General features: G+C 42.3%; 1 protein-coding gene across 1 annotated transcript; it reads left to right on the plus strand.

Moving 5' to 3' along the window:
- The first annotated feature begins 36,564 nt into the window (after positions 1-36,564).
- runx1t1 (RUNX1 partner transcriptional co-repressor 1) lies at positions 36,565-95,856 on the plus strand. Its single transcript, XM_076106333.1, has 11 exons — positions 36,565-37,087; positions 71,402-71,539; positions 73,538-73,779; positions 76,155-76,244; positions 80,140-80,321; positions 83,723-83,988; positions 84,760-84,857; positions 85,593-85,788; positions 87,221-87,289; positions 89,688-89,920; positions 90,835-95,856. Exons 1-11 carry the CDS (start codon positions 37,060-37,062, stop codon positions 91,156-91,158), a joined length of 1,866 nt encoding a protein of 621 aa, XP_075962448.1. The 5' UTR covers positions 36,565-37,059; the 3' UTR covers positions 91,159-95,856.
- The last annotated feature ends 16,092 nt before the right edge of the window (positions 95,857-111,948 follow it).

Below are 111,948 nucleotides of genomic sequence, written 5' to 3' on the forward strand. Positions count from 1 at the left end.
AGAATAGGAGCCTATACCCACATACATACATACATACATACATAACGGCACCATTGCCTCGGTAGAAAGTCAAATACCTGCTGCTTAAATCTTATCGATCCTGCTGTCTCCTGCCTTGTAAACACACCCTCCATTGGCACATGCATGGGACACAGGACACAATCTCTCTCTTTCTCCCTCCCTCTCTCCCATCAACAGTTGATTGACCAGCCATGGTTGCACGGGTGGAAGTCATTGTCTTCGTGTCTGTGGTCAGGAGTTCTGTAAGTTCTCTGGGGGGGAAATTATTATTCACCTCTCTCACACACTCCCCCCCCCCCCCCCCCCTCTCTCTACTCCCCTCAGGGCTTGCCTTTGATTGTGTCCCTGGATGCTCTTCTAGTTGCCTTCTTGATCTGGACCCATCTGTGGCTTTCTCTTGTTCTCACTCTTTTTTTGCATTTTCCTTTTTCTCTTTCTTTTGGTTGCTCCTATCATATTCCCTCTAAACCTACCCATTCTGTTTTTTTCCTGTCTTACCCCTCTTCTTCTCACTCTTTGGCATGTTGGGCCTTAGGGATAAACACGACCACTGGAGAGGGACACACACACACACACACACACAGGCAAAGGCAAGATAGAAGCAGTTGCGACTGGAACAGGCTTGGCTTAAGACTCGCACCTCTCCAGCTGGAGGAAATGGTAGGGCAGCCAGGGTCCCAGAGATGGCACCGAGCAGGAATGTCTTTCATCCAGGCAACACATCTTGCAACATCCCCACTTAACCCCACCACCACCAGAAGTACATGTGCTAACACACAAATACACACACACACACACACGCAAACCCTTGCATGCACAGCTTCCAAATGTCAACCCCAAGCCCTCTTAAAGGTAAACAACATCAGGAATAGAGACCAGGACAGCAAGGTCACCAGCTGAGGGGGAAAGGGAGAGGGAGGGAGAGAGGGAGAAAGAGAAAAAGAGAGGGGGCAAGCAAGTGGGGAGAATAGTGAACAAATTAATGAATTTTGGTTGTATATACACACACATACACGCACATCTTGTTCTGTATGACAGCGTAGATGGTCCTCTTTTATCCCTGCTGGATTTTATCTGCTGGCTCCAGAATCAGTCCAATCCAATTTATTCCGTCCTTCACCCTCGCCGAGTCATTTACGCCTACTCTAATTTCCGTATCATTTAATTCTGCTTCCTATCTCCCCCCCCCCCCCCCATTTTCTCCTGACAAAAAAAAAAAATGAAAAAAATAACTCAGCAGAAAAAGTTGCCAGAGACACACATTGCATGGTTTGTAGCTGAACGTTTGGTTAATGCAAATTCAGAGACAGGTGACTGGTGAATGTCACCTTGGTTTTACTGCAGATTGGCTGTTTACAGTGAAAGTTGAATTGTTTCCGTTCACTTATACGTCAGCGAAAGTCAATGCCAAATTTTTAAAAATCCTGAAGTCCCATGACTTGCAATTACAGTATGTATTGTAACATACTAACAATCACAATCCACATAGTTAAAGAACAATTGAACTGTACGTTACGAGTTAAAATTACACCTACCTTACTTTCAGTTTAAATGATTGAAAACAAGTAACCTGAAATCTCAAACACAGCACTATTTTGCCTCCAGGCCTGCTGTTTGCTGATCAGATCATGGCAACTATGGTTGGTAAAGTCATACAGAACCGGGTATCCAGCAACAGTCACCACGAAAGCCTGCCTCTCAATTCATCCCATCGGACTATGGGAAAAAAATTCTAATTCGCTTATATTTGGTTTCTTGTGTTATTCATCAAGTAGGAGAGTAAGCATATTGTACTGCTGCACAGTGTAACTGGTTAAATGCTTAACATTAGTATACATTTTTTTTTTTTTGATTTTGCTACATCTTGCCATATTTTTAAAAATGACCAAAGTACAGCTGGTCCAAGAACACTGAGATGACCTCCAAAAGTTGCCCCTTTGTCCTGGGAGAGACTGAACGTGCCAAGTCCCCAGTCTTGTGTGCCCTGCACGCGAGTGTGGGCCTGGCAGCGATGCCGGTTCAGAGATGGGTAGGAGTTCTGCAGGCCATCTGGGAAAGCTCCAGGAGGATCCTGGGAGAGCACGGCACGCTGAGAGTGCACCATAACCATGAACACAGTTTCACAACCAGACACAACGAGCACAGGGACATCAACACACCAGGACTCAGAAACAGTTACAAAGCCGAACAAAGTCTGAGTTTAAATGACCAGAAATTACTTAGTAACTGATTAAAGAAAAAAATTGATGATTTATTCACTTTGAAACACATCAATAAACAAAACTTCTACTCCTGACGTACTTTGGCTTTTCAGAGCATTCTGGTTGTGTTTGCTTCGTAGCTTTTCCCCACGAATTCTTCCCTTAATAGGTTTATCATGAAAATGATTCAAGGGATGAAAGAGAATTTTTAAGAAGCCAAACTAATTTTTTTCTTCTTCTTAATGGTCAATTTAAGCAGTACTTAGGACTGTATTGCTTTGAAGTCTTTGAAATTCTAATGATGACCTTGATTCCTGTTTGAAGCACATCAATGTTTCTTGCTCGTGTTTAAAGACCCCAGCACATGAACGACTAAAGTCTGGTTGTCCAATAACATCCCCAAGGACACGGTGGGTGGTGGACGTGGTAATTAATTACTCGGTGACGATGAAGTCATGTTTTAAGTGAGCTGGTTGTTTGTGTTTGTTTTGCCTTGATAGTTAAAGCTAATTTGGATTGCCTGACCTCTGAATTCAAAGGAAACACTCCTTGATTTCAAATAGATTTCCCAGCACATCAAAGAAATAAATGTGAAAAAGACAATATTTTGATTCATTTTCATGTGTGTCTGTTGGACATATGTGTTGTTTAGTGTGATATGTAAGTCTGCATATTTGTCCTCCCTGATTCAACTACTCTTTCATCTCCTTCTCTCCCTCAAAGGATCTATTGATCATGCAGCACTGTGGTCAATGTTACAACCAGCCCCCCCCCCCCCCCCCCCCCCAGCCCCCGCCATCTTTGCTTAATCTAGTCAATAATCGTAATGGTGTGATCAGTGCGGCCCCCCCCGTGAAATGGCTGCACAGCTGTGACTGCTTCATTTGACTGGTGGGAAAGCTGGAGGAGGGGAAGAGGAAAAGATGAGAGATTCTAAGGGGGACCGGAGCAAAATGAGATGAAGTGATGGATGGATGGATGGATGAGAAAGTGATGGAGTGAGTGGAATGGATACATGCTAGCTTAAGATTTAATTTAGAAAAGTATAGAGGAATAAAAGAGTCTCTGTTTTACAGCGTAACAGATGGGAGGATTGATGGAATGATGGGAGAGCGGAGGCGATGAGGATAGAAGGGTAGAGGAAAGGGGGGATGGAGGACTCTTAAAGCATAGCGGCATCAAGGCATCCCAGAGGAAGGAGATTAATGGCGTGTGCCTCTCCATCACAGTGGCACTTTGTGCCAAGCGCCCCCTCGTAAAGCACACCCCACACATCTGGCACAAGCGTGGGGCACGGGGCAATCCTTCTCTTTCTCTGCTTCTCTGAAATCAGAAAGTTCCTCTTGGCATATTCTGACTCATTATTTGTTATTTGTGTTTCATCTGTGCCTCTGATATGACCATGTGATGTGCCATTATGAGGACAGCCTTCTTCTTTGTGTTCACCAGGTGTATATCTGTCAATTAAAGCACTTAGTAACCCACCTATTGGGAATGGTGTTCCATGTTACCTTCACGTACATTGTAATACAATTACCTTGTTCGTCGCTGATAGGATTACTCTCATATTGAATTCAAATTAATATAAACAAGTAAATGGTTTTCGATGTAGTGCATGGCTCAGGTTATCCTCAAATCCGAGGGAGGCAAAACGTGTAAACCCAGGTCAAGACTATTCACTATGGGAGTCAAGAACATCATAAAGGTCTTTATCTTATCATCATATGCCAGTTGTGAAGGACTCTGAGGTTCTGAAAATACTAAAATATGACAAATCACAGATTCCTTTATGTCTTATACACAGTAGGTTTGCAAAGATGTTTACGTTATTTTGGAAGCATAAGTCCAGCTTGAGATCATGTTTGGATGTGCTGTTAGAGTCGAGGGTACATTTGTAAAGTGAGGGAAAGATAATATTTTTTTAGTTGAATATTGAAAAAGTAAATGCAAAACTTCCCATGCTTCAAGCCAGTGTTCTTGAAAAGTGAACTAAGACCATCTTTCCCTGACTTTACCAAAGTGAATTGAGTTGCCTAATTGTTGTCATAGCACAGTGAGACGTTAAGTATGAGCTGTTGGTGCTGCTCAACTGGCTTCCAGCTAAACCAAGTGCAACTTAAGGATTTGAACTCTGAAAGCTGCGTTTGACATGGGCCAAATGGCAACTTGTCAGAGAGACTTGAATTAAATGCTGGATGAGAGGTGTTGAAATGTGTGCGATTGGTGGTGAGAGGTGAGCAAAGGGTTGTGTGTATATATACATGTATCCGTGTGTGTTGGAAGTTTTACGGCACAAAAACAGTTTGTAGCGGAATATGTGTGTGTATCTGAGCACTGAATGTGTGTGCCCTCGCGCCGTGGCCATGTGTGCGTAACCTATCTCAGGGTTGGAGGCGATCAGTCTCTGGTGGATTACTGTCGACGCCGGAGAGCGGGAGCGTTTGACGGATCGGCCTCCCCCACACTCGGGACGCTGCGTTCCTACACAGATGGCGTAATTAACGGGAGGCGAGCCAGGGAGGGAAATTTATCTTTGATCAGCACCTTCGCGCCAGATTGTCATCTATGTTAATATGATGATAGCATCAGTGCGCACGCGTGTACACACTCACATGCACACACAGCAAGAGATGGATGGTGATAGAATAGAGGCAAGGCAGCAGTCAGCCCTGAGGATATAGGATTATGTGTGCAGTCACACGCACGTACACACACACACACACACACATCCCCCCACACACACACGCACAGTCTCCTCCTAATCCTTTGTTCACTGCATGGCACTGCACTCCCCTGCTGTGAGGAGATGCTGGGATGATCTGTGGAGGGTACCTCAGACAGAATCATACATACAGTAGGCCTACACACACACACACACACACACACACACACACACAACCGTTTGTCTGAAGTGTGGGTGCAATGATCATGAACATTTCACTTGAAAATAACCTGTAATATTACTAAAGATATTACTTTAATAACGACTGCCGTATATGATTGATTGTGTGAGATAAACTGTTCATCAATTTGAATAATTTAACTTGAAATTAAATAAGGTTTGAGATCAAATCTCCCTGAGTTGTCCTGCACATTGTGTGTGTGAGGTACTCTGCATGTGTGTCTGCGCGCGTGCGTATAATTGTTGTCACAGATGAGCTCCGCCTCGTGCGTACTTTCACCCCAGTGAGATATTAGGAGTAATGGCGTGTAGGTGTAATGGCATGTGCCACAACATCTGGGCCATGGGCAGCCAGATGAGGGAGAGACGGAGACAGAGAGACACAGATAGAGAGTTGGTCTACAAGGTCTCTACATGCTGTGGAGGTAGGAGGACAGATGCTAGTGATTGTTGATGTAAGAAAGAAGAAAAGGAGAGAACCAGAAACAAAAAAAGGCATACATAGAAATGGTGGTTTGGAGGTCAAAGCATGACAGACTGGAGGAGGTCTGAGATAGAGATGGAATGGTAAAGTGAGGCAAAAGGAGACGAGAACTGAAGAAAGGGGAGGTGATGAGGAGATGGAGGAGATGGGAGACTTGGTAAGTTTGAGTAACTGAGAGAGGAGGAGAGATGAAATCACATGAGGAGGACAGGAGCGTATTTGTGAGCTTTAAAACATTCCCAAATAAACCGAGCAGGTAGGCAGACAGAAAGGCAGGCAGACGTGCAGACAGACAAAAAACGCAGGCGAGCAGACAGACAGCAGGGAGAACAAAGGCTGTGTTCCTCCGCTTCGCTCTGCTGCTCCCCAGTCCATCTGCTGCTTCTGCACACAGCCTCCGATCTGTTTCACACTCATTTTCAGCTATGTCGCCCATCTCCATCTTTTCCTCCCTCTCTATCTCTCACCCCGAACTCTTCTCCCTCGGTGTACACACACACACACATTGCATTTTGCTCATTTTCATCCTCAACTTGAACCCTCCCTCCTACCTATCCTCTTTTCCTCCATGGCTCATTTTCCTCTCGACTTCCATCTGTTATTTATTTCTGAGTTTGACATATGAAACAACCACCACCTGCAGGAGAAAATGATACCAATCAACCATATGTAAAGTGTATCATAAATCCTGTAAATGATATTGTACGAATACTACTTTTGTAAAGATAAAAATCTTTACAAAAGAAGACAAGTCTTGATACATGACACAGGTACTGTGTGAAGTATTACAAGGTTACAAGGTTTTTATTTGTCATTGTACGACAGGGTTGCACAACGGAAAACCTGGGATTAGACATCATCACCATGAATCGAAAGAAAGTGTATCAACATGGAATTTTTTGAATCATGTCAGACAAATATTTTAAGAATTCTGTATGATTGCTTTGAGACACATAAAGTCTTCATTTTTGGAAACCTATTTTCTTAATCAGTGTCTTTTTAAGTAATGGGGTCTTACATGAACAGGAACACCATGTTTTTGGACACTATTGAGAATTTTTCTGTTTTGAATTACTATGTAGTTCCAGTCATGTTTTTGCAGAAAATGCCAGTTCCTTCCAAAGTATCACATTGAACACGTCAATTATGTGATTATAATAATTTTTACACTTTTTTCATTTTTAAAGCCTCACCAAGTATTTGTTGACAAAAAGAGAGAAAGCCGATAAAACCATTGGTAAAAGAGGAAAAAGCAGAGCAACAATTGATTCCTGCGAGCAACAAACACAACTGTACGTCAAAAATAATCCCTCTGTTCAACACCTGGAACTCACTTTTCCTGTGCTGCTTCAGATGTTTGTAGTTCATTTTGAGTGTTTTCAGTGAAGCTTAAAATGGCTCTGCGAAGAAAATGAAAAGGTCATTAATTGTGAATAAAAAAGAGACGGATTCATTCATTCATTTTATGTTTCAATTATAGGAAATAATAGAGCAACAGAGACTTTCACCTTGTATAATAGGAAACAATGGGTTCCATCCAAGTAGCAGACCATAAAACTAAAAGCTTTAATCAGACTTCAGACACACAGCAGACAACAGCCTTCAGTGTGATGAGCAACAGCTTCAACTACACCACTGTGTGTGTGTGTGTGTGTGTGTGTGTGTGTGTGTGTGTGTGTGTGTGTGTGTGTGTGTGTGTGTGTGTGTGTGTGTGTGTGTGTGTGTGTGTGTGTGTGTGTGTGTGTGTGTGTGTGTGTGTGTGTGTGTGTGTGTGTGTGTGCATGTATGTAGAAAATCAAGCTTTATGCATACAAATAGATGTCTGTCATATAATTACAGGTCAGAGTTATACAACCTGCCGTGCCTGCATCTGTGTATGTATGTACGTGTACACGCAGATGTGGATATTTACATGCTTTTGCATGCACCTGACCTCTCGCATCATTTAGTTGCTGGTGACTCTCCAAACAGGGCTGCCCTAGCGACAGCCTATAATACAATGTATAATAATGGGAGATTTGCTTTCATGAGCTAAGCGCCGGGAATGTTTGGACCTCCCATTTAGACTCAACAGGAGCTTGGCACACACTCTGCACAGGTGCAGAGGGATGGAGGGAGAGAGAGAGAGAGAGAGAGGGGGGGGGGAGGGAGAGAATTGGGTCCTACGAACAACATTCAACATCTGTGTCAATGGCCGTTGCACACATTTTCACCAATAAAAAAAGAGAGAAGGGGGAAAGGAGAGAGTCGAACAGAGCGAGAGAGAGGGATAAGGAGTGAAGCGGGGATTCAACATCTGTCAGTGTCTGTTATGCTTTCTACTAAATTGAGTGAGAAACGGAGAGAAAAAGAGCTTAAAATAGCCCAGAGAGAAAGTTGGTGGCTAGCCAAGCCTGGATGAAGCAATCGACTTCCAGCTGTTGGACTGTTTGTGTATCAGAGAGAGGACAGGAGGGGAGGCAGGGAAGGTAAGAAGCTACTGAAGATGGGGAAGTGATGAAGGGAGCAGAAGGTTAAAGTAATATGCAGCAAAAAGCAGGAGGTAGTGAGGACACAGTGGTCTCACAGGTTAGAGTTATGAACAGTAATTATTACTGACTGACTATGTTTCTCTATAGTGCACCCACTCCAACTCCATCTTACATTACATCTTACATTTTTACAGTAAGTTATGCATGAACTAGAGTTAATGATAATGAGAATATGTTGAACATGTTTGTATTGAGGACTGTTTGTCCTTGAGCGAAACAGATTCATCTGTGGGACCTCAATTTGAGTCTGTTTTTGTGTGGTTATTTACAAAACAAACCATTTCTTATTTTTCATTTTGTTATTTGCCACTTTTGAAATCAATTTTAAAGAGTCCTTTTCTTTCTCAACAGCACCATTTAAGCCAATAGTGATTTACATTCTTTCATCATTCACAATAAGCTCTTTAATAATAAACATTTTTGTTCGACAAAACCCGCAGGACACGTCTAATTGACAAGATTGCCTTGACTTTCAATAAAAGAGAGATTTGAGAAATAAGTGGCTTCAATATATTTCAGGGAAAACTAAGTTCCAACACTGCTCTTTAGACATGTTTTTTTTTAACATCTTCTGTCAGTTGTTGCTGGTTCTTTTGTCCAAGCAATGCTCTGTGACCTCTATGTGGGAATGTGAATCTTTTTGTATGTGTGTGTGTGTGTGTGTGTGTGTGTGTGTGTGTGTGTGTGTGTGTGTGTGTGTGTGTGTGTGTGTGTGTGTGTGTGTGTGTGTGTGTGTGTGTGTGTGTTTTAAAACATTTCTAAGTTTGCTTGATAGAGAAGTGGCAGTTTTAGGGGGAAAACGTTGCTTATGCTGAAAATAATGAAGGAGGAACTGAACCGGTAGTGCACTCTTAATATGATTACATGTGTCAGAAAAAAAAACAACCCAAGCTTTTTTTCATGAATAGGCAATTCCTTCCAGATGTTTCGTTTTTACAGACAAAAGGGCTAAAATGAAGCCGTTTACAAGCTGACTATAGTCTTGGTGGAAGAAAACAGAGTAGCCGTTGCAAATAACTCATCTTTCTTTAAAAGCAGCAAACATGATAATATATAATATACGACTCCGTCTTTTTGTAGGTTTTTATTTGCGTCACAATTTTAACCAAGACAATCCAACAAATCTATACAAACAACATTATGTCTGTTGCTCGAGTCAAACTATTGTTGTCTCCAACTCCTGAAGTTGCTCTGACTCATTTTCAGCATTCAGCCAAAACCTTGTTTTTTCTGGTCTCGACTCACTCTGAACGATTTTCTCTCCTTTGAGTACCGCGCATCGACAATACCAGTAAAGATTGCTTCCTGGCTGCTAGAAACTGCTGTCACAATGTTGTGGATTGGACCCAATGCATAGAAAGTAGATGCGACTATCGTTATTTTTTGTGGACATGTTTTGGAATCTGTCAATAATGACGATAGTCTTTTGTAGTCAGAGAAAAGGTGTGTTTGTTCCTTTTGTTTGGATTTGCTCCCAGTTTCTGGGAGACTAATATTTGTCCTCCTTTGTGTGTTTTCACTCACGCTGAAAGAACCCAAAAAAAACTGCAAGATTGAAGGTTTTTTCTTTTTCAAACCTGTTCTAATGCAAGAAACAACATTTATTAACACCTTTCAAGATAAGCAAGGCAAATAAATGTATATTGCTGTGAAGTTGTTGACGGATGTGTGTACTGTTAAGTTGGATGACAGTGTGTGGAACTGGTGTGTGTTGTTGAAAAAGAGCGTGTGCTCTCAACCCACTTACAGAAAAAGGGAAAGGTTTGAAAAGATTGCTTGAATTATCAATGTGGTTGAAGGGTCACATTATATGCACGATGTATTACCTTTCAGATATTTAGCACGAACATTCACACCACTGTGCTTAATGATTCATTTCTCACTCTGTCCTTTTGTACTTGTACTACTTTCTCCCACAATATAAATGCATCTTCACATCTCCATTTTGCATGTTTGTTGCTGCTTTATTAGAATTTATCTCCCCATTAAGATGCACAGAAGCACTAATGGTAAATGGGTCATCAGATTAATGCATGGCTAACCTCTCACAATTAGCAAAATCCAGGGATGCGGCTCTCTTTAAATGGGGAGAATGATTTGAGTTTATTGCGTTAGAAATTTGAAGGACGTTACGCGGCCTTTTATGCAGTTACTTCTTCTGCACATAGATCCACTGTGTGTTTCTTCACTCCTTCTTTTCACACACAAAGAGTTGTGTAAGCATTATGCTTTTCAGATACACACTCGCACTCTCTCCTGTCTTCGGTGCAGGCTATTAACCTGTCTCTCTCTGCAGAATCTCTATAATTTGGCTGTCAGTTATTAAAATTCTACCTGATGGCACGTGACGAGGGAAAAGGTCCCCAGCACTCATTCTGGACCCCAAAAGTACTGGCTGCTAACACACACACACACACACACACACAGGCTAATGTGAGTGTGACGTCCTTGGTACTGCAGGTTTGACGCTGGGCCCAGCACTCTGAGTGGATAATTGTATATGCGATGAGAGGGGTGGGTGAAAAGGAAGGGCAGGCGTTTGCTTAACAGTACGAATGTTATAATAAATTGGCCACCAGTTGTGTTACCGTAAATGGGGACAGTCATTTCATGTACAGTACTTTACCGTTCATATCTTACAGTAATGGAGCCTTGATGTTTAAACAAAGACACACAAAGCAGAAACAATATAGACGTCAGCAGGCGGCTGCATCGCGTCTACATACTCGGTTGGCAGGAGTAGAGCTGGTGTCACAATAATCAAAGAGCTGCGCGGTTTCTCTGCAGCCTGATAAACATGAATGAGTTTGTGAGTGGCTTGATGCCCTCTGTGTGGTGTTTTTAAACGTGAGTAGGCTTGTTCTCAGTGAATATTTTATTCCTTACAATCAATGCACTTCTTCAAATCAGAGCTGTATAGTTGTCTTTTTAAGCAAAAGGACAAATAGCCTATTTGAAGGACAATAGTTGGCCGAACACAATACGTTGTTCATTAAAACAGGATTGTTGTGGAAATCGAAGTGTTATTACTGGTATTAGTCTGTACGCATTAGATGATTAAAAACATTGACTGTAAAATAGGAAGCCAAAATATATCTGTATTTAATTCCTTATCAATCGAATTGACATAGTTTTCAACTAGCCAATATACAACAGCATTATAGAATTCCTGAGGCGCCACTGTGCTTTGCATCTAATACAAATATAAATGATAACTTCAGTAGAGAGCGAGTGTTGCGGTAAGGAACAGATTGAAATACACTTATGGGCTGGTAGCAGTGACAAGACTTCAGGAGGTTATTGCACCCGTAAAACCACGACTTCTCGAATTTACACTTTGGTTTTTGCACTGGTTAAAAAACAAGATGGCTTTAGAGGTGTTGGTGGGTTTTGGTACCTTTGGACATAGCCAGACCTCTGTTTCCAGTCTGTTGGTGAGGCGAAGCTAACTGGCTGCTGGTTTTGGCAAACAGTTAGTGTACCAACAAGAGAGTGTTGTCAATCTTCTCATCTAACTTTCTGTAAGAAAGTCATTATTTCCCAAAATGTCAAGCTACTACTGTCACTGTGCAAATATTTGTGTGAGTGTGTTTGTATTTTTATGTCATTTTTAATCGTGTACTGAATATCAACCAAGGAGTATAGTATTACTTAACATGGACCTTTCCAAGTTATCTGTTATGTTTTTGCATTGGAATGGCGGACAGAAGTTGCATGTGAACGTGTAACAGAGAAAAATCAAAATACAGCTGAAATCTTCCATTGTTAAGCGTGCGTTGTTTGTGTTCATTGTTTCTGAATGTCTGCCCGAATATGTCAACAAATAAAACAATACGCAGAACCATATTGAAAAAGGATGAACATTTCACTCTTTCCTTTCAAGCTAATATGAACCATACACTCCCCCGCGACAGCTTGCCAAGAACAAAATGGTAACGGTGGAACGTTGAGGGGGTGCGCTTGATTATTTATTTGTGTTTCTACAGGGGAAACCGGAGCTCCTTCACCACTGTGTGGCTATGAGTCATAAAAGCCTTGTTTATTTAGAAACCAGAACTTGCTGCTCGACAGGCCGTTACATCTGGTGGCAATTATATCATTCAGCTCTGTATCCCACATGCTGGATTCAACTCATATGTGGGAGTTGCATCACATCAGACCGTGTGGGTGTTTGTGTTTTACTGTTATGTGTGTGGGTGTGTGTGTGTGTTCTACATGCCTCACTACATGGTTTCCATTGTGATCAAAAAACAAAAGACGTTGTCAGTTCAAAGGAGTCACATTTGTTGACTTTACAAGAGGTTTCATATCTAAAACATCATATTTTACACGTGTCTGTCCCTGAAAGATGAGCGTTTGACCGTTTACGTTCGTTTGACTGAGAACGTCTGTGCTCCCGTCTGGCTCAAGATGTTTCCCATCAGCTTTTATCGCTGAACTGAACAAGGAACGACTTTCAGAAGAACGATGATGGTTTTTGTTGTGGCTTCTTTTCTTATGGCGCTCCAGTTCAACAGCTGCTTCCCGCCTTCACTAAAAACAGAGCTCGGGCCTTCGAGGGAAAACATCTTGTTTCATTTTAGCAGCACTGTTGTTTAAGGACTTGGAACACTCGCTCTCTCATCTTCTCGCCGCTCGCTCGCCCTCCTCTTGCCTCCTCCCCTCTCTCCCCTTTTCCTCACCTCAGGTCCTGTCAAACCTCTCACCGGGGGGAGAAATGGAAGGTGTATGGCTCGTCGGTGACGGTTACTTTCTGCCCATTGCATTTGACAGATATGAATTGGAGACGGCCAAGCGGACATGCTGATTAATGACAACCACAATTGGTACCTTTTGGTTGCCAGGGTTGAGAAGTCCGGCATTGTAGCGCCAAAGAGAGTCAGAATGATGAACACAAGAACTATTGCACACATCTGTGATTATAGGGTTGGTGTGTGTGTGTACTGTATGTTTAGGCCATTTCTGACAATGGGTTGGAGTTATTCTAATCAACCAATGGTAGAGCATGATGGAGATACGTAGCTGTTTGCCAATCAGGCTACTCTATGTGTCTGTATGTGTTTTCGAGTATGTGGACCCACAGGGGGGTTGGGTCCGCGGGGGGTGGCATTAGTAATGTGTGTAATTTAGCACACATCTGGTCATATCCACTCCACAAGGGAGAGGAGAGTTATATTAGCACACAGCACACACACACACACACTTGAACAGATCTGCACACCACTAATTAACCTGGTGCTTCTCACAGCTGCTGGCCCCGACTTTGCTCCTGCCAAGGCGAACGTGGGTAGCTCTTCAACCTAAATCAATCTGCACTAATTGCTGGTCTACGCTCCCCTGCGTCTTTACCCTGCTGCCTGTCAGCATCCTATCTACCTGTCTGATTTGACATGCAACTCCCACATCTTGGAGCCACTCTAATCACTCAGGCAACACAAAGGTCTTGAGTGTTTTGATGTTGCCACGATGTCGAGACATTGTGTTACAGAGCTGGCTGCGAGCTTATCTGTAATCTTTTGCAGTCGTGAAGTGTTTGAATGAGGTAATGTGTGGTTAAATTCACGTATCGCTCCTCTGTGAAGTCTCAACTTGAAGTAGCTGAACTTTTTCTCTCTTTACATTATGCCCTTACTGTGCAGCCGTTTCCACCAGGAGTTCACGTTAAGGCCGCTAAAACTATTCATCACATCGAGGTTGACAGAAAAGCCTCCCTTTTAAATCGCACATTGATTCAGTGGTGAAGCCGTGCACTTACGTAGATTTAGAGTTGAGGTTTGGAGAAGAAATGAGGATTTAAGATTCATGTTTAGGTGACTCCACTCGCAGTTTTCCACCTCTTTTACAGCTTCTCTGGCACGCTTAACTATTCTTGTCACAGATGCCAATGATCAATTACGCTCACTCCATCCACAGCTTGCAAGCCCACAAGGAATGGTCTTGTCATCAATACGCTTGTTGCCAGGAACCCCGGGTTGAGAACGGGACCAAGAACGGAGGTGGAGCCAGCTGAATTCATAAGCTGACCTACTCACAGCCAGCAGAGCCTTAAAAGGGAATAGGTATGAGGAGAAAGTAGCTGTTCTGTGTCATTTCCACAAGAGCAGACGTCTGTCTTCTTTTCTCCCCATGCTGACGGAGGTCATGAGTTAGTGTTGCGTGTGTAAGCACGGGTGTAACAGTGAGTCTGACCGACTCAATGGAACGTTGTGAATGTAATGAAGAAAAGCAAAGAGCACACAGAAACATGAAAGAAAAGCCTTAAAAAAAAGTAACTGAATTGTGAGACAGGTTGTCCATAGAAGTCCATTGATGTCAACTCGGAAAGATCATGTAACTCCAGATAAAATATGCATGGAGACGTTGAGGTTGAGGTTGTTAAAAATGGTATAACTTATCAATAATTTAACTATGGGCTTGCTTCACTATTGTTGGCAATTGGGCGTGAGCCCCTCATTAGCTATTAGCATATAAGCTATATAGACTTTAGGTGGAGACATTTGGCATAGGGAAGGGGGATTATGTGAATGTGTGTGGCAAGGGAATTGGGAGAGAGTAAGAGGGCCTCCCTCCTCCATCCCTCCCCTCAGACGGAGCTGTACTTTAAACAGCTGGAGGAGGGTCGCACAGGGGCTACTGAGAAAACAAAAAAGAAAAGCACCAAAGAAAGGCGGGAGCGTTGTGGGTTCTTTCTCTGGAGCAGTTGTGTGAAACTGTAAATCCATCAGTTATATTTCAGTGGGGCTGGCAGCACCAAAAGACGCATCTAGTTAATAATTTATTAAGTGTATGATGTGTGTGAGCTCAGTAGGAGAAGACAAGGAGTATTGTGATGGTGTCACACCAGACAGTGAAATGTGGTTGAGAGAGTTATGAGACAAAGTGTCAGTGAGTGTATGAAGGAAGACATAGTATGACTCCATCCCATAATTCACATATTGTGCGTGCTGCAGTGAAACATATATTTGCAAGGAAAGATTTGACATTTTCAAGCAAAAGTATGATTTTGGAAAGCATGACAAACATTATCTAAATATATATATTTTTTGTCTTTTTACTGGGGCGCCAACCAAACAACATGGGGATACTCAAATGTTTTAAATTGATGAAAACCTCTATAGATAAGCTATATCTATGGGGTGTAAAAAAGATTGTTTATGATAGTTTTTGTGATTCTGTAAACTCGACTGGACTGGATAAGAGCAGGATGACAGGAATAAACTCAATCTAAACGCTGTGACATTTGTGTGTATAGTCAGCATAACCGAGTGTGTGTTTTTGAGTGTGTGAGTGTGTGTGTGCGTGTGTGTCTGCTTCCCACGTGGAAAACATTGCCATTCTGGACTTTTTCTGCCTCATAGCCTCACAGCTGCTTTCTGCCATTTGAGGAGATTTGTCAAAACTGATACACAGCCCAATCCATAATATTAACTCGCGGTCCAGAGAGTTATACACATTTGGAAACAATCAGACTCACCTGTTGTATGTGAAATGCCATAATATGTCACAGAAGTTGTGTCTTTGATAGGACGTATTTGCTCTTCATGACCATCATGTAGTTTATGTATACGAACAGTGTGTTGATATATTATTGCAGCTCACTGGCTAGTTTTTTGCCATTAGCCTTATAATTAAGTTTTGACCAGCATTGAGGTCATGCTCTATCTAACCACCCACCTGGAGGCTGTCACAGTCCCAGAAACCGTCCTAAGTCAAGGGGACTGGGAGCAGCGAGCACTGGGGCGGTCATGGACGGCTGTACACCGACTCCAGAGGATGACTGGAAGGCAGAGAAAGACAGACTTCAAACCCAGATGGGCTTTGATACGGACTCTGAACTGGTCTCTTGTCATCTAATAGATTGGATGCAAGAGAGAAATAGAGGAGGGGGAGGGGTGAAGGAGAGGGAGAAGGGAAGGACAGAGAAGGCCTGGGGAGTTTTTGCAGTGAATATACTTGTGATCAAAGAGGAGCCGAGAGAAAGAGGGGAAGGGAAACGACCGAGAAACTTAATGCCCTTCAGACTTTTTTCTTTTTTTTGTGTCAAAGTTAAGTTAAACTTTACTAAACACATATAGCTTACTTCCAAAAAAAAAAAAATTTTTATTAATATTTTTACAGTTACAGTACAGAATAATAGAGAAAATGTATTGTAAATATTATTCAAAGTACCTAAATAGTCTTTACATTAAAGCAACTAGAATATGGTATTAACGTGTCCTTAAAACATATAAAACCTATCAACTTGGTGTGCCACACTATGTGTGCAACACTGTTTTTCTGTACATAAAGTATCTCATAAAGTATCTCATAAAGTATCTTATGTAGCTCTGAGGTCACTCTGTGTGTCTTTGTGTGTGTGCTCTGAGTTTCTATGGCCTGTGTTCTGACATCTGTTTTGGGTGAGAGGGCTAAATGGGTCTTGGACGGGCTCTGTGACCAACTGTCTGTCCCAGAGCGCAGAGAGCTTGACTCTGTGACCGCTAAATCAGCCCAGCTGAAAAGCTGCCATCCAGGCTGAATTGTGTGTGTGTGTGTGTGTGTGTGTGTATTCTTTGTATTTATCATGTTGTGGGGACAAAAATCTTACCTCCCATACGGAGAAAAACCTGGTCCCCATAAAAATAAACATTTAAGGTCAGGGTAAGGGTTTGGTTTATGTCACTAGCAGCACAATAGTAGCATTAACATGGATCAATGAAGAAATGAAGAAACTGAACTCTGAGTTGACTTATTCTGAGATAGAAAACTCTGAACAGCTGATCAGAGGTTGTTCCTTCACTCTGAGTTAAGCTTGTGCACGATATTAATGCTCGTAAGATATATATTGACTGTGCAAAGCCTGAGTCAGAGAGGTTAAAAGAGAAAATAAGTAAGCACAATTAGGTTTTGTTCTGTATTGTTGATTCATTTATAATTTACAGATGATAAAGTTGTTGAATCTGACTGTGTATCAGGCTATATAGATCAATAGACATAAGAGGCATGCGTGCAAGTTCACAATTTGACCCTGTAATAATGCTTTGTGTGATTTAAAGGTAAAAATAAGTTTTTCAAATGTTATAAATTCAATTTAGATCTTGGCTCAACAACATTCAGTGGCTTTCTTTCAGCTACATCCACAAATGTAGTAAAGTTAAACACCTTCACTGAGATGCTGTTAAAACACGTTCACAAATTTACCTTCAAACTACATTCTACAGTTGCACAACAATCTCAGAAATATTAACATATCATCTCCAATCTTATAGGAATTATGATCCGTCACTGACAGCTGACATCAACTGTGTGCACGGAGTCACAGCGTTATATATTCATATGGAAAATAAACTCCCACTCGCAAAAATAAGGATATTGAGAGGTTTTATTTTGAGCCGAGGGTGACTCTAGGGCGCTTGAACATGAGCGCAAAAAAAACCGCAGTAACTTTCCTGAGTAACAAACTAATCTCCGACCAGGACTTACATTCTACAGACAGTAAACTTCTGCTGACCGATGTGCTGCAATTACCAGTTCCCACAGCAACAGACCCAGAGTTAAAGTTACCTCTCCTTCTGAAACTGAAAACCCAGAGTTCAGGGTGAACTCACTCAGACTTTTCACTAAACCTGCTTTCTGAAACAGGGCCCAGAGCTGCCTGAGCACAACAAATAGAAGCAGATCCTGTGATTAAAAGCTCCATAACCACTACTAAATAAACAACCTTTATCGTATCCTCTGAAATTGTGTGGTATGGCTCATTTGTTGGTTCTGTTGCATGATAAAAATCTAAAGTTGACAATACAGTAGCTATAGTCTTTCCCAAACAAATTTTGGGGTTATGGTAAAAGAAATGTGTATGGCTATATGACGTCCCGAAGATTTGAACAAGTGAAAGGAAGTGAAATAAGAGGGGAAGATGGGTTAAAGGGCAGAAAGTGGTTTAAGGGAATACCTGTTATCACTTGAGTAGCACTCCCTTCTCTCTCACTCCGTCTCTTACGTCCTCTCCTGTGTGCTCATTTTCAGATGGAGAAGTGGCGGTGGGAGAAAATGTGAGATCCAGATGTTGAGCCCTCACTGCAGATGTGCTCACTTAGAGGCCAAGAAACGCTAATCTGCCTTGCCGTGCACATACACATGAAAGTGAGCACACACACATTTACATGAGCCCATATATTTTCATACAGAAAATCACAAACGCGCTCATAGAGACGACATGAATTCATGAATTTAAAACCAAAGAAACGCAAAAACATGCTTCAGACCTACTTAAATGTTGTATGTGCACAGAATCATGCGGACAAGACAAAAAGACAAACTGTCCTTTTGGTACAAAACCTCTCTGCTGCATTTTATTTACTTACTTAACAGCCACTAACCTCTTACTACTTACCGGCTGGAATAAAACACACACACACACACACACACACACACACACACACACACACACACAACACAAGCTTAATGGTTTTCAAAATAATGTTTCCTCTGTTCGCTACTTACATGCCTCATAGCCCATTATTGTAGAAACAGGCTGCGTTCGAGAGACCTCGGCTAGCCTCGTCCAAGGACTTGATGCTAATGAAATGAGCGGGGCATGGCAGCATTGAACCACTTGCATTAAGGCCATTACAGAGAAATAAAATATAGGAAGAAAACAGGCACAGGACTTCAATCTCCACTTATCATCTGTGAACTGTTGTCACTGTAACAAGCAATGGTTTGACAGTTTGAATATATAGACAGGAATAAATGTTGCTGCGGAAAAAGGCTTATGAGCAGGCGTTATTCAACTGCAGCCACATATTTAAAATCGTACAATGTGAAAACCTCTTCCTGTTGGTTTTAAGGAATAAGCAGAATTTAATAACAGAAGAAAATAATATAATTAGGGCTGCAACAATTATTTACATTATCAATGTAATGTCTATGTTTTCCATTGATAAATAGCCTAAACAATTGTACTGACATTATTATTATTAGTATTATTATTAGACAATTCATTTTCAGTCAAACATTTCAGCCTTAAATAAAATGGAACCACTTTTTCTGATGATACACTCTTACATCATCCTGAAGGATATTTTGTAGCTCTCTACTGTATAATTATTACAATAGAAATGTCGATCTCCAGAGACTTTCGGGGTTTTCGAACCTTTTAGTAGTTTAGTCTCTCTCTCTCTCTCTCTCTCTCTCTCTCTCTCTCTCTTTCTCTTTCTCTTTCTCTCTCTCCGACACATCAGTCTGTTTGTAGGTGGGAATGAGTGGAGCTATAGAGCTTCTTTGAAATATTCAGTTTGAGAACAACACATTAGCATCAAGGAGAAAACACTGTTACTCATGCATGTTATATATCTTGTGTGTGTGTGTGTGTGTGTGTGTGTGTGTGTGTGTGTGTGTGTGTGTGTGTGTCCGTGTGTCCGTCCCCTGGGCCTGTTGCTCATTATTCTTCCTTGTGTCCTCCCGGCCAATGCTTATTGATCGGGCCATGTTAAGTATGGAGAGGGCACCTTATGGTGACAGCTTGACTGGTGCTGCAGTGCCTTGATCTTCTCTGAAGGGAGACAGAGGAATGAAGGGATACGTTGTGGTGTGGAGCTGCATGTGAACTAGGAGGAAGATGTTTTGGGGTTAGAAGTGCAAAGAGGTGCTTCTACATGAGGAGGTTATAAGGAGCAGAATCCTTTCAACCCACACATACATTCTGTAGGTTTCCCAAGTCGATCTGTTTATTTCGCCATGGCTGGATTTATTTCGTACCATATAGACATTTACCAATTCATTCATATAATTACATATCTTATCTTGAATTGTCTTTGGTTTCACTATTAGCACTATTAGCCCTAATTATATTATAATTAGCCTCTCTGGCTCACTTACAGTGCAACTGTTGATTGACGTGCATTGTCCCTGAAAAATAAATCGATAAACAATTATTATTATTACTGTTGTTACATGTGCAGCAGTTACCAGTCTTGCTCTGTTTTCCTTTCACTAAATTGTCCCATGCTGGGGCCTTTTGAAAGGACCCCATCTCTGGAGTCCAATAACACATTTAGATTTAAAGCAGGGGCATGCAACTACTTATAACAGAAACGCTGCAATTTCTTTCTTTTTTTTTCCTGTGAATGTCTTTTCAATGTAATCATTGCTGCTTGCAAACCTATGAGTCAGATCTCCATTGAATTGTTTATTTTTAAGAAAAAGCTGAATCTTACATCTATTGAATCCATTTATTTCTCTCATTGTTGTTGGACTGCCACAGATAACACACCACTATTCATTCTGTTGGTGCAGGATTTGGAGTGCCGTCTTTTTGGCTTGCATCAGTGCCCTGCTGTTTGTTTTCTCTACAAGAGTAGATGAGTCAACTGATTGGCAGTCAGACTGTTTGCGAGACGATAGCGCTAAACCTTGGCCCGGGCTGGCTGTTCAATTATTCACAGAAAGAGCAAGAAAGAGAAAGAATGTGAAAAGGGAGAGTGTGTTCGTCTGTGTGTGTGTGTGGGGAGAGAGAGAGGAAGCCAGAGAGAGAGAGATGGAGAGAGAGAGAGAGAGAAATAAAGAAAGATGAAAGAGGCTAATTCAAATGCTAAACATCACCTAATATTACCAATTGAAAAAGATCTGCTTCTTATTATGACCCACCTTCATTGGTGCAAGCACTGACTCATGCCTTCATCTTGCTGCTGGCCACTGCCACCCACCACAGTGTGAGACACAATAAAGCAGCACTACCCTTGCCTACACTACACACACACATGCACCGACACACACTCCAAGCACTCCAGCATATGGGTCAGATCTAATCGCAATAATTTCATTTCCCCCCTCATCAGCTCCTAGCCAGATAGACTAAGTCCCATTTGTAACCACTGCAGCGCTACTGGAAGGAAATATGACAGATAAGAGGACTCTTGTAATAAGCCGGCTGTGTGGATCTGATAAATGAAGAGAGCTTTTGCCAGTTATAGCTGGAGAAATATATTGTGCAACAGCAGAAACCCAAGTGTGGTAGCTTGAGGATCCATAAAAAATAAACGGGGAAACAAATTAACTTTGTTGATTAGCGGTAAGATGGAGGAAGCCGCTTGGAAATGACTTGACACCGCTTGGGAAATCTTGGGAGCGCGAGGCGGCGTTGTGATATCAAGGAGAAAGAAAAAAAAAAAAACAGAGATGTGTAAGATACAGTAAATCCTTGCAGGCATCTTTTCATCGACAGAGTCACTCCTCTCTCTTTCAATAACTAATCTCTTTATCTCTCTCTCTCACGCACACACACACACACACATATGCACAAAAAAAATCCACTCTTTTCAGCTGTTGCTAGTTAAAAGACAGATGTGCAGCGCTGCTAGTGACGCAAAGTGTAATATCTGTTTAGAGCCTGGGCCTGCATCATGCCCATATGGTTTTCAGTGGGAGAGGTGGAGTTGCTCAAGCGGAATTTGAAACGTAAATAGAAGAAAGGGTTGTGGGAGGTGGTTAATTTCAGCTGTTTCCATGGCAGGTATAAGCTCCGTTGGCAAGGCTGTGATGTTTATTTGTGTGTCGTTAATTCTCTACACAGCATGTCAAATTATTTTTGACATGCTTTGCACAGTTAAAAAATATGCAAGAAAAGGGTTTGAAATAAATAAATAGAGGCAAAGTTGCACTGTGAGAAAATTACAGTATCACGGCGAGATTTTTATAGCAGGACTGTTTAAACGGAAAGAATACGGCTGAAACGTTGCGCTGTTTGAACATTATTTTTACAGTTCTGAACACGCTGGCTGGGAGTTCCTAGATATTTTCTTCAAAGCATTATTCCAATGAAAACAGGTCAAAAGGAAAGTCGAGGAAGTTTTCCCCGTGCCGCGCTCTCTCTGGAGGAAACGCTTCAGTGCATCTCAGAGAATCAACCATGCGAGGCCCAACACATAAACAGTCACCTTGTCAGTCACCTTGTCAATCAGTCAGCCAGTCCAGTGAGCGGGTAGACCAGTCCACCATCCAGCCTCCGACCTTGTCGTACCGATACAGCTGATCGTTCTCTTCCCTTCTCATGCACTCCCTTCTCCAAACTCTCCCTCACTTGCTAATGCTGAGGAGAGCTGCAAGACCAGGACCTATACTTCCCTCCCCCTACACATCCAGACATGGTGCTCTGCATTGTTTGGTCAAATTACATATGTTATGTTATTTCTCTTTGTGGAATCATTTTTTGTTCTGATGTAGTGCCAGTGATCTTTTTCTTCTCCAACCTGTACACTCGGATTAAAATAGGAAATAGCAAGGTGTTGCTATTTACGATAAGATATTTACGAACCACGTCAGCGATGCTGGTATTGTTTTCACCTTGTGAGTCTGTGTGTGTGTGTGTGTGTGTGTGTGTGTGTGTGTGTGTGTGTGGGTGTGTGCCATCATGATACACCTACTGTAGCGGGAACTACCACAGAGGCAGTTCTGAGTACTTTTTCAGATGTTTATATTTCTATCTGTTTGTGGATAGATTTTGTGGCTTTGATAACCGTGCAAGATGAAGCTTTACAGCTGTGTAGTTGAGATTAAAATGAAGGTTGAGTTCAAAGACGGGTGTGGTCCGAGCAAGAGAGCCGGAAGTAGTAGGTAGGAAGTGGGGAAGGGGCCATTGCCCCCCCCCCCCCCCCACACACACACACTTTACTTCCCTGGCTGGATTTGGCGTCGCTGCTGGAGTGATCGCATCGCAAGATGGTCTCTTTAAATGAAATATTGCAAACTGAAACTGAAAAATAATGAGTTGGAAAAATATCCATATATAGAGAATATTTGAAGCACTGATTTAGCTTGATGTATAAAATGGCTCTTAAAATAATTATGTTATCCAACTTATTGATTCAAAGGTTTTCCCGTTCAAAGACATTATTTATTCCATGGCTGACACTTGTCAACGGTTACATCCATAATTCCTATTACTTAAAGCACCTTATTCAATATAAAAGCTAAATTCACTCACAGTACCCTATCAGCATCATGTGTAACAGCAGACATGTTCATATTTTTCGTACAATAAAATACACATGGTTTTTGCATTGTTTAAGCCACTTCCTCTAACTGCATATCGATCAGAATCAAATAAAGAAAAAAGAGAAATTGTTTCTGTCTCTTTTTTGTGTTTTGAAAAAAAATGAGTGTGCTAGCGAGGCCACTGAATTGGCATAATTACATGGGTTTAAATGCAAATTTACAATGTGCTTATTAATTCTATTCTGCACATTTCAAATGACTGACTGCACTTAATTAAATCAGATTGATTAGACCTTTTCTAGACTTTCCCTTTACAACCACATAATTATGACAAATAGAGCCACTTGACACCAAATCTACAGCAGAGGACTGAGCTTTCTTTTCTCTGCCATTCAGGTTCTTTCAAGTCCTGCATGGGGATCAGGCGGGTCACAATACTGTCCAAATGGACCGCCACATTATCCTGAAGGAATACTGTTTATTTCTAGAGGGCTTTCAGCCCTGACCTGTTGTTCATATTTACCTAACCATACATGAAAACATTACATCAGCCATCTCCTCCACCCACACACAGTATTTCCACTCAAAGACCCCCATTCCAGATTCAATCCTCTGGACAGATTGTGCTTGTTCCATTTCATGATGTTCCTCATCAGCACACCCACGTGTTCTGGAGAAATTGGTGACCACACAGGTTAATGTGTATCAGTTATATGATGTCGAGTCTTGCTGAGCTCCTAAATTGGAGCTAAGATGTGTAAAATGATATAGATAATGGCCCAGTATCAGAAACTAAGCCGTTTCTGATACATCATTTGTTGGTAAGATGAAGACGACCAAACCAGCAGCTTTCTCGTGAATGTGGTCCTTTGTGTGATGCAGTAGCGAGGTCATGCGAGTATATCAGTGCAAAGGGTTTGAAGAAAAAAAGAGTGATTAAGTGCATAAACTTATTAATATTCTTTTGTCAATGCAGTTACTTAGCTTGAATATTAATAAATCCCAAACAGTGCTAATGGTGAGTTGAAGACAAAGAGAAATAGGAAAAATAATTAAGAGGGAAAAAAAACAATATGCAGAAAACACATTCAAAGAAATGTAATATTTAAGAAAGCAGCACCCCAGGACCTGGCGAGTTAATGGCTGAAAGGGCTCCTGCTTTTCAAGTGTTTTTCTGAGCTTTGATTGCAATTTGGAGAAGGAATTATCTCATCGGGGTGCGTGGGTGGAGGGAGGTCGGCTCTGACTGTGAAGTGCTTGTCATTACCAAGATCTCTCTCCTTCTATTTCCCCTTGTTCCCTTTGTCTTACTCGTTCCCCCTCTCCCCTTTGTCTGACTCCTCTAGTTGTGGTTGTTCTGTGACTGCAGCTTGACAGTGTCAAAATATAAGTGAGAGCCATAACCCTACAACATACGGCCCTTTGTGTTTATACATTATATGGTATGCTAAAACACGTATTCCGAACCAAACGTCTGATGTAATCTATGAAGTGTATGATTATTGGATTAAAAATTGTATGAAAAATACAAGTAAGAACACAAATCCACACATACCTGCAGTCCATTAACTGTCACGTTCACTCACATACACGCATGTACGCGCATACCAAATCTATCTCTTCCATCACGATGCACCCCATCAAGACAGGTTCATTTTCCACATTCCTTCCCCCTCCCTCTCCTCCATTGAATTGACAACCAGTGTGTAATCTTGGACTTAAATGACTCTTTTTTTCAAAATGCCGTGGGCACGAGGGTCATGATATTTCCCCTTAATTACTGTGCCACATTATCACCATAAAGCACTCTCCACCTCTCTTGCACTTCTAATTACATTGTTCCGATTGCCCTGACACATCCTTTCTTTCGCTGATGCACTTTGCAAGCAAATGTGTGCGTGAGCAAGAAAGGAGAGGAGGAGCAGAAGAGAGAAAGAGGGGAGAAGGCAGCGCCACAATGCAAGCAACATGTCTTCATTAATGAAATGCTCTAAATCATGTCCACACTCAGTGAACACTTGTGATTTGTACAGCGTCACAGTTGCAACTAAATAGAGGATATTTGTCTGGATCATATGAGCTGAACACAGTAGAGAAATGTGTGTGCTGTACTCAGGACGAGACATAAAGATGCTTTTGTTACGATGCATTTTTGGTATCAGGTGCCAAAAAACTATAGTTCCTCAAATGGGCACTTAAGGCTGTTTACAAAAGGGAGTCAATCTCCATAGAGTCCCACTTTAAAATACGCAACAGCGATCGTCCTCTTTGGCCATTTGCCGGGAGGGTGACGTCATGGAGACTATAATTGGGCGAAGGTTTGGGTTAAAATAAGTACGCAAGTTACTTAATAAAAAGTACGGTAGACACACAAACAGCGGTCTCCTATTTGTCCCATTCATCGCCCCAAGTTCTAACACTAGTTCATACCAGTTAAAATAACAGATGCTGGGTCATTCATTACTTTTAGAGATCCATTTTGACTTCACTTGCTAACTAGTTTTTGCTTACTCTCAATCACAGCATGTGGTGTTCAGGTGTTACAGCTGGGAGGCATGTCCTGTGCAATGAACTTATCATACTTGGTAATTAAGTGATCATTGTGACGACAGATATACTAAAGAGCATCTTCACACTAATTTGTGAGCCCATTTGTGTGTTCATTTTCCTTCTAACCACAAATATGTGGATTTTTTTTTTTTTAAAGAAAATTATTACTATTTATTTTTTTAAATTAGAAGAGCTACTCTACAATCTTTCCTGGCACCCTCTGCCAACAGTAGAAGTACACCCCCCTCGGGTTGCATGTACCCCATGGGAATCACTGATTTAAACTGTATCCGCCATGTGCAAGGTAGTTCTCTTAATTTTTGTCATAAGTTGCTTAACAATAAAAATCATGTTTTAGTTACTAGCAACAAATATTGTAGAAATAAGCTAATTAAAAGACAAAAAAAGTGGCTTTATCAAATGAAATTAGCTGTATCTAAATAGCATTCAATCATTGAAAGAAGCTTCAGGGTTTGCCTCTTGATGACATTACTACACTCTGCCTATAGCTTAAGGTGAGATGTACAAATTCATAAAATGAAACTGAGCTTTACATACAATAGAAATAACTACATGGATTCAATGTTGGGCTACGGGCTTTCTCATTTTAAACACCCCAACTGCCACCACCACCTCACTTTACTTGTCACAGTGTTCACAGACCATTAGGAGGTCTTTCCACTGGTTTCAGTGTGGGATGGAGGGAAGGGCTCGGGGGCCACGGTTCAACCAGGTGAGCTCTTATGCTAAATGGCCATTTCTCGCTTAATGTGGCCATTGAGGGCAGCAAAGTGTTGAAAACCTCTTCCTGTGTGAACACTGTATGCATTTCCATTGGTGGTCTACATCTCTCTGTCAGCCATGTTTCCATTCTCATATTTTTATGAAGTATGAACTTTGAAGTATTTCATTAGAAAAGCTGAATGGAAACGGCAAAATTCCGACTTCCGAGAAAGCCACGTTTTTTTATTTCCAGTTCGCAACCTCCACTTCTTCTACTGTTTATTGGCGGATTACAGCTTTGCATCGCCTATAGCGCCAGCTTCTGACCAAACTACGCTGTAACCGAGTTAATTAGCTACAAATCAGTTGATAGAAATGCGCCTTTTTTGCACATCCTTTTTTTTGCGATATTTCAAAAGTTTTACTTAAAATTCGCTTGACAATTGAATTGAATCACACCTTCTGTCTGTCTGTCTGTCTACCTCCCTCTTTAAACCAAAGCTTTTACACACTGACAGTGAGAGTCATGTTATGTGGTACATAACTCTTCAACACTTTACATTTCCCCTGTGTGTCTGAAGGCCAGTACAGGGCACAATGTGGTTGGTTGATCTAGATGGGGGCAGAGGAGATGGAAACATTTAAGATCTAGATCGTTTATCTTATAATGTAACATATACTACATACAGTAGTACATACATATGGTGGAGAAAAAACGTAAATAGAGGTTTGAGTGTGAAATCAGGAGGAGCAGAAAATCATTTGTGTCAGTATATCAGTATTTTGCATGTGCAAAATCGAAGGTCAATGCCTCCATTTAATATGTAAGCTTAATGCAAAATAATACATCTCATGTAAAAGTAATACTCGGTTGCATGAAACAAAACTTGTCTCTATATGGTCCTACATCTATTTCAACAAGTAAATAGTCAAAATACAGTAGCCTGTTATGCCTTATGTCTCCTCGATGAAAGATAGTTATCAGCTTTGCAATCTTTCATCTAAAGTATTTGCATGTACATATTTAGGATTTCATTAAAAACATCCAATGTCTTTAAATCTTACAATTTTGAATGGAAATCCTCCCCGTCACAGAAATAACGCTGTCAAATTGCACATTGTATGCTCGTTAGGTTTTGTGAGTGTTAAAGAAACACATGGGCTGATATATAGGCTAGTATGACACTGGATCTATACTAGGTATTTCATCTGTAGCAAGAGGCCCCATGTGGGACTGTGCAGCTTTAGGACTGGTATTGCCTGTAATATACGTCCATGCCACGTTAAAGTAAAATGAAACAGTCATCTGTTTTGGTTAATGTGCCTCAGGTCAAGTATCATTAACCTAAATATTAAGTACAGTGCGTAATTTGGTCAATCATTCTTGACCTCAAGATAAACAGATTAAATACTTCAGAAATAGTTCATTATCTCTGCTTTTACAACCATTAAACAGTTTAATTCGATTAATTAAAAAAAAATATATCAACATCTTCCAACATTTGAAAACAAATATACAACTCTTTTTTACTCACCCTACTGCTCCCTTAGTGTGTGTCAGGCCGTAAGAACAAGTATTGAGATGTACAACAGATAGCCTTGAGTCAGAGATCTGAGTGCAGTGTATCCTCAGCATGCTGGATCAACATTCATGCAGTCCCATTACTGACATGCTTTTGCCATATGCTATTGTTCTCCTTTGAAATACAAAATATAGGTATATGGCTCTTCCATGTGTTACTATAGCTACCACATTGCAAATAACCATCAGAACTAACATGATGTATGCATCAGTATGCCATAGGTCTCATGCAAGGTCATCTGAACAATACGCTCCTAATATAATACAAGACGTCACTTATCATGATGACTTTTCAATGCCTGCGACGGTGTGGAGGGAGATGGATGAGAAATGGATGGGTGTGGGGTGAGGTGTCAGGGTGCGTCCATTTGTCAGTGTGTGATTGCATCAGTATGTGTGAATACGGCCCATTGGAAGCAGCAAACAGAGGTGAAAATGAACAGAGGTGAGTGTTTCTGCGCCCACACCTATGAATGTGACTCGGTTGTGCGTCGCTCTCAGCCTTCGATGACCTTTTGCGTGTTGCTGCTGTGAGCAGAGTGACCCGGCTGTACTCATTAAAACCAATGGAACGGATCATTCCCCGCTAATTGTTTTCCACTGACAAATGGCCCCACTGACTCCCAAAGACTGCTGCAGGGGCCCTGCCTGCCTAGAGCACACGACTTCACTAATGAGAACTGCTAGTCTGTGTGTGTGTGTGTGTGTGTGTGTCTGTGAATGTGCAAGAGTGTGTATTTGTGCTGCCAGCCTCCCTCGCTGTGCACTGGCATGTGTAAGTCGGAAACACTGCTACATTAGGCTCAACATAAGTCATTAAGGCATTTTCATCTTGTCAATCACCCTAACACCGAGATATTGTTAACACTTAAAGTATTGTATCTAACTGCTTAAAAAGTCATTATTTACAGCCGAGCACATTTCATGCGATGTGGCGACGGCAATCATTTCAGTGGGCTGAATGTAATTTTTTCCCTCATTTACACTGTAGGTATAATAGTTCTACTGCGTCATAACAGCCATAACGTGGTTGTCATCATTAGTAATTTAGATGAAAAAAATCGGTGACACCAGCTTCTCCTAAAGCACCCGTCTTCTCTGTCCTCCCATTGTGTCTGCTTTCACAGGCAATCGTTTTGTTTCAGTCAAGCAAACATATACAGGGAAATCTTTTTGTCCCACATATCCTCCAAGCATACAAGCGTCTCCCTGTCGGATGCCCCTACTGGCAGGACTACATCGTTTGTGAGAGCCCTCAAAAAACGACTACAAATCACTGTTGCAGAAATAAAACCATTTCCTGTCTTGACAGCACTACAGTCAAAGTTTGGTTTGGTTAAGGATAGGGAACAATCATTATCATGGTTAGAAGAAAAACAGCATGGACAGTCTCCCGTGTCAAAGTGATATGGTGACAACACCATGGTCAAGGTTTGGTTAGAATTTGGCACAAATGTCATTGTTCTCAAGTGGATAGTTTCCTTCTGTCTTGTTTGTTCTCTTCTGTCTACAGCTTTTGGTGTATTTCAATGGTCCTTCCACCATTTCCTCCTCTTTACATTGCTGCAGCCTCTCTGATTCCCGCTCCATCTCTTTCTCTCACACACACCTCTTTTTCTCCCCCTTGTCCCTCTCTCTCCTTCCACCTGTTCCATGGTCCACTGGATGACTGTGAATCCTATTAGGGGACACCCCTCAGCACCGCTACCCCCTCCCCAGCCACACTACCTGGCACTAATCCATCAGAGGGGCAGTCAGGCTGTGCACCACCCTGCCATCACCCAATCCCCAATACCCGACAGTGCCCAGTGCTGCAGCAGAGGCCCCAGCTGGGGGACCGCCAAAGCATGGTCGTTATCAGATGACGGATAGCTTCATATCAGGTGTATAAAGCGGGCGAGCGTTGGCGAGGGCCATCTGGCCGATGATTTGGGGGAAGTTGGGAAGTCGGGTCCGCAAGCGAGGTGTAGCAAGGTGGGTGATGATGATGGATGGGGCCAGGAGCATTGCTGCCAATCACAGCAACCTTCGGCAGCCATTATGCATACATGTGTGGATGAACTGTTTCACATAAGTATGCAGGCATGGTTAGACACGAGCTGCTCACACAATCTCTCTAACTTCCCCTTTCTCTCAATCTGTCATCTCTCTCTTTGTTTCTCCTCAAAGATCCTTGCTCTTTCTACATTATATCTTACCGATTGCGTCACCCTCCTTGTACTGTCTATACAGTTCCCAAATGTATTTCTAACATGCGGTAATGTCATTGTAAGTTCAGTACCTGAGGCGTGAGTATTCGCTCTGTACCTTTACCTAAAGGATTTGTTTAGACCGTGTGGTGATAGCAACAATCAGGACACACTGCCTTTGTATCCATTAGCTGATAAAGAAGACTCCTCAACAAAGTGAGTCACTGTCATTTTAATTTGACCGGAGTACTATTCAATTCAATATGTTCAAACCTTTGGAGCTGTGGTAGTATCTCAATCTGCTATAATCTATAGAATCATATAATGCAGTTATCATTGTATCACCAAACAGAATAGGTAAAATGAATCCACCATGAAAGAAAACATTTTGGTAACATTGTTACGATTTTGTGAAATGTTAATGAATGCGACGTTTTCCTTTATATTTCTCATTCATCTAAATGTGTCCTTGTGTGACGAGAATAAACAGTGTAAGTGTGTTCTTGAGTCAGTGAAAACAGTGAGCACACACACACACACACACACTTCTGTTTCTCTAGACAAAAGCATAATGTTATAGGTGGTTAATTACTTTCTGAGCTGACGAGTACTTTCATCAATTGAATTCCATTATACATTTGTTTCACCATCAAGAGGATCAGAAGATGATTCATCCATCGAGTGACATTATAACAAAGGTGTTACCACAGCTGTCGAAACAGAAGCTTTGAGGGTAGGAATTACAAAGGGCAAAACCTTCATAGTAAAGGAAATGCCTATATTGCATTTTCATAATGCGTTAATTCTTATTGGATGAAAACTATGGATATGGTGGGAGCTCCTGTTTTTGTCTGTGAGTCTGTGAGCAGTTAATGATGCCTGTGTGACTTTGAGTTACAGAGTGTTTAATATCCCCAGGATACGTAAAGTATACCAGGCTTCCAAATTTTTCCAAGACGCGTTTTAAAGGTCTCATTGATTAAGTACAATTCCAGTTGTTAAAACGTGGTCCTGTCTTGGCAAATGAATTCATTCCATCATCCCCGGTGTAAAATCAGGTCTCAACTTTCAGAGGCTCCGCTGACTTTGAGTTAAACATTTCTCAAATCTTGTCTGTCAAGTTTTTTCTTTTCTTTTCACAACCAGAAGGAACATGCTGGTGACGGCGGCAAACCGGCAGGGAGTTTCTCACGTCTTCACATCAAATGCACATGGAAAACTACAGCCCCTCAAAGCATTGTGGGATACCCTCCAAGCCCCATGAGAGAAGCAAAGTCAGACACAGGCCTATATATCTGCCATTTGGGGATTTTATATACGCAAAGACAATACAGTGGGGATATCCATATTTGTGTCTTTATTCTCTACTTTCACAAAGGAAACACCCCCTGCATCACATTTAAATGTGATATATTCGTTAAGATGACAACTTATCTGTTCGCTCATTAGACATGGATTTTGTCCTTTAATATATGACATAACAAGACAGCATTGTCAATGGTGGGATTTGAAAGTTATTGTCTTACATGTTTGCATGCTGTCAAGACATTTAGCCAGTCTTCTCTGAAAGTTGGAAAGATAATCTACATTCTCATGGAAGACAGCAAGGTTGTCAGTTTTCGCCCACTTAGTTCTTCTCCTTTGCTACGAGCCAGACGGTGGGTTGAATTCCATAATACCCCAGTGTGTGAGTAAGATCCCTCTCCAGACACTGTACCTGCCTAAGATGCTGCACTGCAGCTGCTATCCCATCATGCAGTTCTTTCTCTATTCGTCCCTCTCCCACAATCCCTTTCCATCTCTATCAAAGGAGGGTTAGGGATGGTGTTTGAGCTGTTCATTTTAATGTATTGCTTTTCAATACTTTCTCCATGAGTTGTAGAATAATCTGTGTGGCATGTCGTATTTAAATATTTTGTTATTTTGTGAAAGGAAAAATGATTGCGTTTGACTCGGTTCAGTATTGCATGTGTGTGTTTAATTGGCATGTTGATGATGGAATGTCATGTGGCAGAAATACCTCCAGTTAAACCAACAACCCCGAAATATTTCCTCAAATATCAACTGTGAGCCAGTGAACACGGAATTCATGACTCTTTCTAGTATATGCACTTTTTAATCAGTTAAACTTGGGAAGGTAATTATTAAAAGTCCCTTGACAGACTGGCACTCCCTGTCTCCAGCAATGCTACTTATTTTTTCACTTGAGCGCAACTTCAACTTACTGTTACCTTGGACAAGCTTCTTTGTTGGCCCCTGTTAGTGTTTTACAAATCAATCACCGGATTATCATCACTTGTACATTGATATGTAAGCAGCATTTTACTTTTGTAATTAGTCAAAATGTGTCTAATTTCAACTATTTTATATACAGTTGGTTTGCTTCCTTTGTTCCTGTAATACTCACATATGTAAACATCACTGCCCATTTCAAAGCGCCCCACTTTACAGCCCCACTGACGTGTTGTCACCAAAACAACTAACAACAATCGCAATTTTCTTTTGTACTAGTCAAATGACCACGGGAAACAATTCAATGTCCGTCCCTATTCTATTCTGCTGTGTGCCAAGCGTGTGGAAGAACTACGGTGAACTACTAGAAAACGTGAAAGCGCGAATGGCGTCATGTAGAGCCAGTGTTTGGTTCGTCCGTTCTGGGCCACTGTAGAAAAATGGCGGCTGTCTCGGTAAAGAGGACCCTCTCAAAGGGCTCATTCTAAGGTAACAAAAAGACAATGATCGCTATTTCCAGGTGATGAAACACTAAAGAAAAGATACTTCTTGATTTTATATTATATTTCAGCCAACAGATTTCCCTAAAATGCTACACACTGTTCCTGTAATGACAATCCAGCCCGAAGTAAGCTTCTTTACATTAGTTGTCTCTCTGCTTATCCTGTTGCTGGTGATGTGGGTGATGTTGATGTAAGGCTGTTTGCCCTCAGGCTATGTTGACCCAATGCCAGATAATAACGGGTGTTCGAATGGCACTTGTTTACTGTCAACTCCCAACTTATATTGGTCTTTTCTTGCTTTGTCTCCACAAATGTAGTGTGTGTGTGCGCGTGTGTGTGTGTGTTACAGGTGGCCGCCCAGTAGGTGGGAAAATGCAGGAAGTCTGCTTGTCTGTGTCCACATGTATCAGACGCAGCATGTTTTTCCCTTTCAGAGGCGAGGTATCCTGTGTGTGTATATGTGTGTGCGTCCTCACAAGTGCGTGTGTGTGTGTGTGTGCTTGTCGCCGATCACACTGGGCGGCTGACTTCCAGGAACCCTTGCAGCAAAAACAGGCACTGTGTGTTTCCTGCTCTCACGCACCGTTATCACAGGACACACCACACACACCACACACACCACACACACACACACACACACACACACACACACAGATCACTGCCCTATTCTCTTTTCCCTTGCAGGTTTCCTCAACGCCTATCCTTGTGCCTCCGGCCGTCAAGATGTTTCGCTGTGATTGCCATGAGAGAACTTGCTCTCCGGGAACAAACCAGAGGACACAAATAGGCGAGGAGTGACGGCATCCTCACAGCCCCGCTGTTTTGTTCTGACCCCGTTAGGTTGCTCATGTTTGTGTGGGCACATATTACTCTCTGCACCTTTCTCATGCCTAACTCAGGGGCCACTTCTTTTCTCAAAGATGTATTCACCAAAGGCTTCCCTTCGTTTCATTATGAACCACGTCTCATTTTCGTTTCCTCTCTTCTTATCGTTCATTATTCCCTCCCTCCCTTTCCATCCCTCACCTTCACCCCCATATCTATTCACACATCCTGCGTAGCCCACTGCCATTGTCAGAAATTGACAAAAGGACCCAGACTGGAAAATGGAAGCAGAGCAAAGAGTCCTTGCTCTGTGCTTGTGAGAGTGCTAGAGACAGTATCTATCTATATTCCCTTTGAGAACACAATAAAACTCATTGCAGAAGCAGTGAGACAAGGGAGAGATGAGAGAGAGAGAAAGATGAAGCAAAAAAAAAAGAGAAATGCACAATGGCACTGTTGCAAACAATTGCCATTAATGGCATCATCTTTTCCCCACAGAGATTGCGTTGAGGGAACATAAGCTCTGCGTCGATGGTGTGCTAATAATCCACTGACTGTTTTACATGTTACAAAAGTGGAAGAAGTTACTTTTGTGATAACGATGCTCTATATACACGGGACGAAGTGCATGACAGTTAAATATGTTGGTAGTAAATACACACAGAATTAGTTTTTTTTCAAGAGTATCCTTTGTATTTCCCAGGAATAGAGACCATGTAACCAGAAGTACCGTATTTTCCGCACTATAAAGCGCACCGGATTATAAGGCGCACCTTCAATGAATGGCCTATTTTAGAACTGTTTTTATATATAGGGCGCACCGGATTATAAGGCGCATAGAATAGAATAGCGTCGTAAGCGTGTCTCTTGAAAGGTGACATTTTGGGGTCTTTCTACACACAAGTGGTGTTGGACTAGGAGTAAGCACAGTACCGGTGTTTACCGCGGTGCGGCTTTGTAGTTTACCAGTCGTACTGAAACATTTTGACAGAGCGCCGTGTACAACCAGTATGGATCAACCAATTAACCAATTGATCCATATATAAGGCGCTCCGGATTACAAGGCGCACTGTCGTTTTTTGAGAAAATTAAAGGCTTTTAAGTGCGCCTTATAGTGCGGAAAATACGGTAGTAGTCTGACAACAGGCCAGAGGAAAATGAATATTTATTAAGAATGTCTCGCAACTAAGCCAAATTGTGTTGTTGTTGCTAACGCCACCTTACTGTTTACTTGTTCCGGACAAAATACCTACAAATATATGAGCATTGCAAAATAGAATACAGTAGAATCTTTTAATTTATGAGACGGTTATAAACGGGCTTTGGTGCATGACTTGTTCAACCATGCAGTTCAAGCGGACCGGTTGTTATCACCGAGTTGTAAACGTAGCTTCTGCTCTGTGCTTTCACTGGCTCTGCGGGCGAGATGACTTCCAGATGGTCTGGGGAAAGTGTTTGCCTTAGGTTACTGCAGGCCAGCCTGCCTGTGCCTTTTTCAGCTGAGGGAAAGTTAGAGATATAATGTGTGTATAAGTGCAGACATGCATCACACAGTCCTCGTTTTCTTTGCACACACACACACACAAGAACCAACCCGCTCTAGCACTAAGCTGGCTGGTTCTTATCCATCACACTACACGACTATGCAAGTCGCTAGGGGCCCCTGAGGACACTCCGGGGGGGTCCCAAGCAAAACTAAATAAATAACCTAGTTCATACTATTTTTGAGAATTAACGTATTTTGATCTAATAACTAATTACTCCCCACCTAAAGCAAACAGAGGCTTAAAGGATAGGTTCCCTTTGTTTCCATGTCTTAAAACAATGTGTGCATTGAAAGAGTTATCGGTCGCTGTATCTGTGGCTCCTGTCCATAGGACCCCTCAAAAAGTAATTCCATTGATTAGGCACAGATATTACATTTCTGTGCTAGAATGTCCCATTGTGTGCTCAGGAATGAGGAGCAAATATAACTTCATGAAGAGAATCTAAAGTACTTATTCTGTGCAAAAAAAAACATTTGTTTAGCTAAATCGAATATGAGGCTTCATTTGTCCGAGTTAGATTACTCCAGTGGCTATCGTCCAAAGTTGCAGTCTTTTTGTACAAAATTCCCTCTTCAGACATGTAGCCAAGTTTAAACCCCCAGATTTAATGCAAATTCTAACTAGATTTCAAAGAAATTTCCAGAAATTTCTAATTCATGCACTTTCCATCCACTGCATGCACTGGCTGATCTGTATGCTATAGATTTATTTGGAGATGACAGTCTGACGCTGCTATTCCATTACTGTTTTTCTCTCCACACATTTCTTTCCCAAGAAGGGAGCGATGCTTTAGTGATGACATGTCTAATGTATTGCATTTTTTCTTTTTTTGTCAAGTTTTTTTGAGTTGATGTTTTTTTTTTTTCATTTTTGGACAGAAAGGGACATTTTGTCCACCAACTCTTACATTGGAATTCCATTGGGAAATGATTTGATTTCATCACAGCCAGTATGGACAGAGGAGACAATTACCGAGGCATGATGCAGACAGATATGAAAAAAAAACTGTGAACCTGTCCTTTAATTCTCGACTAACTTCCTGCGTCCTTGTGTAAAAACCTTAGGGGTGATCTCCCTGGGAGCCCTTGGCGTGAAGAAGCTTCGGTAGCCGCTGGTACAGTAGAAAACACTTCGACTTGACCTGACCCCGCTTTTTCCAACCTGTTTTAGGACACACAGATGCTGCTGCCCAGTCGCCCCCCCCCCCCCCCCCCCCCCTCCTAGGCAGTGCTTTCGGTACCGCCCACCGCCACCTGGCTCTGCTGCGCACCGCCGACTGGAGGCAGAGTGCCGCTACTCCTCTTCCCCACGCCAACGAAGAAGCAGAAAAACAAGGAGCCCTTTGACCGAGGGTGTGTGCATGCATTTTTCCTCATACGTAAACGCCGATTTCTACGACCTAGACCGACTCGACGTTTAAAGGATTTTGAAAGGAAAGTGCGAAAGGCGGATAGGAAGCCAGACGGGTGCCCTGCGCACTACTGCGTCCTCCCTCTCCATCTCTGTTTCATCTCTCCTCCTTCTCTGCGTCTGCGCTTTTACAAGACTCCCGGCTTCTTCCATCCTGAAATATCTACCAGTGACTGATCACTTATTGCAAAGCCGTGAGCTGCCCTTCTTCTTTTGTCGGAGTTTGAACCACATTCTGAGCTGCTGGAAGTCTACCGGTTGAGCCCCTGAGAGCTGGCTGGACTCTGTAGCTTTCGTCTTCCCCGACACAAGCGGATCATCGAGGGGAGCTTGCGCGGAGTCAAAAGGACTGGAAATTATTTAGCCCTCTCACATCAACGTACCGCATGGTGGGAATTTCTGCCTCTTTTCAGTGTAAGTGGCCTCTCTCTTTTGCTGTTGTGATTTAATTTTCTTTTTTTAATTACGCCTTGGCTGAGCATTCTGAGCCCTCATTTAGACGCGTGTGCACCAAATTAAGAACACGAAATAGCTGCTGACCCACTAAATCATTTGACATTGATGATTTGTTTCATTTGTTTCAATTTTAAATAGGCACAAGCTGTTGTGCTCCAGGATGATAGACGTGGACTGATTTGTTTAAAAACATGCAGGCATATAAAGCCAACAATTACATTCTAGCTTTTTGTATTTATTTGTATTTTATGTTCGTTGTCTGAGATGAACTGCTATAACAAATATATTGCAGGAGCGAACAAAGCGTGTCTGTGCTGTGGCAGAAACAGGCTTAGCACTGATTTTTATTTTGTTGATAAATTGAAGTTTAAAATCGCATCATACTAATGTTACACAAGTATGACCGCCCATTTAAATATACACTTTATGCAACCAGTTCATTTTTGTGTTGTTTGAAGAACAACTGTAGCTTTCCTGTATCTGAATTATTGGTTCAGTTTGTTGAAACCAAATTGTGACACCAACTCACAGTTGGCCCCTGCATGTCTCCATAAAAATCAGTTCTCAATTCATGAGCTTGGACATATGGCGAGTTGTTCGGGCATCAGGCAACTTAAATTCACAGATCACGTTTTGGTGACTCCCTTTCGATCAGCCAAGACGCATGTCTCGAAGTGAATACCAGTTGATAATCCCCAGAAAGCATGGGCACCGAGACGTATGTTTTATAGCGAGGCGTGCATCGCCACTCCTCAGTACGGGATAGACAATAATGTACCAGTGTGCTGAGAGCATGCAGGGCTTTGAATCAAAAAAAAAAAATGAAACACAAGTTGAAATTCACAGATTTGATTGACTAAATAGAATATTCTTCACTATTTTCCGAATAAGACGAATTGCCATTAATGACATGATTTTGTGCAAAGACATATTTGGATGCAGCGACTTTGCCAATCTCAGTGAGGAGCTTCCTCTCCCCCTCTGCTCTCAGAGGGAGACTTTGCATTTCAGAGTTTGCATTTGAAAACATCCTCCGGAGCTCCGTCACAACTATCAAACGCATCTTCTTAAATCCATATGCAGTTTCCATCTCCACCCGCTGCGACTTTGTCATCGCCACATAACCGAAAAGCGCAAAGAAAAATAAAGGTTCTCTTTTTTTTTTTTTTTTAATGGAGTGGCGCAGGGTTGAAATTAAAGGGTTCGGGTTATATTTTACTCCAGTGGGAATGTGTTCCCCCGACTGGGACGAGAGCAGACTTGCGGGTTGGGGAAGGAGACGGCTGGGGCTCAACCTGCTGTCGATGCCCGCCTGTTCTCACGGCTCGGATTAGAGAGGGAGGAAAATATCTCCTGGAAACCCACAGGGCTTTGGACATTTTTTTTTACGCATCCCGAACAGTCCCATGCAAAACTTTGTAGGCATCCGACAGAGTGATTGTTAACTCCTCTTAAAAGCGTGACCCACTGATGTAGTCTTCGCCTAGTTAAATATAACTAAAAAAGGAGAAGTGTTTATGAGCAGTTGCATTGAGGTAGTCAGACAATTTTCTCATGTCTTCTGTGAATCCAACACACTAGAATTATATTGGGTTGTCATGATGATGTATAGTCTTAGTGTTGGTAGCCTATTTAAGTGATCCAAATGGAGATTCAATATTAGGATTTGTTTTTTTATTATCAGTTGAGTTATCATTATTTACTGCAGTGGTCATTCTATTTGAATTGGTTACCCTGGCCATCATTTATTGTGTCATCCGTTGTTTTTTATTCTGGGACCACTGGGACTTCCATTAAAGTGGTGACTTGACTGAAAAGACCATTACCTGGAGTGTGTGTGTTTACAGAGATAAAGAGAGAGGGAGACAGAGGGACAGAAGGAGTAAATGAAAGGTAAACAGAGCTGGTGATGAGGGGAGAGTAAATGATAAGTGTTGTTTGCAGGTTATCACTGTGTTTGTGTGTGCATTTGGTTGCACACGTGTGTGTGTGTGTGTGTGTGTGTGTGTGTGTGTGTGTGTCTGTGTGTGTGTGTTGCTGCATCGTCCGTGCTAGCTGTATAAACAGACTAGTATTAACGTTAGCTGCTAACTCTCAGTGGTCCAGGCTCTGCAGCATCAGCTAGCACTTCCAGGGGCCATCTGTCCAGCCACCAGCCTGCCTCACACCTGTTCCCCCTCCCTCCTCCTCCCAGCTCTCAGGCTGTATAGGGTCAAATGCATCAGGCCGCCGCTCACAGACACAGACGTGGCCTTGCAAAAATGATGGCAGCCATTTTATTATCGCCTTCATACACACACACACACTCACACGCGCGTTCAAGCACAGAAACACGTATATATAACCCTGGTTGGCAAGTTGAAAAACAATGTCGTCTTTTTTTCCTTCAGTGCGTTTTGATGCGAAGAGCTAATAGCTTGTACTGTATGATGCATTCAAACACAGCTTTTTAGATCACAGCCTCAAACAATAAATTACTATTATTTTTGAGGGAAAACACTGATTTCTCCTTTGGCACCGAGTCATATCGAGTCATATCGAGGCTCCAGCGCTGTGATGTGATTACAAAGCACTTCTTTTAAGTGTGACACACAGACGTTTGGATGCGGTCCAGGTTTGCTATGTGGTGAATAAGTGATGATGACTCAACATAGTTAATATGCCGGCTACGTCATGAAGCCTTTTTCTGCATCAGCAGCAGGGCCCAATTTTCTCAAAGCTACATGTTGATGCAAATAATCAAACCACCAAAAGGCAAAGGCTTGGTATTGGATGATGCCCAGAAAACTTGCATCACCCACCTGTATAGTTCAAGGTGGTTGAGTCGCACAATAATCAGCTAAGCACATCTCTTGGCAAGTTGGTTTTGCTTAGCATGCAGAAGCAAACACAAGCTTGGAACAAGTGAGCTTTTTCTGGTGCTTCAGTTGGCTAATAGGAATCTCATGTAACTGCAATGTCCCGGAGTTCAATCTGGAAGGTTTGTTTGACACGTCATTCAAGGAAAACAGTCATCTTTCCTTCCTTCTGTTATTGCATGTATAAAGATGAAGATGGGTTGAGCTTTTTGAAATAGGCACAGGGTGCATTTGAAGCAGCCATGCAGTCAGGGGACAAATGTCAGCAGTAGAATTGGATACTAAAACCACTGTTCCACGCACTCCTTCGAGATGTATAGATCTGCTCTGATTATTCAGAGCCATCTCTTACCAAGTCCCAGAGTGAATTATGGAGGGAGTTGGTGTGTATGTGCATGCACCCACTCACACACGCCCTTGTAGATCAATAGGCCCATTGATGGTTATCAGCGAGAGGGCAGTTCTCTTCACTGCTTATTGAATTTCATCACCCATGAAAGAGCAGCAGCGGTATAAACTGACTCGCATATGTGTGTGGGTCTGTGTATGGATTTGTGTAAAGGTGTGTTGTATGTGTGGTGTGTGTGTGTGTGTGTGTGTGTGTGCTCGCTCTCCTGCATTCACAAAAGCAAGAGGTCTTTGTTTTATTGTAGTTGTGAGTTGGCCTTTACAGGGGCTTATTTAATGTCAAAGTCAACAGTGAGCACAACAAACTGATTTTATTGGCCTTGTTCGTGTTTTTACTCCAGATAACGCAAGACTTATAGAGCAACTGAAGAAGACGCCAATAGGGCAGAGTCTGACGGTTCATCAAGTTTCATGGACGCAGTTAATTCTTCATAGGTTTTTTACACTTCAAGCCTTAAGGAAAGAACGGGAAATCATATTTATAATACATCAGTTCCTGAATGTGACCAAACTTCCTCCTTTCCTTTCCTTAACTGTCATGAAAACAGTAAGATACAGTAGCTGCACTCGCAGTATTTTTCAATAAGACGGCTGGCTGGATCTAAATTATAGTTCAGGGTTCTTGGACTGCAACACACTGATAGACATGTGCAGGACAACACAAACACACACATACTGCTCTCTCAGTCCTCTCTATATAGACTGGGATTGAGTTGCTAATTAACTTCACTTTCTCAAACTGTATCGCACACAGGCAGACTGCCACACACACACACACACACACACACACACACACACACACACACACACAGAATCTCTCTCTTAGGCTCCTTCTCATGATGTCTTTCCCCTCACGCTCTCTCTCTCTCTCTCCCACTGTTTATTTTCCTGCCTCCATCTGGAGTCGGCTGATATTGTAATCGCCCTAATGCACATTGCCTTCCTCTCTCTCACACACACACACACACACACACACACGCACACACACACACACAGACGCACACATACATACAATGTGCCATCCTGACAAGCCCCTTTTCTTATTCCAAAAGATAAGCCACTGGTTGGGATTCTGTGACTGTGTGTGTGAGCGTAAGTGCACATGCAGGTGTCTATGTGTGTCTAATGAATACAAAGGGACACACACAAGTGCGTTTCTCTCTGCACTCTGGCAAAGGTAACGATATTGAATGGGCACTTCTCAGTGATGCGAAGCGGCGATAATGTGGCTGAGTGAAGATGTTACCCATTATCGCTCACCTCTTCAATATTCACCTGTCACACAATTTACATTTAAAATGTAGACAGTGGAAGGGAATTCAGAGGTGGTAGTGGAAGTGTGTGTGTGTGTGTGTGTGTGTGTCTGTGTGGTTGTGTATGTTTGTGTGTTTTTGCATGTCTTTTGTGACTGTTGTATGAAAAGGCAAAGTGTGTACGTGTGTGGGCACATGTGGAAAGAGATTACCGCGCCGCCATCTCTAATAGCTTTTGTTTTGTGATTCAGGAGAGGTTTGGGATGTCGGGTGCACGGGAGCGTGCACACACACACGCGCTCACACAAATGCCGAGGACACACAGACAGGTTTGATTGATGGCGAGTATGAGCTGTGAAACTGTGCGATTAGGAGCCTTTTTTTTTCTCCCTAGTTCACGAGAGGACAATTGTTGAAGAATGGACCGGCTTGCTTTGCCGTCAGTCCATAAAACCTGACCATAAAAGTCGTGTCTGTCCTTGTGTGTGTGTGTGTGTGTGTGTGTGAATGTGTGCGCGTGTTAGGGAGAGAGCGAGAGGGGTGGGCGCAGACAGACAGCTCTTAAAACAAACAAAAAACAGGCAGGCAGAAAATCTGACAAATTGACAAAGAAAGAGACAAAGAACGAGGAAAAGGACGAGACAGAGGGAGAGTGAGGGCGGGGAGCAACCTCACCGCAGCCCCGTCACGCTTTAGCGCTTTTAATCACCTAAACCGAGGTTGCTTCCTCCATAAAAACGCTACATTGTTACCGTTGACCTCCATGAGCATGTGAAAATAATTCTCTTTCTACCCTCCTGTTACTGTTTTCAAAGGACATAATTTACCATCGCCCATCCCTGCTTATCAGCTCGGATGCCCCTCATATTTGATTTACAGCTCGGTTCTCTCTCATTAATTTTGATGTATGGATCTGGACGATACACTTTATGAAAAGGGCAGCCGCCGGAGTGGAGGCCCGACTAGCCTGGTAAAAAGAAGTGTAATTAAGATCAGCAGACAGGGAGAGAGAGAAAGAGAGAAGCGGCGGATCAATAGATGCAGACATTGGACCCTCTGTTTTTTCCCTCTGAGTATTGACGTGTTCAGTCAATTACAGCCAGAGAGAGAAGAAGAGAAGACGGAGGGATGGGGAGGAACTGTGTGTGTGTGTGTGTGTGTGTGTTCAACTATGTGTGTATGTTTGTGTCAGGAGATGGGCGCATGCGTCTGCTTACATATTGTGAACGGCTAAACCCAAATGTGTGGCAGTACATGTGTGTATGTGTGAGTAGGAGCAAACAGCCAATACACATCTGCGTTTAAGATGTGTTTCTTTAATAACCATAATAAAATACAGTCGACAACTGAAGAGCAGACAGAACCAGACGTTGTTTTAGGACTTCCAGTTGCTACAAGCCTTTTACCCACCATCAGCAGACAGACACAAACCATTGTTTCCTCTACTTGCTGGTTAAAATCACACCACTGCAGCCAAATAATGAGGCTCTTTTCTTTTTGTGGTTGAATTTGACTTGCATGATGGGTATTGTAGGAAGAGAGGGCTTCCAGCTGTTGTCAGTTAGTGTCACAGACAAACAGGGAGATGGGACAATGGGACAAAGGCCACTCGCTCCGTCTGATTGTCTTGTTGTCAAACCGACAGCAGGTGCTTCAAATGATAAACGCAGAGTGTCAATTATTTCGAGGAAGGGCCATTTTGGAAATTGGTTCAAAGAGAGAGAGGCACGGGAGACAGTGGGGGTTACATAAAGAAATGAAAGGAGCTGGTCCATTTCCCCAAAATGGGGCCAAGTAAAAGCCCCATTTTGTTTAACTTCTAGTGCATCCTGTCCCCAGTATTTCCCGCCCCACATGCCCCCACCCCATCCACATCCACATCCAACCTTCAATAGCCTGAATTGTTGCTCGCCACCCCACTAAGTGTTTGTATGCTCACAGTCGATAAAGTCTTCGCCAGGAACAAAATTACAGTCCATTTTATCTCAACAAAAATTATATTCTGATGGCATTTCTACCTCCAGAAAGGAAGATTATTTTGAGGACAATCACACTCACTGTTTTTTTTCTCTCCGAGGGGATAAAAAGAAGCACTGGTTTTCTGGCTGAAGATGGTGGTTAAGTAAAGAAAGGGGGAGTTGTGAGGATTAGGTGTGAGGCTGAAGCTGTGTATCGATGAATTGATGTCTGTCTGTCTGTCTATCTGTCCATCTATCTATCTATCCATCTATCTATCTATCTATCTATCTATCTATCTATCTATCTATCTATCTATCTATCTATCTATCTATCTATCTATCTATCTATCTATCTAACACATCTATATGTCTTCATCTGATTCTGTGGTGTCATCTGATATACATTCATGACCCCAGCTGCTCTTATGGATTTGCGATTGACAGCCCTTTCCTCAAAGCATCTGTTGGTCCCCTCTGTCGTACTCTCACCATATGGACACGTCATCCTCAGCTGCGCGTTTCGTAGTAGCGTAGATGACGTGTCTCCATGGTTACCAAACTCTGCTCTTTAGAAATATGATATGAATTATGTTTTTGGCCCCACATGTGCAGGATCTCTGCGCACACACATGCCGGTGTCTGTAATGCAATGTACCTTGACAGTTATTGTGTTTCATATGGAGTTAGTCGGCGTGATACTGGACTCGTGCAGATTTGGGCCGATACCGCGGCGCTCTCTGAAGTTTTATGGCTCCTGCGGTGTACGGACATGTTTGTCTTCTCTTCGCGATAAAGCCATTTGTGGAATCTGAGCCTTCTTTCCAGGATATAACCAGCTCCAGATTGAGGCGAAACATTGAGTCCTGGTAACACTGAGAGAACGCTCGGAGCAGAGGAGGGAGAAGGGCTCTCACGGAGCAATAAAAATCCAGGAGAGAGCATAAATCCATCTCCCCTTGTAAGGTCCGAAATTTCTTTGCAGATGTTTCAAGATGTTTGGCCCAAGTGACGGTAATTTCTTGCCCATCTGTCTTCTCTCCTCCCCCTATGTTTTTTTTTTTTTTTTTATCAACATCTGGTTTTCGGTGAGGCAAAGAAACAAGTATCCTTTATAAGCCAAGGGTTCCCAGTTCCCCCTCGGCTTGTGCTATTAACTTAGCCTCAACTACTGCTCTCTCTCTCTGTGCACACATACTCACATATGCTAACTATTAGAAAGTCATACCATTCAGAAAATGTAATAACTTTCAGTGAGAGGGGGGAGATAAAGTATTTTGGCTTTGTTTTGGTTCTTTTTCCATGACTGCAAAGAATTTGGGGTTCTGGTTTATATGCTTCCCTTTTGAAAGGACAAATTATTGCTTATAGTTAGTTTGGGGACGCTTTAGTGAGAGGGAAACCCCTTCCCCTTAAGCATTTGAGTGGGACCCTTGGGTCTCTGTCTGCACCTCTACTACCCATTTATGAGTTAAGAGAACAGAATCAGAGACACATCCAACAACTTAACAAGAAGACATGTTTATTTAGAAATGAATGAGCACAAACATTTTGCTGCACACATAAGCAGTACAGCAAAATTAACATCTCAATTTGCTATTTCCTCTTTGGCAATATTAAATTGTCCACATAATATTTCACAGCTGCGCCCTATTGTTTCACAGCTGCAACTTTATGTTTCTGAATCAAACCACCTCACACACACAGCTGAACTGCACATCATAGAGTATGCACACACACGCACACACACATCTACAAACAGACACACGGGTGTGCACTCCACCAGATCGCTCTCTCACATGCTCGCAGACAGTAAGAAGTTGAATATGTTGACAAAGACGAGCAGCTCAGCACCATATGGTAAGGTTGTCAATCTAAAAAGCATGCAGAGCGGGCTTTGAGTGTGCCATGTAAGGTGGTGTACAGTGGTCCTGGTGTGTTTTTAATAAGGTGAACAGTGTCATGTTAACAGACCTGTACACACACACACACACACACCAGTTCAAAAATACTAATTTTTGCTTCTTGAACGCACAAACATGCACACACTCGCATTCCACCACATACGTTTGTCATTTGCCCGCTTAACAAAGGCATGCAGAGCTCATTGTTACCGCCAATTATGTTCTATTAAATCAGTCTTGTTACTGTAACGCAACACAGTCTCACAGATTTCATCACATGAACATTGAGACTGAAATGCAGCGTCTTCGGAGACAAACCTCTTGAGTTGTATCACACGAGCAGGCTCTGTATTTAGATATAACAAGTCTTTGGCTTTGCTGCTTTGCCTGAGGCTACGAGACAAGAAAAACATGCAGCCACACGCGACAGATGCCCCTAACTGCCAAAGACGCTAATGCATTAGTCGTGCAACGCCCCCGGCTTTTGCCTGATAGGACAATGACAAGACCAAGTCACCAGCTGATCAAGGGTGGACGGCACACACACACACACACACACACACACACACAAGTTCAACTTGTGTGTTTATCCTGATCCCATGTTTGTTCACCATTACCATATAAAAGGGATTACACTTAATTTAACAAAATTAGTTTAGTATTAGATAGCCGGTGTCTACTATAGATTTAACGTAATGCTTATTGATTAGCACCTCTATCTTATGATGGCACATGCTGTCAGACTTTAGGTACCAGTGCTCAGTGACACCAGTGTGGGAACAATCCAACATGGGACTCTTGTGTTTTGGAATAAAAGCCAGTTTATTAAGCAGGGTGAGTGAGGTTTATGTGTTTGTGGCTCTGATATAAGCCTGCTTGCCTTTGCCAGTTGGAGAACAAGATCCTGGAAATAGGGAAAGTGGGAAACGGAGCAAATCAAGTGGGGCACATTTGTGAGTGACTAAACCGCTGGAGACTGCCGCCAGAAGCCACAGAGTCAAGCGGAGGGAGAGATGGAGGCAGTGACAGAGAGAGAAATACCCCATACAAGATGTTCAAGAACATTCACGAGTTTCCAAATAGCTGAGCTCAGATAGAAGCTTCAGCTTTCAGACCTCTCATGTGTTTTTGAGATTCTCTGTCTCTCTTTTAGACAGCCGCTAATGCCAAACTGCCTCTGCGCTGGAAGCATTTCAGCATTTGGGGAAAAATAACCTACGAAATCAGCCAACCTATATTTAACTAGTGCGTGCGAAGGAGTTCACACGGCCAGTCTTAACCACAGCTCCATGCGAGCCACAGTATATACTTTATATAGCTGCTCTACTGTAATAGAAAATTATAGTACAACTGGGGATTAAGAGGTTGGGGAAAAGTGCTGTATTTATGGTATGTGGAAGAAAGTTAGTAAAATGTGACGCAGCCTGCAGCTAAAAGAGCGTCTTGCTTTTCAGATAATGTGAGGCGGCCTCATTTTGTGCATTTTAAATATAATGCTTCTTCTCATTTTGTGTTTTCATTCACACCCTGCAAATTAAATCAGGATGTGGATTTGAATGTCTGGGGGAAATGCATCATCATGAAGAAAACAAATTCACAGATCCTAATATAATAGTTCATTTACACAAGGAACATTTGTTATTTTATAAATTTCCCTTAGAAATGGCAACAACAGAAGCGACAATAATCAAAATCTCTAAATAATACACAAGTAATGCCTCCAACACACAGTCACATACACACTCTGACATCCCTCTAGCCCCCGAAAACCATCAATTGTGATACTGCTGAGTTAGGAAAGGTTGTACAGTCTCTCTCTCTAGTGTCTAAGAGCAGCAGTAATGGTGCACTTGTGCCAGAGGAAGAAGCAAGGACATAGTGTTTTATTTTACCAGCCAGACACATGGCCAGTCTGGTTCAGGGCGAGACAGGAGAAGAGCACGAGAAAAGAGATACTTACTGCAGATTAGTTCAAGTCCATCGTAATATGGGAGTCACAGATGTACGTTGATAGAGTTATTGGTCACTTTATCCTTTACTGGCACTAAAACAGTCCCTTCCTGGCACAACCACGCTGTAAGAAAATATGTGCAAAAAATATAGTTCTAAGTTCACCTTCCTGCTTTATTGGCCTTTTTCCTTCCTTTCTGCTGTCTTCCACTGTCTCTGTTTCTCTCTCTGTCATTCCAGCAATGACAGCAGTAACAACTGCAGAAAGTGCTTAACAAATATTGCGTTTGCGCTCACCTGTCTGTATATTTGCATGTGCATATGTGTGCACGTGTGTGCATGTTAGTAAGTAAGTAAAGCTTTATTTAGCCCTTTTTACAAAATACACAGTTACAAAGTCTTTTGACAGTTGGGATAGCATATGTGCTCTTCTTGTTGTCATGGAAACAGTGGGGACCGATTGTGCGTGTGCGCGCGCGCGTGTGTGTGTGTGTGTGTGTGTGTGTGTGTGTGTGCACGCGTGTGTGTGCGTGCGTGCCTGTTTCACCCCCAAGACCCCCAAAATAGAGCAAGGAGCAGATCTGGTCATGAGAATCAGGACCACATTCAGACTTCCATCTCGTTCTCACTTAATTCCCGTCTTCCACTTTTTAACGTCTGTCTCGATGACTAACTGCCATCAGGAAGTTCAGAGTCCACGGCTGCTCTAGTTTGACTCACTGTTTGATGCCCCAGACCATGTCTGAAGAAGCCAGATAGGACAGTCTGCTTACCCAGGGAAGCAGCCAGGACAGTGGGGTCAGGCTCAAGGCCATCGCTCCCCCCACCCACCCTCCTCCTCCATTAACTATCCTCCATCCGCCTTCAATCCCACAACTATACTGTTCCAACTTTTATTACCTGAAAACAAGCAAAAACATCCTGGCTCAACCTGGCTGAGTATAATGTGTGTGTGCGTCCAAGTTTGTTCTTTTCATGGGAACAAGACATTCGTCTGAACACTGCAATACTGGCTGTCACACGGACACACACACACACACACACACACACACACGTTGTCCCCCTCACACACATCCTGACCCCGACCAGTCAACCATCCCCACCCCTCTCCTCTCCGTTGCTCTCTGGGCTCCCATCCTCTGAGCCCCCCCCCCCTCCTTCCAGATTGCCCTTCTGGTTCCCTTTCTGGTTCCTGACCACTGGGGCTATCTCTGGATGGCCGGCGGTTCCTCTCATTCTGCCGGCCCATTGTGTGGTGAGTTGGGCTGGACCCGGGGCCCCGGGGGCCGGGAGGGGAGCCAGGAATGAGCTGGTTCCTGTTGCTGTAGTTAAAGGAACTGTAGCACCATTTCCATTAGACCATCATAACTGCTGTGAAACTGATTTTTAGGGCTATTTTTTTGTGGAAACAGTTACATCCCTGTAAGTTGTCTCCCCCTCTTTTGGAGAAGTGTGGCTTTGATAATGAGAATCGGGTAGTTTATTTGGATGCCTTGGGTGTTAAAAGAACTTAATAACAATTTGTTCCACAGCTGGACAGGACAAGTCTCTATTTTATTTTTTATGTTGAAGATGCAGCTCAAAAATAAATGGCTTTCCTCTGGAACTCAGAGGCATACTTATCTAAAAAAGAAAGACATTCTTAATGATATTGACCATATAATGCCACTGTCAAAGTATTTTTTTTTTTTTACTTTTTCCAAAAGTGAAGGCACCGGTGGGCAGGGAGTCATCCATAATGCTGTTTTAACTTTTCATGACCCTCTTCATTCAACACTAACAAATATGGACGGCATTATTTTGTATTTGTATTTCATAGCACGACACTGACTTCATCAGCAGTCAAGCAGCAATACCCCCTCAATGAAGACAATGATACTCAAATGAGTAGGCTGTAAAAGTCATTTTCTTCTCCCCACCCCTAAGAATAATGGAAGTGATGTGCGTGTGTGCTTTAAATGTCTGTATCCACTCATATAATTCATCACCCACTCATAGCCACGACCATCGTACCTTGCAGCAGTTCTAACTATGAGCTCCGTCCACTCTGTGCTTTATGAGTTTCTCCCTTTGAGACTTGCTCTCCGTGGTGTGTTGCTACACCAGCTAGTGCACTCAGTTAATTATGACCGCCAAGCCAGGCTGTCATAGTGATTCACTATGGAAAGAGAGAGAGAGAGAGGGACAGGGGAAGGAGAGAGAGTTGGCAGGTGTACAGATGTATCGTTAGCGCCACCCAGTGATGCAGAGAGAAGAGAATAGCAACGCCTACTCAAGAAAGACTTGGAGGGGAGTTGATTTTGACAAACTGTATTGCCACACATTTTTCTTTTCCCTCTCTATCTATTCTTCTCAAATGTCTCTCTTCCGCTATCTTCTCTGCTCTCCATCTCCTATCTTGCATCTCAATCTTTCATCACCCTCTTTTTTTTAAATTTTATTTTTACTTTCTCCCTTTCGCCACTCCTCTTGCCAATGTCAGTTGTGCTGTCTTGTGTGTACTGTTGTGACAAATCAAGCACTCCATTCATCTGTTGTCAACTGTGTTACAGAGAACTGGAAATGTGCGCTCTCTCCTCTCCTCTGTCTCCACTGACAGCCACCTCTTCACTTTATCATCCCTGAGCAGATGAGATCGGAACTGGGCCAAGTAACTCAGTGCTGGATAAATGGAAGGAGGCCGGGTGTGAGGATTTATAGGACTGGTTGAGGCTGCTCAAGCTGAAATGAAATGGGGTAGTTCCCCATTGTGATCATATGGTTTATTTGCTATAGATCCTTGAGGCCCAGCGGGAAGTGCATTCAAATTACAGTTCCCTATAGACACCATGTAAAAAGGGTTTTTGAATATATTGGAGAGATTTCTGTTTTCAGCGCTCTGGAAATCAAACATCTGTGCACGAAGACGTCAGATCATGTGTCAGTAATCTGCAGCTATTTTGTGCCTCCAGGTGAGGAAGCAAAAATGGTTTCTGCATAACCATTAGCAACTCTTACGGCAGTTAAGCGAGCGCTTTTCTGGCGAGCAGCTGAGATTGGAAGAATTCAGCAACCCATCCACCCACTCACACACACACACACACACACACTCCCAGGCCCACACATGCATGCACCCGCAGCAAAAAAGTCATTTGTTCTACCTCATTAGCATGTATTGTGGCAAGCGGGCGTAACACACTGGAAGGTGAAATGGGTCCGCCATGAATAGCACACCAGTCGGCAGAGGAGAGGCGAGGAAAAGGAGGGGGGAGGAGAGTAGGAGGAGGGAGGGGGGGGGGGGGGGGAGTGTCCAGATGGCTGGGGACCTGCCACACACACAGGGAGTCTCTCGCTCGCTTTTTTACTCCGCTGATTGCACCGTTTCGACTACACTCGCTTTCACTTGCTCTCTTTCTGCAGCTCCCCCTTTTTTCTCACTTCCATCAACACACACACACACACACACACACACACACAAAGGCCAACCCCATATGTAACCTCACTTCCTCCAGAGTTGTTGTTCACATGCAGCCGTCATGCTCGTGCACACACACACGCACTCACATACACATATACTCTCATTAGTGACCGGGAGGCAGAGTGCAGTTGAGTGCAGCACAGTGAAGCGCCTGTTGTGATCCAAACCCGTCTCCTTCTATCTCCTCTCCTCCTTCATGACTCTTTCATCCACCTTCACCACCTTTCTCTTCATCCGTCCTCCTACCTTTTTCCTTTTGTCGTTTGACCTTCCTTTTTCTGTAGGTGTCTCCTTTATGTCTTCTCCTCTCCTCTCCTCCCCTCCATTCTCTTCTCTTTTCTTCTCTTTTCTAAATTATCAATTTACCAAAGGTTTTTGTTAATATCCTCTTAATTAAGGACTTACATGGACCGGAGTTTGTCCACCTTACAGTCTGACACATTTTGGACAGATTTCACATAGCCTCCCTCTTCAGTTTGATGACTGGGGTATGACTGGGTTTGATGTGCAGTACTGAGACTCTGTTTCTGGCGAGTTACATCAGATTGCACTAAAGCTGAGGCCATCTTTGGTCGATCCTTTGACTGGGAAAGAGGAGAGAGGGAGAGAAAGTCACAGGGAGGAAGAGTACTGACGTTTGCCCTGATGTTCCCTTTCCTTTTCTCTCAGTATAGTGTTGCGCTGCCAGAATATATGTTCATTTATCTTCCCATCTGTGTGCGTCTGTATATCAGTCTGCCAGTCTGTCACTGACTCGTTCTTTCTCTCATCCTTCTTTTCTTGATTCTGTCTCCCCCTCCCTCTCTGCTACACTTTTGCCTCTTTTCCTGTGTCTCTCTCAGACTGTCTTCCCTGTGTGTCTGCTCGAGAATCCCTAATGGTCTCTACTGGGGTGTAAACTGTGTGGGGTTCTGTGTATTCTGTAGGCTGCACACACACACGCACACACACACACACACACACACACACACACACAAAGACACCCACACATCAATTTTAGACAGCACAGAAACAGGGGTTAGTGGGCAAAGAAGACAGGAAAGGGAATAGAAGGAAGGAGGCATGTCTGGGTGTTTGCTGATGTGGTGTACTGTCTGTCCAAACACAAGCCTGTATTTACATCCTTTTGCATCCCTGCTCTTTTTGCATACACCTCTCCTGCTTCCCTTGCTCTTCTCTCTCACACACATCCCTCTGTGACATTATTAAACGTACACATGCTGAGCGACGAGAGGCTGTCTCAACGGACCTCAGTGTGTGTGTGTGTTCATGTGTGTGTGTGTGTGTGTGAGAGAGAGAGAGAAAGAGAGCATTTTGTGTGTCTCACTCCATCACCCCCACTATTCAAGTCCACCTCATTGACTCATCATTGAGTGGGCCCTCCAAAGCTCTATTCAGTTTATCAAGTCTTCCACAAAAAAGTCACTCCCATTCTTTCTCATTGAAGCCATTAACCCTCCTTAGACACACACACACACACACACACACACACACACACACACACACACACACACACATTGGCTGATGCACACAGGATGGCTCCGTCCCACACAAAACAGCCTCGGCGCTCCATTGAAATCCCCTTAGCAAAACGTTTTCTCCTCATCAGCATTGTGTGACTATTCAGTTTGTTAATGCGCCTGTATGCAGAAAGCCTTTTATTTGCCTGTTTTGAATTTAAGCACATATATTAACCCATATGTTGAGAATGACTCTTTGATAGCCTGAATAGGAGGTGACGGGTGTGTGTGTGTGTGTGTGTGTGGGGGGGGGGGGGGGGGGGGGGCAGTTGTTAGGAGGCAGGAGAGGAGCCGAGAGAAGGGAGATCTTTATTTTGGATGCAGCAAGCTTTCTTAAAGCCACAGCTTCTTGTCAAGTTTACTTGTTTAATTTTTGAATCAAGCCCTGGAGGCTTATTCACAGACACACACACACACACACACACACACACACACACACACACACACACACACACACAGAGTAATTTAACACAGCATGACTCATATGCCATACAATTGCAAAAGTGGTATTTGCAACGTTAGTGTCTCAAATGTATTTGTCCCTTTTTAACAACATTTTTCAAATGGCAGCGAATGCCATTATAACTAAAAGGTGAAATTACATGCATTACCAAACGCAGACCAATGCAAACAACCATCACTATTTGGCCGCCGAGTTTTGCTAAGCTTTTGTTGCTGTCAGTTGGAGTATGTGTTTTGGCAAGCCTCTCACTAAAGTATTTGTTTGGCTGCCTACGTCTGTTGCTGTTATAACATGGGTTTTGTTGCGGATGAGATGGTGAAAGTGGGACTGATTCCAGGCAATCTGGGACAGAGGAGTGAGAACAAATGACTTGAAAAGAGGCTTCAGCATCCTGCAACACCGCGCTTCCACACAAATGGAATGATTTCATCGCCCATCGTTGTATAAAAAAGGCTTTCCCCCTACACTGACTGATCACAAAGGTTGACTGGCATCAGCTGGTGCTGGTGAGCATGGCCTTCCTGGCACCAGTGTTGAAAAAAAATCAATAGCAAGGCTCTGATTACAATAACCGGAAGGTGGGATATGAAGTCAAGCTTACAACTGCTGTTTATTGAATAAAATAAATCCATTGTATCAATGTCTGCTTATGAAAGGAAATATGAGCTTAAAGAGAGAGACTACGTGAATGTGAGTAATTTTCAGCACCGCAAGTCTCAAGGGAGCTGGTGGAGCTATTGCTGTTCTCTACCGGCTCACTCACACACACACACACACACACACACACACACACACACACACACACACACACACACATTTTCACTCTCATCCGTCTCTACCTCTTCTCTCCGTGTGTCTTATTATGTTTCTTTATCCCTTTCTCTCTCTCCTCCATTACTGGCATTTTAAGCAGCTCACTAGGGAGCATGAGGCTTGTTGGCTTGCAATAATGTTAAGATGCTTTGTCTCTCATCCTCACAGTTGTGGGCACACACACACACACACACACACACACACACACACACACACACACACACAGATGGAGGTAAATGCAGTTAAAAGGAGGATCAGTGGAATTTCTGTGCCCTTTTTTTGTCTTCTACTTTCCTGAACCTGAGACATAACGCATGAGATTGTGTGAATGTGTGTGCTTGCATGTGTGCAGATGCCTGCAAGCTGACAGGGAGTGAAAGCCCAGACATATGTTAATCAGATGTTGTGATGATGGCAGAGCAGAAGGGGAGAAGGAGAGAGGCAGAGAGGAGCACTGGAGGGAGGAATGATGGGTGAAAAGAAACAGGAGCTTTTTAAAAGATGAGAGAGGAAAAGGAGGCTTGGTGGAAGAAAATGACAGGAAGTGGTGGAGTGATTCATTCTCTAACTGCAAAAACCACTGCTGAGAATCGATCCGAACCACTACTTTAACTGAACGGACCTATAAGTTTGAGGTCACTGAACAAAAATGACAAATGTTTCCTGTTGGGACTGGATACATTATCCATTCTCTGATTTTAGTACGAGAGTGCTTGCTCACACATTTTAGCTGAACATCTGATATCTGTATCATATAAATGAGACTAGTGTAACCTAATATTAAAGCTGCAATGACCATTATTTTTACTTTTATAAAAATGAATGAAATTACTACATGTAATGTGAGAGGGCTCGCTAACAATGATGAACCCACAGAGAATTATCACCAACTGTCCATTTCCCTACAGTTTCCCTTCAGCTTTAACCGTAGCATCTTTCCACCAGTTGCTTTGGTTTCATGGCCCACAACTAACTGTTTTTGTTCACTCTCATCAATGTTGTTTCCAGCTGCAGGAGGCAGCTGGTTTTAGTGAAAACACTATAATACACTGTTAGCCCATGCCCCACCTGTCAGACGGTCAAAGTTCTTACTGGTGAACTTAGTGGACAATTTAGCTGGTATATTCAAATATTTCCCTTAAAAGTTGGTGGAGAACAAGCGCTAAATAAAGAGTAAATAGTGGACCTACATTTATGAGGACACGACTCTTAACAAACGCTAATGTTGGCTTGCATTTGCTGGATGTGTAGATAATCAAGTGTGTTATATCGTCTTTATAAGGGGATAATGTCTGAAAAGGGTTCCGTCTATTGTAATGCAAAACAGAGGGCCACATGTCATTTAATTCAAATTGAAGTATTGTTCTCTATAATAACTTAGCATGATAACATTGCATTATTACGCCTATATTTTTGCCAAATCAAAATACAAATTAACAATCAAATTCTGAGCTCTAACCTGATGTGTATCAGTACAGTGAGCAAATCTGAAGGTATAGTACGAAGGCATGGAAAGTTAGTGGCTCATGAAACATATAGAGAAAAAGAGAAATGCAGAGAAATAATTACAGTATAAAGAAGGGAAATCCAAGAGGGAGAGAAAAGAGGGAGAGGGCTGGAAAGAGGAGAGATGTGGGGCATTTCTTCTCAGGAGAGTTCAGAGGGGACCAGAGAAGCAGCAGGCTGCTCCAAATGGATTTTCCTTGTTTGTAATGAGGCTACTTCTTCTGCCAGAGTATGTGGTGCTTTTGGGGGGGGGCTGGATGGAGAGAGGGGTGGAGAGGCGTACAGACATAGCCGAGGATGAGTAGTGAAAAGTGGTAGAAGTGGTAAAGAGAAAGCAGGGGGAGGTGGGCGACTGAATGAGAATGGAGGGTGAGACAGAGAAAGAATAATAGGAGTGGGAAAGTGTTCAATCGTAGATCTTTCTGACGGTGTTATGCAGTTGCCAGAGGGATGGATGGGGGGGGGGAATGGGGAGGAGGAGAGGATAGATGGTGGGAGAAACAATCCGTTATTGCAGGTAGTGGTGGCCAGTGAGAGGGAAAGAAATAAACGGAGCGAGGAATAGAAAGAGAGGGGAGATTTGTGATTGAAAATATTACAGCTGTTGTGTTGTGGAGGAGAAAAGTGATAGCTTGGCGCCATTCCAAAAGCCAAGCTGTTAAACTGTGATGTAGGGATAAAGATATAAAGACAAATGGAACAGCATCTGGACAAAGTAAAAAAAAAAAGAATTCAGTTCAGCAAATGAGCTAAATCGTACGTGAACATACTCCATCAGAAGAAAAACAAAAGGGCTGTACTCGTGTACTTGCGTCTCTCCTTGGCCTTGATTTGCAAACGGTGGTTCAGAGGGTTTAAATGAGAAACATATGACAGAGAGCTTCACCCAAGGCATAACTCTGGTAAAGACAGTGACCCGTTTTAGCTTTTCTTTGATGTGAATTCCACGGTTCTGAACTCATATTACCTTCCCACTTCTCTTCTCCTCCTTTGTATTCGCCCTCTCCTCTCCACTTTCTCTCCGCCACTCTGTTTCTCTCTCTACATTTTTGCTCTTTTGTTCTCATCTTCACTCACTCTTCTCTGAGATGGAGGGATATTCCACCGTACATTCACTCCTTTTGTTCAATGTCTGTACATCTTCCCCTCCAGTTTTCATAGGTCTTGTGTGATGTATTCCAGGTTTTATATGCCTGCATGCACACGTGTTTCAGTTTAACGAAAGCACCTAAGGACACCTCTTACGGTCTCTCATCTCATCCGTACATCTGATAAGAAAGGAAAGGAGGTTTAGAGGAGAGCCTCTGTGGACGCTTCCTGTCTTGTTCAATTCTAGTCAACCTGAAAAGGGCCGGTCAAATAATGACACATCCTAATCTCGTATGCCCTTGATATAAAAAATACATGTCAAGTGTCAATACACAGGTGGTCATGATGACATAACGCAGGAATCTGGGCCTTGGAAATTCACCCGATAAGATGAGACACGATGGAAGAATGCGAGGAAGGGAGCGAGAGTTTATGGAAGCAAAAACAAGGGCAGAGAACGAAGCAGAGGGAGAAGTCGGAGGCAGCGCAGATGGTGAGCTGTCAGCGGCCCGGCTATGCGTGTGTGTGCGCGCGTGTGTTTATGCCATGCATACGTGTGTGCATGCTGCATGTATGCGGAGTGCATTTCTGCCCTTGTGTGCATCCATCCATGCATGTGTGTGTGTCTATGCCCTCTGAGCTGAGCTGAGGTGCTGTATGTGCGCAGAGCTGCTCTTCCCAGATGGCACTGGCAAACAGACACTGCAAGGCTGGCAGAGTTGGCACGGCTACCCAGTGCACAGTTGGCACCACCAGCCACCATGCTCTCCCCTATGTACCGAGGCGAGGGTACCTGCTGCCAGCCGCCTGAGCTCATTGACTGACTGGCAGGCTGTCCAAGTGACTTATTCTGTTGTTAAAGTTTCTCTGCCTTTGTTTGATCCTAAGAGAGCATCCTTTCGCCTCAAATGAATATGAAGAATTTGTGGGTTCAGAGGCAGCGTTTTTGTTTTTTGTAATCGGTTACCGCACAGCTGCATCTAATGAAAAAGCACAGTCAACGCATGAAGCAACATCAGATTGCCTGTCACAAGGATTCACATCACACCTTGAGCATTAAAGCGGCTTTAACTGTACACAGCTGCATTGTGATTACATTCTGTTGATTCTATTGTTCCAGCAAGAGCTTTCATGTCTTCATTTCATTGTCAAATCATTAAACAGTGAAGTGTCTTAACACACTCCTATGATCATGCTGATCTATAGGCCTCCGCTGGCAGGTTGCCAGCACTGGAGGCTTTCCAAGTGAATGCCTTGATGTTTTCACTCTGTGCGTTGAGCGAAACAAGCAGATACATACAAGGTTGAATAGCTACTGAGGATAAAGCACCGTATTAGTGTGTGTGCGTGTGGCAGATGCAAAGGCATGCATATGTCTGCCTGTATGTGGGCTCTAGTGGGGGTGTCCGTGTGTGTGTGTTTGTGTTTGTGTGTGTGTGTGTGGGTTGTGAGTGTGGACTTTATACTTCCCATGCCTTAAACAGGAAGTGTAAACTAAGCACAGATGTATGTGTGTGTGTGTGTGTAACTGCAATCCTCCGCTGTGTGTGCACTGTGTGTGAGTGAGTCTATAAGTGTGTGTGTGCCTCTGAGGAAGCAGCTGTGCAAGCGGCAGTGTGCCAGGTCGGGAACACTTAAGCAGAACCAAGACACTGTGTGTCTGTCTGCATGTGTGTTGTCTCTATTCTGCAGCATATGTGTGTTCATGTGCGTGTGTGTCTATTTTTTTTTTTTGTGTGTGTGTGTGGTAATGTGGGTGTGGGGGGGTATTTTGGCCACCCATCTGTGCTGGGCTATTTCGCTACTGTTTCTGCAGGCACACACATAGACACACGCCGAGCACTGTGCCAGGCAAGCTGTTCACTAGCTGGCGCTGGCAGCGCTCCAGAGAGAGTGGTGGCATCCATCTGTAGCACTGGAGAGCGGTTAGACTGTGTGTCTGAGTCTGTGTGTGTGTGCGTGTGTGTGTGTGTGTGTGTGTGTGTGTGTGTGTGTGTGTGTGTGTGTGTATTTGTGTTTATGCTGCAGAAAAACAAAACAATGGGATTGTCGTGATGATGCTATTAGTAGTGTCGGTGGTGGGTGTGGTGGCAGAGTTCAGAGTTGTGCTGGTTAAAAAGCTGCTGTTGTGTGATGGACAGTGGGAGGTGGATGTGGGAAGGACAGTGATCCGAAATGCCTCCTGCAGAACAAAGACTGCAACATGTGTGCCTGAGCAAAGTTTTACTGTTTTGTAAGATTCTGGCAACTTTGGATTGCCAGTGGACAAGAAAAATAACTGATACCACCCACGCAATTCAGATAAATGATGGCATTGTCCCTGATGGAGTAGCTATGTTTATCAAAATAAAGGTGAAAATGATTTCATACTTGATCAGGTGTGTTCATGAAATATCACATTTACATATGGCATATGTAGTATGTGTCATACTGTAAATTTAAGGCTAATCAATTTCCGTTTACACCAAATTCCATTAAAAAAGTACCTGTATTAAAAAGGAGCCGATCAGTTTGAGGTTTACTTTGTTTGCTTTTATGTTTTTAATACTTGGCTTGGTTTGTGGAAAAGAGAAGATGCTGTTCATTGCATTTTACAGCGATGGGCGTACTGTTGCAGTGAGGACGGCACTCAAAGTGCTTCAAGCGAAGAGAAAAATTAAGAGAAATCTTGAATGAGCTGCTGATTGTGAGTGCCTCAAAGCAGTAGAAAGACACAATAAGTGGTTAAATTACTGCATTTGAGCAGCAAATCCTCATTTTAGTTGTTTTTTATACATAAATCAAATACAGATCATTTTGGGATTTTGTCTTAGAAACTAAAATTCCAAAATATTGAGTTCAATGTCCAGTACATATCGCACACATTTATTGTATAAAGCGCACGGAACATTTTGAATCCAGGCAGCAACTCTAAGGTTAATTGTCACTGATGTTCCAGAGGTCAGTGTGTGTCAAAGCTTTTATTGTGGACTGGTATTATTGGCCATTTTGGGATCCTCTCTTCTTGTTTGTCAGTGGCGTCAGATGGCTGAGGCTTGACAGGGAGGTGAGACAGTGACAGGCGAAACGATGAGGAGGAGCGAGCCGAGAAAAAAGTGTGTAATGGTTAGATCAAGGAGACAAAGACACATCGCTGACCTGGAATGTTCATGGTGGTACTGTGTGTATGTATGTGTGTGTGTTTAGGTGTGTGTGTGTGTGCAGAACTCTCTGCTGCCTCCCCCTCCAGACATACTCTACTCTCAGCCACTCAGAGCCATTAGCAAATCATGGTCGCCGTATCACACACAAACACACAGGGACAACCACACACACAAAGACACACTGTGTAAGCCTGGAAATGCCCTGATGCGAGGTCACACCAACCACCACTCTGGCTCCCTGCTCACCAGATGTGACTCAAACCCCTTTTTTAAACATCTCCTCCTGCAGGGGAAAGGAGGGAGGGGTGGAGGAGAGGGAGAGGGAGCGTAAAGAGAAAAGCGAGCGGCGGCTCTCAGAGAAGGGGCGTTGAGGGGTAAAGGTTTTTATCTTTTGCAAATCTGGTTCTACTTAGCAGAGCCCTGGAACACATTTCATAAATTGCAGACATATTTTTTCGGAGCGCTTTTGGGGAAGATAGTTAACCGGCAGTAATTTCCAACACATGGCAGCCGTCATGTGATATTTTGAAAACACCAGGCAGACAGGCTGCCCCCCCCCCCCCCCCATTCACTGTTAGCCTCTGCCGTCTTTTTTCTGTGCTCGTCCTCTGCCTCTCGCGTTTGATTTCCCCATTTGTCTCTCATAGGCGCTTCACGTTATCTCTAGTTTTCAGTCCCTGTCTTCACCATCCTCACCTCCCTTTTCCTGTATCTCTTCCTTCTCTCTTTCTCCGTTTTCCACATCTGTTTCACCCCTTCATCCCTGTCTGTTTTCCTACACAGTAACTGCGCTCTCACTTAGCCTGCATTGTATATCACTCCATCCATCCACGCCTTCATCCGTCCTCCCTCTCCCTCTGTGTCTCTCCACATAGTAAAAGATAACTGTCATGTAAAACAGGAGGGCCTTTACTGTCTGTTGAAAATTGATTTTGCCCCGGAAGACAGGGATATGACTCCTTTTAGCATCGACACACGCGCACAGATTCAAATTGGCTGCAGAGGGAGGCTTCCATGTAGCGTGAGGAGATATAACAGCGGAAAAGATACAAATTGCTACTTGGGCATGTGTGTTTGTATCAGTGCGTATCAATGTGTTTGTGTTTAAAGATGGAGTGGATGCATCAGTGATTTGAAATTGTGCTTGTGTCATAGAGGGTTTGTGCATGTGTGTTCTTGCACAAACAGCAGAAAAGGCTTTGTGTGTATCGACCCACAAATGCAAAAGTACACAGCCTACAATGAGATTCCCATAGAGAGGTTTTGGCCGTGTACTATAAATAGTGTTATCTTATATATGCTGCAACATTATTAATCCTCAGCCTCACAACAGATGTATTCACTATTTCACAAAGGAAAGAAAGGTAACCCACTGTCTGTGCGTGAAGCTTAGTAAAATAAAGCCATGTGTTGTCAGCATTAGGATGTGTGTTGAGTGTTTTGTGTGAGTCCTTCTCTGCTGGCGGAGAGTCTTGCCTGGGAAAACACCCAGATCCATTTGGGTTCACTTGGCCGTGTGTCAGCACGGCATCCGAAATGAACCAAACTGTACACAGAAAGCAGTATCCAATAGGCTGGCTTCCATCAAATGGCCAAAGTAAGCTCCCCAAGGCTTACATCTGATTTATATTGCTCTATTTCCCCCCAAAAAGCAACATTTTTATCATTATTTTTGACATCATGTTGTTAATCGCGGTGATGGACCGGCTTTATATAAATAAACAATGCTTTTGATAGAGTCTTCTAAATAGGTTGAGCCCCGCTTGGCCCCGCTGTGGAAAAATGTCTGATGTTTGTAGTTTAGTTATTTCTATTATAAACATAAGCTCTCACTCTCTGTCCAACTATTTTCTTTACCTTTACCTCTCCCAGACCCAATTCTTTCCCTCCTCCACCCTCTCTCTGTATTTTTTTTTCCACCACCCATTCCCACTGCCTGTTTTTATTTTTTTATTTTTAACAAGACCCCGTAGTTCAATTTTGCCTGGCAACAAGATGTGGCAGCAATCGGTTCGATTTGTGAGGACGCGTTACTGGCACTGTGAATCATTTTTATTGTTCCTGAACACTTGCTTTCCCTCTCTCTCTCTCTCTCTCTCTCTCTCTCTCTCTCTCTCTCTCTCTCTCTCTCTCTCTCTCTCTCTGCAAGAGAGACTTTATTTCAACAGATGGGTAAAACAGACAATACTATAAATCTATATCGTGAAAAGGAGCGAAGGACTTCTAATGTTATGCGCCACATATGTTTTATTGTCCAGTTTTTGGTGTGTGTGTGTGTGTGTAGTCGGAGGTGTGTTTCAGGATTTGTGTGTTTAGTTTGTGTAATTTTGTGCATGCGTGTGCGTGTTGATGTTTGTGTGATGAAACAGATGGTGTTCAGACCTTTGTGTGCGATTGAGAAATCTCCTTATGTCTTTTCTGGCTGGACAAAGTGTAAACACACGATGTTACGCTGAGAGAAAAATACAGATATGGTGGGAGACGCTAAGGACTGTCAACACTGATCAGGAGCAGCTCTGTTTGCAAATCTTTAGTGCTGTATTGTACCATCACCTTTTCACTCTATACTGTACACACAGTCTCCTATTTGTGATATTAGGGCAAGATAGGGTCACAATTAGCTGAAATGAATACATAGTACGTTTTAAACTGAAAACACGATAAAGGGGGAAAAACTCATTCTGGATACTTCAGATTCTTTGAATATATTCCTTCATTCTTGTGAGTTGTATTTATATACTATTATTACAAACTTAAGGTCCTTTTTTATGAACTTCATTCCTCCTGTATTTGCTGGTCTCAAGGAGAAACTCTTACCTTGTAAGCGAGCCGTTTTCAGATAACTTACTGTAAGTCCCAGAAGTAACGTGTTTCTACAATATGACTGGGGGTTGAGAGAAGTGGATCATATTATACTGCTCCATCAGTCAGGACAAAAATACATCATTAATAAGCAGTGTGACAAATGACTTTGTCTATATCAGTACTATTATGGTGACATAAATATTACTGAAGCCTCCTCAGGTAGTTTGAAAAACGGCAAACAATATTCTTTTTTGTTGTTGGAAGGTTTTACCAGCCATAAGAGCTAAATGGGTTTGAAAGGAAAGAGAAGGCCCAGCACGAGTGTTTGATGTGTGATAGAGATGAACTTTACCTGTTATCTGATTGCGCAAAGTGTTGATCCCATAGAGTAATGTGTAAAAGACGGCAGTTAGTATTAGATGGCGACTGATAGTGGATTTTTATAGGCCAATATAGTAACGGTCGTTCGGACCAGGATACGGCTGATAGCTGATTGATAGGCCGTATCAGGGAGTTAATCACATGGACACTTTTATTTTTAGCAATGGTGGCCCTCAAATGATCAGATAAGGCCAAATTATAACAACCATGCTTGCTAGCTATATAGAGACAGCATGTTTTTGGCAGAGCAGCAGTTATCTTCACTCTAATACATTGATAATGCCATAGTATAACCAACAACCTCATCATGCTAATTATTTAGGAATATGAAGTTAACTTTCATGAACATATATTTTAGGTATACACATCAAGTTTGGAGCGTCCATTCAAAACGGTGATGTACATCCCGGTCGGCCAATATCGGAGCACAGTTCTGTCGACAAAAATTTGGTCTGTAAAACGTCCCATCGCCGCAGATTAATCGGCCTCTAATTAGCATTGAACTATATTACACTGTGCCCAAAGTCTTTGCATCACTTAATGTTGATGGGAGACGAGGTGACGCCACTGGTCAACGGGAGCCTTCAGGAGGAATGTGTGTTCATCAGTAAGAGTTCGCAGCGGGAACGAGCGAAGTCGGGACCAACATGGAGAAAATGAGAGAGAGAGCGATGGAGGGAAAAGAGAGAAGGAAAGAAGAAAAAAAAAAAAGAAATCCAAAGGGACACACTGATGGCGGTACTGCTCTCCTCTGTATCCCTTATTTGCTGGGGAGGGAAATAAATGAAATCCGATCTGTGTGTATGCGAGGGAGCGAGAGAGTTGTGTTGTTTTTGCTTGCAATCTGTGCACGCATCCTTGCAGCTGTGTGTCAGTGTATGTATTTGTGTGTTTGTGGGCTTGTGGTAGGGCGTTGCAACCATACATCTTCTTGACAAGCGGGTGGAGTTTGATGGGACATGCTCTGCATACTGCTCCCTCTGGCTCCCAATGGCTCTGTTTGTGTGCGTGTGTGTGTGTGTGTGTGTGTGTGTGTGCACGTGTGCATGGTCTAGAAGAGAGGGATGATGGAAAGAGAAGCGAGGTAACTACACTTACATACCGATAGATTACTCTTGTTTCTCTGCATACTCAGTCTGAATCTCAATCGCCCCACCTGTCCCTCAACTGTGTTCTCTTAACACATCCGTCGTCTCATTCTCTCTACCTTTATTTCTCTCTTGTGTGTGTCCCCTGCTCCCTCTCTCCACATCTGTACACCCAGCACACAGAGCAATCACCACACGCCACATCAAACCATCTCTGTATCGCTTCATCTATTCCATTACCTATCTGTCCCACTCCCTTTCTTCACACATTATAGTGTGCTGCGTATGTGTGTGTGTGTGTGTGTGTGTGTGTGTGGGCATAACACACCCGGAGGCACCATTTTGCACAGACATTGGCACGTCGTGGACATTAGTGCTCAATTCACAGGCTTCCTGCGGCTTCATTGCCTCACGGTTTTCACTTCAACACCTACATATCAATGTGTGTGCTGAAGGTATTATGCCTGTCTATCATATGTTTGCCTGTGTTTGTGCAGGGCATAAGCGGGTCAGTCTTCATGCATTTTTCAATTTAAGTCTATAATGATGATATCTATGTCTGACTTCTACAATCCTGTGCTCACACAGGCACCAGTGCACCGTAAATTGTTTATGTCACAGCCGCCAACTCTCGAAAATTCACCCAGCGTGATTGAAATCCATTGTCGTTGTGAAGAATGGGATTTGCCTGTGTGAAGTGCTCTCGAGTGGCATATTACTGCCACTGTTATCACATCATTTTCAGTCTCCAACTGTACGATCACAGCGCTTACATACAGTCACGTAAAAACCCGCACACACAGCTCATGAAGTGTATAACGGAGATTGTTTGTCTCCTGATGATAGACTTTGAAGTCGTTGTAGCCTCTGTGTAATCTAAAATATCAAGGTTAGGAGATGTTGTTCCCACTTCACAAGGTGATTTGAATACGAGATGACCTCACAGCTTTGTGTGCGATGATGAAATGTATAAGGTCTGGATTTTAATGTTGTATTTTTTTGCCTTGAGTTGTGGGGTAGCAAAGTCCTCTCTGTAGTTTATTGAACTGTTTCTCAGGGGCCGCGTTCCTTCTAGATATACTTCATTGCAACAACCTTGTTTTAGGCGAGTGATGTAACTTGCATGTAACCTTAGCAAAGGCGCGTATCGCAAGTCAGCAGGGCGATAAAATCTCCTTTCTTTGAGCTCGGCTGAAAGATGGTACGAGTGAGAGGGAGAAAAGCGAAGAAAGAAAGAGATATTTTTGCAAACATTGAGGATCACGTAATCATGGACGATGCAAACGGGTGATGTAAGTGTGAAGACATCCTTGTGAGTGGCAGGTGGTAGTCCAGGGTTCTGCCTCATTTCTAGGACCGGTCTGTGAATCAGAGGGATGGATTGTAAAGAGATTAAAGAAGTTACAAGAATAATTCAACTTTTGCTTTGTTATTTCAACTTTGAGAGCTTGTTCAGAGAGATGTGAGGGTGGTTAAGTGTGTTTTTTATATTTCATTCTCAAATTATAATTAAGTAGTATGCTTAAAAAAGTAGTTACCAACCTGCGGCTGAGGGATCGCGAGATGATTAATAAGATAAAAACCACCTATTTCAGTTCCAACATTTTGTTTTATTTTTTTGTGACTTTTCTCAAATGTTTGATATTTTTTCTTGTGAATTACAGATAACTTTTACCCCTTCAGTCGTCTATAAACTGTTAAACTGAAACAATCTGAGAAAGAAACATTCTTTGATTGAACCGCTCACAGCTCAAAGACATCCGTGACAATGCAAGTATAGGCAACAGGGGTTCATACCAAAAGATGTCTTACTACACCGCATTGTAACGGCACTTCTGCCATCAGTGTAATTCCGACATAATGTAGACAAAGCAAATACAACCTCATCCCTCCTGGGAGCTCATAATTCAGTCAGATATCAGTGTAATTACCTCGGACACATACAAGATGATAGCTGGGTAACAATATACCAAATACATTTAATGAGGCATCACTAAAGCCTTAATATTCTCATGGGTTTGAGTCTCATTCAGGCCACCCATGCTGCAAATATTTGCGCTAAGAGCTCTTTTATGATTCTCTAGATAAAACCATGCAGCAAGTGGCTGTTGTGGGACATTAATCACTGTCATCCATAAGCATGATCATCAATAGGTTTGGCACCTCTGCCTTCATAGAGTGCACGAGTGAATCAACACACATTTGAGAGGCTCTTCTGTTCTTTTATAGCTAATTGCTGCCTCTTCCACAACCGTCCTCATCCTCTTCAATCCATTAATTCCTGGACAACAGCACTTCTGAGAAGTCGTAAAGTGAGTTAGGCAAAGTCAAAGCACTCATCGCCCCGTTCCATTAATGCTCAGCACATCAATACCTGTCCAGTCTTGGGATACCATCCATCGGCCGGCCACAGATCTGCTGCTTCGCCTCCAATATGCAACTGGCTAATAAATGAACAATAGATGTGCATTAAGTTCAGCCATTAACATTTAACAGACGTATTAGGCTGAAGGAGACTTTGTTTTCAAGGTTGTTTAAGGTTGCGTGTTCAGGTGATGCTTTTTGAATTGAATTATGTATGAGTTAGCGAGCACTTGCTATTGTTCAGCCTTGCTCTATTGCTGTAATAAAATGAGGGCTTGTCTGACTGTTGTCTGCACATTTTGTATTCTAAAATATACATGCCATGTTTGCTCATGAAAATGAACGGCACACAGTTGTGTGGGGTGAGCTGTTTTCAATAACATGCCTCAGCTGTAAGATTTATTTGTGTTTTTCCCAGAGACTGGGTAAATTACCTTGTGGAGGGAGTATTGCCATTGATTCAAGTAGCATAGTGAGTGCAGAGTGAATGGTTGGGTGCAGCCCTTGTTGGTTAGTATGAAGACATTGATTTTATTCTGCTCGTATGCTTTGCAGTGCTCTCAATCAAATCAGAAACAGAAAAGACGCTGTTTGTAAATGACGTGTGTGTAGGTGTAGGTGTGTAAGTGTGTGTGTGTTGGGGGGGAGGTGGACTGTATGCATGTGTGAGAGAGAGAGACTGTTATGGCCTGGATGCATGCGTGTGTTTGCTGTGTACACGAATTTCACACTAATTCATTCTTTATCTTTCATCTTTTTCCCTGAGGGACTGCAGAGTTTCAAATGCTTTCACGGTTTGTGTTTCTCTCATCTCCACCCGCACTACTGCCATCCAATCAAAACACTGACCTCGGTGCTAATCCCCAATTACAAACCTGTAACTAAACTCATCTTTTCATACTGCCGGAGGCCCGCAGGGCCATGCAGGAGTTCAGGTGGATCTGGAGTCCAGACTGTTGTGCATTTTTCCCTCTTTATGTATTTCACATTGTGCCTCTTGTTGAAGTTTTTACTGTGAACTAATTTTTAATGTTAAGAAAAGTGCTTTTCTGTTCCTTCTATATGAGTATTACCCTAAAAAATAATGCTCCAGTCCTCTCTTAAAAGACCCCACATTAATGTAAATGAACCAAAAGATTTATATGGTTTGCTTTGCACTGGAGGTCAAGCTGCTTTCAAATTCCATTGTGACGAAATTAGTCATTTATCCATCCCCCTATCTAGTCACAAAGATTACGGTTATTATAAGATGATGGACCATAATTGGACGTCCTACTATCTAACAATAGATCAATGTGAACTTGGCCCAAAAATGACCACACAATTAGAAAAGCCAATACACCGAACTATGGAAAGCATGAGCTCAAAGCTTCAGTGAAACAGGATAAGCACAACCATGTGTGATATGATAACTTCTTTCTTTTTCACTTGGGCTCATTATACATGTTAGGTCTTTGTGTTTGACTGGAAAATGATGAATTACCTTGGGTCCTGTCACCCGGCCGTCTTTTCTTAATGACCTTGTATTTTCATAGATCATATTTTAGGCAGGCATACAGGATATGATAGCTGGCAGCCAAATTTGAGACAGACTATAGTAAGACTATATGTTTCCACTCGCTACACTACTATATCCTCAGTTTATAAAATAAATAGTCAGGTCCAGACTTTTTTAATGTGGTGAAATTAGAGTAGTAAAACTTTTGCAGTCTGGCCAGGCCGGCAGAATGGAGAGACAGGTTGTATGTGTGTGTGTGTGTGTGTGTGTCTGTGTGTGTGTGTGTGTGTGTGTGTGTGTGTGTGTGTGTGTGTCTGTGTGTGTGTGTGTGTGTGTGAGAGAGAGAGAGAGAGAGAGAGACAGTTAGCAGAAATGCAGTGCAGTGACTCGACAGTTAAAGGTTTGTCAATCTCTCTCTTCACATTGACTCTTTGTTCACCTCCAGTCCTCTTACTCTCTGCTTTTCTAATCAGTCAGCTTTTTTTCCACTAATCTCTACTCTGCATCTATTCATGCTGCTCTCTGCAATGTATCCTGTGCTAGCTGCATTTTAATCAAATCCTCCTTTGTTCCAGGTTCAATGTATTGCCATTGTCCAACACTACATTGTAGACCCATTTTGCTTCATAAGTAAAACAAAAAAAGTGAACTTTTTTTTTTCTTCCCTACTTGCTCTACCTCACTGCATTGAGAAGCAGAGCAACTTGAATTTAAATTTAAAATGTGTAAGATTCAGCCCAAACTGAATCTATTCCAGTAAGTAACACTACAAGTTGTTAGGATTGATGTCTGTTATGCTCTGGTTTTCAGTCTGCACCTAAAAGTCTCTGTGCCAGTGTGATGGGAAAAATCCAACCTTCCCAGTGACTTTATCAGTTGTCCCTTAGGACAGCATGGAGTGAGTGCATGGTTACTGAGGGACAGTCATCTGTGGTTAATAGGTAGATGTGTGACCTGTCGGGGGGGATGTGAGGATGCTTTACTCTTCCTCTCCTGTCTGCTGACAGTGTCTGACTGCATCGGTTGAGATCAGTTTGCCTTGAGGGTCTTTGGAAGCTAGAGAACGTCTAAAAACAAGGGATCATCTTGATAACAGCACATTGCTGGCATAAATGTCAGTGTACCAGTTAGGCGTCAGTCAGTAAGTTAGTTCAAATCATTTCAGTGCGATTGGAAATAACGAGCAGCATAACCTTTGGGAGCTAGTGTGGATTTAAGGCTCTTGTTTGATTCTTGTATGTCTCCGTTCTTCTCAGTAAACCTTTAAAGCTTAAAGAAGCTACTGCTCCTGAACATGTCACTGGTCATAAAGCTTTCACTACGTATTTATATGTTGTATATTCTTGTGATTGTTTCATTCATTTACATCACGTCCCCTCTACTTATTTGAAATGGGGCTATGGAGCCCTCTCTATTTACAATTTCAGTGACGTCTCCATCTCTCACTCGCCTGCCTGCTAAAGTTGAGCTAGCGTGACTAAAATACTTAGTCACAGTGCACGTCGGCAGCAGTGAGCCACAGTGTAACTGAGGCTTGGCACTAGCTAACAGGCTTTGGCTATCCCGTCTCTCTCACATCAGTATTTCTCTTTCATTTCACCTAAACTTAACACTATGGATCCAAACAGTCGGTGCAGAGGAACACTAACATTTATACAGTCTGTACTGTATTCACACACAAACACTGAGGGAAAAATATGCAAAGTTACATGTAAAATATAAGATTAACCTCCTAACCCCCTAGCCCCATTCCTCGGAAAAAAACCTCCTAAAAATACACACCCAAAATGAATTAGAAATAGCTCCCCCACCATAGGGCTTATATGCATATATCTGGTCTCCTTAGAAAGGTAGGAAGCGAAGAAATATGAATCCATTATCAAAAAAACTGAACTACATTTCCATTCCAAAGAAAATGGAGAAGCAATGAAGGAAAATTATAAGATTTTTGACCTTGCCTAGTATAAAATCTTAATTTCAGATCCAATAGACAATGATGCAACTGAATGTCTTCTCCTACTCTTTGATTTCATTTGCAACTGATGAAACTACACTTAATATACCCAGGGGGCCTCAGTGTTCTGGTCATATCTACGGTGTACCTACTTACTTACTTTACTGTGAGTTTTAGTTCAAAAGACTATTTATTTCCATATAGCGATGTTACCAATAACATAAATACCCCCACAACATTGAAATAGTTACAAACACTATTAATATGATCAATATTCATATGACAGTAGAGCTCCATGCTATACAGGCAGATAAATGGAGAATGAAAACGCCCACAGTGCTTTACGAAGGATCTATATATTCCTATGAGATGAGAACATAGATTTAACCGCTGTGTGTTTTCGGGTGCATTAGATAGCTCGGAATTTCTAGTTTCCAACGATACGAAGCATGATATTGTAGACTAGAGTGAAGTTTTTCTTCGAAACAGTATAACATTCATATTTTCTATGAATAGACAATCCTGAAATATCTATATTTCTCAACTTCATGGGTTGCACTCGGTACCGTGGGCGCTCATTCTCAGGAGTTTCAAGTAATAGTCGGGATATTTATCATGCAAAAACACATTAACACACTCAAGGGTCTTGAGACAACTGTGTGACAGGGACCACCCTGTTTCCTGAACATGCACCACCCTGATTACAGACTGTGTGTGTGCCTTTACCGTGCCTGTGTGTGTGTCTTTGAGTCAAAGCACATGCATCCACTTCATGATTACAGCTATATATTCCCAATGTCACAGATAGTACTTTTGTTTCTTTTGCTGCCCCTCATTTCCCCTCCCCTCGCTCTCTTTTCTCTTCTCTCCCTCCACCCTCCTTCCTCTCTCTCTCATTATACAATCTCCCCTTCACAATGTGCCACAGAGACAGTTGATAACAGTCTGTTGACTCTGTGTCAATGCTATTGCTGAGGGAAGGTGTGTAGCTTATCCTGCACAATATGGGCTAAGCCCTCACAGCTAGTGCAAGACATTGATAATCTCTTGTTGTCGCTCTCATACATTAGACATGGTCAGTTATCTGCTGAGCACAAAGCAACATGTATTAGGTGAAAATAGGCATGTCATCAAAGACAATGTTTTGTTTTTGAATAAAGTTTTATCTTTGATAATTACTTTGAAGTCGTAGAGTACGATACGATATGATCTGGCTGATTTTATTTTAAGGTGTTATTTCTGTCACAATTATCACAGAATATCAAATGTAAAAAAACAAGTTAAGAACTGATAGTTTGTGTTGTGTATTTGTCATCTTAAATTAGTTCATTGTTCCAGTCCTGAACAGATGTGAATATAGTATCCAGAGGTACAAGCTTTAGGGCTGTGTGTGTGTGTGTGTGTGTGTGTGTCTGTGTGTGTGTGTGTAATGAGCACTGCAGTCGTTAGCAGGGGAGGAAGGTACTGTGTCACCGTTCTGTACAGCGGGCATGCAGGTTGGCACAGATGGTGGTGGAATGAGACCCGTACCCGCGGCAGATTTACGCCCCTCTCTCGGGTGTCTGTCTGTGAGTCTCTCCTTTCTCACCCTATCATTCCTCATCTGACAGTCTGAGCATCTGCAACATGTCATGGTGGCCAGACATATGGTGTGGTGAGCCATCTAATACCAGAACCAGCCGTGTCTGGCCCACCTCACAGGCACTTTCTTACCAAATAAAATCCTGCTGCTGTTTATGCCCAAATTTTGGTATCGGTCTTTGTGGAATATGGTGCCCCGAGCTTACTTTATTTTCTGTGTCAAGCCATCAGCATGTTATTTTTAAGTATGTCATGACAACTTTTCCCTTTGTCCTCCCTCAGATCGCACTGGGAAGCGCTCCACCATGCCCGACTCACCTGCGGACGTCAAGACACAGTCCAGGTTGACCCCCCCTACCATGCCTCCCCCACCCAGCACGCAAGGAGCACCCCGTAATAGCTCCTACACCCCCACCACATGTGAGTAAAGCCAGGTTGTTGTGGGTTAAGGGGTTATGGTGTAGCAACAGAAGTACATCATCTATTGCAATTGGCTCTTCAATGGTCTAAAAACAGTAGTGGTCCAGTATCAGTGACATCGTACTCACAGCAGACTAGCAGACTTGGTTGTCAGTGCCACAGCATCCTTGACCTCGTGTTCGAAGTTCCATGCAGTGTGGTATACACGTTTCAATTTTGGGAAAAGAGAGCACTATGATAGTATTAGATCAATACTTGGTATCAGCAAATCCACTGAGTTGTGGTATAGTGGCATCGGTATTGGCAGAGTTGGAAGAGTTGGGTTAGTGCATCCCTACATAATACATTGGTGGTTGAAGTGATGCTGAACCTGAATATATTCCAGACTGATGGCTCTACATCAGACGCATAAGTATAATTCCACCTTAAAGGTGTACAGTGTGTAGCATTTCGGGATATATTTGAGCAGAAATGGAATATGATATTCACAACGTATTAGTGTATAATCACCTATAACTAAGAATTGTTGTGTTTTCTTAGTAGCCCAAAACGGACAAACCAATCGCTGGCTCTAGCGAGAGCCTTACACATTTTCACGTTACCTAAAGTTGCCGTATTACTCCGAACTTGAACTACAGAGTGCAAAACTATAGTACAGTGTACTGCATTTACATGGTTTTGCACTCTGCCGCTCAAGTTGCTGCAGTCTTGCAGACGCTAGATGCCGCCAAAACCTTCACACTGTACCTTTAAGTCACCCATGGAAAATTTACACAGCAACACTTTGAAACAGAGCAGATATGCATGCGCTCATACATGGAAAGACAGTCGCAATATGCATGGCTAAAACCCCCAAATCAAAAACTTGAAAAGCCATCAGCATCGTAAGACCTCCGTAACAAGTTGTATGGAGCCCTCCCAAATTGCACTCATTCCAAACAACTCCCCTAACAAGTTCATTAACACCCAAGCTTACGAACCCTTGGAGCTTTGCCAGGGCGTTCACATAGCCTGTGACGAGCAAATTACACCCTAGTATTTACTTAGAAGTACACACTTAACCACTTGCATGAAGAGCACTAGAATCAAAGAATCAAAGGCCTTGCGGTTCAAAATGCTCAGAGTGCTCAATTTGGCGTTAGTAGTGCTGGTTCTCTGCTCCAGAGGCATTATTTTGTTCTCTTTCAATCACTTATCCTCCCTTTCTTTATCTTTAGCATTTATTTTCTCCCTCTCTCTCTTTCTATCTGTCTGTCTGTCTCTCTCTCTCTCTGTTGCAAACGCTCTCACTCCGCAATTAACATCGGGGCTTCCGTGCAATGAGGGAGGAAAGGCCCAGCTCTCTCATTACGCATGCCGAAGGTTTTAACAAAGCAGTATGCTTTGATTTCCACCCGACGTAATTGTTACCAGATGCAGTTTGAGTATCTCGTCTCTCTCTTTACAGTGGCGGCTTTGGACGGCAGCCAGAGGGGGAGTGAGTGGATTGCTAGTCAAAACCTAATCTCATTAGTGAGAAAGCTTTATGCCGCCTTGTATCTCTTTGTAGACCAACTCCCCCAACACATGCGCACACACAAACACACGCTGCTCCCATGCTCTGGCACGACGGGGGGGGGTTGGTCACAATGTCCCTGCTTGTTTAGACTGCTGGGAGGAAGGGAAAGGGAGAAGGAGGTGCAGAGAGGCAACATGTCTCCAAATGCAGAAATACGTTTTTTTATGAGATGCCGCAAAGTATCAAACGAGCCGCGATGATTGGAAACAAATGTTGAGGATTGTGAATGTTTTCAAGGGGAATGTAAATCATTCCAAATCACTGGTTTGGTCTCAGTGAAGCTGACGTATGTTGTTTCCTTTGTTGGTGTTTGTTCAAGGTAAAGTCAGGGATTTTAGGTTATTTTTTTGGTGATTTGCATATAGAAAGAGTGAATGCAGTGCTACTTTGCCCAATGGAATGTGTCTTTCTCTTAATGCTATTTTTTTTGTCTCAAACAGTAACCAATGGCAGCAGCCACTCTCCTACGGCGCTCAACGGCGCTCCATCTCCTCCAAACGGCTACAGCAATGGTCCTAGCTCCTCCTCCTCATCCTCGCTGGCCAACCAGCAGCTGCCGCCGGCCTGCGGCGCCCGGCAGCTCAGCAAGCTCAAGCGCTTCCTCACAACTCTACAGCAGTTTGGCAACGACATCTCACCTGAAATCGGCGAGCGGGTCCGCACATTAGTGCTCGGACTAGTGGTGAGTGGCTTCTGTGTATGAGCTTTAGCTCAAAGGGCTGATGGAGTGGAAAATTGACACCGGGCCTATAGTTAACAGGAATGATTTGAGAATCATTCCTAGCATTTGTTCAGCATGCCTGAAATAGCAGATGGAATGAGTTTACTGAATCAAACATTTTAAATAGTGTCAGGTTTTGTTAAAATACTTTGAAATACGTATCACTGATTATAAAAACCTCAGGGGTATTTCTTCAAGGTTTGCTTATATTTTATTATGTCAGAAACGTCACCCATCTGGTCCTCCAGGCGTAAGTATGAAGTAAACACAGAGATTTGTGAACCTCTGCCTCCAGGCTTGACACAATACCTCACGAAACAATGGCCGTATGTTGTCCTCTGAGAACAAGAATAACATCAGACCATTCTTGAATTTCCATTGCACTTGTTTAAATTCAAATACAACACACAAAAACATGGAAAACCAGAGGCAACATTAGAGTTGTTACTTTAACATCATTATCACTTATCACTAAGGTTGTGCAGGTGTGTTGCAATTAGAATTTGTCTGAATTTGCAAACATTAAACTACATTTATCCAACAGAGATTTCATGAGACAGATGTGTTTCTCCAGCTTAGCTGACATCATTATATGAATGTGTTATGAAATACATGTGCAAATCTAAAGATCTACTGCACGTCTTTGTGATCTGAGAAGATTTGACTTAACGAGCAGGGGAATACAGAAATAGTGATTGTATGTCGTGCAGAAAGGAGGAGGCGGAGTAGATGGAGGGAAGGATTTTTTCTTAATTAGCCTCAGAGAGCATAGCCTCCTTTTGGCTTCACTATGTTTATTATTCTCACCGTCTGCATACGCACATGCCTCTCCTGTGTCGTTTTAGCTCACATACACCCCCCCTCTATATATATCTCTCTCCTTCTCTTCCTCTCTCGCTCACTGTCTCTCTGTCCCTCCCCTTGCCTTATTGAAAAGAGTGACACCGTTAATTAGCTAGTTGTGTGCTGGGGAGAGGGGGAGAGGGAGACTCAGGAGGTTTCACTAGCTGTCAAGAACAGCCCCTACGCAATCTGGGTGAACAGATGTAAGGCTGAATGTAACAAAATCCAGGTCTGGGAAATAACACAGAGAGTGTGGGGAGGAAAAATGGTATCTGCTGCTTTTTTTTATGTTTTTTCTTCGTCTCGCTTGATTCTTTTGCTTTTTTCCCCCCTTTGTTTGTATTTATGCTTGTTATGGAGCAGATACTTCTCCCATGTGCACGCTCTCCTCTTTCTCCTCTCTTTTTCACTCTTTCTCTCTGTTCTGCATCGTGGGAATAGTTCATGTTGAAAATTTCAAATAGTGTCACGGCTGTCTTGTCAGTCATTAATGTGAGTTATAGGCGAGACTTTGTTTTGGTGTTGACAAACTGAAACGTATAACCCACCGGACCCCCCACTGCTCCAAACATACACTCCCTCCTGGTTGCAATCACACAGAAACGACACAAATACCCTCTCCCACTAAATATATTACACCCTCTCTGTCCTCATTTTCCTGCATGGTCCATAATGTATTTTGGTCACCTTGGTCTTATCTGGTCTGTGAAAAGAGCCAGGCAGTTATTTGGTTGGCACTGATCGAGGGAGGGCACAGGAGTGGAGCATTATGGCACAAGTGTGTCAGGCTCATGTACTGTGTTGATAAGGACGAGGGTGTCATCCATGTACACGTATACAACTGAAAATATGTGTGCAAACATCCAAATGAATGTCTAAGTCATGGTAAACAAAAAAAAGCAATGAAGAAGGGAAAAAGATCACGCCCCCTGTGATGATACAAGGAGGCTCAAATCAAAGCTTCTTTAATCAAAGAAGTGAGATTCACAATATCCTGTTCAAAACTGAAATAAATGTACTATTTTAATAGACATATATTACGGAATGCACTCCAAAAAATGTGCACATTTTCCTTCATGTCACAGTTGTCTTTAGAATATTAAATTGTTCTATATCGATTCATAATAAAAAAACAAGCAGATCTGAGCTAATTTGAAAATAGACAATTCCACTGCTCTTAAAAGTTTGTTGTTTTTAAATTAGCCGATCATGTTCAAAAACTGAATTTGTGATTTAAAAAAATGAGGCACAATGCAGCATATTTTTTTGATGATGTGACTCCTGCATGTGTATTTGTTTTGTTAATTGAAGGAGATGTGCGTCTTTGTTTCTGTGGGTCTTTTCACTGCGGCCTACCCATATGCTTCCTATTACAAAACCCGAAACATTCACTCCAGGCCAGAATACAGCTTAGCTTCCAATAAGTAATATTTTCACTTAATGCCTTCCACATGGATTCATGTGTTTTCTCTCCGTTTCTCTCTCTCCTCCAGAATTCCACGCTAACCATCGAAGAATTCCACTCCAAGCTCCAAGAAGCCACCAACTTCCCTCTGCGACCTTTTGTCATACCCTTTCTGAAGGTAGATATTTAAATATGCATTTACTGCGGAAGGTTTGCTTGCCTCCCTGACTGATCGACCTACTCTGGAAAACTTTTAGCCAGCCCAGATCCAGATGTGCATACTTGTGTTTCTCCCTCTCTTGATCCCTCTCTTTTCTTCATTTCTTCTTCCTCAGTTTCTCTGCAATTTCACTAAGTACAGTCTCTCTCATTCTGTGTCTCACATCATCTTTTTTTCCCTCTTGCTCGTTCTGTCAATATCTTGTCAATACTGAGGCTGATCTCACTCTCTTAGGTTCACTCTGTTTAAGGTTTGCAACTTTGTTCAGGCTGTAATTTTCCTGTGCAATATTTGAAATGGAACAAGTTTTTTGTTGTTGTTGTTTTTTTGAAGAAACTTGCTTAACGTGTTTACAGAGCACAATGGCTGTGCATGTGACCTGAGATCAACGTCCCCTTTCATGTGCTCCAGCCTCCACCACTTTCTGTGAGGCTGTCTTTGTCATCGATTCCTCATCCCACTAAAGCCACACTTTTAGCAAGTATTTCCCATTTCCAACCATTAGCATGGCATATTAACCCTCTTTTAAGCATCCAGTTATGCCCTTTTTTCAGCCCATTTGTCACCGGTCAACTATTTTCAATCACAACGGCACAGCTCTAATCTCTTTATTCCAGTCTGGGAGATGAAAGTGAAGAGGGATGGTTGGATTTTCTGTTTGTATCTACAGGTGAAATAGTGTCCATTTCTGTACATTTGGGCTGTTCGTGTCAGATAGGTCCATATTGTAAGTGTCTACAGGAATTGAAGGACTACAGCAGTCTGGACGCAAGACTGGTGGTGTCGGCGGTATGATTTGTTTTGGTAGTCAAAGAGGACAAATGGGTCTGGGGGTTTATATTGAGGGATGTACTGTGCAGCAGCAGTTTAGATCATGTAATGGGGTGTAGGTGAAGCCGAGATCAATATCAGTGTGCAACTGAGAGACGGAGAGCAGAGACACGCATGACATTTAACATAAAGCTCATTTGTTTCTATTACAGGCTCTGTTTTGTTTTCTCGCTTTGTTTTTTCTTATTCCTTTCTCTTTCCCCCTCCATCCTATTCTGGATTCATCTGCCTACTTCTTCCTCGTTGTCTATTCCCCATCCCTTATTTATCCCACCCTCCCCTGCTCTACCTGTTTGTGTCTGAGTGACAGGCACGAGGTAAATGTTATTTGTGAAAACAAGACAGTCCATTCATACTTTATGCTGTGTGTATGCATGGGTGCATTTGCAGATGTGCGCATGTGTGAGTTGACATTCACAAGTCTATATTATCCACTATGGTCCTGAGTGGATGTGGAATTGGTCCCACTAGAATCGCTGTTACTGGCTGTTAACAACACTAACAGGGACTTGGTGTCCTCCCTGTGCCCTTTTTCACATCACTCCCTTATTGTAGTTGCATTCATATTTTTCTGCTTTGCCTCACCTTCTCATTTGTTCTCCCTCCATATCTTTCTGTCTTTATCCCTATGCTGTTTCTGTTTACTGTTCCCCATCTATCCATCCTCCAGTCCCTCCTTCCCTTTTCTTCTCCTCGCCAGATGGTTAGTGTATCACTGGGATGGCTGTGGAATCAAAGATGCAACTCTTTTTTTTTTCCCTCCGCCGCTCCTTCTCTGCCTCTCTCTATCCCCAGTCTAATTTTAGTGTCTTGCCACTGCAGAGCCTTTAATGCCCGCTACCATATGGTAGCAGAGAGCAGTTGGAAGTGTAGGGAAGCTTTTATAGGTGCGTCGAAGCACAGCTGCAACAATGCGCGTCAGGGCTCAGAGTTTTTCATTACGTTAATGTTAGACCAAGCCGACCCCTCCAATTCCCCCACCTCCACCCAAACCCACTCAATTCCTTTCCCCTTCTCTTAATACTAAACCGCAAATTGGTTGGGACTCTTTACTGGAAGGAGGCAATCATAAACCACACAGCGCCAGTGACGTGATGAGTTGGCGGGACGCCCGCAACACAAGACAACAGGCTCACAGAGTAACAGTGTTTCTCTAGTTTCAAGTTAAAGTTGAGCTTTTTTTTTTTTTAACTCTCTAGTGTTTTGTTTTTCTTGTGTCGTGATGAAGTGAGAGGAGTGCGTCGAGACAGAGGCGTAAACACATTTACCTAAAAAGAGAGAGAGAGAGAGAGAGAGAGAGAGAGAGAGAGAGAGAGAGAGAGAGAAAGAGAAAGTCATGACAGGAAATCATTTCAATAGGACAATAAAGACGTTTCCTAGATTCTCCTTTAACTGCAAATTACACAGAAACAGAAAGTTGATGAAGTGCAGTATATCCTGAATGTGGCATATTCTGAATAGTTTTTTGGCATCGTTTGACAAAATGACAAATCCAGTATTTTCACAATAAATCATCCCGGGCGGATTTTAGCTGTGGCTGCTGAACACTACTTGGAATTTTCCTTTTATGCAAGTGCAGATGTTGGTTACCATAACTGCACAGAAGCAAATCGCCTTACTTTGTCATATGAAAAATGATCCGGTCTCTTCAATGGTCTGCATTTCTTGACTCAGACTTTTTGTTAATGCATCCCCCATCTCTGGCAATTAGGATGACCTCTAATTAATGAAAGATGAGTTCACCAGGGTCAAAGCAATCTATTTTATGCTCTTTCTTTCAGAGGGTAATTACGATCATAAACTATTAACGGACCATTAACTCGGGCAGGTAAAGCGAAGGCCAGCGCTTGGCATTTCTTTTACTGCAGCCAATTACTGGAGAGGGATTTTGTATGATTATGAAACATAAATCCCACTAAACAAATCATGGTTGTGTTTTGCAAGTATTATTTCTGTATGCAGTTGGCAAGGACAAGACTGAATGGCCAAAGAAACGGAAGCAAATTCGTGGGCTAATGTAGGACGGGAGGAATGACAGAGCGAATGAAAGCCTTTAGATTATGAAACTGGAAAAAAATAGGGAAAGGAAACAACAAAGCATGAGACTTGGAGAGAGATTATGTTATTGAGGACAAAACAAAGATTAACAGACATATAACTTAAAAAGATGTGATGTACCTCGCTAAAATAGTCCCCACTCTCATTCTGAACCAGCCTGACGAAACACTTTCATCTTCTTGCTTCAAAAACGCACCCCATCAGATGTCTTTGAAGTCTGCGCGCACATACCTGCATGACCCACAGAAGAAAGCATACCCCCTTGTTATGTCAAAGAGATGGAAAATAGCTGCTGTTTCTTTATATATATTTGAGAAAAACAATGTATATGCCACGGAGAAACCTTTTGGGTGTTAATGCACTCTGAGTCACAGGAAGTGGTGGTGGTTCAGTGGTAATGAGCAAACAGGGGTCAGATGACATGGAAGAAATGGGCCTCTTGTTGTTTCAAATTGGTGCTTTTGGTATGAAAAGATAGGAGAAAGCTTTTATCACAACATCATATTTGTATGTGCTTTATGAGCATTACATTTTGTTTCAGATCTAAGAGATGCATCAATCTGTTTGAATTTATCTTTGTTGTAATATAATTATCAACAACTTATACTATATTATATTTAGCACATGAGTAGAACTTGAATATTCCAGCTGCATATTTTCTCTTTTGGGATAAAGTGATTTTATTGTTTTATGCAGTTCTGAATCTTCATTAGTATGTTTTTCCAACAAAATACATTTATTTAAGTAGTAAAAACAGCTCAGCTCAGAATCTGACAGATTTTGTAATTGTTTCCCAAATTAGCCAAAAGACTAACAGAGAGCATCTCAGAAAGAAGAGTGAGTGACTGAGCGAGTCATTTTTTTTACAGGCAAAAAGGCAGATGTGATATTTATATTCTTGTCTAAAACATCCAGCACAAATGTTACATTTCCTCCGGTAATACAGTGACGTTTCCTTCTGCAGGCCAACCTGCCGCTCCTTCAGAGGGAGCTGCTGCACTGTGCCAGGCTGGCCAAGCAGAACCCAGCTCAGTACCTGGCCCAGCATGAGCAGCTGCTCCTGGACACCAGCACCACCTCCCCAGTGGACTCCTCTGAACTCCTGTTGGACGTCAACGAGAACGGCAAGAGAAGGACGCCAGACAGGTGGGTGAATTAGAAAGTCAGAACACTAGTTTGACGGTATGGGACTGATTTGGTTCATCAGCTCCAAACATTAAAGCAGCTGAGGTTTTTGTACTCTGTTATTTGATCTCATACATGAATCCCTTTGAGACCGCCTGCTTATCCATGAACCCATACAACGCTCCACAGAAACAAGCTTAGCCAATGCAGGGCAATAGTGTGATGTGTTCATGTATGTATGGGAAGTGTCTGTCAGTGTGCCTCATGATGTGCTCCGTTGGACATCTCAGCTCCCGGCTCCTGCTCTTAATGGGCCAGAACTGAGGAGAGGATACCCCCCCCCCCCCCTCACACACACACACTCTCTCACACACACACACACACACACACACAAATGGAAGGAAGGCAGGCAGTTGTGCCTTAATGGAAAGTGTGAATGTGTGTGAATATGTATTCTGTGTAAGTTACCATTGACTTCCATGGTTGATTGGGTGTGTGAGTACACAGAGTGTGCCTGCGTGTGTGTATCTCTCTCTCTGCATCAGTTCAACCCCCCCACCCCAGCCAAATCATTACATCCGTTTGTTGTCACAGACTTTGGTAATGACTCAATGTTCTCTGCTCTAATGGACAAGCACTAAGACGTGCCGTCCAGGAACACACAGCACTAAAAACCTATAGTCGTCTCTCCAACAGTCTTCCCCAGAGCAGCAGAAAAAGAAACAAACACAAAACCCGCAAGCCCAACGCCAAGCATGTCTGCATGTTCAAGACTGTGGCTCTTTCCCAGTCCAATAACGTACACTTTTTTTGGTAGAGCTGCAATACAACAAAAAAATACCATCAGAATCTACACAGTATATAGCTTGGCATGCATATTCGGCCAAAATTGGCTTTACGCGAATCACACCCGTACACATATTCTTCCATTCAACATTAATAAGCATTTTTAACTTCTTGAACAGAAGTTTGCGAAGTTTGTGTGTGTGCACTGTGGTGAGTTTGTGCCTGTGCTTTGAGGACAATGTGTGCATGGTCTTTTGAAATAAAGAGTAATTCTCCTGTGGTCTAAAATTTTTAATACAGGCAGGGGAGAGGAAAATGTACTTTTTATATTTGCTGAGGGACAAAAATGCCAAAAGCAATATTAATAATTTTCACCTCTCTTTCCCCCCCCCCCCCCCCAACAGTCGGATAGGCAGACTTTTTCTGTAATACCTGCATATTTGCAGGCCGTCTAGTGCTTAGGGGAGTGAGCTTAGGGGAAAAGGTGTGTGTGTGTGTGTGTGTGTGTGAGAGAGAGAAAATACATGGAGAGAGAGAAATACATGGAGAGAGAGAAAAAGTAAGTAGGCATCTGTATTCGGTGAAAAAAAATGTGGTCTGTTTGTGTGAATGTCTGTGTGCATGATTCTCTATTCAGTGTGAAGGGGTGAGTAGGGTTCATGTGTGCGCACCTCTGTGCGTGTTTGGGGGTGTACGTGTATGTGTGTGGGTGTGTGTGTGTGTGTGTGTGTGCCCTGGGAGATGGGCTGATAACACTTACAGATGAGGCTCCAGCACCAATACGGCTGGCTAAGCACCTCTGGATTCTGCTTACCTCTGCTCTGCGTTCCTGCTTATTAGAGCCCTGTGCCAGAATATTGGAATTTGAATGGGAATCCTTAATTACGGACAACAATGCACCATCAATGCATCCTGATTAATACCATGGTCTGCAGGAACCTGACCAGGAATATCGCAGTACAATATGAATATGACAGAAAAAGCATACACATCATGTGTACTTTAATTATCGAACAAAGCCGATGCTAAAATAATAGCTGGGAGTGCAAAATGACTGGTACTGTAATGGCTTGCATGGTAAATAGAATTCAGTATATATTTTCAGCATTCATTTCATTAGCCACATACAGCAAAATTAGGCTCAACACTCTATTGCTCAGAATTTCTCTTTCTAAGAGAAATGGTGTTCTCGTTCACTAATTGATGAAGTCTAATCCATTCCGCTTTTGTCAATGGAACACTTATTGCAGATGTTTCACAATAACAGTCTTCCATGCAAGAGAAGGAATTACACCCCCTGAAATGTTTTCAGTGTGAATAAGTGGAACTTTCGGATTTGTATAAAAACAAAGGGGAACAGATAAACAGTCAGGATTTACTAAAATATAATCTAAAATATACTTTTAGAATTTAGAAATTAAAAGCCCTGAAGTGAAGGCATGGGTCCCTCTTCAGTAGAGGTAAAAGAAGAAAAAAAATGTCATTCCCTGTTTGAGAATTTCCAGTATTTGTAAAAGATTGTCGCTCATTATGAGATGCCGTTTAATCATTTTACCTTAGAGACAATGTGAACCCAATCTTGACATGTTCACTTTTTATATGTAAAAGATAAATACAAGTATTAAAATGTCAGGACATTGGCATGTGCATGTAAATTGGGCCCATGTATGCATCTTCAGTAGGTAGGTTATGGGTACACACATCAATGCATTCATTGTATAGGTATGTCAAAGTGTGTGTATGTGTGCACTGCACTGCCTGTAGATATAAACATTGTTGCAGCAGGAAGGCTGGGGAGATAAGAGTGTGGTTGGGGGGAGAGAAGAATGGATGGATGAGTCGAGGGAGGCAGCGAGAGACGGACGGATGGAGGGAAAGAGCATATGGAGAGCTGTGGATGAGCATTAGCAGCCCATAAAAACAGCTCATTAAGAAGTTCAATCTGTTCGTCGGAGAGAGAGATGGGGAGGAAGAGGAGAGGGGGGGAGAGGAAAGTGGAGGAGTGCAGATAGTGGGGGGAGGTTGGCAAGATTTTAACTGTGAACTGACAAAGCTGAGAACAGACACACATGTGCAAGAATGCGCACACACAAACACACCTGGCCACATTAATCTTCGGATGCAGCCTTACAAAATTTCACCTGATCCCTTGTAAACGACTTTAGTGAGTATGTATGCTTGTGTGTGAGTGCACACTGCAGTTGTGTACGTGCACGTAAGTATGAATGGACGTGAATGAATCTTTTCCATGAAAGAATTCCAGTATGATTCCTGCAGTTGTTTTGTCTGTTAGCGCGTCAACTCAAGCATTTAGTGCAGCACAAAGGAGCGAAAAAAAATGTTGTGATGACATGTTTCAAGTTTGGCTTTTGTATGAAATAACTGTAACAAAAATATTTTTACTAAAAAATGTGTGATATTACCATACCACAGATTCTTCCTGTGTCCTCTCCTCTTTCGTGCATTTATTTTACTTTCCCTTTGCTACTCATTCATTTTGTCTATTGTCCAATGTTACAGATTCTACCAAAATAGTCAAATATAAACACCCGCTGGAAGACAAACCTATTTACATAAAGTGCTATACGCAGTGACTATACTCAAAATGTGTCTCATTTCTTTCTTTCTTCACCCAGAACCAAAGAGAACGGCTTCGAGCGAGATGGCGCCCTCCACCCGGATGTTCACCCGAGCAAGCGGCCCTGCACCATAAGCCCCGCCCAGCGCTTCAGCCCGTCTAATGGGCTCCCCTACCAACCCAACGGCCTGCCCCATCCCGGCGGCCCGCTCCCTCCGCAGCACTACCGGCTGGATGACATGGCCATCGCCCATCACTACCGGGACACTTACAGACACCCCGCCTCCAATCATCGGGAGATCCGGGAGAGACCCAGGCCTGTTGGTGAGGACATAGGGGAGGATGGGGGGGGGGGTTGCATAGATTTGGGATTTTGAGACACAAACCAACTCCATTACACGGCGCGCTGTCAAATATTCTGCTTTGTAGCACTACCAAGAGAAATATAAAGAGGATTTTTATATACAAAAGTAAACTGTTACATCATTTTTACATCATTTCTCAGTTCTTTAACTATATACCACTGAGATCTGTATCCATTTTAATAATACTGATAATCAGTCAGTGTCCACTTCCACTTCAGCCTGGTGGATGCTTGTCGGTACAACAGACTGACAAACAGTCCCTCTGACCACATGGCCATCCTGCTGCCTCAGAGACGCTGAGGCCACTCTGATCTGATGGCTGACTGAAGTACTGCACTGTGAGATGTGTGAGCGCACAACAGAAGCACATTCAGGCACGGCGCCGTTGAATTAGAGACATTTTTCTGCGTAGACCGAGCCTTGATGAAGCTGTAACGACGACGTCGGCTCTGCTCTAAAAATAGGAGAGACATTTACCATGTCTTGCCTTGTGATGGATGTTTATTGGACCAGAAGCTCAGTCATTTGAGTCCTGCCCTCAGGCTGGGAGAGAGATATGGAGACAGCAAAGAAAAGGGGGAGGGAGGGAGGAGAAGAAAGGAATGGATGGAAAGAGAGTTTCAACCAGGGAGCAAATGAAGGATGGGAGTGATGGAGTAATGTTGCGTTGTTCCTCTGTGTCATACTGACTTGCCCTTTGTTTACCTTCTATCTGTCTTACTGTTTACAGGTATGCATACAGGGACGAGACAGGAGGAAGTGATCGACCACAGGCTGACAGACAGAGAGTGGGCTGAGGAGTGGAAACACCTTGACCATGTAAGAAAAGTAATAACATTTTTTTTATTCCTATACCTTGAAAACCAGACGTTATCTAAATCCTTATTTCAGTCCTATTAAATTGTAATACTTCTCTTTGTATTTTAAGACAGAGTTAAGAGAAACAGTGTGTTTGTCAACTGCTGTGCACAAAATAGGAGTGACCTTAAAGTGTTGTGGGTGCTATTAAAAAAAATAGTTATGTGAGATCATCTAAACAAAGGTGTGACATTACATGCAAAACTATAAGCAATTTTTTTTTTATTCTTTATATAATTATATTGTGTATGTGTATGCTTGGATGTAAATACGTTTGCCTGCAGTGCAACAAACGTACAATGTAAACATTGCTAAATTGTTGCTCGTGTGCTCACCATCAGGGCTGTTAATCCAGTCCCATGTTCACTAGGTGAAATATATCTAGTGTCACATTTGTGATGCTGTGTCACCTCACAGTTGCAGTGAAAATTCAGTCACTAAATGACATAATGTGAACACAAAGATATTCTTGACTGAAGTGATAAAGTCATGTGGAGAGGTGTGACCTTTGAAGGGTGAGAGTGTCTCGTGTTTCACTGCCGAACTCCATGAAACATATGAATGTAATAATGACGCACTAACTAAAATAACATCACAGATGTCGGCTTTAATTAAGAATCGCTCTCGTTGCCTTGCTGAATTTAAATCAATCCTTCCACGTCTATGTGTAAACTCAGCGCCTTGTCCGCTCCCTGTCACCCCCAGCTGCTGAACTGTATCATGGACATGGTGGAGAAGACAAGGCGCTCACTGACAGTACTGCGCCGGTGCCAGGAGGCCGACCGCGAGGAGCTCAACTATTGGATCCGACGATACAGCGATGCTGAAGAGCTGAAGAAGGGCGCCGCCAGTGGGCAGTCAAGGCAGCAGAGCCCGGCCGCACCGGAAAATGCAACACCAGGTTGGGAATCACACAAACTGCACATGTATTAGAGAGCTATTAAAGGATATCGTAGCAAAGCAATTAGTATATTTACAGGACTGCTTAAAGCCATGTTCCAGTGAGTTTAAGGATTTATGGTAATGTTTCCATTACATTGTAAGAACACGTCTCCGCTGGTCCTTCCACTTTCGTTGGTCTTTCTTTATGAGTTTATATATTCCACTTCCTCTATCAATCCTCTTCCTCCCACACCTGTGAGGTGGAACTAATGCACATAAAGACTTTCTTGCAATCTGTCCTCTTTTTTTATTTTTTTTAGCTCTCTTAAAGGGACAGGTCGGATGTTTTGAAGTGGGGTTGTATGAAGTATTTATCATACTGATCTTGTTGCTTTGAAGACTGCATAGATCAGTTTCACTTTCAGTTCAGTTCCTCTGAAAAGGCTGTCCAACGGCAAGATAAAGCTGTTAAAATATTCTAAATATAACACACACTTGAACTGATATTGATTTTTTTTCGGTGAGCCTTTCTTTCAGGTGGCTAAAATAATTTTTGCTGCTGGCCCTGTCCACAGCAGTACATTGATTTACTCCCTTGTCAGTACTCCCGCCTGTTTCCTAAACTGGGGGCGTGCCGACCGTCGACCTCTGTAGGTAATACACTGACTATGGATAAGTCCCGCCTACAACTCGACTTCAAAACACCCAAACTATCCCTTTTAGGTCTGCAGTTTCCACACCACTATTAAAGCTGGGGTTAGCAACTTTGGAGAAACCAGCAAGACCAAGCTAGATTTTGAAATCCAACCGAAAAACCCATCGCAGTGTTGCCAACTCTATTGCACTTTTGGCCAAAGGAAATTATTGGCCGGGCTTATTACATTCCTGCGACAGCCACGGATACCGGAATTTTTTCTCCGTTTTTGTCAGAGCATTTGCTTTATTGATTGCTGTTGGGATGTAATAAGAATTTAAACAAATATAACAAAAAAGTGTCCAAAAAGATATTACCTACCCGAGCTTTAAAGAAGCCCTATTATTACCAGTATTATTAGCTGATCTAAAATCTCCCATTGTTACTTAGCTGGTTTGCGTCCTACATGAAAGTGATATTATCTAGTTTTTTTATTTTCTCCAGCAGTTTTATGGTCGATAGTTAATGTGGAGATCCCCAGGGGTGGGTTCTAGGTCCATACTGTTAAGTTTGTACATACACTACTAGGCCATATCATCTATGTTATCATGATTTTACCATTTTACATCTCACTAGTCTATTGCATCAATGAAAAATAAACTGGATGATTTGTTTCGTTCCTTAAACCGTGACTGAAAAACCAGGGCAACCAACAGGTTCTACAACACGCTGATTTGTTCTACAATCTTTTGTGCTGTGTCATGCAAAACATTGGTTGATCTCTAATTACCATGGCTGTGTGTTTGTGTCTCCCCAGAAATTCACAGGGAGCTGCTGCACCGGCCTGTGTCTGGATACGTGCCTGAAGAGATCTGGAAGAAAGCTGGTGAGCAACATTTCCATGCCTGCCATTATCACACACACACACACACACACACACTTTCTCTCTCTTTCTCTTTATCGCTCTGCAGTTTTTAAGAAATGTTGCTTTGTAGAAATCAAGTCCATTTTTTTCACCAGATGTGAGTAAGGGCTGAGAGAGGATGAGAGGCACTCCTTCAACCCCATTCTCCCCTCTCATTCCTGTGTAGTCTGCTGGCTGCAATCTCCACCCCTGGTAGACGTATATTAATGTGTCAGGCTGCTCTTACAAAATGATTTATATTTGATACAGTAGTGAAGTAAAAAAAATAAGAGTTCCACCACCACACTCTGCACGCTCCAAATATGATGTCAGGTTGTAAAACGATTTTATTACACCAGTCAAATACGGGAGATAAGTAGCTGCTGGTCTGGTGGTTCTGCTGTTAAAAAAAAAAAACTACTTAGCAAGACTTGTATCTTCTTGCGTTTGGCACCTCTGTAATCTCCTTAGCGATAGGCATCGCAGCTATTCTATTTAACAAAAGTGTTGTCAAATTGTAAAGGGAAATTTGTAGAGCCAGTTAAGATCAAGTATTGAAACTAATTTGTTGCTTTTACAGCTTTCATTAGCAGCCATTACATGTTTAGTGTACACAAACAGCATTCTTTAAACTCATGAGCACAGCTGCAATCACCATTATCGCTGTCCTGAAAAAGTGAAAGAATTTTCCGTTGAGGGCTCACTGCTCGAGGAATCCACTTTGTATTCACCGTCAGTGATACAGTATATCTGCTTCTTAAACCCCTTGGAGAAAAGAAATTGTCCCCTTGCTTGACCGAGCATGATGTGTGAGATACTCAGAACAAGTAATATGCATTTAAATTGAATTGAGTATCACCATTGGGACTCTGCCTGCTCTCCAGTCCTCTCCTCCCCTCACCAGCTTTGATCGATCTTCCATCTAAGGCATTTGGTGTGTAATCACAATTCCATGCACAAGGCATATATCACACCGCACCAGGGCAATTTCCATGACTTCAGGCAGCACAGTAGGTTAAAGACAAAGCCACCCTGGTTTGAAAATGTAGCTCGATTACGATGGAAAGAAAATGTCTGTCTTTAGAAAAGCACACATTCTGTCTGATATTGAATACAGATTTTACATTTGTAATACAAGTGTAACGTCAACAAAGGGAATTAAGTAAAGTGAAGCATATTTGTCAGACATAAAGCTGTATTTATCTTTTGTCTGTGGGATAAATGGTGCCTGCTATTTTTCATTCTCTGCATTCTTCTCCGTATTTCCTTTTCACTTCAGTCGCATATATTCTGGCTGAGGAGAGACTGATTTAAATGTGACCTAGGGAGGACTGCAAAATAGGATTTTTAACACAATGGAGTACGGCGGTGAATACATCTGTTTGAAATGGGCAAAATGTTTACAGTTGGTGATAAATATTCAAGCACCTTGCACGGTGTCCTACCGGCTTCCCACTTCCCTCACCACATGGGCCTCTGGGATCACAATAGAAATGCATAATTTAAATATAAATTGCCTGATTTGCATACACAATTAGTCAAGTTACAGGCTTGATGGGAGCAAACAAAAAAGCCCTCCTTTTGCTTTGACGTTCGGTTGGAATTCCACTGCTTAACACCCGCGCAGCAAGGTTATTCATTACACAAAACAAGAATAAAATAACACATTGCTCCATCTCAAAAGTATGTTTTCTGACTGATTACCTGGGATTAATTGGCCCATGCTGTTATCTCGGGGATATTATAAGAAAAAATATAGTTTTGGTTTGCTCATTGTCAAATATGATCCTTTTAACATTTTAAATTTTAAAAAAAACATCATCATTGACCCATTGGAGAACCTCTTGTAACTGATTAAACATGCCACATTCACCGTTACTTCCTAAATGCCTTAATGATTAAACGAAAGCGATCACGTTTTCATATTTTAATGCACCCACTATCGTATATTTACCACGTTTAAAAATTGATGTCTGGTTAAATTTGGTGTATCCCAGGGGGTACTACCTGCAGATGATCTTGGAATAACAAAAACTAAAAAGGTTTTCTATGTGAGTTAATTCTCATCATTTAACTTCAACGCGTGTCTTTTCTCAGATTTTGTCCGAACATAAAAGTGAGTGAAAGCATTAGTTTTATGGTTATGGTTTCTGTCCTCCAGATGTGTTACAGATTTAGCACATGAAACTGCTTTCAGAAGGCACAATCTTAGGTACCACTTCTGTCGAATGAAACTTTTCAATTGTTTCAGAAAACTGTTATTAAATGTTTATATTCAGAAATAGTAACTGTTGTATCCTAGACGAGACTAAAAACATCAGTGTGCTCATTGAAAATAAACTTCCAACAACAGGATGATACAATGCCCACTACATTACAGGTACGGGAGGCTTGACTTCCTCTGTGTCCACACTCTTTCCAGAGGAGGCTGTGAATGAGGTGAAGCGACAGGCTGTGTCAGAGTTGCAGAAGGCCGTCTCAGAGGCCGAGCGTAAGGCTCACGAGATGATCAGCACCGAGCGGGCCAAGATGGAGCGTACGGTAGCAGAGGCAAAGCGACAGGCTGCCGAGGATGCGCTTTCCGTAATCAACCAACAAGAAGACTCCAGCGAGGTAGGAATATACACAAGCACTTCGAGACATCAGAAGGTGTACCCTCAATCTTTCAAAGACATCATGAAAACTGTCATCGCCATCCTCTTGTTTGGTAGCTATGGTAGTTCTTTGTTGTCACTTTGACTACACTTTAGATGCCAGCTGTTCTAGTAACTCCCAAATGATACAAATGATAGGATCTTCACTTACAAAGACGTTTCTGTTGTATTTTTTTTGTTGTATTAATGGAAGCCAAAGGAAAGCAACGCAAAACAAGGTCAATCCAGCATCTATTACCCTCGCTTTCCTCCTTCCTCTATTTGTTTCCGACAGAGTAGCTAGCATGTTTAGAGAGGTGTTACCAATTCAGCTGAGAGGAAATAAGGGAAGGAGCTTTCATTTGCTAATCACCATCAGAGACCTTGGCATTTAATCAGTTAAGTGAGAGGGAAATATGGCCCACATCTGTCATTAATTGCAGGAGTGATGTTTATGAGAGAGAAGCGCCCCAGAGGTAAACTCTCAGAAGCTGTTTGTAACCTTGTTCTCCTGTTTCCTGTGGATATTCAGCCTCCCTGACATGCTCTCCCCGCGGTTTCTAGGACTTATAAGAGGCCATAAGTGTTATTAGAGATGGGTTTTTCATCTGTCTGTGGTTTGTTTTAAGCTTAAGTGTTGTAAAAGGAGAGACAACTTCTGTTAATGTGCAGACTGTTGCACTGATATCTGTTGCTAGTTCTCTGTTTGAGGCATTTTGATATCACTAACACATGATAGTGTGTTATGCATAGGATAAAACAAACAAGGGGTCCTACTTACAGTTTTATCAATAATCAGAAATTCATCAGCTCAACTGGCCAAATGTCTGGATTGTAAATTCTTCTGCTGTATTATTTTCGTGTTAGGTAACTGTGTGTCTTTCTGTCTGTCAGAGCTGCTGGAACTGTGGCCGCAAAGCCAGTGAGACGTGCAGCGGTTGCAACACGGCGCGCTACTGCGGCTCCTTCTGCCAGCATAAGGATTGGGAGAAGCACCACCATGTCTGTGGTCAGACCCTCCAGGCCCAGCAGCAGCAGCAGGCCAGCCAGCAGCAGGGAGGCGTGCCGGGGTCAGAGACCCCTGCTCCCATCAGCTCCTCCGCCTGCACCCCGAGCAGTGGGACCGGGAGTCCGGCTGCTACCCCGCCTGCTGCTACCCCTCGCTCCTCCACCCCCAGCACCCCGTCCTCCTCTGCCCTGGATGGCACACCGCGCTAAGAGACTCACACGAAGGATGAAGGCAAAGGCCCCCGGGGCTTAACAGACAGCCCTCAACCCCACAAACAGCATGACTGTCTACATTGCCTTGCAAAGATACTAAGCTAACGTGGCTAACAGAAAGAGATGACAATGCTTCTGTCTGTCTTGCAGCGTAGTCATAGAAGGAGGAGGAGGAGGTCCATAATCAGGTCATATTGACTTGCCATGACTTTAAAGAAACACAAAGATATTCTTTGTTTTGAATGAATGAATTTAAATATTGACATCCTTTTATCGTTACACTTGCTATTCTTGTTGTCCGTTTGTCGTCGTGCCTGTCGTTGTTAATGTTGTTGTCATTGTAGTTTATCTTATTTTTTCCTGTAAATATTAAGAGACCAAGAAGAGATACCCGTGAACTCAAGACAAGTATATCTGACCTCCCCTTATTTAAATGTTTTTATTTTCCATCCATGAATTAATGCTTATTTCCTTCCTGTACCTGGGACATGAGACTAATCAACCTCATTTTACCAAACAGCATACCAAGGGAACATAACTAGCTAGCAGAATGAGTGAAGTCGTCAACACTCTTTGTAAAGAAGGATATTAGACACCCTGAAAGACGAACCAACGGAAGGATGGATGAACAAGTTTGCTGCCTGGAGAGAGGAGAGGGACGGACTGAATCTCTGGCCCACAGACAGCCATGAAACGGGCAGATGTGCAGCAGATTGCAAGCAGAGCCAGCTGTTCAACCAATGTTATTTCCCTCTCACTTGTAATAATATCCAGGTCAGTGGGCTGGGAAATACAAATCCGTCTCCCTGAAGGACATAAAAGGAAGAATTCTTGGACAAGATACAAAACTTTGCCCACTGCACATGTGGAGGATGTACTGACTACAATTCGCACGTGCATGCTTGGTGGGTCACAGAAGCTCTCAAACAGGAAGTGAAGTCATCGTCCCACCGGTGAGACTGTCAAACCACCACAGCAGCAATCCACCGGGCCCCTCAGAGCTGGAAACCTACAGTGTGGAGAACTTGGTAGGAAGCTCATTCTGCACTCCAGACACTCCCCTCCTGTCTCAACTCTTACAAACATTTTCATCTTTCTTCATGTTTTCTTATTCTTTTTCTGTAGATGTCATGGTGTTTAAGACTTCTGTCCTGTGGTGTCACCAATGGTTATTTATTGTATATGTGTTGGACAATTGTGACAATACATAGTACTTCAACCAGTCACAACTCTAAATCCTTCATAACTCTCGCTCTCTCTAGCAAAAAGAGATAAAAAAGAAGTGTTGTCTTTTTTTTCCAAGCTGCTTTTCTATTCTGTGTGTAAGTGGTAGATCCCTCGTAGTTCTTTAAGTTTTACTTCCCTTCGTCCTCAAGAAAAGACACAAGCTATATCTCAGAGCTGCTACTTGAGTCCGACCCAGATCTTTTCTGAGAACTAGCATGTTGTGCGGAATGCTAACCTAAATGTTTTGTACAAGGGACATACATAAATGTATTTGCACTGTCACAGAGGTTATTTCGGCATGCTTATTTTTTAGCATACTTGTGTTGTCGCTATAGAGCCATAACTCATCAACCATTTTGTATGTAGTGATAGCATTATCTGTTTTCACATTTTTTGGGATGGGGCTTGTTGGAAAAATGTAAAATCACCAAACCCACTTTCTTTCTCCTTCTCAACATGTTAACAAAAGCGGCCATAACGTTTTTTTTTTGGAAATAGTTACAGACAGTGCATGCACATTACTGAACGTTTGTTAAATATTTGTTATTTTTTAGAAAAAAAATGAAAAACAACCAAAAAAAGTAAAAAAAACTGACAAAAAATATTCTAACAAACTAACTTTCCAAATGCAGAGGTGTAGACTCCGATTGACAGCTTTAACACTGCAAAGCACCAGGTAACACAGTATTAACACAAAAGATAAACAAACAAAAAAACAGCCAAAGACTGACACCAAGGACCAAAATCCTGATTTAAACGATTTTCAAAAGAGGTTTGTTCACACATATATTTGGGTTATTTATTTCTTCACGTTTTGTTCACACATTCATGGAACAAAACCAACTTCAATATCATAAAAGTCATTTATTTTAATTAATCCTTTCTGGAAACCAACGGCACTCATCTTACATTGTGAAATGAGAAGGTGTGAATTAAACGGACATTTTCACAGCAGTGTTACATTTCAACTGGAGCAATAATAACTAATGAACACTGGTGACTTCTGTGACCATTTTTGAAGAAAAGTCTTGAGATATTTTTTGATCTTGTTTGTGCATTTTCTCCTAACACAAATGTGAGATTAAGTGCCCATTTCAGCTTTAAGCAGTACAGTTCTTTATTGTTAAAGGCGGTGAATGTGAGACTGGGCATTCACACCAATGCCGTTTGTTTTGTATTTATTTATATCAGAGTATGTCATTTTTTTTGCTGTTGGGATAGATAATCAGTCACAGCTTTGTTGTAAACCTTCAATGTAAATCAAACAGACCTCTCATTCGCAGTGAGAGAGCACTTATCCTGACGCACACAAAGGCTCTTCACCCCAAACACCCTGGTGCTACACAGAAGCGCGTTACAAATTCTGACCTCAAGAAACAAGTGGAGGCCCACAAAGGTTCTGGGCTGTTTGCTCCCTCTGTACTTCCTCATCCCTCCCTTCTTGTCTAAAAAAAAAATACACACCTGCATTATCGACTCTAAAGGGTTAAACAATCCAAAAAGGTGTCTGACACCCTACTCAAGACTCCTCAGAAGCTGTGAAGAAACAGCCAAGCTGTTTTAACACTAGTGTATTTGAAAGTATACAACAAATAATGTGTGTGTTCATCACTATCAGGGCAAAACCTGGGTTTGAAAAAAAAAAGAAATGGAAAAAAACGAAGACTAAAATTATTGCTCAATAATTCTTTGAGAAGCTCTATTTTTTTCTTTCTTCCCTCCTCTATGTGTGTTTTGCTACAAATTCCTCGGTAGCAAACAAGTCTCACTCTACCTCTTACAGCACGATAAGAGCATCAGTCGCGGCGCTGATACTGGTCTAGTCTAAACCAAATGGGCACAAGAGAACAGGAAAATAAAAAACCCAAAGTCGAAGCTCATACAGCTGCAAAACCATATCACTACTTGGTAACAATGCAGACCTCATAAATAAATGAAACATAAATGAATAGAAATGAGAGAAAAAAAAATGAAAAAAAACTTTTGTTACGTTCCTTTATGCCTGTGGCGTTTTTAGAGTACATCAAGAGTGATTTGTTTGAACAGAATTTAAAAATTGTGCTGATTTTAAAGAAAGGTTGTCGATTCCTATTTCGATGATACAAGCTGTAGGGTCACAGATAAGAAATGTTGTTTGTCTCTCGCTCTTTTTTCTCTCCTGTTTCCCCCTCCACCTTTTTCTCCTTTTCTCTGTTGTGAAGACATGCTAAAGCACTTGTCGACTTGTCAGCGGGGGGGGGGTAAAATTCAAAAGAGGGGATTTACAAAAGGCAAACGCTTGCAAAAAACTAAAATGAAAAAAATAAGGCTAAAATTTAGACATGCCTGTTTTTCACAATGGGAGGAAATATTATATGCATTTCCTACTTATCAAGAAGCATTTAGGAAATGTGTGGGGCCGACAGTGAACAGTGAAGGCCGTAGCATTAATCTGGGGGTGTGAGTTGAACTTAAAGGGTGGGAGTTTTATTTTTATTTTTGGGGGGGTGGGATGGGTTCTCTTGAGAAGATTTATTGTGAAAAAAAAGCTCAAATGATTTGAAGTTGTTGTGCAATACTTATTTGAGACATGAAAACCACAGGTTAGTGGTAGGCTGACACTGGGCGGTTTCTCCATCGCCTAGAGTCAGTGTCCTTAGAGAGCTTTCCAGTCTACTATGTCAGAACTGTGGTTTCTTGTTTGTTTTTTTTATTTCTTTTTTAAATTCTTTTTTTGGGCTGTAAACTATGGTCTGTCAGTCTGTGAAACTTTGCAGTATAATTCTGGTATTGTTGTTCTCTTAACGGTGTAATAAATATGTTAATACCTGCCTCTGAGACTTAGACTTGAGTTTTTTCATTACATCAGCAGTATCCAAGGTTAGCACAACACCATCCAGACAAACACCAGCATTTCACAAATTAAAGGGACACTCCACTGATTACAGTTGAAGTTCAGTTCACAAGTTCCCTATACCCTGCTTTATCGTCTATTTTACTTTAAATGGGACCTTAATTAACTAAATGAACATCATGCTGTATTGAAGAAGACTTGAAAGCTATTGAGATCCAGAAACTCATGTTCCCAATGTTTACTGATGTAATCTGTGAGAGGGTCATTTTCTCATAAACTTCCATACGATCAGACTTGTTTTTGCAACTAGAGGAGTCCCCTCAGGGTGGAAGTAACGAATTAGGCTACTATACTCTTGTTTCTAGTTATACACTAGGCCTTTTTCTTTTCTTTTTTTTTACAAAAAAATGAATTAATTTTACATTTACTTAATAGCCTACCTTAACCTGAAGTATTGTACTCAACTGCATTTGAAATCGCTTCCCCTACAGAGTTAAAAAGAAAAATAACATGAAAAAGTGTTGATAAACTTTGTGAGAAAGGGACAAAAGAAAGGAGATAAATCCGGAGGAGAGCACTGTCTGCGCTCAGCTGACGATCCGGAAGAAATACATGGCCGAGCGTCAGCGCGAGAGGTGCGGTCTCACCTGGGCCGGGGCTAGCGCGTGAGAAGTACATCAAATGCACACTAGCAAAAATCAAATTAAGGATTTCGTCCTTATGCGCTATGGTTTGTATTATTGTACCTCGGTAAAGTTGCATCCATTTTACTTAATCACAGATTAAATACTCTACCTGGTAAACACGCCAGTGTGACTCAAATCAAGCACACCCACGATGTTACGTGTACAGGTGCACGGTGTGGCTATAGGACAGCCGATATGCTGATATGCTCACGGTGGATTCTCAACGGTGACTTTTGCTTCACTGAGGAGCGTCAACCTTCACAGTGAGAGGACTTTCTCCTGTCTGTGGCGACAATCCCCGGTGTGACTGCAGCGCGTCATTCGGCTCATAACTTGTTGAATTTGAGCGTTGGGGCAGCCAGGCTGAGAGGACTCGTTACATGCTGTGACTCATGAAGTTTAATCTGGTGCAGACTGTGGAGGACTTCGCGACTCTCACGGGACTCACGGGATGACGTTCAGACAGGTGAGTACAACAACAACAACTCACTGAACTCCGATGACAATGTCAACAACCACCCTTTGTACATTTACCATTTACCATGCTGTCTAAATGGGCTCAGGTTGCTGGTGTTGTTCCACTAATATGTACAGTGACATTTAATGCAATACATTTTATAGCCTAAAGATGTTCTTTAATGTAAATTAGTTAATAGTTAGTAACTCACTTTTATTGAAGTAGATATTTAAACAATCAGTTGAGCAGAATTTCTGTAACGGTACTTTTACTTGAGTGAAATACTCTACAGTACTCTTTCCATCCCTGGTTGTAGGCTGTATATGTTTTTAGCTAAAAGCACTGGTAAGGGGTGGGATTATAAGGTGAATAAGTTGCTGCTGTGCACACACATGCCAGGTGAAATTTGAGATCGGTAGCATATGAACAGGTCTAAATGTGACGTACCGGTCCACTGTATCGGACTCATGCCTGTCGATCTGTTTGAGGAGAATAAGTAGCGGAAAATCTGTTGATCGACATTAAGGCTGTATATAGCTGAAACCCTGCTAAGTACATACACAGCTTCTTCATTTTTCCACACTGCCGGCTATTTTTCCTGATTCCTGACCTTGGACCTTGGTCTTTATTAAGGGGCTCTACTATTGCAGTATTTCCTATCATTTTCCAGTGGTTTGTTTATCCTTCAGCTCTAGAGACACAGACAAAGTTTTGAATCTACACACCTGATGTTTTATTTTAATGGTTGGAATTATGATTTTACACCACTCAAACCTAAAGTAGCATTAAAAAAATGGGAACTATACTTTGTATGAATTGTGCTGAATTTCTACTTACAAGTTCAGCCTTCACAAAGTTGATTCCGAAGACATCCCGACTTTACTGAATAGCTTTTAAACAGATGAATTGTGGTTTTGAAATGTACTTCTTCTCTCTCTTTCCCATGACTTCTTAATGTCCTGTGACTGGCTGCCTGTTTCTCTTTCATTGCTCACAGTACTTGCGATATAGTTTGAACCGAAAACCACAAAGACATTACAGTGATGCACCATAATGTATCTGGGAGATATGGTCTAGTTTGGAAAATGTAAGTAATATTGGCAAATGTATGTAAAAAGAGGGAAATCATTTTAAATGAGTATCTGATGTGTCTCTATTTCCTTTTCATGAATACATAAGCCAGTTGTAATGCTTTCTTGACGTAATGTGGGATGGAAGGCAGCGTTGAAGAAAAGACTTCTACGATTTTAGAGTTCAAGTCATCAAACAAGATTGTTGTGTGATTGCAGATAAGTGTAGATTGAGAATAAAAATACTGTGCACTGACAGCATCGTACTATATCCATGAAATGTGGGTTTATTTACCGTAAACATTGGACTTTAACTGTGAGGCGGCATTGTTTTTGCATTTTAAGCAAATTAGGAATATGCAAATGCATTTTCAGCATTTCTGAATCATCAGTGACCAGTTGGATTTAATGGGGCTGTCAGAAAAATTGGATTTTCCTTGTTGACTTGGAAGTTGATGTGAACTAATCTCAGGTACAGTAATTGAATATGCGATAAGACAGTGTCACATGTCAGGATGTCTTCAAACTTTAATGATCCTCTCTGACTCGCTGTAAATGATTTAATTGCCAATTTTAAGTTCTGTGTATTAGTCCGAAAATATCATCTCTTGAGAGAACAAAGATCAGCCGTCAAAATTGACAAATGAGTACAGGTAGCGAGGGGAAACTAAATGCTTGATTCTGAGGGTGCATGGCAGTCTAAGTGTTGACGCTTGCTGAGCTCAGGTTCTTTGAAAGACTAAATCATAACAGCCAGCTAGAGCCTATGTGTGACCTTTTGAGTAGTTATACTCTTTTCATGATGTGTTTTCTGGAGGTATATGACTATACTTACTAATACAAGAGAGGCGTGTCCCTTTTTCCAGTTGCATCTTAGACACTTGAAAGACTTGATTATACAACCAGTGCAACAATCTTACCCTCCGCCTTAAGCATAGTGACAGGGCTTTAAGGAACTGTTCAAATTAAGCCGAGTGATACTCATTATAACAAAGCTGTTAAGATAGGAGCCTTTGATAGAGCTGTTTATAATGCTGCTCTGTCACCAGTACGATTAACCTCTTAACTAACTCGGGTCTTTTGCGTGACAAGACTGTGCTGGACCTCAAAGAGCATGAATCAGCTGCGCTCTTCCAAAACGAATGACAGTGAAGTCACGAAGCAGCCTGTGAGCTCTGGAAGCTCTGCCTTTTTATCCCCCCCCCCCCTTTTTTTATCTCTGTGTTGAACACTTTGGAGTTGATAAAGCTCAGGGATGAGTTGGACTGCTGTGATATTCCTGCCACATTCTTCCACATAAAGTTCATTGTGACCAGGACTCTTTTCTTCTCCCGCTCATCTCCCCCCCCCCCCCCCTGTCTTCTCTCACTCTCTCTTATCAAGCCAGGCAGAAGCAGACAGTGACTTGAATTAAGCGCCGGTCGCGGGGAGCTGCTCGGAGCCGATAACAATACAAAATGGATTTTCTCAAACAGAGAAAAACAGCTGTCTCCATTATTTGAATGCTTCACCTTTCCCCGCTCCATTAATTGGCTCTTTGATCACAGGCAGAGGTGCACGGTGACTGATAAGGAATAGGTTATTAGTAAAGTAGCCTGGAGGACCGAGAGGCGGCCGGCCGTGCCGGGCTGCAGGAGATGAGATAAAGGCGTGGTAACGCCAGCATGAGAGAGTGCCGGTGAGTGATAGGACCGTGCCGGCTGGCCCTCGCGCTCCCGGTTTGGCTCACGGGCGACGGGAAAAAGAGCAGCAGCAGGACAAAGTGTGATATAGCAGCTAATGCAGGATTGTGATTCAGCTTGTGGGGGGATAAAGCGTGGGATTTGATTCCTTTGACTGGTAGATCTCTCTCGCTCTCTCTCTCTCTCTCTCTCTCTCTCCCGCTTCCAGTCTGCTCCTGCCTCTCTCACCCACTCTTACAAAATCAAACTGTGTGACAAGAAGTTTCCTCTGTGCTTTTCATATTGGCCTGATAAGTGGTAAATGTTGGGGCTATGATAGCCCCGAGGAGGAGAACTAGAAGGAGGGGGAAAATGACAGTACCCCATCTAGAGCCTTTAAAAAGATGGGCGGCTCCTTTGATGTTGCGCTGAGCTAAATTCCCTGCATTAAATCAGATGGAATTTTCACTATAAGCCTGTTTATGTATTTTCTCACACCCATGGACAAGGGACGATTTGCCACACTTCTCAGCGGAGGAAAGGCATCTTCAAGAAGTCACTATCTTGTAATCCTCTCTCTCTCTCTCTCGCTCACTCTCTCTCTCTCTCTCTCTCACTCAGGAAATAGGACCGGAGGGGACAAGCAGGGTATTTGTGTGTTGTAAAGCGTGGTAAGAAAAGAGGGGAAGTGTTGATATTAAATTACCGAACACAAGGTTATCTAGTTCCTGCACATGGTTAGGCTGCCCTGGGCCAAGGGTAATCTGCTAATAGCGTTCACACCGAATGACATTATTAAGGAACTGGGCCCATGTGTCAGGCCTCTCTCCGTCTCTCTGTCTCTCTGTCTATCTGTCTCTCTCTCTCTCTCTCTCTCTCAGATACACATAGGTAACAGTAGAGAGGGAAAGAAAAGAAAATAGCAAAAGAGACAGGGAGGCAGAGATGGATGAGGAGAGCTGGAGGAAGCGATAGGAGTGGATGAACCAGACTGAGAGCGAAACGGAGAGAATGAGGGGAAGCGCGAGGAAGTCAGTGGTAAAGGATATGAGGCCAAAATGTTTTCTTTTTATCAGTGGCATTTGTTTAAAAGTGCCCCGCAAATATCAAAGTTCAAAATGATTTATGACTCTGTGAAATTGTATGACAAAACACTTGTATATAGGGAATTGTGACCCACTAAACCACTTTGAGGAAGGTCACGCGTCAGAGTTGCATTAGGGGTAGTTGGTTAGTCCGACAGAATGGGACGAGGGCCGTGCAATAACAGACGAAAGTCAGACTCAAACTTGCAATTACACCGCTAAAACACACAGCTTGCTGTGCGAGGAACGACCTAACCTTAAATGAAGTCTCCTCAGCAGCACGGTATACTCAGCTGTGGCATATACAGGCCAAGGACAAAATCCAATGCAGCTATCAATGTCAAGTAATGGCCTCCATACACTGCCCAGCAGGTGAGTGGAGAGAAAAATACACTACGCTTCGTTATGCCTCAGGGGAATAGTGAAAACTCACCGAGAGGATTCAACAGGGGACAAAAAAAACATTCTCCTTTTCTTTACACTCCCTCCCTCCTTCAATCTCACCCGAAGCAACGGCAGCATCCTATAATCCGTCATGCAGTTGTTCTAGTTGAAACAGCCACAGTTGTTTCACACAAATGGAAACGCACATTGAAGTATACGCAGTCACAGACATACATGCTTGTTCAATTTGGAGGGGAAAAAAAGCCAGGAAACTATGATCATGTTGAAAGCAGTACCACCCATGCTTTTATAACTTCTAACATTTTCAATGGAAACTTCCTGTTTTATAGCATCAGAGAATCCTCTATACGAAGCAATCCTGCACCCGTAAGAAGTAAAATGGTAATACATAGATTTCATCAAGGAAATCAGCTTTTAAATCATTTAAAAACAGATCAAGCTGCCCTTCTGTGGTGCTGATAGCGGGCTGTAAGGTCTCCTTTTGACATTCCTAAATTCTCATCAAACTGTTCAGGACAAACAAGCTATTTAACTTAGAGAACTGGCAGACCATCACATCACCAATACCCAGCACTGCATCCTCACAGCGACTGACCTCTCAATATTTGACATTGACTTCATGGACCAAGCAAGTAGGAGGAGGGGGGGGGGGGGGGGGGGGGGGGGGGGGTGTTTAAGTGCCAAAGTGAACATCTTGCTTGGGTGTGAAGTCAGGAGGTCTCTTCCCATGCAGGCAGCCAGTAGAGAGGAGGTGATTGATGGCTAATGAGGGCTGAATGAGGAGCTGAGGCCAAACACACTGTATACTGCCTACTGCGGCTTTACCACATGATGGATGGCACGCTGAGATACAGAACCCACGCATACACATGATACTGCTCAGAGTGTGTGTGGACGTGCTTCTCTGGTCTGTATGGAAGTATGGCTGTAAGACGTGCATATAGATATGGAAAGATTTATTTACATTTTAGGTATTTCTGTGATTGCTTTAAATAATACACTTATAGGTACTTTGCTCAGACTGTGCAAACCACTTACTACATTGGCTGATTTCCATTCATCACTACATTCAATAAAGTAACTTTAAATCACATCCTCACAGTAGGACATCACACTCCATCAGTCATCTAGAACCCCATTGTGTCCTGCTCAGTGGATCCATCCCATACCATTCAAATACCACGCAGACTGCTCCTATAGACGCTGCATGAAGCCTCGTATAAACCTCGCGACATACGGATAGTTGGGGAATCGTATTTTATCTTCCAGGTTAGTTTGATCGGTGATGAATTGGTCTGCATGTCGGAGCCTAACCTTGACTGCGATGTTGTTGCATGTAGGAAAACAGACGGAGACCTAAAACATACAAGTCATTAGGACTGCAACTACCGATTATTGTCACCGTTGCTTTTTGATTCATCATTTAACAGTTTTATCGATCAAAGGTCAGAAAATAGTGAGACATTTCTCATCTCCAGATGTCTTATTTTGTCTGATCGACAGTCCTGAACACAAAGATTCAGTTTATGATGATGTAGAGAAAATCAACACGTTTTAAACTGACTATTTCAATAATTAGTCGATTTTCTGTCGATGGACCAATCTGTTATTTGACTAATTGTTTCAGCTCTACAAGTGAAAAACTTGCATAATAATGTTTGTGTAGTTTATTTCATGTGATTATGACACGGTATAATGACCAAATTAAATAAGACAAAATACACAAACATTGCATAAACAATTCGTAAATTCATCACTGTGGGATTCAAATTATTTTTGTCTCAAGGGATAACAAAAAACAGTTAGTTAAACTGTCCGTGCCTTAGATTTAAATGGATTACATTACTGGCTGCTAGAAAACCATCAATAACTCATGATGAAAAACAAACAATAAACTTCAGTCATGGGTTGTTTTTTCTGTCTGTGACCTCAAACAGTATTTTCTTGAACTCTAAAGACATTGTTCATCATATTAAATCTTTCTGTGTCCAGAGCAGTTATAAATACAGCTGTCCATTACAGTAATATAATGCAGAAAAAACGGTAATGTGTTTCCCTGAAATAACTCATTCTGGAGGCACAGAGAGTTCACTGTTAAACATTAGTTGGGCTAAATCGTACACTTGAGGCATATATCAGAGAGTGAAAGTGACTGTTGGCCTCATTGAACATTTAGAGCATATGGGACGTCCTGTGATGTACAGTATCTTTCACAATCCTGAATGAAGCACCAAAGCAGGCTTGTAAATCAGCGGATACTTTTTTTCTTCACTCAACACTATTCTCTCAATTTCCTCCCCCTCTTTCTTCATTTGGATCCTTTGCCCAGTTTACTGCCACGCTCCTTTCTCTCTTCATATATAGATCTATTCCTGTTGATCAAGGGACAGTAGAGAGCACAGATTAAAGCTAATGCCTAATGAAACTGGGCTCGCCACCACAGCAAGACCATACATGACTGCTCCCCAGACAGAAAAGGAGACACCAGGAAATGTATAGCTTATTCCTGAGCATCCTTTCAGGACTTCCATCCACCCATCCCTGGTCCTCTGTCTCTCCCCCCCCCCCCCCCCCCCCCCCCCCCTTATCCAGCACCCTCCCCCTGGTTTCCCCAGCTGTTGTGCACCTGGATGCTGGCCTAAGAGAGGGATGGGAATGCATGCCATCCATCTCTCTGAGGAGGCATGGGAGGTATGTGTGCATGTGTGTGCGTTGGGTTGGCTGGAGTTCAGGAAGGACCTGGGGGGGTTGAGTTGTGTATAAAACTAAAGCATTGGTTTGGTGCTGCTACATATAGGCCCTGCATGTAATGGTGGTCTTTAATTCTAAAATTGGGGATGTCATGACTAAGGGTGTGCTAAAATCGAATATGCTAATGCATCAAAGAAGTCAGTGTTTACCTCCAGTGTGGGAGGGATGTTTTTACCAAAATCTATGAGATGGTCGTGTGAGGTTTGGTCCAAGGCCCTAAGAGTCTGAGGCTTGACCAAAAAGTTAGGAAAAGTCAGGAAACATGTCATCTTCAATGTGTAATGCTGTAATTGTTCGGGTTTATGATGGAATTTCTGTTACTTATTGTTACTATGAACATCTCAGATACCACTGATAAAAACACAATGTTCATGTTGTGTTTGTTGATGTAAAACATATAGATTGAGCATATTTGTACAGATTTAGTCCAAAATATGTGCTCAGCCCTCAAGAGTCCTATTGCCTATATATATATATATATATATATACGTAAAGATACAAGCACTGCTCAAACCTACAGAACTTTATTTCAAATTCTATATAAAAGATTTCTTAAAAGTTTGCCTCATTGGTTTCCTGCTGTCCTCATTAGAAATGCATAAACAGTCACATACATTACTGACTTCTAAATATTTCTCCAGTGCGCTATTTTACTTGTTATGTTTGTCCTGGTTGTCAGAAATAATGTTTTTGTATTAATGAATAGACGAAAGTTGAAGAAACCGTGACGGGGCCAATGGAGTATTTATCACTTCACGAGGTCGTCCCTGTGGACAATATGACATTAATTTATCCCAATGCTGTGTATTAATAAAAATGTTAAATGTGAATAGAAGCACCACAGGCACGTCAAGCCATCATCTTGATTAAAAGCCATTTTACTGGTGAATGGTTTGTTAGTGGAATTCATTTTTCATTCTAAATGTCACATTTTTGTGAGTTTTGCGATGCAGACTGGCTGAGATATTTCGCTGAAATATACATGGGACTTCTTCGCTGTCCCATGACACACAAACTTGATTGGTGTGAGAGGAGAAGGAAGATGGATGAAGATTGTCTGGGGCTGGTTGTCTGGAGACCTGGGGGAGGTTGCAACGTTGTTCTATATCTGCTTGAAATGTCTCGGATCAGAAATGCCTGCTCCCTTATGGATTCAAATCCAGACACAATCCGCATACTAATGAGCAAAGTGCACACTGACAGAGACATACAGAGAAGATGTGTGCATGCCGCATTTACACTTTAGGGCTCAACGCTAACTTTTAAAAGTTAGGCATCAGCTTTTGATTGCTGAAACTGAATATATATATATATATAAGCAATTTTAGGCACGCGAGTAAACGCACCGACGCACCTGAAGCGTTGCTCGGTTCTGATTCTAACTATATATCTAATATCTAAATGTCTCTAATGCAACAGATATTAAGAATGAATCTATTTTGGGTGCATGTTTGCCACGTTGTGCTGTTTGCTAAACAGCACAACGTTTGCTGTTTGCTGTTTGTTATGTTAAAAAGTGGTTTCCACTGATTGAAACCATTTGGCCAATAATTGAAGAATTTCTCAAAATATGGTTGCCAATGGCAACCTGGCAACCATTACTGTCGAGCCCGGTCACTTACAGAAACAAACGGGGGTTACATGTGCTTCAGTAGGCCTAAGCATAGATGCTCTGAAACAGTAATGGTAGCCATGTGTTTGCAATTTAAGATAGTAAGTGCTTAAGTGTTTTTATACAGAGTTCTGCGGCTTCATGGCGAGCTACAGTTTAAGTACATTAGATGATTTCTACAGGGATGTGAACTGTGTGGAATGAAATGACAGCACTCTTAAAGGTTCCAACAAACTAATGTGTCTGTGGAGGCTAATAAATTAATGGATCATTCAATGTCTTCGTCAAACATAAAGCCTTGTTTGTCAAAATTTGCTTAATGCAGCATTCGTTTCATGAAGTAGTGTGTCGACCTACAGAGTTTACAAGCATCGGTCATCCCTAGCTCTACAGTTTATTGACTGCACCTGTGAGTCCGAGTCACTCTGTCAATTTCTATAGAGTATAAGTGACCTACATTTTTTGTTGATGTGTCCTGTTGTATTGAGCTTACATAGAGGGCTCGCTCTGACATGATGATAGGACCAATGGGAAGTTATATTGCCTCTTTTGTAAGAGAGCTACGTACTGTAGGGAACTACCTACTGTAAGGGACCTCCTTCTCATTACCAACCAAAGACACAGACATCTGAAAGGGGTTAATGTGTACAACTAGAACTCCACAGCTTCTCCAGCTTCTCAGTTACTCTTTGTATCACTCGTCCAGCTAAGAATTGCTGAACTTTATTAGCCTGCAAGTTCCTTTTAATCAGACTTAAAGACCCTTTTTTCTATTTTGCCTCCTGTTCTCATGGTTTTCTCATCAGTTAAGATCAGTAGACAACTTTAACCCTCTTTCAAATCATAATCCAAAATACTTTATTGATCCCCCGGCAGGAAATTAGGTTATGTTAGAGTTGTTCTACCTTAAAATATAAATATATAAAACATAGAGTTATAAGAAAATAGAAATGTAAAATAAGTAAGTAAAATTGTGTGCATTGTATTACAATAAATAAACAACAATAACTATGAAAAAATAAGGAATTTGGAAAAATATATGTATACTACTATAATGTATTATATGCAGGAATAGTAAATACAAATATTACTTGAAACATACAATATAAATACAATACTAATGCTAGATAAATCAGAGTATTGCACAGTGGAATTTTTGCACAAGTTATTGTAAAGTTAAAATCGGTGGTAATATCAAGAGAATGAGGCAGATTTGATCCCAGTGAGTCCTGGTTTCAATTCTCCTCTCCTCCATGGAGAGGTAGGACGGGGCTATATGAGTCTCTAACAGACCATCATGAAACTATTTCCTCGGATCATCAGACCTTCCCGCTCTGTCTCTCTCTCTTTCTCTCCACTGACATCTTGGATTCATCTTTCCTTGCTGCTCATCCTTCTGTCGTTCTCTCTCCTGCATCCCCTCGTATTTATCGTTTCATCTGTTGATTTCCTCTCCGCTATCACTCTTTGTCAAATGACATCTTGCATTTAGAAGTCCATCCTTTACTATTCCAACATGTTGGACTAATCTACTCTCTCTCTGTCTATCTCTGTCTCGCTGTCTCTCTCAGATCTACAACAAATGTTTGACCAAGCTGTTCCACACTGTATTATTCAGCGCTGTGTGCGTGAGCTGCCGTCATCAGACATGTATGCCTGACATGATGCATTGGCTCTGTTTAATTATAGAGATGCTGAATAAATATTTACAGATGGCCAATCCGTCTTCTCTTGGCCAGGCCCACAAGTGTGATTTATGAACCGTCAGTTGATGCAAAAGAAACGTCTGTCATTGTTTCTGTATGGAAGCTGGATATTATGCACTGCATGTATGTATAACAACCAGCTTTATGGCGTTTAAGTTCTCAGACGCTGCTGCGTTATTGCAATTGGCTGCTACTGTGAATCTAGATGGAATTTGTTTGGAACAGGTTATTGAGACTCTAACGGTAGAACCATGGTATTAGCTATAAAAGCTGTAAGGTCTTGTGAGATATGATGCCGGTAAGGGTAAAGAGTAAATAGACTATATTAAAGTTGTACAACTCTGGCCTAAACTAACCCTACTTAAACTAGCTTGGATTCTGTTTTACCTTTAGTACATTTGTCAACTGTAGATGATCCTCAATTGGCTGATTGCAGACAATAGTTGGGTATTAATAACAAATTGTAACGTAAAGAACATTAACATCAGATGAAGAATGCAATAATAATGATAATAATAATAATACATTTTATTTGTATAGCGCTTTAAAAGGTACTCAAAGACGCTTTACATGGTAAACAACAGAAACAAAAGAAGTTATTATAATATAAACAAAATAGATGACACAACAGTAAGGAACAGCACAAAAACAAACATAACTGCAATACATTCATTTAAAATGAATGAAATCAAACTTGACCTAATTGGAGTCAGAGGGAATTAGAGCCTGAATCAAGCCAAACCCAGAGTCGAGCTCATCGGGTTTGGGCTGAGATTCAAAGCTCTGGATTGGCAACCGCCGAATCCAAACCAGTCTATTACCAGCATGGGCGGCCGTTTGGAAACAGAGGAGCTGCAAGGCCGAACTACTGATATGCAAATACTGCACTTAATATTCAGTATGCTTGGAGAGCTTTCATTTGCTGAAAAAGTTGTAGCTAAACTCATTTTTCATTCAGTGACTTTTCAGAAGCAGGTGTGTGAAAGTATACTCTAAAGATAATGCTCAAGCAGCTTGGAACGACTCAATTTGCATAGTCGTCAAAAATTAAGAAAACCTCAATCTCCATTAGCTTGTATTTCACACAGTAATAGTATAGTTAATACACTAACAGCTCAATTGTTAACGGAACATATTTTCACAAAGAAACGTTGTAATATCTCTTCAAACTGTGGGCCAAAGTCTTCATTAGTAGCTTAACTCGCATGTCAAAGTATTTATTTAAGCACCAAAACCGAAGTCCCATAAACTCTCAAAAATTCATCCTGATCTAGTTGAGCTTCAGACTTTATGAGTGACATTTATGTGCGCTCCGAGGTGGAGGGAGTTGTATATCGCTGTGTTGTGCATGACTTCTACCTCAGCCGGTGGGAAAGAGGTACAGTAAAAACACATTAAGCATTTCACTTCCAAACTCACTAGAGGGCTGCAATGTTTCTGAATGTTCTCCTTTTTATGGCACACAACAGAGTGTCTACGTGTGTGCTTGTGTATGTAAAGTATGTGTGAGATGGTCCACTTGCAAGAGTAACTGTGTGTGCTCTTGTGTGTGTGCGTGTGTGTCTGTGCGCTGGTGTACTTGCCTGCCTGTTTGTGCTCCACAGCCATCTGGTATCTGGTCAGTCTAGTGAGCCTCTGGAGGGCACCTGGCCAGCAGCTTGCTCACCTGGCTCTGCTAGCCCCTGCCAACCACCACACCTGGCCTGGCCAACACACAGGGAAAGGGAACAGATTGCAGAGTGCAGCCAAAAGCACTCCTACATTGCAGCATGAAATGATGCAGTCATACAGGATATAGATGCTGCTTGCAGTGTTATTGATGCAAATAATTATGTTTTTAAGGCACTATGTTGGACATTACTGCACAAAATGTTGATTTCCCCAGACAGATTCGTGCTTTTGGAAACAATGCTTCACACATAATGTGTTGGTAAAATAGACTCTCAACATACTCGTATAAGATTCCTTAATGAGAAATGTTGACTGCATCTGTCCCAGCCGTTTGTGCCAGCCCATCCATTTAGCATATGATGGCACTTCCTTCCTGCAGGTTGTCCTCTGCTATCAATTACACTCACCTCTCCCTGCAAGAAAGATGCACTTTGTCCCCTGTCGCGGGCACACACACACACACACACTCACACACACACAAACGTGCACACACACTGCGGACGCAGAGGGACAGACACCTGCAGAGTGTTTGTCACCTCTTCTGTTGGCATCTGCGACCGCACGGCATTGTGGGAGAGGCAGCCATCTGGTGTCGGCAAGGCTGGATTGGAAGGGGGCAAGCGGGCACAATGCATCACGCTGCTCTTTTCTGTTGGTCTGAGCTGTGTGAAGTATCGAGCTGTTATGATTGTGTTGTTTTCACTCCGATTGGTGTTACTCAGCTTAGATAATATAGCAACAGGACAAATGTAAACTTAACTTTGCATTTAATCAGCTACGGATGCGACAGCGCTACAGTGTTTAAAGTAATTGTAACTTATCTTTAGGGCAGGAACATGTTTTTTCAAGATGTGCTAATTACACAAAGGCAACGTCCCATACAGAATGTTTTGGATTCATTAAAACCACATGCAAAGGGTTGGCTTTCGTCAAACTGAACTCTCTCCTAATTATCTTGGAAATGTTTACCCCTCTTCACAGGGAGACAATGAATGAATGCTTGATTGACATGACAGTGGCTGCAAAGTTTCTTCAATTATCCTGGCAAGGTTACGATTGCTGCCTCTTTATTCACAGCAGGTCCTTGTCATTCTGAACGCAGAAATAATAAACTCTTTTCTCTGCCTACGCCGCTCTAACCTATGAATTTTAAGTCTGTTGGGATTGTATATTTAAAAAAAAAAAAAAACGTTGGAACCATTAAAATGATGAGTGGTATTTAAAATGTGTGGAGTGAGCAGAGGGCAGCTATCACTTTGTTGTTGTCAGTCTGTCGGTTAGTCAGCCACTTTGGTCCAGACTGAAATATCTCAACAACTATCGGATAAACTGCCATGAAATTTAGTTCAGCCATTCATGTTCCCCAGAGGAGGAATCCTGCTGACTCTTACTACAGCACCACCATGAGGTCAACTCTTTTGTTATTTAGTCAAATATCTCCAAAACTATTGTCTCATGTTGCCCCTTTATTTTTCATCTGGTGCCATTTTTATTGGTTCAATACTTAATATATGATGAAATTATTACAATACTATCCACATTTTGATTAGCCTCCGCTGCACTTTGTGTTAAGTCCTAATTAGGAAATGTTAGCATGATAACACATGACATTTAGGTGGTCAATATTATACCTGCTAAACTCAGCATGTTGTCATTGCAAACATGTTGGCTTGTTCATGTTAGCATTTAGCTCAACGCAGTGCCGTGCCAAAGTAGCCTACAGCCTCGCAAAGCTGATAGCGTAGCTGTAGACTCTTGTTTCATTTTATACAAAGAAAAGTTACAATGTATGCATAACGGCAGAGTGCCTGTATTCACATTCAATGTGGTGAGGGAATTCATCATTGTCATGTCTCTGTTTACAAAAGCAAGTGTACTGGAAATAGCAAATATATTGGCTAGAGGGTGTGAAAATACAGTTGAGCAACAAAAGCACCTTTCTTATTCTTGGCATTGATTGTCACAACTTAAGAATACACACAGCCTCTTACTGTTACAACAAATACGTTGTTGAAATGTGCACAACATATCTTTCTCGTTGCAGCTTTGTCACTGGAGGCCACAGCGGCTTTGTGAATTTGTTTGATGTTGGAGGAAAACATTTGCTTCACAAGAAATGAAGCGTTGAGAAACGTGGAACTTTAGAGGATACGATCTTCATCTGGAGGAATGGCTACAGAACGAAGAAAAAAACAATGACGGCAGCTGAGTAGAGTCAGACTGAGATAACAGAGATATTAACCCACATATTCCTGAAGGGCGTTTACTTGGGCAGGACGTTCAAATGGCTGGTTGGTTGGGTTGTGGGTCTGCTCATCCAGCCGGCCTGCACATCGCAGACAGATGTTGGGCCAGCCAAGCCTGCAGCGCCACAGGCAGTGTGTGTTCTAGAAAAACCCGGAGACCAGATGCTGCTACCTGGTGTCCCACCCGCCTGCTGCTCCGCTATACTGGGCCATGCTCCAGTGGCCATCACTTGACCTCAAACTGGGTTTTGAGATTGTGTGCCGTCAATCAAACTGATGATAGAGTGGAGTGGAGCTGGAATTGAAACGCTTCGTAGGGTCGACTCAGCAGGTTCGCCACTGCGTGCCTGACGGGCTGAATTCATATGCCGGGTTGTTTTGAATAATGAATCCAATAAGAAAGTGTGAAAAACTTGTATGCGTGTGAGTCAAGAGGATTTGCAATTGTCTAACTGAAAAGTCAACTACGGTGTAGGTAGTAATAACACAACCTGAGAATAATAGAAATGAATACCACACAATAAAGAATTATTTTGGAAAAATGAAAGCATTAAAACATGCATCGTAAAATACCACACGGCATCCTACTGAGTGAACTATCAGAGGTAATATCAAGAGATGGAATGCAGCGTCTATCTCTTTCAGCCCGATTCTCCATTCAGTTCTGTTCCCCTGATAAATAAACAGTCACTTTCTCCCGAACAAACAGAAACACGGATTCTTTATCCGTCTCCGCGGTCTCTGTCATTATCAAACCCGTAGAAACTTTCGAAGAGATTCAAAGACATTCAGGATTAAAGATTTATTTTTCCTTTGAAGTTCCCAGCACTGTTTTTGTCTTATTTCTTCACCGAAATGCGGCGTGCTGTTTTGGCAGTGTGGTCGGTGCTGACCCAGAACTGCCAGAGAGAGGTTGCTGGCCTGGCGGCCGGGCTCTTGTCTCAAAACTCCCCTAATGAGGAAAGGCTCGGTAATGGCATCGCTTCTTTGTAACCTCACAGGACAGACCGTTTACTCGCTTGTATTCCAACTGTTATTTATATATTATATCGTGGTGTGAAAAAGAATAACAAGACTAGATGGAAGCTGGGTTATTAGACTGGCACATCTGGGGGGCTTTGTTTTGTAGCATCTTTTTTTAGTCCAGCGCGCTTCAGATCCTTCTTTTGTAGATTATTTTCCTCACTTTTTTAATCTATATCAAGGATGCTCTTTTGTTCAATTGTGTTGATTCTGATGAATGCTGGTACAGTTATTGTCTTATACATCTGGTGTCTTTGTCATCTATTTTTCTGTTGATATGCATTAATGAGTGCCAGCAGATTTCCACCTTTTCTCACATTTGGTTGCACTTTTTTTTAGATTTAACGGTCACAC

Source organism: Anarhichas minor, unplaced genomic scaffold (genome assembly GCF_050575085.1).
Source record: "Anarhichas minor isolate MPS153535 unplaced genomic scaffold, ASM5057508v1 ptg000033l, whole genome shotgun sequence".
Lineage (NCBI taxonomy): Eukaryota > Metazoa > Chordata > Actinopteri > Perciformes > Anarhichadidae > Anarhichas > Anarhichas minor.

Bases quoted from the DNA above. Each gene is read 5' to 3' on its own strand.
- runx1t1 (XM_076106333.1), top strand. From the start codon at position 37,060: ATGGTGGGAATTTCTGCCTCTTTTCAGT. The intron at 71,540-73,537 runs GTGAGTAAAGCC...TGTCTCAAACAG, and splicing joins CTCCTACACCCCCACCACAT to TAACCAATGGCAGCAGCCAC. The intron at 83,989-84,759 runs GTGAGGACATAG...TACTGTTTACAG, and splicing joins GGAGAGACCCAGGCCTGTTG to GTATGCATACAGGGACGAGA.